Genomic DNA, 144,179 nt, shown 5'->3' with positions numbered 1-144,179 from the left:
AAATATTTATTTTGCGTAATAATATATTTAAGACAAACAAATCTACCCATAGAATCTATAAAAGATGACTCACACTTAAAAGAGATATTTTTATGAATCAGTATACTTACTTCAAGTGAATAACTCAAGTAAATGAAATGAATGGTGAAGCAAGTGAGCAGTATCTTTTGTTAAATATGTTTCTAATAGATAAGAATTAGCTGGTTGAAATTGTTGAATAAATGAAAAAACAGCATAACGTTTAGTTTTGTCCCCCATACCCTGCACATTCCCCCACATTATATTAACCTCTTGAACCATGGTAAATGATATTTATTATTTATGTTTGACACATATAATTTAAAATGTCATCATCTGCATTGCATGGTAGAGTAGAAGAAGGAAAGAGAAGGAGAAAAAAAATCATCCCACCACAACCAACCCCATATCCATATCCCTTTGGGCTCTAAGCTAGAAATAATTACATACAGTAGCTTCATTTTCTATATCATTGTGCATATCCACACCACTAGTTTGGGTTAAAGTAGCCTACATAATAGTATTAGCAGAGGCAGATGAGGCAGGGGTTAAAGTAGCCTGCATAATAGTATTAGCAGAGGCAGATGAGGCAGATGAAGCATAAAAATCAGGACCATGCTTACTCTTCCCAGCAAAGTGAGTTAACAACATATTAAAGGTCCCATCAGAGGAGGCAAATACAACTGTAGATGTTTTATGAGCATGGTTGCAGGAGAAGTTGAGCAAGCAAATTCCACCAAGATGTTCACTGCATCACGTCATTTGACAGTAAAATGTTCAAAGCGTTCTCTGCTGAGCATATGATCACCCCGCTCAATATTCAAAACTGTCTCCAATGCTGCATTGGAAGCCTCATAGTTCAGAGTATTCGCATGGAGCGTTTGTAGATGCCTGCTCCTGAGCTCTATCATGAATTGCACACACACCGCTGGCTTCTTTCATTGTTGTCATCACAGCTTGATTAAATGACAGACATGCCTCACAACAGACCAGCCTTTGCTATTACTGCCACTCTGCTTCTCCGCTTCTCTGCTTCCCCACAACCATGATGTAGCACAACCAAAGACTCAGGGACCAGCAAGGCAGTCATCACAGCAAATTCAAAAATACCACCACAGAAAGCAAACCAAACTAGGAAGCTAGCATAACAGGTGGGAGCTCTCCTAGTGGGTCTCCACTGCTCACATCATGCTCTAGGTCATACCCTCCGTATACTAGACCCTGGGTGTTTTCTACAGTGTGTATCAGGTAGTCAGACAAGCTGGTGCAGCCATCTTTGTTTGTTCAGGCTTGGAGGATTGCTTTAAGTATTGTTAGGCCAAGCCAGAGGTATGATGGTCTAACAGATTAATTGTCAGTATACACTGACAAGAATTTATGGTTTGAAACACAAAGTATGTATAGATAGTAATACTATGTATGCAATCAAATGATCACAGCTTCCAATCCACTAGTGAAAGATATTAGTCCCCCGCCCCTAAAAAAAGAATCAATTTCACCAATAAAAACATTGTTTCAAATATTTATAATGTTTAAAATATTGTTTAAAAATGGTAAGCAATACAAAATACATATAAGGGCACTGAAGCAATTGTAACAACCAATAGAAAGAAAGTTAGCCTATATTTACAGTGCATTGTGTTAGAAAAAAAGCAATGTTGGATTTGCCTTTTTTTCCCTTTCCTACCAGAAAATTCAGGAAAACAATTAAATAAAATTATATGCAACCTTAGGGTGCATTCACACGAACGTATATCGGCTTGGTTTTCACGCCCCTCTGCACTATTTGCAATGAGAGGAGGCGGGACAGGGGCGGGGCCAAGGGCAAGAATTAGCCCCGCCCAGTCCCCCCTCTCCCCATTGCAAATAGTGCAGAGAGGCGGAGAGGAGGCAGAGAGGGGGCGGGAGCTCAGTTCCTGCTCCTGGCTCTTCCATGCCCCCCCCCCTGCAGAGAAAGACAACATATATCGGACGATATACGTTCGTGTGAATGCACCCTTACATATTACTAGAGATGAGCGAACGTGTTCGGCTCCGCCCCTTTTCACCCGAGCACCGAACTTTGCGAGCAATTCCGTGCTCGGGCGAAAAAAGTTCGGGGGTCGCCGTGGCAGCGCGGGGGGGTGCGGCGGGGAGTGGGGGGGAGAGGGAGAGAGAGAGGGCTCCCCCCTGTTCCCCGCTGCTGCCGCCCGCGCCGCCGCACCTCCCCCCGCCGCCCGGCGCCGGCCGAATACTTACGCGCGGACACTGAAGTCCTCGGATAAGCCGGTGTCTGGGTGCGTAAGTGTTCGTTAAGAACACGTTCGCTCATCTCTACATATTACCAATAAAAAGTACAACTCATCCCAGAAAAAAAAAGTCCTCATAGAGCTATGTCAACAGAGAAATGCAAAGAGATATAGATTACAGAATGCAGCTACACAAAAACAAATTGTTCGATAAAACAGGTTTTCATTGCAAAGCGCTAAAGCATTAAAATATACTTATATAGCATTGCCATATCTGTAGCCACCTGTGGAATAAACTTAAGTTATTATTTTTATCGAATCACTAACAGCAGAAAAAAATGCAAATAAATACAATGGCAGAATTGCTGTTTTTTGGTGCTTGCTTTTATATTCCCCCCAGCAACAAATAAAAATCTAATTAATAAATTATATGCACCTAAAATGGTGCCATGGAAAAATACAACTCACCCCGCAAAAAGCAAGTTGTCATACTGCTGCATTGATAGAGAAAAAAGTTAGGCCTCTTAGAATGAAATGATGGAAAAACAAACGAAAATGCCTGGTTCCTAGGGCACAAAATGTGACAGACCTTAAGGGATTAAGCAAAACTACAATGTGCAGTTAAATATCACACACAATGCTATGCACAATGTATGTTATTAATATTTTAAATTATCACTAGAAAAAGCAATTAGTATACTTATGATAAAGGTCTACATGTCAGCAAGTATATACTGTAGGGTTCTTTAAATACCACTGCACTTGTAATTTAAGACTTCTTATATAATACAAAGAAACACATTGCCATCTAAAGGCTTAGTAATAAATAACACACATATATGCAAATGTATATCATGCAGCCTATATAATTTTATTATGGAAATACAAAATGTTTAAAGGATTTTTATGACTGGTTTACTGACAGTTACTAGAATTGTGACAATTTTTAATCTCTGAACATACACATTTTGTTCAGCATTTCACTTAAGAAAGCTCTACATGTAATATAGTACATTAACATGTAAACCTAGACTAATCAGCAGCATCAATTGATTTAAAAACCCATTTCCAAAAGCAGATACGTTGGCAATCAACCCATTACTACTGTGCTTCCCTGTAAATAAGACACTGTCTTATATTAATTTTTGCCCCAAAAGAGGCACAATGTTTTATTTTCAGGGGGTGTTTTATACAGACCTGTCCCTCGCGCTGGTCTTCGGCGCTGCGGCAGGCTACTGTGTCCTCTGCGCTCACATATCACTCCCTTTCTGGTGACGGGGTTTGAATACCCCGCCTCCAGCAAGCAAGTGCTGTGATTGGATGGAGTTATGTTTAATAGATTTTGTGCACTAACATAGTGAAGCTGTTGTGCCCCATAAGAAATGAGCCTAGATTATTTATGGGGTGTCACTAACCCTACCCACCAACCCTGTATGACACTCTTCAAGCTATTATACTGCATACTGGGCAACGTGTCAATCACAGTTGGCAGCATAAAGTATGTGATAGGTTCCCGTTATGGAATAAAATGCATTTTGGATCAGTCTATATTTTGTTAGCAAGAGAAAGAAATTCATAGGTAGTGTGAAAGTTGCCTAACAATAATTGTCTAAAAGCACATCATTCCTGGGTGGGTTAGGGGATGGCATAGTCTCTCCTTGGAAGGAGGGGTGGCACCCAGAAGGGGTGCTTTTCCCAATCATTGTTTTAAAGATTTGCTAAGAAGTCATACATTGATTTGAAGGAATGCTGCCATCCAATAGGTGGCGCTGCAGAGGTATTGTTTCATCTTCCTTATATGCATGTCTGAAGGAGAGATAAAACAGGCCTGTCACTTCCTAGCACCAATGTACAGATCATAAAACTGTTACATTCCTTGCCAGTGGACTGATTAAGTATCTACTTCTCTGCTCATCTTGTCTGGTATTGTTTAAAATACAAATTAGTCTTCAATTTCTGTGCCTTTTCATGTGTGAACATTTGTATTTATATATGCCCCATCCAAATCTGCTTCAATATGCCTGAGGAAGGATCGATAGAAGATCCGAAAGCTTGCAGTAAGATCATGTATTTTTGTTAGCCATTAAAAGGTATCATATCTACAAGATTACTTGGTTTCTCCTACTGAGAACAATCACATAGATTCACAAAGCAACAGAAAACTACAATTTATAATAATAATGAATTCTTCTTACAAACAAATGTCCTTGCATTAGAGATGAGCGAGCCTACTCGGCCACGCCCCTTTTTCACCCGAGTACCGCGATTTTCGAGTACTTCCGTACTCGGGCGAAAAGATTCGGGGGGCGCCGTGGGTGAGTGGGGGGTTGCAGTGGGGGGTGGGGGGGAGAGGGAGAGAGGGCTCCCCCCTGTTCCCTGCGCCGCCACGCCTCCCCCCGCCCTCCGGCGCCCCCCAAATCTTTTCACCCGAGTACTGAAGTACTCGAAAATCGTGGTGCTCGATCGAGTAATTACTCGAAATGAGTACGTTCGCTCATCTCTACCTTGCATTCATAATCATGCCTGTAGATATTTTGGCATTATTCTTTGCTTATGAACTGAGAGTCTTTTTCAAGGATTATTTTTCTTCTTTACAACATTTTGTCAAGGAATTTTCAGTGATTAAATACATTATTAGGCAATTATGAATACATGCATGTGCACAAGGATGAACCTTTCTATAATTCAGTATGAAATGCTTACTATATTTTGATTGGATGTTGACGGGGTGAGGTAGCTCAACTCCTGACAAATACTAGAAACTTTGATAAATAAACTATGCAATAATAAAATGCTTTAGAAGTGCTTAGAAACATCACTTGAGTATTTCTTATTGTATTCTTCTCCAATGCATTAAATAATAATTAGGCATACCTGAGTGATAAGGCTATGAGACCCCCTGATTATCACCTAAATTAAGTGATCAGCCATAGAATCATAGAATAGTAGAGTTGGAAGGGACCTCCAGGGTCATCGGGTCCAACCCCCTGCTCAGTGCAGGATTCACTAAATCATCCCAGACAGATATTTGTCCAGCCTTTGTTTGAACACTTCCATTGCAGAAGAACTCACCACCTCCTGTGGTAACCTGTTCCACTCATTGATCACCCTCACTGTCAGAAAGTTTTTTTCTAATATCTAATCTGTCTCCTCTCTTTCAGTTTCATCCCATTGCTTCTGGTCTTTCCTTGTGCAAATGAGAATAGGGCTGATCCCTCTGCACTGTGACAGCCCTTCAGATATTTGTAGACAGCTATTAAGTCTCCTCTCAGCCTTTTTTTTTGCAAGCTAAACATTCCCAGATCGTTAAACCATTTCTCATAGCACATGATTTTACCACTCTCCATCTTGGTAACTCTTCTCCAACAGTAACTATATTGTTCTTTACATGTTATTGCATGTTATTGGTTTAGACACATGCATCAGACATTAACTTAGTGTTATGGCAGGCCTTTATATAAAAGAATAGTTGGATCAGCATCAAGAGCTCACATTCATATTTTATAAATACATACACTTGCTATGTACTACCATACACAGATTTACTACTTACATGTTTATGTACACTAACTACATATGAGTAGACATACATACAAATATCACTAGCAAACCTAGGGTATTTTCACATCAGCATTAGAGGTTCCAGTCAGAACGTCTGTTGCTGATTTCTGCTAATAACAAGCAGCGCTAATTCGTCCTGTCAAATCTGGAAAAATGCTGCACAACTGGCCAGAAACCAAAAAGACCCCGTTATTGCTAATGCGTTTTGTTCTGTGCTGCTCAGTTCTATGATATGATAGTTCCATTCAACCAGGGGTTGTTGTTTTGGTCCCCAAAGAAAGCAGGAAAACATAAATCCCTAGAGGTGGTATGGAGGAGCCCTTACTTGCTCACTTAAATATGGTATATACACATTGTCAGTTAATACACATCTATATACACTCACTACATAAAAATGCATTTGGAAAAATAACAGAATCTACTGGCTTGTGATCTCTGGACTCTTACTTCTATTTTGCTCTAGAAACTAAAATTGGTCATATGAAGTTTTTGCACAAGGGTCTTCTGTTGTTAGTGTCTATCCTTGGGTATGCTAATGAGATATCACCACAGTGTTTCAGCCTAGTTAGCTGCTGTGGCATCACAACTTTTGATCAGTAACACAGTACTACATGCTGGCCATGTCACGATCTACTCTAAGATAATGAGCTGACCTCTCCTCTGTGCAGCAGGAGACAACATTTGGCAGTTATAGGTAAATGTGGTGAATTGAGTGACTTTGACTGCAGGTAGATTGTTGGTGCCTGGAGGTGTGGTACCAGTATTTCTGAAACACTCATACTTGTTGGCTGTTCCCAAACCATGGTATCAAGAGTGTACAAAGATCTGTTGAACCACAGACAGATATCCAACAGAAGATCATGCAGATACAGATACATGAGCTTAATCCTAGAGGTGAGCGTTGGGTGGCACAAATTTCCACAATGAAAATGCACTGTGTCTTGCATCAACTGGAGTTCAATAGCTGAAGACTGACCCCACATCATTGCCAACAACGCCTCACTTGGGCCTAGGAAAAAAGCCAGTGGACCTTGGACACATGGAAGAAGGTCATTTGGAGAAACTACTCCAATTTTCTGCTGAACCATATGACCAGGTCAACATCTGTTGTAGACAGGATGAATCCATATCCAATGGCTGTATCCTTGGGGTTTAACAGGCTGGTGGTGGCAGTGTAATGGTCTGTGGAGCATTTTCCTTGCTTGGCCTAGGCCCACTGATCATCATACCACAATCCTTGTATGGTGAACCCTACAGGGACCTGTTCGCTAACCATCTGAACTCATATCTTCAGGATGTCTTCCTTGACCACAGTGCCATCTTTCAACAGGACAACAGATTAATTCTGAAGCATTGTCGATCAAGGGAGGTATTCTGATTGCCAAATTTGGAGTTGGGAAGGATTTTTTTCCCCTAAAATGAGGAAAATTGGCTTCCATTTCATGTTTTTTTGCCTTCTTCTAGGTCAACATTGTAGGATAATAGACTGAACTGGATGCACATATGTCTTTTTTCAGCCTTACATACTTTGCTACTAGGTAACACTCTGTGTCATCGAGTTTGAATCACTAGAGAGTGGTTGGAGGAACACGACAATCAATTCTCCATACTGCCTTGGCCCCTGAACATACCAGACTGTAACCCCACTAATCATGTTTGGGATGTGCTTTATCACCATTTTGTAGAATCTTTCCCTCTACATCTGAAAGCCGTGGTCACCAAAAAAGGTGCACCAACTCATTATTGAGTAGATGTTTGTCAAACAGATGGATGTGGATCTGCCTTGCCACACACCAGTTTGGCTTTGGGCTAAGTGTGGTGGCAGCACCTGGGGAACCTTAGTTTTCATGCTTAATCATTCCAAGCAGGATACTGGCTTTCCTGTAGAGTCCCCAAACTATTACACACAGATAGTTCCAGCTGTGTGGCTGCTGACGCTGCACTGGACCAAGGCATGGTACCTGAAGGTCTTGACAGGGGCATAGTAAAAGAATTGTGTCAGGGCTGGCAGCACAAGTGCATTAACAACACCCAGGCTATAGATCAGGGCAGGCAGCAGACAAAGTATAGTCCAAGATAAAGAGCTGAGGTCAGGGAGCACAAAAATTAGTATAGTCAGAATAAGCATGGATCAAAAGCAGAAATACACAAACGTGGGCTTTGTCCCAATGGAAAGGAGACACATTTCTTAACCATCCTCTCTATGGAGTGGATACATTGTATAGCAGGTGCAAGAATGTGATTGGATATTGTCAAATTAAAGGCGCTTGAGCTGTCCCTTTAGGATTCTATTGATGACCAATCCTGAGTTGATTGGGTGCCCACTGACAGCGCACGGTATATACTGGGGTCAGAGTGGAAGCTGCTCCTCTGACCCCTGTGTAGTAGTCAGGGGTCCCTGTGTAACTGCAGGCTGTCATCTCATTAAAATCAATGGGTGCTGTATGGGCCCTGGCTGATCAACGATTGATGATCCATCCTGAAGTATAGGTCATCAAAAGTAGTTTCATAGATAACCCATTTAATTACTAATCATACAGCATATTGCCATATATTTGCCACTTACTACTGATTGGGAGGTATTTCTGGAAAGTGTGAAATCCATTCAGTTGTAGTCACATTAGAATTTTCAGGTGTAAATTGAGACTTTCATTTAAAGCTTAAGTTTGTACCATTTAATTTAGTCATTTCCTACCATCCAAAGATTTTGTGTTAATATGTTCTTCATCATATGCAGCAAAGTTATATATAAACATTTTTACTTTGACGAATGACACAATTAAACTATAAATTTAGATTAGTCATAGAAATACACGTGGGTGGCAGATATTTAAAATGTCATCCTCTCCACTTAGTGGAAATAATTATTGTAATAGAGTGTTAACAAAGTCAGTGCAGGAATTTAGAAGTTACTTAGATATGATGTTTTATATTACTATCATAATATCATTATACTACATTATGATGATTGATAATGATGATGATTACTATCATTATTACCCTTTATTACTCATCTTTATATTGTAGTTTTCTGAAATAATGTTTTCAGAAATTAAAAATAAATCAGCGTGTGAACACCGGTCAGGATTGGATCGCATAATATGAAATATCAAAGTATAAATTATACGCCTGAATGAAAAATGTCCTTGTTGGCCATAGCAGTCAATCACAGTGCAGCTTTCATTTTTCAAGAGCGATCCAAGAAATGAAAGCTCTGATTGGTTGCCATGGGCCACAAGGAACACTATTGCGTAAAGAATATTTATGCAATTTTTTAATATACATATGTGTCCTTCCTTACCTTTTCCTTGGCTCGACATATTCCAAGATGAATGCCCAGCTTTGAAAAGAAACATGATTTGCGTTATTTGGTCAGGAGATGTTTCTGCCATATGTGACCGACTAGTGGTTGTTATGTGAATTGCAGTCTCTCAAGGGTTTTCCTAGCATGTCAGGAGAATGTGTTAAATTTATGTTGTGAGAAATTGAAGTCCTTAACTAAATTTGCGGAAAGGTAAGGGTGGACTCATCTTTACTTCTGTATTAGTTCTTAGTTTTCAAGATCTCTGCTTGTAGTCATTAAATAGGACCTGTCAGCTCTCCTTTAAGTAAATATGTGTATTTGTCATGCAAATCTTGAGCATCTTTACTTATAAATCTACATTGTGCCATCCTGATATTTCTCTTGGATATGTATGAATAAACTGACAACTGGGTGTTACCATCCCCCTTGTCAAATGAGTGCGTCCCTATGCAGTCAGATACTGTCAGCACTAATTGGGTAAAGAAAGGGTGTAGCAGAACACACCCCCAACTGACAACACGCAATTGACAATTTTATCATAAATTTCTAGGAGGAATAACATAAAAAACGGCACAATGTAGAGATCCGAGAAACGATGCTCCAGAACTGTTATTTCATTGGAAATATACATATGTACTAAAGCAAACATGACAGCTCCTCTCTAGATGGGAATCTTTATTGGTTACTCCTAGGATTTGAAAATCTGTCCTCATCCGGTCATAATCATGCATGTGCAGAACTTATTACAGGTACAGATCATAACTTTCTGTTGTAAGGAGACAAGCAGATACCGTGTTTCCCAGAAAATAAGACATACCCTGATAATAAGCTCTACTCCAATTTTCGGGGAGGTGAGGAGGAGGCGTAGGATTGAAATATAAGCCTTACCCCCAAAAAAGCTCTAGCTACACTGCATGAAAAAAAAACACCGCGGCTCAGCCAGTCAGAGCCAATGCTCGAGAACCAATCAGCACGATCACCTGCTGGAGGCGAGGTTTTCAAACCCTGTTACCAGCAAGCAATGCTCTGTTGGCCCTGAGGATTGCACGGAAGCCTGCTGAAGTTCCAGAGACCAGGGGGAGGGACCCGGATGGCGCCTGCTAGGTGAATATAAGACACCCCTCAAAATAAGACCCTGTGCCTCTTTTGGGGCAAAAGACAGGGTCTTATTTTAGGGAAAACATGATAGCACTGTCAATATTGCAGTGGCCTAGGTTGATATTACAATAGCAATCATTTAAAAACTCAATATACTTAAATACATTTGGCCATGATACATTGCAACCCTCCAACCCAACTGTATTGAAAAGAGTAATCAACCACACTTTAAAATGCAGATGAAAAAAAATCATATACTGCATAGTAAATATTATTTTTCTGACAGATGTAAGATGAACTTTATGGAACTGTAAAGATAGATAGCTCTTTCAATATTTTTGCCGGGACATTTCAAATGATTCTACCAAACACTAAATGCAAATAAGGGAGAAGAAATAATACCTCCACAGTGCCACCTTTTGGAAGGAAGCATTTCTTCGAGCCAAAGTTAAACTCTTTATACAAGCCTTGTAACAATGACTGGGAATTAAAAGCAAAACCAGACTCCATGATCAGACAGCTGTTTCAGGGTATTTGTCCTTCATCTGTGTACAGTAGGAGTCTGGCTAGTAAGAAGCCTGGGATGGGGGTCAGAAACGCTATCTTTTCCCCTTAGGGAGAGTACCTAGACAGTGAGTGAGGAGACTCAAAAGGCCATTTGTGTTCCTCTGGGTAATATGCAAATAAGCCAAGCACTACGCACAGTATAAATTTTGCTTTTATTAATGCAACCTATTAAAATCACTACTGCATGAGCGCTACACATTGTTTATATGGTCAACAGTAAGGATTCCCTCATTAATATTATTTTTTAATAACTTCATATATCCATTTTTTAAACAAGGCATTTTTTCCTCAGATATCTATTTTACATGTTTACTTACAACATTGCTATAGGAGAGCTAACAGTTAACCTTTATGCACCAGCAATAACTTAGGAAAGTAATTCTTTGAAATGCCACAAGTATCTCTTTATCTGTACGTCATTATGTAAAAATATTACATTTATTAAATATTCAAATATTATTTCATGTTCTCTATTTAAAATTAAACTTTCCATGACATAAAAAGGGAAATTTAATATAAAAAAATATGAGCCCCTGCTGAGATACCATTGACAGTGTCCACTTATCACAAATCACTGCAAATTGTTCCTAATAGCAAAAAGATAAGTAGAGCCAACAGCAACCTTAATTACTATCCTTCAGTGTAAGGTGATTCTGAAGAGTATAATTAGCATGTGTAATCTCCTATTCAATGTTTTATTTCATAATAGGTTTGATCTACAGCCCTGGGTCTGCAACCTACAGCTCATCAGTTCTTACCAAGCTACAAATACTACATCCTTAGAAAGCTGTTGACTGCCTGAAGAACACTTACTCAATTGCTGAGAACATAAAGTTGTCTTTTTTTTCTGCTGATGGTAGGTATGATTATTTCTGGTGCAGATCTGTAATTTTAATTCATATTACTTAAAGGATGTAATTAAAATATGAATTAATTAAATATTATTCTGTACAAAGAACAGTATAGAAGAAAAGAGAAAAATATGATTTTTGACTGTTTAATAGGATTTTGGCAGTCGAGTTGTGTTCTGCAGTACAGCAAATCACTTCCACATGTACTATAGTACTCACTACCAGTATTGCTCTCAAACTATGCTATATGTTCTAGTTTTGTTGTTAGCCGTTTAGTCATATACGACCCTTCGTGACCCTAAAGGCGAGCTCCTTCCATGTTTTTCAGTTTTGCACTGCTTCTTTCAGTTGGGTGATATCCATTCCAGTATCAGCTCTGACAGTATCAGCCATCGTATCCTTTGGCGGGCGGGTCTTCTTTTGCCACTGATCCGTCCAAGCAATACAGATTTTCCTAGCGACTCTGCTCGTATTACATGGCCAAAATACGTGAGTCTGAGTCTGGTCATGTTGTCCTCTAGTGATATATCGGGTCTTATATGATTCAAAATTTTTCTGTTTGGTACTCTCGCCATCTAGGGCATTCATAGCAGCCATCGCCAGCACCACAGCTCAAACACATCAATCCTCCATTTATCAGCTTTTTTCGCAGTCCTTCTTACACGCATGGCCTCATAGTTGATTTTGATTTGAATTTGGCCTCCTTTTACATTCTTCATAATTTTAGTCTTCTTTAATTTCAGGTAGAGGCCCATTTTTTCATTTTCAGTTTTAATCTTCCATATCAGCTGCTTCAAACCAGTTTCTGTTTCTGCAAGCAGAGATGTGTCATCTACGTAATGGAGATTGTCAATGTTTTTGCCACCTATTTTTCCCTTGGTTTTCAATTCATCTAGGTCCATTTTCCATATGATCACTTCTGGATATAGGTTAAACAAGAAGGGTGACAGGATGCAACCCTGTCGGACGCCTTTGCCAATCCCAAACCAATCTGTGTTCCCATACTGTGTTCTCACAGTGGCTTCTTGATTGGTATAAAGTGATTTTATTATCTTGACTGGATGCATCGATATGCCCAGCTCTTGTAGGGCCTGCCATAGCTTGTCATACTTATACTATACTCCTCTCTTCCTGTACTACTCTCCAACTATACTACATGCACTGTACTATACTCTTCATTACCTGTACTGTTCTCCAACGGCAATACCTATACTATATTCCTTACTACTGTACTGCTCTTCAATTATACTACATGTGCAAGTCTCTCTACCTATACTATACTGCTCTCCAAATGTAATACATATGTTATACTGCTCTCAAGCTGTACTGCACTGCACTGCTCTCCAGCTATAGTACATGCACTATACTCCTCACTACCTGTACTGTACTTCTCACCGACTCTATTACATGTACTATACTCCTCTATCTCTACTATATCGCTCTCTAACTATAATATCTGTACTGTACTCCTCTCTACCTGTATTGTACTGCTCTCCAAATGTAATACATATACTATACTCGCTAACTATACTACAATACATGTACCATATTCCTCCCTAACTATACTGTAGTGATTTCCAACGTCTCTCTACCTGTTCCAGTTATAATACCTGTACTATGTTCCTCTCTACTTGCACTGTACTCCAACTATACTACATCTACTATATTCCTTATTACCTGTACTGTACTGCTCTCCAAATGTAATGCATATACTATACTGTCGTCTACCAGTGTTACATGTAGAGTACTATACTGCATGTATTACACTGTTACCCATGTATTTAATATATTTATTGATGACCTTGTAGCAGCATTACACAGTTAAATCATTTTTGCAGATGATACAAAACTCTGAAAAGTAATTAACACAAGAGCGGACGGTATACGAATGCAAATGGATCTAGATAAGCTGAAGGCTTGGGCAGAGAAGAGGCAAATGAGGTTTAACACTGATAAATGTAAGGATATGGAGATGGGAAGGGAAAACACACAACATCAATACATGCTAAGTGGGAAAACACTGGGTAAAAGTGATATGGAGAAAAACTTGGGAATTTTAGTTGAAACTAAAATTTCTTAAGGCTCATTTACACGGGACAAATGCCAGGCAAACAATGCCTGACACTCATCCCTGCACACACTCACTCCCGTGCTGCTGCACAGGAGCTAGTTTTGTTGGCTCATAGCGGGTCCGCTGAAGGAGATTTCACTCTTCGCACTCCCCCTGGCCCTCTCCATTCACTTAACATAGTGACTGTTCAATACTGAACGGCCGCTATTTACACTGAATGTTCAGCGATCTGGTCATTGTTTATCATTTATGCTGCATAAATGATGGACGATGAGTTGAATGATGAGCATTCAGTGTAAATAGTGGCCGTTCACTTCTAAATGGCTGAAATGTTAAGTCAATGGAGAGGGGAGGGGGAGCTCGAGGAGAGAAATCTCCTCCAGCGGACCCGCTGTGAGCCAACAATACTAGCTCCCGTGCAGCAACACAAGAAAGAGTATGTGCAGGGATGAGTGTCGGGCATCATTTGCATGACATTTGTTCCGTGTAAATGGGCTGTTACTAACATGGGCGAATGGGGGCTGCGTATTTTTAACTTGCGTAATATGCAGTACACAATTAAATATGCATGTAAAATGTGTATAGGGCTGACCTTAGGTCAGATGACTCCTTGTGCGAAACTTCCTTTCCCCCTTCCCAGTTAAAAACTAGGCAAAACTGGCACTTAAAATGTCTTAAAGTGGTTGTTTCAAGTTATCCCCTTTCCACAGAACGGGAAATAACTTGCTAATTGATGAGACTAAGATCCCCACCAACCAGGAGAATGAGACACCAGAGTCCTGCTCTCTTGTCACTGTGGGAGTCACCCCTTTCCCCAGTGGTGTCACTCTGAATGGAGTGCTGGCTGCGCATGCTCGGCTAGCACTCCATTCATTTCAATGGGCCAAACGGCATAATAAGTTATTATAAGAATCAAGACAAATAACTTCATGGGATGCATCAAAAGAGGCATTAATGCACATGCCGAGAGCATAGTTCTATCACTTTACAAAACATTGGTTAGAGCATATGTGAAATATTGTGTATCGTTTGCTGCACCACTGTACAAGAAAAACCTGGTGGGAATTCATTATCCGCTGTATATAAAAAATGGTATACCCAGAAGTATATCAATTAGGGATCTTTAGTTTATAGAAAAAGAGAGCTGATAAGTGACCTAATAATTATGTTTAAGTATATCAGGGGGTCAATACAGATATCTCTCCCACATTATATTCATACCCAGGACTGTATCCTCTATGTCTAGAGGAAAGAAGGTTTCTGCACCAACATGGAAGGGGGTTCTTTACTGTAAGAGCAGTGAGATTATGGAACTCTCTGCCTGAGGACGTGGTGATGGTGAGCTTGCAAAAACCTTTTTTACAAGGAGCCTTGATGTATTTTTTGAGCATAACAATGTAATTAGTTATAGTAACTAGATTTCTGGAGCTGAGTTGTTAATCCAGGAATTTGTCATGACTGCCAGATCTGGAACCAGGAAAGAATACTTTCCTAGGATGAGTAAATTTGTCAACATTATAGAATAAAAGTCTGAACTGGATAGACCTTACAATGTTAGCCGTGCTATTAGTGCTTTATTCCTCTCTACCTGTACTATATGTGCTGTACTTCTTTCTACTTGTATATGCATAGATTGTTCTCCTATGTCATTGTGCCAGCTGCTCCTTTAGACACTTTGTGTGCCTCCGTTTTTTGTTTTACTGAACACAATACAGAACCCTGTAAACGCTCTTGCTCTCAATATAAAGTGATTCATTAGCTTCTAGCAACACTGACTTTTGACTTTTACATGCAGGGCCAGCATTAGGGATGTGCAAGCCGTGCAGTTGCACAAGTCCCATCAGCAGCCTCTGCTTTAAGTGTGCAATCTCAGATGGCCAGAAATTGTAGGCTTGTGGCCATCACAAATCTTAATCTATAACACTATTACATTATATAGTACCATTAATAGATTGATAATTCTATAGAGCTGTACGCTTGTATCATTTGTCTGTAGTGTATGGTTAACATCCACATCAAATGAGCAAAAAAAGAGGTCAAGCAACAAAGTGGAATGGCAAGTAAAGCATCAAATTTTATTTGTATCCATAGCCTGGAGTCTATGAGTAAGAACTGATTGTCCAAAGCATGTCAGCCAGGTATAAGGGTTCACTTTCTGCATCATTTTTATGTTTGAATACAAATAAGATTTGATGTTTTTTCTGGACATTCCACTATTTGTTGCTGGATCTCTTCTTTTACTCGTTTGATGTGTATCTGAAATTATGGACTAGTCCTTGCAAGTGAGATTGACAAGTGCAAAGGACACAGAAGAAGGAGAAAAAGGGATCCAAGTACGCCGGTAGAAGGACAGGAGGCAACGAGTTTCAATGCCGTACCGGTGTCTTCATGTGACCTTTATTAGGGGTTACAAATTACAGACATATTTAAAAGAGCACAGGCTGGAAGTAGATGATGTCATGTGATCACCTACTTCCAGTCTGCACTCTTTAAATATGACTGGGATTTGTAATCTATATATATAAAATAGGATGTATGGATGTATGTATGTATGTGCCACCATAACTCATGAACGCCGGGGGCAATTTCAACCAAACTCGATACATATATAACACATCCCATTGTGACAAATTTGAAGGGGGAGGGAAGGGAGACAGCCCCATTACCCCTGGGGGGAGGTTGGGAATGTGTGTGTACGATGTGTGTATGGATGTATGTGCCACCATAACTCATGAACGCCTGCAGCAATTTCAACCAAACTTGGTACATATATAACTCATCTCATGGGGACAAATTTTGGGGGAGATAAGAAAGCCCTACTACCCATGGGGGGGAGGGAGGGGAATGCCGGAATTGCACTTGAGCAGATGTTTTTTATTTCAAAGACGACCTCCTCCTCATCATGCACTAATCTATTACACAGACCTCCTGCTCCTCAGACAATAATATCTTACACAGACAACTTCCTCCTCCTCAAATACTAATATTACACAAACGACCTCCTCCTCATATACCAATATATTACACAGACGACCTCCTCCTCATATACTAATATATTACACAAGATTATACATATTTAGATTCTTTTTGTGTCTAAAAATAAAATACACGGACAACGCGGGGTAATCAGCTAGTCTTTAATAAAAACCAGTCGAAGACTGAAACGTGTTGAAACTTGTTGTCTTGCAACTTCGGTCTCCGATTCTTGTCCCTGGATCTTGTTTTCGCCTTCTGTTTCATGCTAGAGAGACTTTACCTGCCCATTGGGAAGGTTGCTGCTTTAAGGACAACTTATATTTCTCCCTATCTACAGTGCTCAGGTAAAAATAATCCTGTCAATGCTTCCCTTTAATGTTGCACTTTTACACTATGGAACACAATTTCATTCTTTTCTCAAATGTAGAGTGGTAGGAGAGTTGGCCGTACCTATTTTTTTGTGTGACTTTGGTTGTTATTTGTTCACTGTGTAAGTATAAATTTGGTGGCACAGACAGAAGACAATGTGAAGGGTACCATCAAATTTAAGGTCCTCCTTTTTACAAGTAAGAATTTACTTTGCTTATATTAATTTTGTACATTTTTTCTATTTTGGGTTAACACTTGATTTATGATTTTTTACTTAACCGATTTAGGACCAGGCACTGTAAATTTACTTCGCCTGGTCCTGGGCTTAAAGCTTAGCCATATGTAAAATTATGGCGGCACTTTAAGTCTCCTGCCTCTGCAATCAATCAGAGACAGGAACAGGTTATCAGCTGTTAGTAACAGCTGATAACCCGGAGGAGAAGGCAGGAGGGGTATTGAACCCTTTCTGCCTTCTGCTTCCCCAAGTACACAGTGCTCAATGAGCACGAACACCACACATATTTAAAAAGTCCAGTTTTTATCTTGGTGAGGAACAAAGCGTCTCTTGAGGCCAGCAGCCTCCAGCATACTTAGCTGCTCCCGGGCCTCCCTCTGTCTGCAGTTTTGCAGACTTTATGGACCCGCTAATCATCCAGCCTCTGCACCTGAGGAGCTTGCCTTCCCAACATAAGACCTGGAGTGGAAGGAGCATAATGGACAGCCCCACTGCCAACCTGCCATCCATTCCAAAAAAAAACAGGCCCCAAACATATTTTACCAAACATCTCCAGCAACTACCTTTTTTTCCCCTGTCTCACATAGTGAGACACGAACTATCTTCACCTAATGGGCGTAATATCTGAATCCAGACGAGATATAGCGACCGTCCATAATTAACCCCTTCAGTGTCTCACAATAGATAGACAAAAAAAATATTTAAAAATATTTTCTTTAATTTCTTTGTCTAATTGTATAAATTAAATAAGTAGAATTAACTTTTTAGCTGTCAATGTTCTAAAATTGGAACAGTGAATTCACACAGTTTCTGCCTTACTTTGGATTCGACAGGTAAAAGGTTAACGGCCTATGTATACACAAATAAGTATTATAAAGACATGTATGTGTAATAATGCAAATAATATATGGCATACTATGGATCAGCTCTGGGTTACCTTGGATCCTAAATATTCAATCCTTAATGGACAATCAAGGATTTTAGACACATTCTAAATATGAATGTGCAAGCATGGTCAAGCATATACAATTTGTAGAGCACATTGCTCACTTGATACATTACGTGACTACTGACTCCATCAATGCGCTGCTATTGTTTTCATGGTCCTCCCCAGTTTCACAGTGTAAAGACCCATTTAGACTAGACGAGTGTTGGGCAAACCATGCCCGACACTCGTCCCTGCACATACTCATTCTCATGCTGCTGCACAGGAGCTAGTATCACTGGCTCACAGTGGGGTAGCAGGAGGAGATTTCACAACTCGCTTTCCCACACCTCTCATAATTAATACATTATGAATAGAGATGATCGAACGTGTCCGTTACGGACACTTACGCACCCGGACACCGGCTTTCCCGAACACTTCAGTGTTCGGGCGTAAATGTTCGGGGGCCGCCGGGGGGCGGGGGTCGCCGTGGCAGCACGGGCGGCAGCAGCGGGGAACAGGGGGGAGCCCTCTCTCTCTCCCTCTCCCCCTCACTCCCCGCCGCACCCCCCGTGCTGCCACGGCGACCGCCGAACATTTTTCGCCCGAACACGGAAGTACTCGCAAAGTTCGGTGTTCGGGCGAAAAGGGGCGGAGCCGAACATGTTCGATCATCTCTAATTATGAACACTACTAGACATGAAGTACAAATTTGACTATGGAAACTTATTTAACTACATTTTACTATGCAAGTGTGTGCTCTGCCTATAACCAGCTTAAGCTACTTTGTGATGGGTTTTTTTGACCCCTTACAACCTAAGGATGTGAGATTTTTACACTATTGTACCCCAGGTATGTGCCTACAATGCATGTCCATGTAACCCAGGCCAAATGCTGAGGCATAGTCGGGGTTAGTTTCTTGGACAAACACACTATGCTAGAACAGAAGTCAAACTAACTGGCTTAGTGTATTCAACCATATATATTATGGTTACTTTACATTGAGAAATACATATGCGAGAATCTATGACAATGAAAGCAGTTAGAGAGCAACTGCGCTTTTCTAATGTACAGAAGAGGTGATTCTAAGCATTTTTGCAATAGGTTTTATTAGCCTATTCTGCACAGGTTTCTTACAATAATCCTCTTCAGCTATGCAGCTAGATGAAGACAAGACTGAGAAATTAGTCTACAGCTAACTGCATAACAGAAGAGAGAGCTTGAACTGTGTCTGCACTCTTCTCTCCAGTGTTGGCACAGTTTTTTACAGGGTGTTTATAAATGTCCCTATTATATTTTTTTAATTTTCAATTGTCCTGTGCCCCCCAAATTGTCTAATCTGTCTGTTCCTCAGACTGGTTTTATTACTTTACTGCCCTGCTCCTGCTGCCATAACCCTGGCACTGTGCTAGCAGAAGCCATTCTGTGCTGCAGATGGCTTCTCCCCTTCAGATCATGCCTATACCTTGTCAGACCAGATGCATTATGAGACTCAATGCATTGAGTTGTGACATACAGTCCTGTACACCTGATAGACTGAGACTCTGACAGTGCATCAAGTCCAATGGGGAATGAAGGAGTGAAGCCATCTGCAGCATATAACAGCTTCCCCTTACACAGTGCCTGGTGCGGTGTCAGGAGCAGGACAGTAATAATACCAGCCATACAAATCATTAGGCCACAGGAGGATTGAAAATAAACAGAATATGAAGCAGACATTTCTTTAAAAAATGGTATATTGGAACAGCTGTGCCTGCACTAGAGAGAATAGTGTAGGCACAACTGGAGCTCCCTTTTCTGCTATGATTTCTCAGCAGTCTTCTCCTAGCTGCATAGCTGGAGAGGGGTTTTGTAAGAAAAATGTATAGAATAGGCTACTAAAACTTATTGCAATAATGCTTTGAATCGCATGTTGTGTGCATTTAAAAAAAAGTGCAGTTACTCTTTAAACATGAATATACGGTAGTTTATTACTATAAAAAACATTATGTGGATTGTTTCAACAGAAAATCTATAGAGACTTAGTTTATGAGAATAAAACTCTATTATCATCATTAATATGCTATCCTGATGCTCTTATACGTACATGCTTGCATACAGAATGTATAAATTGCATAAGTAAATTTAAAAATCCATTGGGGTTATATTGTACATTACATTTGCACTTAGTCACATAGTCCGTCTGCATTTTATCTAATTTACATAAATATTACATTATAAGCTTCTTCCATTCACTATTGAAATTTAAACCTCCCAATTATTAAGGAATTAACCGACAAATAGCACATTTTTATCCTTATGCTAGAAACCATATTTGTATTCACACATCCAAATCCTCAAGACTCTTTTACCATATGTAGTGTACATTTTACACAATGGATAATTAATCAAGCATATAATCAAAGTAGAATAATTACTGATGTAATTAATTTGTAGTTCATGTGCTCCTCTAGGAATATTCTTTTATATTATTAATAAAGGGCTTCTGGGACACTTGCAGTATGTAAATTGACAATTCTAGGACACAAATGTGGTCTGATTGTAAAGGTGCTTCTGATGCAGTCATTGCATAGTATGTGCAAATATAAATCCGTAAAGGTGATATGTAACCAGTGAAAAGGCAGAATATTTTTCGTATTTTTTTAAATCTTTGTTATGGTAATGTTTACAGGACATTCAGGCTATTCGGTTAGCGTACATGTTTGAAAAATACCATAGAACTTATACCCCAGAGATATGCTACCATATGTTTATACAGTCGTATATCTAGTAGTGAACCCAATTCAACAAAAAACGTCTACTTGGTGGTGTTATATTTTTTTGCTGGATATGGTTGTATTTAAATGACTTCAACTATGCTGTGTAATACAATGCATAAAAAAAGGTATATCAGCTAAACATGGTGCAAAAGGGGACTCTTGTGGCAAATGTCTAGCTAATAGAACTCTATAGGCCTTTCAGACATAAAGCATTATGCCAGAAGCATTTTCTGACATATATACTGAGTGATGGATTTATCGCTTGCTCCCTAAAATTTCATGCATCAAATTGGTCACATCTTAAGGAGTAACTGCATTTTTCTAAAACTTTTATAGACATGTCAAAAGTTTTGATCAGTGAGGGTCCAGCTGCTGAAACCTCCACTGATTGCTGAAATAAAGGGGCTACAGCGCTCACCTGAGCACTCTGTCACTTTGGCTATGTTTATTAGTCTTCCACTGTTCTCAGCAGCTGAGTATGGGCTCAGGGGTGTAATTATAGGGGATGCAGAGGATGCTGTTGTACCCAGGCCCAGGAGCCTTAGGTGGCCCATAAGACCTCTGTTCTCCATACAGGGATCCCAGTACGATCCCTACGGAAAGGTGAATAAACATGCCAGTAAAAGTATCACCACTGGTACTTAGACGCAGACAACTGCTGCCATACCAGATTCCTTAGGCAGGAAAATAACCAGCACCCATGTAGAGGTGGTCCCAGAGTAAATACACTTCAATTATGGCTGATTGGCCAGCTAGGAAACACACCTCTCAGTTGGTTAATCAGTCCATACACTACAGAAAATATTGTAGCAGTGAAGAGAAGAAGGTAACATTGAACACTTAAGGATTAGACAGACAAAACGTAGGGGAATTTCTGCAGTGACACGAAGGAGCCACTCATCGGCACCGAGCACCAATTGACAGGGTGCAATCATGTGGACTGGGGCTGATGTCATAACTCCCCTTTGACTCCACTTCTTGATCATGGCTGGCATGCCACAACATCATGTCTAGCTTGGAGTATAGGTTTTCTAAAGAAAATAAGTTCATCTTTAATGACCTGCAAGTGCATACTTGGTTATGTTAAACTAACCAATCATCAAGATACTTTACCTCAAGCACAGGTTAAGGCTGCAGTCCCACGAACGTATATCGGCTTGGTTTTCACGCCAAGCTGATATACGTCGTCCTCATGTGCAGGGGGGGGAGGATGGAACAGCCAGGAGCAGGAACTGATCTCCTGCCCCCTCTCTGCCTCCTCTCCACCCCTCTGCACTATTTGCAATGAAAGGAGGTGGGACGGGGCGGGGCTAAGTTTAGAGAATTAGCCCCGCCCCATCCCGCCTCCTTTCATTGCAAATAGTGCAGAGGGGCGGAGAGGAGGCAGAGAGGGCAGTTCCTGCTCCTGGCTCTTCCATCCTCCCCCCCCCTGCACATGAGGATGACGTATATCGGCTCGCTGTGAAAACCAAGCCGATATACGTTCGTGGGAATCCAGCCTAACATATAGAATTGAGAAAAGGAAATCCTTTTGAAAGTTTCAAAATATTCTAGTAGACTGAAGACAATAGATCATCTCATTCCCGTAAAAGTAAAGCATGAAGCAAAGCTTTTCTAGTGTGCAAAAAAATCCATAATTGCTACATTGTAATTATCTTAAACAAAGTTGGTAAATTGTGTTTGACATCCAGGACCTTTTTTCATCGATGGATCACTTTACGGTGAGAAGTGCCTCCAGATGTTACAAGATACCACATTTCCACCTGTGTTCAATGAGAACAGTGAGTTCCTATGTAACTTTCAACAAGATGGTGCCTATCTGCACTTACGCAGATCTCATCATCTGTCCAGACATTTGCCTCACTCTGAATTTTTGTATCATGTATTCAAGAATATAATTGATAACTTTGCGCTCTAGTCTAACTATTATGCTAGTAATATGGTATAGTTAATATGTACAAAATGTATACGTATCAAACATTGGTTGCATGATGCTCCTTTTGTTTTGTAGGATACCTGCAGTAAATCAGATGTCGCGACATTTGCTTTTACTTTAAGTTCATCATTTTCTAACACAAATGTTAATGCACATTGAATACAGCACTTTGAGATTTTTAAGATTTAAAGGCCGATGACTCAATCCATGGTATCTTAACAGAAGCACGCAAAATCCAGCTCTCAAGACTTAGAAATCCAAATGTAAAGAAGTACAGATCCTCCTTTAGGAAACTTTTTCCACTTAATCTCTCTGGAATGTTAGGTAACAAAAACACAAAGGAAAAACTTAAATGTGAAGTCCTGTTCACACTGGTGTTATTTCTCTATTCCATTACGTTTAAGGAAGCCTTGAGCAGCAGAACAATGCAGACCACTGTGCTACTCTACATGGTAGAAACACATGAAAACCTAATGGACCCACTGAAATCAGTTACAAAATGGTTTAAAAACATTTTAACTCTTATATGGATTTTTTAAAGATGGAACCCATGATACCAGTCTGATAAATCCCCATATACAATACCTTACAACCTATTTTTTCAAAAGGATTTTAACAGCCACGTATATGAGTGCACTTCGTAAAAAAACAATCTTCAACGTGATACTGGGAGAAGCCTTTTTACAATATGTCTATGCAGCACCAGGTTTGCTTTTGTAACTCATGGAGTCACTATAGGAGTAAAGAACCTTTTTTTTTAACCCCTTTCCACCTCAGGATGCATATGTACATGCGGGGCGGGGAGGGGTTTGCGCAGAATAACATACATTTACGTCATATGGATGCGAGACCTCACTCTATCTGAAACATGGGGGATTGGTGTTCTCCTATTAACCCCTTACATGACACAATCAATCTGATGTCATTGGTCCTCCATCATGAAATCGCAGAGGGCTGATGGGTTGCCATGGCAACCAAAAGCCTAACAGTGGCCTCCACATCTGTAGCAAGTATTGGCGAGGAAATCACCTACAGCTCATTCTGAGCTGAACAGTTCAATGGGCGGAACTAGCAGTGATTGACAGCTACCCCTGTATGTACAGTCATACACAATAGGACTGCCCATTGGACTGTTCAGCTCAGGATGAGCAGAGATATAAATGAATAAAATGCAAGTTACACTGAATCTTTCCCCATAAAACTCTATATTAATCCGTCCAGCTCCTCTTGCTCTATAACATGATGCCTGCAGTTTGGGCAGCATTTTTGAGCTGACAGTCCTTCTTTAAGGGTGTAACAGGGTGAGAGGAATGGTCTGGAGTGGAAGGTATGTGTCACAGAGGTTATTAGCCTCTGTGAGGTAGGCCAGTCCTCTTTCACTCCAGGCCAGATCTTACAACCTGTCCAGCATGCCATTTAAAAACAACAGGTGGAAGGTAGAGGGAGGTGTGTGTGCCTGGGAGATTCAGGCTGCAGTTACTCTGTGACTTCCAGTGTGAGCAGAGAGGCGCTGTGGACGAGGCGCTGCAAGGTTCCAGCAGGACCCCTGGGGATATGCCTGCCCTTGCACTAGAGCCTGAGAGATTGAAGGCATAAGGACTAGCTGCACTCTGGACATCCACAGGTCTGTGCACCTCTATGGACCTGTATGGTCTCCTCAGCTGAGGATTTACCTGCTTCACCTCCGGACTGAGGAGGGTTAAACTTGAACAGAGACTTTTGTTGTTGCTATCATTTATTATTTCTCTGGAGACCCAGTCATTTATATTTCTGTTAAAGACTGTATAAATAAACCAAACAAGAAGAAAAGTGACCGTTTGGCGTGCTCTTTAACCCCCGCTGTGCTACAGGGGGATCAGAATTTGTGTCCTATTAATAACTTAAAGCTTCATGCAAAGTACAGTATTACAGATCTGAGTTGTAAACAGCAACCTAAAGCCCCATGCAAAGTACAGTATTACAGATCTGAGTTGTAAACAGCATCCAAAGCTCTAGGTGTGTCCCATTAACAGAATGTAAATAAAATTATGAATGTCCCATTGGATTACAGATTATGCATATATTCTGCCCTAGAAGCATTTCTTCAAGAGTGAAGTACAGTTGCTTACTATGCTTAACATTGACCCAAAGGAACCCCTTGGGCTGTGTATGGGTTCCATGCATACAATTTTAGCATGTGTGTGAGCCCTGACACATGTCGAATTATGTTTTACAACACAAGCTCTATTTACAAACTATTGATGAACTTTATGCAATGGCGTCCTTTTAAAATATTGAAGTAAGAACCTCCCAATAGTGAAGAAACGATACTAGGAGATCATTGTCTTGACGCGGCATCTAACACAGAATGAAAAAAACTATTTTGTTATGCTGTTAAATCTAAACCTTCCTAGGCTTGCTGCAAACATGGATCATTTTCAATCCTAAACAGTCATCCCTACCGCTAAGGTGGTCCCTCTAGCTGCAATGTCTTTAAGATTGTTACTATTAATATTATCTGACACAAGCTATATTATTTTAATAATCTTTTCTGTAGATATATGGTGATGAGGGATTTATTGAGCACCTGTGGAGACATTGTAATTAGAAATACAAAGCAGCAGGGGGTGAAGATGATTAAAACTGCCTGAAATTAGCAAACTCTGATGTTGGTTTCAAGTTGCTTTAGAATTATTCAGTTGTGATGCAGAAAGACAGATTAGAGAAAACATGAAGTGACTAAATAATTACAATTTTTTGCTTGCTGTTCTTCAAGTATCAAGAGAAGCTACCGACTGGGTGAAACAAATGAATACACCCATATTTAAAAAAAAAGACTGTCATCAAAAGAGATCACACGTACGGACTGGAATATCCAGGCAGGTATAATTATACTAATGATTTATTTAACGTTTGATTAATGGAGACTTCTATGAACTCACGGCTAAAGAATTGTCATAGCAAATCAGTCACTTGTTTAGTTAAAAGGTATTTCAGCACTAATCATTTAGTAAAACAATTAGGAGTATCTGAAATTATGACACATAATTAACTCAAAAGAAACACTACATTTCGAACATTGCTGTATTTAGATGAACAGGATGTAGACTCTTACAAGTTGAGAGGTCAGTGAAAGGTCTTCGGTAGATGAGTGGCCTGATACATCCCACACACTACCAATTTCTGATGATCCAAAATACTTTTTTTTTCATAGAACTGAAATTTCTGAAAATGAGGTTTTCTAGGGGGATGTTATCTGTATGAATGACAACAGCAGAACACAAATGTAAAAAATAATCTGTTTACCAACATTCAAAATGTACCAACTGTCATAAAACCACAATTATAGATCTGTATTAAAATCAAACTACTAACGACCACTTGTCTGTGAGTATTGTGTGTGATTCTTATGCTCCACCCCTGCTGATGTCATCGCTCTGCCCCCTGGTGACATCATTGAAGGTCCTACAACATATATAAAACAGAGTCTGGAAGACAGAAGAACAACACAGTTAGGGCTCTTAAAAAGGGGAAGACAAAAATAACAGACAGAACACACTGACCTACCACCACCACAGAGATCTGGTGGGCTGAAGGACCTGTGGTGATGTCATTGCTGTGGAAGGAGCCAAGCTGTGTGTTGTCTTGTGTGGTAATCAAGCTACTGTGTGTGTGATGTGCCACCAGAAACACTGGTACTATAATTTCCTAATAATTACTAGTAGATGTAGTACAGCTGGAAATGTTTTGTCTTAGAGTAACTTTACACTGAACACCTAGAATTCAGATAGTTATTCAGAGAAGTCACTGAAGTGTACAAGTGATAGTTGTCTGAAAGTTTTTAGACAGAGCTCCCAATGTTTATTAGTAATACACTGAAATCTCATTTGTATGGAGGATCTCAAATTTCAAGTCACTCAAATATAAACAACTAACTTTACACCAGATGACTTTTGATCAACCACCGACTATTTTTTAGGTGAGCTGAAACAAAATGATTATGTTGCATCTGAACTAGATGCAAAACACATAGTCACCATCGAATGTAATTTGTTGTGCTAAAAGGACAGATATACACACAATATACCAGCATGGAGAACACAAAATATTTATAACAAAAGCAAAAATGGGGGAACGGCAAATCTTACCCTAACCTACTAATGGGATGAGACCATACCTAAAAGCAAAGCACTCTCCCTCATGAGGGCAATCCAATGTCAGGAACTTTGGGCAACCCTGACTGACCATAGCTGGGAACAGAATAATATTTGCTACAATAAATACCAATACATGCAGAAGCAACAATAAGTCAAGAGCAGAGATGAGCGAGCACCAAAATGCTCGGGTGCTCGTTACTCGAGATGAACTTTTCACGATGCTCGAGGGTTCGTTTCGAGTAACGAACCCCATTGAAGTCAATGGGCGACCCGAGCATTTTTGTATATCGCCGATGCTTGCTAAGGTTTTCGTTTGTGAAAATCTGGGCAATTCAAGAAAGTGATGGGAACGACACAGCAACGGATAGGGCAGGCGAGGGGCTACATGTTGGGCTGCATCTCAAGTTCCCAGGTCCCACTATTAAGCCACAATAGCGGCAAGAGTGCCCCCCCCCCCTCCCAACAACTTTTACTTCTGAAAAGCCCTCATTAGCAATGCATACCTTAGCTAAGCACCACACTACCTCCAACAAAGCACAATCACTGCCTGCATGACATTCCGCTGCCACTTCTCCTGGGTTACATGCTGCCCAACCCCCCCCACGACCCAGTGTCCACAGCGCACACCAAACTGTCCCTGCCCAGCCTTCAGCTGCCCTCATACCACGCCACCCTCATGTCTATTTATAAGTGCGTCTGCCAGAGGAAAAGCAGGCACACACTGCAGAGGGTTGGCACGGCTAGGCAGTGACCCTCTTTAAAAGGGGCGGGGCTATTGTCCACAATGCTGTACAGAAGCAATGAGAAATCCAATCCTGTGCCAGCTCCATCTGGAGCTGCACACGTGGGCATAGCAATGGAGAACCTATGTGCCACACACTATTCATTCTGTCAAGGTGTCTGCATGCCCCAGTCAGACCGCGTTTTTTTATAAATAGTCACAGGCAGGTACAACTCCGCAATGGGAATTCCGTGTGCACCCACAGCATGGGTAGCTCCCTGGAACCCACCAGCTGTACATAAATGTATCCCATTGCAGTGCCCTGGACAGCAGAGCTAACGTCAGATTAAATGCAGGTGGGCTTCGGCCCACACTGCATGCCCCAACCTGACCGGGGTTTTTAATTCATAGACACAGGCAGGTACAACTCCCTATTGTGAAGTCCCTGTGGACCGACAGCATGGGTGGGTGCCAGGAAGCCACCGGCGGTACATAAATATATCCCATTGCATTGCTCTTCACAGCTGAGGTAATGTCATGTTTAATGCAGGTGGGCTTCGGCCCACACTGCATGCCCCAGTCAGACTGGGGTTCTTTAGAAGTGGACACATGTAGTTACAACTCCGTGTGGACCGACAGCATGGGTGGCTCCCTGGAACCCACCGGCGGTACATAAATATATCCCATTGCATTGCCCATCACAGCTGAGGTAATGTCATGTTTAATGCAGGTGGGCTTCGGCCCACATTGCATGCCCCAGTCAGACTGGGGTTCTTTAGAAGTGGACACATGTAGTTACAACTCTGTGCGGATCGACAGCATGGGTGGCTCCCTGGAACCCACCGGCAGTACATAAATATATCCCATTGCATTGCCCAGCACAGCTGAGGTAATGTCATGTTTAATGCAGGTGGGCTTCGGCCCACACTGCATGCCCCAGTCAGACTGGGGTTCTTTAGAAGTGGACACATGTAGTTACAACTCCGTGTGGACCGACAGCATGGGTGGCTCCCTGGAACCCACCGGCGGTACATAAATATATCCCATTGCATTGCCCATCACAGCTGAGGTAATGTCATGTTTAATGCAGGTGGGCTTCGGCCCACACTGCATGCCCCAGTCAGACTGGGGTTCTTTAGAAGTGGACACATGTAGTTACAACTCTGTGTGGACCGACAGCATGGGTGGCTCCCTGGAAGCCACCGGCAGTACATAAATATATCCCATTGCATTGCCCATCACAGCTGAGGTAATGTCATGTTTAATGCAGGTGGGCTTCGGCCCATACTGCATGCCCCAGTCAGACTGGGGTTCTTTAGAAGTGGACACATGCAGTTACAACTCCCTGTGGACCCACAGCATGGGTGGGTGCCAGGAAGCCACCGGCGGTACATAAATATATCCCATTGCATTGCCCATCACAGCTGAGGTAATGTCATGTTTAATGCAGGTGGGCTTCGGCCCACACTGCATGCCCCAGTCAGACTGGGGTTCTTTAGAAGTGGACACATGCAGTTACAACTCCCTGTGGACCCACAGCATGGGTGGATGTCAGGAAGCCACCGGCGGTACATAAATATATCCCATTGCAGTGCCCAACACAGCTGATGTAACGTCAGCTGTAATGCAGGTGGGCTAAAAATTAATTGGATTACACTGTAGGCGAGGGCCCCCAAAAATTGGTGTACCAGCAGTACTAATGTACCTGAGAAAAATTGCCCATGCCCAACCAAGAGGGCAGGTGAAACCCATTAATCGCTTTGGTTAATGTGGCTTAATTGGTAACTAGGCCTGGAGGCAGCCCAGTAAAACTAAAAATTGGTTGAGGTGAAAGTTTCAACGCTTTAATGAGCATTAAAACGTATAAAAATTGTTTAGAAAAATTATATGACTGAGCCTTGTGGGCCTAAGAAAAAATGCCTGTTCGGCTTGATTATGTGAGGTTTCAGGAGGAGGAGCAGGAGGAGGAGGAGGAATATTATACACAGATTGATGAAGCAAAAAGGTCCCCGTTTTGGATGGTGATAGAGAACGATGCTTCCATCCGCGGGTGCAGCCTACGTATTGTTTAGGTATCGCTGCTGTCCGCTGGTGGAGAAGAGAAGTCTGGGGAAATCCAGGCTTTGTTCATCTTGATGAGTGTAAGCCTGTCGGCACTGTCGGTTGACAGGTGGGTACGCTTATCCGTGATGATTCCCCCAGCGACACTAAACACACTCTCTGACAAGACGCTAGCCGCAGGACAAGCAAGCACCTCCAGGGCATACAGTGCGAGTTCAGGCCACGTGTCCAGCTTCGACACCCAGTAGTTGTAGGGGGCAGAGGCGTCACCGAGGACGGTCGTGCGATCGGCTACGTACTCCCTCACCATCCTTTTACAGTGCTCCCGCCAACTCAGGCTTGACTGGGGAGCGGTGACACAGTCTTGCTGGGGAGCCAGAAAGCTGGCAAAGGCCTTGGAGAATGGTCCCTTGCCTGCGCTGTACATGCTGCCTGATCTCTGCGCCTCCCCTGCTACCTGGCCCGCGGAAATGCGCCTTCGGCCACTGGCGCTGTCGGATGGGAAGTTTACCATCAGTTTGTCCACCAGCGCCTTGTGGTATAGCATCATTCTCGAACCCCTTTCCTCTTCGGGAATGAGAGTGGAAAGGTTCTCCTTATACCTTGGGTCGAGCAGTGTGTACACCCAGTAATCCGTAGTGGCCAGAATGTGTGTAATGCGAGGGTCACGAGAAAGGCATCCTAACATAAAGTCAGCCATGTGTGCCAGGGTACCTGTACGCAACACATGGCTGTCCTCACTCGGAAGATCACTTTCAGGATCCTCCTCCTCCTCCTCCTCCTCCTCTGGCCATACACGCTGAAAGGATGACAGGCAAGCAGCATCTGTACCCTCAGCAGTGGGCCAAGCTGTCTCTTCCCCCTCCTCCTCATGCTCCTCCCCCTCCTCCTCCTCCTCCTCTGGCCATACACGTGTCGGGGGTTAGCCTGTTCAAACAGACTGGTCAGTGATGTTGTCCGGTTCCAAATTGACCTAGGTAGGAGCACTCCTTTGAGAGGCAAAGCATTGACCATTACACACGGTATATGGTGAAGCAATGAACTCTGAGTTTATTATTTGCATCGTCTTGGTTTTTATAGCCAGCCCCTCTCGCAGGATGGGACTTGTGGTTAAACAGGAAAAAACTCGTGATTTTACATTTGACAAAAAACTTATGACTTAACATTTGACTTAGACTTGTGATATATGACTTTTTAGAAATTGCTGATAACTCTCTGTGGTTAAGCCATCTCTTGCTAAACTGATGAACATCTGTTCTGGTGACCTTCCTGATTCCACTCAGGTCAGGCGTAGACCTTCAGTGTAGACAGAAAACCACAGGCTTCTTCCTCAAAACAGTCATGAGTCCTCTTACACATAAAATATTTTGCAGTAATCAGCCTTATTGATTCAAATAGATTACTAAGCAACATATATTAATTTCTTTTAGCCCCTATCATTCCCCCATTTTGGACATCAGGAAGACACACGCAGGGTCCAGTTCTATTTTGGAAAGTCATAGTCGAGGTAGGTCCTATTGGTCGACTAGTCCCTATAAGGCGTCTCTAGTATGATGTTACAATACTAGTAGCGTGCACAGGTACGCACGGCGTGGGACTCCCTAATCTTCACCCACACCAATGTCCCTCCTGGAGATAGTCCTAATGGTGAACACGTCCAGGTCGCCTCACCCTGACCCTACACTACCTAGTGACAAGACTGGAAGGAACCGCCGTATGTTCTGTGTAGCTAAGTAGAGTGGGTGGTCCTTCACAGTTGCTATTCAGTCCTTCTACCTCCCTCGTTGTCTGTTGGTGAGTTGTGGGCTATTAGGTTTTTGATACATTAGTATACTTAATCTAGCTAGGGAGCAGGGACCTCCGGTCAGGTTAGCTGGAATATATGTGTAAGTCAGGTTACCGCAGGACAGGACCCAGCCTAATGGTAATTTGACGTGCCTAAAATGGCTGGGGCTTCGGACTGTGTGGTTGCAAAGCATAGGAGTATGTACCTTTCTACATTGCTCGACTGTGCGATTACAGAGTCTCTGGGAATCACTAGTCACCCTGGTTCTCTGCGCACAACCTCCCATATGTTCTTTATTACACGTGAAGTTATAGCATACCTCAGCCGGAGCGACATTCCTGACCCGGAAACGAGTCATATTTGACCAAAGTGTATGTTCGACCGCATCACAATGGGGAAAATATTTATATACATTAAGAAAGGTATTTTCCTGGACAACATTGCTCTACTCCACATCACTATCGTTATGCACTATTGAATATATATCGCGAAGTGTCTTTATTGGAGTGGGGATAGACAGTAAGCAAGTCTGTAAAATATCTTCCCCACTCCGAAGGTTGGGCATGCACATGTGGGAGATATTCAGTACGTCTTTTGCAAGGTATTCCCACATGTTGGGGTGTCCTTCCGCCCAAACAGTCCATCTTCTTCTTACATCGACAGTTGGTGAGGAATTGTCCCGAAAAGAGAGTAGTCCAAGAAAACAAAGGGTAAATAATACACCTATCCAGACTATCAATGCTGGTGTCCAGGTTGCCATCCCCCTCCCCCACCCTGGGTTGGGCTTATTCTCCACCCCCCTCGTGGTGCTGAGGCGTTGGAACTTTCTTGCAGTGTGAGGCATGGATCCAAGTGGGTTTGCCTTCTAGCTTGACCGAGGTGGGAGTGGTTAACAGTACTTGGTATGGTCCGTCAAAGCGAGGTTCCAAAGTCTTTCTGACGTGTCTCTTTACCACCACCCAATCTCCAGGTTGAAGAGAGTGGGATCCTTCCAAACTATCAGGGTCTGGAATAGAAGAGAAAACTAGGTCGTGTGTTATTTTTAGCTTTTGGCATAAGTCCTGCACAAAGGAAGTAACTTTATCATGACCCAGGGATAGAGCTTGTGGGTGATACAGTCCTAGCCTGGGCACGGAGCCAAAGAGAATCTCATAAGGAGACAGTCCTGTTTTCCTATTTGGCGTGGTCCGTACTGAGTAGAGGGTCAAAGGTAGGCACTCGGGCCAAGGTTTTCCTGTTTCAACCATGGCTTTCTGTATCTTAAGTTTGAGGGTGACATTGAGTCTTTCCACTTTTCCGGAGCTCTGCGGATGATAGGGGGTGTGGAACGCCTGCTCTACTCCTAAGGCGGACATGACTTCCTTCATTACCTCACCAGTGAAGTGAGTACCACGGTCGCTCTCAATGGTCTCTGGTACCCCAAATCTGCACACTAACTCTGACACAAGTTTTTTTGCAGTGGCCTGGGCAGTGGCCTTCGGGACCGCGTAGGCCTCAGCCCACCCGGAAAAGAGGTCAACGCATACCAGAACGTACTCATACCTTCCTGACCTGGGCAGCTGGATGTAATCTATCTGTAGTCTCTGGAAGGGGTACAAAGGTCGCGGAGTGCACTTCCAAGGGGTCTTTACTACTTGACCGGGGTTGTGTAGTGCACAGATTTCACAAGCCTTGACATATGCCTTTGCCATCCTGTCAAATCCCGGAGCGTACCACATTTTCTCCACCAGGGCTACCATGGCATTACGAGAAGCGTGCACCTTTCCATGAGCCAAAAGGGCCATACTAGGATAGGCAGCCGCAGGTAAACACATACGGGAACCCATTATCCAACCTTCATTTCCTTTTACTGCCCCTGCACTTGCCCAGCGCTCCTGCTCTTGCCCTGAGGGGAGTAGGTCCACCTCCTTCTGTGGTGGGACAGAGAGAGTCTGGTCCTTGGCAGGGGGATCAGGATCCTCCTCCGCTGGGCAGGACCTGGTCTGAACTCTGCACACGGGTGTCCTCCAGTCCAGCAGGGCTGCAGCCTTAGCTGCTCCGTCTGCCTTCTCGTTGCCTCTGCTTTCCAAGGAGTCCCCTTGGGTGTGTGCTTTTACCTTTATTATGGCTACCTGCTTTGGGAGCATGATAGCTGACATTAAACTACTTACTGCCTCACCATTCTTTATCGGTCTGCCTTGAGCTGTTAAGAAGCTCCGCGCGAGCCAAATCGGCCCATAGTCATGCGCAACGCCAAACGCGTACCTGGAGTCCGTGTAGATATTAGCAGTGACTCCCCGGGCTAATTTGCAGGCCTCGGTCAGAGCGCACAGCTCCGCTTCCTGTGCTGAAATATGTGGGGGCAAGGCGCGGCCTATCAGTACTTCATTCATTGATACTACAGCAAACCCAGTCACAAATCTGCCCATCTCATTCTGGTATCGTGATCCATCCACAAACATTTCAAGGTGGGGGTTTAGGAGAGGTTTATCAGTGACATGTGCGAACCCAGCTGTCTCCTGCTCCATGAGTGCTGCACAGTCGTGCTGGTGTTCTGCGTCAAAGGCCTCCTCCTCATCAGTCAGGGAATTCGCGAAAAGCTGGTCCCCTGTACTTACTCCCCCATTTGAATCAGTGTCACCTAATGGCAGTAAGGTGGCCGGATTCAAAGTGGTGCAACGTTGAAATGAGACATTGGATGAAGAGTGTACTGCAAGTTCCATTTTGATCTGTCTAGCAAGAGACAGATGTCTACGGCTCACCTGTGTCAGAATTCCATGTATGTCATGGGGCGTGAGGACCACAAGAGGGTAGTCTAGGACCACCTCAGAAGCTTTCTCAAGCAGTGCTTGTACGGCCAGAACTGCTCTTACACAGGAGGGTGAACCCCTGGCTACTGCGTCAAGATGTGCACTGTAGTATGCTACAGGGCGCTTTTTGTCACCATGCTCTTGTGTGAGGACGGCAGTAGCATGCCCCGCCATCTCAGTCACGAACATCTGGAAGGGTTTATCATAGTCTGGCAGACCTAGTGCTGGAGCACTGGTAATCTGTATTTTCAGCTGATGGAAAGCTGACTCGGCTTCCGGGGTCAAAGCAAATGGCTTAGAACTCAGGCAGTCGTACAGAGGCTGCATGGTCATGGAGGCAGAGCGAATCCACGGCCGACAATATGAAACTAACCCCAGAAATGTCCGCAACTGAGCATGGGAGGCGGGGAGTGGCATGTCTTCCACCACCTTGGTACGTTCTGGCGTGAGGTGTTTTGTACCAGGACCTAGGCAGTGACCAAGAAACACAACATGAGATTTGCAAAACTGTAATTTGTCTTTACTGGCTTTACACCCGCTGTCTGCAAGAAAACAAAGGAGGCTGAGTGAGGCCGCAAGGTTTTAAAGCATTCAAGGCACATAACTCTGTAATAGTGGAGGCTATTGCGTCTTCCTGTGCCATGGCTAGGGGATACTGGCGAATCATGGGGGCTTTTTCCCCATCTTTGAGATATACCATGACTGGGGGTATGTGGAGATGGCCCAAGTCTGTCTTCCCTTTTGCCCATAGGGTCTCTGGTACTGCTGAGAGAACCTGTGTATCTTCTGGGGTCAACACATATACAGTACAAGAAGGAGGCGGAGTGACCAAGTCTGCTGCCATGAGACAGAATACCTGGTGGTTGGCCGCGGAGGTACTGACATGAGCCTCACCGGAAGGATGGAGCTGAATGCAGCACCCCAGGGGTCCCATCACATCGGTTCCCATGATGCAATCCCCAGCGGGTGACACCAGGAAGCGAGTGAGGACTCGTGACCCTTGAAAGGAGACTTCTATGGGCTCGGTCTCACGCATGGGTGTTGGTTCACCGGACACTCCAACGGCTATGGCTATGGAGTCTGAGAGGGGAATACTAAGGTCATTGACTTGTGAGGTACTGACACATGATTTAGTGGCCCCTGTGTCAATTAAAAAGGGCACCTCCTTCCCCTGGATTTTTAGAGGCTGAAAAATTTGTGGCCCACGTGTGTCAGTAACTATAAGGGACACGGGGGAAGGAGTGCCAGACCTTCATTGGTAATTGGAATACCCGTTGTTTCCCTGTAGGCGGGATGATGTGGTATTGGCCGTACTTCCCTGTTGCCCCCTTTCGTCTGTCATGTTCTGTCTAGGGCGTTTAGGGGCCCTACAATTACGGGCCAAGTGTCCAGTCTTCCCGCAGTTATAACACTTACGGGTCTCCCGCCTGGGGTCTGTAAGTTGGGCTGTGTCCCCCTCCATGGTGTAATGTTTAACCATAACACCCTTTGCGTGGTCTTCTGTGTCCATGACAAATCCTACAGCTTTCTTATATAGATCACGCGGTTTGGCCTGTCGCCAATCGGGGGTACATGCTTTAACGCGGTCGGACAGGCGCTTATCTATTCCTTGCATAAAGACTTCACAAAAAGCAGCATTACGTATGGCTTTTGGACAATCATACAAACCCAGATCTCTGCCTACTTCCTCTAAACGGCCAAAGTAACATTCAATAGACTCGCCCTTGTTCTGTCTACACTGGGTTAGGGCTGTACGTCTCTCTTGAGCTTTATCCTTAAACCAGGCCTTAACCTTGTCCACATATTGAGTACCACTAAGTAATGTCTGGGGGTCATCTGGGCGTTCTTCAAGACCACAAAATTGAGCAATACTATTATAAAGGCCCAGAGGACATTTTACATTCATAAGACATTCCATGTCTGTCCAAGTGGCAGAGTAGTTTTTCTGTATGACTTCCAACTTTCTATGGAAAGCTGCTGGCTCTGTCTGGGGATCGGGCAGTTGCTGACACAGTGCCATCTGGTCTGTGGCGCTCCAGGGTCGCCATGTAGTGACTGTAGACCCGGGAGTTGGTCTATGTGCGTCCGTGGGTCTGTCATTAGAAGACGATGGTCTGTCGGTGTCCTCTTGTCTGACCGTGCCCAATGGTGGACTCGGTCTGTTTGTTTCTCTATAATGGGTAGTGGAAGTTGTAACGGGGAACAAGGGAACCGGTTGTCTACACTGGTCCCTTGGACGTGGAGTCCCACATACCATACAGAGTTCTCTAAAACAGGCATTCTGTTGACCACAACGTGGACAATCCCAAGCCGGACCTCTATTTACTTCAGGGCCCGGGGGTCCTGATTGAGGGCTGTAGGGAGGTGTATCCATCTGGGCAGTAGCCTGTGGATACGTAGGGGGCAGGGGCGGCAAATTGGGATACAGAGAATTAAAGGGATTATTTGGAGACATTGGTGGAGCGGCCGGGACGACAGGAGGGACCAATGGAACCGTAGGGGTTTCCATGGGAACGTCTATTGGTGGCCGGGCCATAGGACAATAAACTAAAATGCCCTCGCCTCGGGACTCGGAGTCCCAGTGTTCGTCTTCTGCTGTTTTAGAGCAGTCCAGGATGGCCTTCATGCCCTTTTCCAAACCCTTATTTCTTATTTCCTTTCTATGCTTATCCTCATATTGTGACCAAAATTCATAATTGAATGTTCCCGCCTTCTTGAGGCCTATACGTTTGTAAACTTTATAGGCTTGTCTGAAAATGTCCTCCCCTTCTCTATCTTTAATTATTTCAATAGGAGTCTGATATGTCTTAGTTTGTTCAGACCCCATGTTTGACCACTTCCAACTATTCTTCACTAAGTATACAGGACGTATATTTCACACAGTAAACTAAGATAATCACTAAGATTATCTGGGAACACACAGTTCCCTGTCCCGGAATAGATTTACAGAACTAAAACGTGGTCAACTTCGAACTCTAGGATTCAGGGGAGACCAGACTTCGCCTCTTAGGGAACTTTTAGTAATATTATAACAGATCCAGAGTAACAATATGACTGCCAGAAATGAGACTATAACAATAACAATTATTTCAATCTCCAATACAAACAACATGACTCTTTAAGTCCCAATGAATGAGTTCTTCCGTCTAGGACAGTTAAATGAACTTATTCACTCTAAAATATGGACGGGGCAGAAAATATATTGAAACAGGCAACAACTAACCTCTAGTCCGTTAGAGACACACAGATCTAAAGAATCCAGGCTGTATAATAGTAAGACAAGCTCTTACCTTTACACCGGTGTTTTCAGTCTGGGGTCTCAGGATCCAGTGTCCACGTCAACGGGCCAGGAGTTTGTTTCAGTCTACTGGTTGCGATGTCCCGTAAAGGTAAGCCCCGCCCCCTAGTTGGGCGCCAAAAACTGTCGGGGGTTAGCCTGTTCAAACAGACTGGTCAGTGATGTTGTCCGGTTCCAAATTGACCTAGGTAGGAGCGCTCCTTTGAGAGGCAAAGCATTGACCATTACACACGGTATATGGTGAAGCAATGAACTCTGAGTTTATTATTTGCATCGTCTTGGTTTTTATAGCCAGCCCCTCTCGCAGGATGGGACTTGTGGTTAAACAGGGAAAAACTCGTGATTTTACATTTGACAAAAAACTTATGACTTAACATTTGACTTAGACTTGTGATATATGACTTTTTAGAAATTGCTGATAACTCTCTGTGGTTAAGCCATCTCTTGCTAAACTGATGAACATCTGTTCTGGTGACCTTCCTGATTCCACTCAGGTCAGGCGTAGACCTTCAGTGTAGACAGAAAACCACAGGCTTCTTCCTCAAAACAGTCATGAGTCCTCTTACACATAAAATATTTTGCAGTAATCAGCCTTATTGATTCAAATAGATTACTAAGCAACGTATATTAATTTCTTTTAGCCCCTATCACACGCTGAAAGGATGACAGGCAAGCAGCATCTGTACCCTCAGCAGTGGGCCAAGCTGTCTCTTCCCCCTCCTCCTCATGCTCCTCCCCCTCCTCCTCCTCCTCAACGCGCTGAGATATAGACATGAGGGTGCTCTGACTATCCAGCGACATACTGTCTTCCCCCGCCTCCGTTTCCGAGTGCAAAGCGTCTGCCTTTATGCTTTGCAGGGAACTTCTCAAGAGGCATAGCAGAGGAATGGTGACGCTAATGATTGCAGCATCCCCGCTCAGCATCTGGGTAGACTCCTCAAAGTTTCCAAGGACCTGGCAGATGGCTGCCAACCAGGCCCACTCTTCTGTAAAGAATTGAGGAGGCTGACTCCCACTACGCCGCCCATGTTGGAGTTGGTATTCCGCAATAGCTCTACGCTGCTCATAGAGCCTGGCCAACATGTGGAGCGTAGAGTTCCACTGTGTGGGCACGTCGCACAGCAATCGGTGCACTGGCAGATGAAACCGATGTTGCAGGCTCCGCAGGGTGGCAGCGGCCGTCTTGGAGTTGCGGAAATGTGCGCTGACTCGGTGCACCTTTCCAGGCAGGTATGACAAGTGTGGGTAGCTTTTCAGAAAGCGCTGAACCACCAAATTAAAGACATGTGCCAGGCATGGCACGTGCGTGAGACTGCCAAGCTGCAGAGCCGCCACCAGGTTACGGCCGTTGTCACACACGACCATGCCCGGTTTGAGGCTGAGCGGCGCAAGCCAGCGGTCGGTCTGCTCTGTCAGACCCTGCAGCAGTTCGTGGGCCGTCTGCCTCCTCTCTCCTAAGCTGATTAGTTTCAGCACGGCCTGCTGACGCTTGCCCACCGCTGTGCTGCCATGCCGCGCGACACCGACTGCTGGCGACGTGCTGCTGCTGACACATCTTGATTGCGAGACAGAGGTTGCGTAGGAGGAGGAGGAGGGTGGTTTAGTGGAGGAAGCATACACCGCCGCAGATACCACCACCGAGCTGGGGCACGCAATTCGGGGGGTGGGTAGGACGTGAGCGGTCCCAGGCTCTGACTCTGTCCCAGCCTCCACTAATTTCACCCAATGTGCCGTCAGGGAGATATAGTGGCCCTGCCCACCTGTGCTTGTCCACGTGTCTGTTGTTAAGTGGACCTTGGCAGTAACCGCGTTGGTGAGGGTGCGTACAATGTTGCGGGAGACGTGGTCGTGCAGGCCTGGGACGGCACATCGGGAAAAGTAGTGGCGACTGGGAACCGAGTCGCGCGGGGCCACCGCCGCCATCATGCTTTCGAAAGCCTCTGTTTCCACAAGCCTATACGGCAGCATCTCCAGGCTGATCAATTTGGCAATGTGCACGTTTAACGCTTGAGCGTGCGGGTGCGTGGCGGCGTACTTGCGCTCGCGCTCAAACAGTGGCGCTAGCGACGTCTGGACGCTGCGCTGAGAGACATTGCTGGATGGGGCCGAGGACAGCGGAGGTGAGGGTGTGGGTGCAGGCCAGGAGACGGTAGTGCCTGTGTCCTCAGAGGGGGGTTGGATCTCAGTGGCAGGTTGGGGCACAGGGGGAGAGGCAGTGGTGCAAACCGAAGGCGGTGAACGGCCTTCGTCCCACCTTGTGGGGTGCTTGGCCATCATATGCCTGCGCATGCTGGTGGTGGTGCCTCCCCAGCTGATCTTGGCGCGACAAAGGTTGCACACCACTGTTCGTCGGTCGTCAGGCGTCTCTGTGAAAAACTGCCACACCGTAGAGCACCTTGACCTCTGCAGGGTGGCATGGCGCGAGGGGGCGCTTTGGGAAACAGTTGGTGGATTATTCGGTCTGGCCCTGCCTCTACCCCGGGCCACCGCACTGGCTCGGCCTGTGCCCACACCCTGACTTGGGCCTCCGCGTCCTCGCCCGCGTCCACGTCCTCTAGGCCTACCCCTACCCCTCAGCATGCTGTATTACCAGTAGTGCAGAAACAGAACGCTGTAATTAAATGTGCCACTTATTGGCCTGTGGTTGGAGGCTGACTTCGCTTACGGAACGCCAGGAAATAATTTTGCGCAAGCCTGCTGTAACACTTAGCTGGCTGCGTATGAATTTGGAGAACTACTACACCCAGCACAGACCCAGAACACTGAGGACACTCACAGGCAGCCCAAATACATTTTTTCCCACAAATGTTTTTGTAAAGGCCCACTGCCTATATTCAATCAATATGTCTTCTGTCCCTGCCTAAGCGCTTCTGGCCCTAGGGTATGTCACAGAACTGCAGAGTCTTGCACTGTGAACTGCAATACAGCGGTGATTTCAGAGCCCAGACAGAGCCAGGAAATAATTTTGCGCAAGCCTGCTGTAACACTTAGCTGGCTGCGTATGAATTTGGAGAACTACTACACCCAGCACAGACCCAGAACACTGAGGACACTCACAGGCAGCCCAAATAGATTTTTTCCCACAAATTTTTTTGCAAAGGCCCACTGCCTATATTCAATCAATAATATGTCTTCTGTCCCTGCCTAAGCGCTTCTGGCCCTAGGGTATGTCACAGAACTGCAAAGTGTTGCACTGTGAACTGCAATACAACGGTGATTTCAGAGCCCAGACAGAGCCAGGAAATAATTTTGCGCAAGCCTGCTGTAACACTTAGCTGGCTGCGTATGAATTTGGAGAACTACTACACCCAGCACAGACCCAGAACACTGAGGACACTCACAGGCAGCCCAAATAGATTTTTTTCCACAAATTTTTTTGCAAAGGCCCACTGCCTATATTCAATCAATAATATGTCTTCTGTCCCTGCCTAAGCACTTCTGGCCCTGGGGTATTACTGCAGGGCGCAATGCTCTGCACGGCCGATATACCAAAAAAAAAAAAAGTGCAACACTGCAAAAAGCAGCCTCCACAGTACTGCACACGGTTAGATGTGGCCCTAAGAAGGACCGTTGGGGTTCTTGAAGCCTAAAATACTCCTAACGCTCTCCCTATAGCAGCTCCAACAAGATAGCACTTTCCCTGAGCTATGTCAGAACGCATCTGTGGCGAGCCGCGGGAGGGGACGATTTTTATACTCGGGTGACACCTGATCTCGCCAGCCACTCACTGCAGGGGGGTGGTATAGGGCTTGAACGTCGCAGGGGGAAGTTGTAATGCCTTCCCTGTCTTTCAATTGGCCAGAAAAGCGCGCTAATGTCTCAGAGATGAAAGTGAAAGTAACCCGAACATCACGTGGTACTCGTTACGAGTAACGAGCATCTCGAACACGCTAATACTCGAACGAGTATCAAGCTCGGACGAGTACGTTCGCTCATCTCTAGTCAAGAGATAGAGGTTACAACCCCAAATCCTTAAAACCAAACAGACTGTGACAGTGGAACTGGATAAGAGCCCCTAACTAGACCAGAAACACTTTTAGATTTGAAGTATAACTGGCGCCTTCATTGAGGAGGAGCTCAAAAAAATGTGTACAGACATGCCCTGATTGGCTGGCTGGGACATACCTCCTAGCTGACCAATTCGTCAATATAGCAGCAGAGAAGTGCTCATGTAGGTGTTAAACGCCAAAGTGACACTGAGCATATTTCAGCATTGGGATTATGTGGGCTGAGACTGACACCGCAACGTCACTCTAGCCCCAATCAACACGGTTAACTAGCTGTGACAGACTTGTGACTAGTGAGGGAATTATCATTCATCCATTTTTTGATGGCCGTGTTTATACAGAACAACTGCTCTTTCGAGTTATTATTCAGATGATAGTCGTCCCATGCAAAACCACCTTACCTCAAAATTTTTGGGCATTTTCATTTCCTTTGCTAGTTTCTAATAATGCCCATTTGCTCTCTTGATGCTTACTAGGTTAGCGGCATCATCCCGGTGTGATTTAAGAGCTGTGCTGTCTATTCTAGGCCAATTTGATATCTTTGTTGCTCCCTCCTCCCTCTCACACATAAAGCTTGGACATACTGTAGCTGCATATTCCACATCCCTGTCCTCTAGTCATTTTTGAACTTGACTGATTTCTTTTTCTTAGGTCTGAGGAGATTCCTGAACATTAACAAAGAGCCTGTAGTCAAGAAGAGAGGAACTGGAAGGCTGCTGGAAGGTAAGAAAAATGCTATATTTCATTTATGAGATGCATCACAAAGTTTTATGAATGCAGATTACTGATTTATGCCAATTATAATTTAATAGGATTGTTTTACTGCTAGTCAGTCGTTGATATTTTAATATTTCCTCACAATTCTCCTCACTGATGGCCTGGTGCTTTAACTCTCCATTAAGAAATGGGAATTCAAGAGCTCGAAAAATGATCACAGTGACATTTACATTTCCCAAAAGATAAAAAGGTCTTAAAATGTGTGTATCTCAGCATTCTAAATAGAAGATCTCCTGTAACCAAGATAAGAAAAATTCACCATTGAGCTGCCTTCACACAGGCAGTAAATGCAATGAATTTGCATGAATATACGATTTTCCGTGACAAGTCCCGAGCTTAATTAGTGTTTTCTTGTCCATTCACACAGCTGGGTGCGATGTTTTAGCGAAAAAATACATCGCAGCTTGGAAATCCCTTGCTCAGCATAAATCCTTGGAATGACTTCAAATGCCTAAATAAGGGCACCTGTGAGCTTTTTTCAGCATTGGACTCTGCTAAACTGTCTTTTTTTTTCAGTTCCAATAGGAGTCTATGGGAGTTGCCAGCATATATCAGTCAAAAGATAGAACCAGAACTATCTTTTTAACCAACGTATAATAGCAGGCGTGGATTTCGGTCGCGTATGTTCAATTTTTTACGGTGTGACATTTTTAGGCACCGCATATTCGCCCATGTGAACGAATGCATTAGAATCCAATGCCCCAGATGGTCGCGTATATCCGCTAGGCGTGAAAACGTGGCTACATAGCTGTATATATACTCTTGTGTGAATAAAGCCTTACAAACTATAATACTATACTATACAGAACAAGGTGTATGAAAAGATATGAATATAAAGTACTTTTGACATTTCCTGAAACCATGATGGGGCAGTTATCCATCCTAGATCCCAGTTATGAGCACATTAATGAAGGACGACTCTTTTTTTCAGGTAGTACCACCTTTGATTATTGCCATTAAAAATTCATGAATTTTAAAAAACAAATGAATTAATTCATCCAATCACTGATTTGCTGAATTTGTTTTCTTTGCAAAATAGTTTTTGATGGGAACCTGTCAGGTGGACCTGCTGTCCAAACTGCAGGCATCGTGTTATAGAGCAGGAGGAACTGAGCAGATTGATATATAGTTTCACGGTAAAAGATGCATTATCATTTGTATTTTATACATTTATACCTTTGCCCATTCTGAGCTGAACAGTCCAGTGGGCGGTCCTATAAGGGATTGACAGCTACAATTGTATATACAGTCATACATAGCTGTCACTCACGACTAGAACCACCCATTGGACTGTTCAGCCCAGGATGTGCCAAGGTTTAATTAAATAAAATACAAGTTATACTGCATTTTTTCCCCATAAAACTATATATCAATCTGCTCAGCTCCTCCTGCTCTATAACACGCTCCCTGCAGTTTGGGCAGCTTGTTGGAGCTGACAGATTCCCTTTAAGGATATGCATAACATATTTTAGTTGTATTTAATACATTTGAATCTAAAAGAGTAATAATTGATTAATTGTTTTTTAGGTGTCTATAGACGTCTTTGAGGCTATCTTCAGCTGTCAGGGGGAACCAAAAAACAGAGAAGACAAATGAAAGGTGAGTGCTGCAGCCCCCTGCTTCTAGCGATCAATAGGGGGGGTCTCAGCAGCAGGTTAAAACAATTTTTTTTTCTAAATATTTTTTATTGATTTTTCCAGAAATTAAATTTCACATCACATTGTTGTGTACAGAGTTAGAAATACATTTAAGCAAAGAAAGAATATATAGAGAGACAGTCAGGATTTATATGCTATACACGTGATATCTCAATCTTCGTTCTTCAACTATAATGAAGTATAGTTGGTTGTTTCTGGATAATACATATTTAAGTATAGAACATTAGTTATAGAACATCATTCTATCAATGGATAACATTATAATGACGCATTAACATGCAGCGCCTTAACTTATTAACATATAGTGCCTCCAGGAATTCCAAACAATGTTGAACCTATCATGGTTGCTATTTGATCTAGCATATATTTTCTCATAGGTGTAGTATTCAGCTGTCATGTTGAGAAGATTCTCAATACAAGAGGGAGAGCATGACTTCCACCTTCTAGCTATCGTGAGTTTCGCAGTTAGTAGAAAGTGGCAAATCCCTTTTCGATATTGTCAGGGTATAGAATCAAATTCTTAAAGTAACAGGGCTAAGTGTGAACTATGGACCAGGGCAATGACATATATTTTGAAGGTACCAAAACACGTTTCTCCAAAATGGTTGTATATGAAGGCAGTCCCAGAATATGTCGTATAATGTGTCTTTCTACCCAAAATGTCTCCAGCATTCTCTGCTCACTGCAGGAAAGCTTCTCACCAACTTGGAGGGTCTGTAGTACCACCTGGTTAGTAGCTTGTAGTGAGTTTTGTGAAAGATTAGTAGACAGAGTAGACCTGTTAGCCCACTCAAAAAACGTCTCCTTCGGGTCTTTTCCCAGTATAGTAGGTTGATTTTTTTGTGGCTCCTATGTCTCCAGATTGTAAAATGTCCTAGTAAGGGATTTTTGTGTATTATTGAGACATTTTGTGAGAAGAGACATGAAGCTATTTGGGACAGTATATTCCTTCAGGTGGGAGCTATGTAAGAAGGACTGTATCTGGCAGTAGGAGAAATAGTCGGTAACATCCAAATGAAAATTTTCCCTAAACCTACTGAATGGAAGTATATTTTTGCCTTCCAGGAGATCTGAATCAAATCTAATAACCTGTCTGCTCCATCCTCTAATATTCAGGTTTGGAACATAGCATGTAAGAGTCTCTGTGGGCAGTTCAAGGCGTTTATTTCTAGGGATTGTTTAGGTTTATATACACACAAGTTCCAGGCCTGAAGAGTTAAGAGCTTAGGGGGAAATAAGTTTTGTAAGTTTAAGGATGGAGACAGCTTTGCAAAAAGTATTTGAAGCAATGAGGCGTTGAGGAGGGAGTCTAGTGACCTATTCCTATTGAGATGTTTTTCCATAAGACTCCAAATTGGTTTTGGGGAGTCATCAAACCATGGAGTGGATTGGTTCATGATAGTTGCTTGGTAATATGAGTATAAATTAGGGACTCTCCCTGTCTCCGGTGCAAATATAAGATTGGACCTGCTATTCTAGGTCTTTTGTTGTTCCAGATGAAGCACATTAGTTGCTTCTGGAATCCTGCTATAATGGATTGTGGGATTAGGTAGAATAAGGTGCGGAAGAAGTATAACATTTTTGGTAAAATTATCATCTTGTATAGTAATACTCGTCAGTGAAAAGTCCAATTTTGTGCTGTCTAAGCCCAAATGGAAAGCCCTTGACCTCGGGGGTCATTCTAACCAGTTCCAACAATGGTTCCATAATCATTATAAATAATGAGAAAAAGGGGCACCCTTAGTGTGTTCTGTTAGTTATATGGAAGGGTGTGGATAGGGCTCCATCTACCAGAACTCTGGCAGATGGTGCAAAGTAAAGGGCTCAAATTGCTGGCAGAAATTTGTCTCCTATAGCAAATCTCTGAACAGTGGAAATGTAACCCCCCCCCCCCAGTGAAGTCTACTGAATGCCTTCTCTGTGTTCAAGGCAAGGAGAAGAGAAAGCGCTCGACTCGCCTTCATGGCTGCAATGAAATTCAATAACGTTTTCATGCCATCTGCTGCCTGTCTACCTTTAGTAAATCCTACCTGGTCATTATAAATTATCTCTGGTAAAATATTTAGGAGTTTTGTGGCTAGATCATGGGGCTGTTTTGTGCCTCTTTGGTCTTTTCACTCCTCTCAACCCAGGAAGCACTCTGTGGTTTCTTTTTTGGTAGTGGACTTATGCCTGTTGCAGCACTGGCTGCTGTGACAGCAGGACTTATTGAAGGCATTGAGGGAGAAGGGAGAGAAATTGAGTGTGCAGATGCCATCTTATTGTTTTCTGCAGGGGTGAGGTGTGCCTCCCCCTCCCTTCTACTCACCACGTCTCTCGATGGATCTCCTGGCTGTCTTCCCTAAAGTGGCCTGCTGCTGGTAATGATGTCAGCATAGTTGGCAGCTGGGCTGGAAGAAGATGACTCTGCTTCTTTACTTGTAGTAGATCCGGTGGGGTAAGGGAGTCCATGGGAGCCTGCAGCCTACCTCTGCCCAGCGCCTCATCCTGTAAAGAAGTCTGATACCTTCAGTGGCAGCTCCTTAGAAGATCTTCGCTTCAGCGTGGTTTATAGCTAGGCAGGTAATGCTTTCTTTATCAAATTTGCAGCTAGTTTCCTTTTAAAGTAGCTTTATTGGTTGATTCCGAACGTAGCTCAATGTGACATGTCCTTTTCGGTCTGCAGTCAGGCCATGCCCCCCTGATTAAAATGTTTGACATATCTCTGACCAGTCAAAATTTAGAATCTTGCATGGGGGCTGCCATATGGGACATAAACACCTTTCTTCTGTAGTGTCTTTAGGTTGCTTTCAGACAAGTATATTTTTGCTCCTTACTAGTTCATATTGTATTGTTATATAGTATTGATATTCCTATATGTCCAGCAGTATAACAAAGCTGTCATTTGTCACTAAATTCTTCACTCTCTAATGATAATGAGATAACTTGGTTGACTCTGTACCAGTATACACAATAAAGCTAGAAACATGCTACAGTCTAGTGTGAAATCAGGAATATTTCAAATTTCTTTGTAAGAACAAGAAACAAGAAACTCCAACAAAACTGTTGAAATACTTTTTAGTTAAAAACCTACTTTAGTTTCATATTTCATTGTATTTTGTGACACAATTTACATCAGTTTATGATAGATAAACTTACACACAAAGTTTTTCTCTAAATATTACCAGTCAATAATTACAAAGTGCATAGGCTTAGAAACAGCATATTATTCACAATGTATGTTTTATGGCTCATATTTCCATGTTCTTACTATATCATTCTTTACTTGCTTTATAAGAGAGACAATGGGACAATGGGATGAGTATTTTCCAGACTTCAATTTTTTATTCATCTGTCCAGAGAGCATTAAGGACAGCTTGGGGATTATCTCACTGATTTTATTAAATGTATAAGACAAAGATTGATGTTACACTTGAACAGCAGCTCTCTTCTCATTGCCAATGTCCCATAAATGCCATTTTTAGCTAGTCTTTTTTATTGTACAGTCATAAACACTGATTTTAGATCAGAGAGGAGGTCTTTCAATGCTCTTCTATTATGATTTTTTACTTGAATGAATTCAATTAGTTATTACAGTCACCTTTAACTAATTTTTGACACTTTTTGAAAGATTCATTACTGGTTCAGGTCTTTTCAATTTGAAAATTATGTATCTCTCAGTGCAATGGAGGCCCAAGCCCTTAGAAATAGCTTTGGAAGCAGGCATATACTGTATATCTCAACACCTACTATTTCATATCTCCTAGATCATAAACAAGTAGTTCATGCACAAAGCAGGGAAACAGCGGATGCTAAAACTAGCTCATAAAATAACTAAAAATCATAAAAATCTTTACTATTATCAGTTAAGCAATACATATAAATCTTGCTCTTCCTCTAATCCACTACTTTCAACCACATGCAGCTGTGAATATGAATAATTGTGTAACATCATACACAAATATATTCCCCTTTTATCCCATAAGATATGTGTGGAATATAAATATGTATTAAAACATGCACCTACACTAGGCCTTAAATTATTACCCAGTTTGTTTGTCAAATAAGGGAAGAAAAACATCCACTTGGGTGATACAACCTGTAATGTACATGTAAATATGGTCAGAATAGATATTCGTGGCAGGAATGTCAATGTACCAACAAGTTTCATTCGTCTACCAAGAGTAATATACATAAAACAAAACAGTGTATTAATTGTCAAACAAAATTCATGGTTTACTGTTATCAGTAGGAATTGCTGTTTCATTGTGCTCATTTACTAGTTTGTTGTTGGAGCAGTTGCTATGCAAGTGTCTCACAGCTGAATGAATAGACTGGGTCAGTTGACCACACTTTGACAAATTTGGCTTGTTTGTGAGATGAGCTTCTGATTGGTTAGCCTCTCTTTAAATATTTGTGACTTCTGCAATGTGTTGCTGGTTATAACGTAAGTCACGTGCATTGCTATCCAGTATTTATGTATTTATTGTATGTGTTCTGTCCTCCCTATGAGTGGAGCATAAGTAGACAGGCAGATAACCTTCCCTGCAACACAATGACGATGGAGCAATGTCCGCTTTCAACTTTATTGCAAGGTAGAGGTAAAACTGTAGAACAAAGAAAATGATGCACTTAGCAATGTACACTAACATAGCAGTACATAGAATACATTACATACATGTGAGAAGACAGGAAGCATGTAATACAGCCATGAGGGATGATAAGTGTGCATGCGCATACACTAGGACACATGCTATGCTATCTGAATAACACACATAGGACTAGAAACTATAGAAGTGGTATAATCTTGGAACTAGAAACATAATATACACAGGATGTTAAGAGTAGGACATCAGGTAGAAGTTATCACATACCGACGATGCCGCTGTGAGCCTGGATAATAAAGGTTTGCAGAGGGTCTCTAGAGCAGTCCAGACATGGAGGGAATGTGCCAGAAAATGGCTACTGTGGGCTGAGCTGATGATGTCACTGAGGTCATGGGTAAAAGGTACAGCATCCCTCAGAGGACAAAATAGACTGAGGCTCAGTATATGAATGCACACTAGATGGAGCCCTAACAGAAAGTCCATCTAATAATGCCAGAAATAAAGCAATATCATATACCTTATACAGTACAGACAATTTTACTGAACAGAGACTGCCAAAGGCATGACACTCCCCGTCTGGTAACCCAAGGTTACCACATTAAGACCTCTTCGTTGTGAGTAATAAAATTAGTTCTGTAACAGGTCTGAAGAAGAGTTTAGGCTCATTTTGTTTGCACAATTTGACTTCCACCTTTCTGACTTTCCCGTCTTCACTAGGAAAAACCTTGGTTATGAGTCCCATAGGCCATTCGTTTCTTTTTGACTGAGAGTCCTTGACAAGAACAACATTGCCAACTTCCATGTTGGGTTTACTGGAATGCCACTTATTCCTAGTCTGTAAAGTTGAGATGTATTGTTTCCTCCACTTTTCCCAAAACACATTTGCCAAGCTTGGTACCCGTCTCCATTGACACTTGTACAAGTCTTTAGAATCAAACTCACCAGCAGGAGCTGTAATTGCATCGAACTTTTGCGTGTGTAGAGTGGAAGGAGTTAGCAAAGGAGGGTCATCTGGATCTCTGGATATTGGCATTAATGGTCTCGCATTTATGATAGCTACTACTTCAGCCATAAGAGTTGTGAGGGTCTCATGGGTGAGTCTTGAAGTGCCCTCGTGGAGGAATATCGAATCAAGGATCCTACGTGCTATGCCGATCATACGCTCCCATGAGCCGCCCATGTGAGAAGAATGTGGAGGGTTAAATGACCATGTGCAACCTTGGTTCGCAAGATATCTTCTTACATGGTCGCTGTCAATGTTTGAGGGAATATTCAACTCTTTGCACGCTCCAATGAAATTGGTACCTCTATCAGAACGGATTTGCTTGACTGGACCTCTTATAGAAATGAAGCGTCTTAATGCATTTATGAAGCTGGATGTGTCCAAAGACTCAATAACTTCTATGTGCACTGCCCTGATGCTCATACAAGTGAATAGGACAGCCCAGCGTTTGCTGTTTGCTTCGCCTCCTCTAGTGCGCCGCGTGGTGACGGACCATGGGCCAAACACGTCGAGCCCAACATTTGTGAACGGTGGTTCAGTGCTGAGTCGGTCAGCAGGGAGGCTAGCCATTTTCTGCGACTGAAACGTACCACGGAGTTTCCGGCATGTAACACATCTGAAAATGACATTACTCACAAGTCTTTTGGCTCCAACTATCCAAAATCCAGCTGTACATAGAGCTCCCTCAGTGAACAAACGTCCCTGGTGTTTAGTCTGTTCATGGTAATGCCGCACAAGTAGAGACGCAACATGATCGTTAGGGAGTATTACAGGATGGCACTCGTTACTATCAAGCTGTGCATTTGAGACACGTCCTCCAACTCTCAACAGTCCATTAGCATCTATATATGGGTCAAGTTTCCTGAGGGAACTATCTTTAGGCACATTCTTTTGATTTTGGAGTGATTCTAGTTCTCTTGCGTAAATCTCTTGTTGCACACAATGGATGACAACGTCCTTGGCCTGTGTAAGTTCATCCACTGTATAGCCCTTTGGACAGCGGTGCCAACCTCTGCAATGACTTGATCTTGCTGGCGTGGCTCTGAAGGTTCTGGCGATATGAATTAAGCAACTTACAGCGCGGTTTAGTGACTTCCAAGTTGAGAACCTGTTAAAACGTGTAGATCCCAGCTGTTTGCTAGAAAGTGTTGTAATGAGCGTGGAAACTTGAGGGCGAACCTCTGCATCGGAATCTGGGTCTAGCAGTTCATAGGTGCTTTTCTTGTGAGTATCCAGTACTGGTTTATAAAGGAAAGTTGGCCCTGTGAGCCATGTGGTATCTTTAAGGAGTGGTGCTGGTACAGCTCTTGTAGCATGATCTGCTGGGTTGTGATCAGTCGGTACATAGCGCCACTGAGTAGGTTTTGATGACTTTCTAATCCTATGGACTCTGTTATGCACATACACATAGAATCTCCTAGACTCATTGTAAATGTAGCCCAGCACTACTTTGCTATCTGTATGAAATTCTGTGTCATCAAGTGTCATATCTATTTCTGTCACAATGAGTTCAGCTAGTTCTACTGCCAGAACGGCAGCACAAAGCTCCAGCCTCGGTATGGTAGGCTCAGGAGATGGTGCCAGTTTTGCCTTTCCAATCACAAACCCAATATGTGTCTGGCCCTTAATGTCAATCGTTTTGAGGTAGGCAACTGCAGCAATTGCTTTCACTGAGGCATCACAAAATACACACAGCTCTTTAGACTTGACCTCTGCAATAGGCACGTGTGCATACGGCCTAGGAACGTGTAGGTCGGATAATGCTACCAGGGAGTCTCTCCACTTTACCCACAATGTCTCCTTCTCTGGGGAAAGTGGGGAGTCCCAATCGCATGTATCTGCAGTCAAGTCTCTGAGCAGCATCTTACCTTGAATGGTCACGGGAGCTGCAAACCCAAGCGGGTCGTAGATGCTGTTGATCGTAGATAGGACACCGCGTCGTGTGAATGGTTTTGGCTTTTGATCCACCTGAAAGGTAAAGGTGTCGTTGTTGAGGTCCCAGTTGAGCCCTAGGCTGCGCTGCAAGGGTATTGTGGCCGTTGCCAAGTCTAGATCCTTCAGGTCATTGGCGTGATCTTGAGTGGGAAAGGCTTTCATGACAGCCTTGCTGTTTGAAGCTATCTTATGGAGTTTGAGGTTCGAACAAGCAAGCATACTTTGGGTTCTTTTGAGTAGGTCGATTGCTGCATCTGGTGATGGAAGTGATTTCAGGCCATCGTCCACATAAAAGTCTCTTTCTACAAACTGCCTGACATCTTGTCCATATTCTTCTTCACCTTCTCGGGCAGACCTTTTGAGTCCATAGATGGCGACTGCAGGAGATGGGCTGTTGCCAAAAACATGTACTTTCATTCGGTATTCCATTATGTCTTTGGTTTGGTCGTTGTCTTTAAACCAGAAGAATCTCAAGAAGTTCCTATGTTCTTCTTTCACTAGAAAACAATGAAACATCTGCTGTATGTCGGCAACAATGGAAATTAATCCTTTACGGAACCTAATGAGCACTCCTAATAGTGTGTTATTGAGGTCTGGTCCGGTCATGAGAGCATCATTGAGGGAGACTCCTTCATACTGTGAACTGGAGTCAAATACTACCCGGATCTGTCCTGGCTTCTTAGGGTGGTAGACACCAAAGATTGGCAGGTACCAGTGTTCCTCCTTTTCTCTTAGAGGTGGAGCAACTTCCGCATGACCGTTTCCAAATATCTTCCCCATGAATGTGAAGAAATGTTCACTCATATCTGGCCTTCTTAGAAGGTTGCGTCTGAGTGAGAAAAAGCGCTTCAGTGCTTGATCTCTGTTGTCGGGGAGATGGCGTCTCTGAGTTTTGAAAGGAAGTGGTGCCACCCAATTGTTTGCTTCATCTTTGAAAAAGCCTTGTTCCATTATGTCCAAGAAGGCTTCGTCTTCAATAGAGGGGGCAATTTTGTGGTCGTCCTTTGTCCTCTGGAACACTGTGCACCCTAAGTGGTCTCTGTCTTCGTCACAGAAATGGGTCTCGATTTCCGTAGAGTCAGAGTATGAAATACTGCTAGGTGTGTCTCTTATAAGGAACCTGTTAGGACAAGGCTGGAAGAAGGATGGACGTCCATTTTCCAGTGTATTAGTGCAATAGGAGTTTACCGTGGATGGTTTGTGGACATTTCCTAGGCAGACGTCACCTACAATGACCCATCCTAGGTCTAGTTTCTGTGCAAATGGAGAATTCTGAGGGCCATTTACCTGTTTTCTGACCTTGTGGACTCTTATGATGTCCCTTCCAAGCAGAAGCACTATTTGAGCCTTAGGATCTAAGGCAGGGATGAGATGGGCCATGGTCTTCAAGTGCTTATGTGGTAATGCGGCTTCAGGCGTTGGAATCTCCTCTCTGTTGTTTGGAATTTGATTACATTCTATCAGTTTAGGTAGAGGCAGGGATGTTTCACCATCCATGGATTCTATTTGAAAACCAGTAGCTCTTCTTCCGGCTTCTTCAGTCACACCTGTGCAAGTCTTAAGTGAATATGGAGAGCTATGTCCTTCAATGTTGAAGATGTCGAAGAAAGTAGAGCTGGCAAGGGACCTGTTGCTTTGATCGTCAAGAATGGTATACAACCTTACAGCCATTTCTTTGTGTCCAATTGGATAAACTTTAACAAGACAAATCTTAGAGCAGGATTTACCTCTGAGGCCCTCTCCACAGACTTGGGTACACTGGGGTGACACTTCAGGAAGTACTGAGGCTTTCTCCTCCCCGCCATTCTCTGTAGCCTGGTCTGAAGGCGTGAGAGTCCATGGGGCGGGCTCAGGATGTAAGGCCGTGGTATGCTCCTTACTATGACATTCTGAACACTCGATGTTTGCTGTACAGTCCTTCGCCCTATGAGATGTTGAGGCACAACACTTGTAGCAAATTTGGTTTTCCTTGAGAAAGGCTTTCCGGTCCTTAAGAGGTTTTTCCCTGAATCCTCTACATTTCTGCAATGGGTGAGGCTTCTTATGTAGAGGGCAGTCTTTGCAAGGGTCTCTTGTTGAGGGATGCACGGCAGATATGCTGGTTTTGTGTACTGCAACAGGTGTAGCTTTCGGGTTACGAAGTGAAGCAGGTTTGTTAGTTCTGGTGTAAGCGGTTTCAAATGTTGAGAAGTCAAAACTTGGGTCGTTCCTAGTCTTTGATTGTTGGCGTATGAAATCCACAAAAAAGGAGAATGGAGGGAATGAGACGTTGTGCTGTTGTTTGTACTTGGAGCCTTGAGTAATCCACTTTTCTTGTAGACTGTAAGGTAATTTCTGTACAATGGGGTTGACACCACGTGCTGTGTCTAAAAATGCGAGACCTTGCAAGTCTCCCTCACCTTTAGCAACTTCGAGTTCCATCAGCAGGTCACTTAATTCTCTCAGCTTCTGAAATCCTTTATTGGGAATCTTAGGAAAATCCTCAATCCTTTTGAAGAGTGCATTTTCTATCACTTCTGGTGAGCCATAACACTCCTCCAGTCTTTCCCATATCATTTTTAGTCCTCTGCTTGGGTAGTTAATGTTGATGTCTCTAATTCGCTTTGCATGTTCTGCTGACTCGTTGCCTAACCATTTGACTAGGAGGTCAACTTCTTCACTTACAGACAGGTCGAGATCTTTGATCATATTTCTGAATGACGAACGCCATGCTCTATAGCCTTCAGGTCTGTCATTAAACTTTGTGAGTCCTTTAGTTATTAGCTCACGTCGTGCAAAGAATTTGACGAGGTCTGTCATACCTTGATCTCTGCGTGGTAGATCTGAAGGTAAGTTGCTTTGTGGAGGTCCTATTGAGTTACAGCGATTCTTTGACATGCTGCTATGATAATAGTCACAGTCTAAAGGTTCATTCTTATTGGTGGCGACCGTGGTACTCCAAACATTTGTTGGTTCAAGCTTAGGTTGTACTGAGGGCCGACTGAATATCAAACTGCTATCTAATTTGATGTTGGGCATTTGGTGTGCTGAGGTCACTTGCTGTGTTACCGGTTGCTGGCGGAGCTCTTTTTGGAGGTTTGACTCCTCTCCCGGATCTGAGCACGAGTCGTCACCCGAGTTGGCATGTAGCTGAACATAGTCTGAAGTACGCTGGAGATTGTCTTGGTGACCAGAACTGCGCCTAGACATGTTGCTGAATCTTTCACTTGCGTAGATCGCTGCTTCTTCCAAAGCCTCTGCTTCAGCCACAGCAGCTGCAGCTTCTTTCTCTACTGATAGTTTTTCCAGTGCTGCTTCCATGCGTGCTTTCTCTACTTTTAATTGCCTTTCTTGCTCAGCATAATGCACTCGCATTTTGGCGGCTTCCGCTTTTGCACGAGCAATGGCTACTGTAGAGCTACTCACTGACCCTTTTGAGCTTCTGGACCTAGCTGAGATGTGAGACCTTGTCTCATACAGTCCAGTCTCTAACGTTGACATGGTGACGCTCCGGACGAGCTTACGTGCTTACCGCTGTAGTGGGCGTCCTGTAGCAGTATCTCTGCGTATAGCACAAAACGTGGTTTAGTATCCTGCTGTCTAGACTGCTGGTGCCCTGTGTCCAGCCTGTGAGAAGTCCCTGTTTCTCTATCCAGCCTGCGAAGGGGCCGTCGTTTTACTGTTCTGTCCTCCCTATGAGTGGAGCATAAGTAGACAGGCAGATAACCTTCCCTGCAACACAATGACGATGGAGCAATGTCCGCTTTCAACTTTATTGCAAGGTAGAGGTAAAACTGTAGAACAAAGAAAATGATGCACTTAGCAATGTACACTAACATAGCAGTACATAGAATACATTACATACATGTGAGAAGACAGGAAGCATGTAATACAGCCATGAGGGATGATAAGTGTGCATGCGCATACACTAGGACACATGCTATGCTATCTGAATAACACACATAGGACTAGAAACTATAGAAGTGGTATAATATTGGAACTAGAAACATAATATACACAGGATGTTAAGAGTAGGACATCAGGTAGAAGTTATCACATACCGACGATGCCGCTGTGAGCCTGGATAATAAAGGTTTGCAGAGGGTCTCTAGAGCAGTCCAGACATGGAGGGAATGTGCCAGAAAATGGCTACTGTGGGCTGAGCTGATGATGTCACTGAGGTCATGGGTAAAAGGTACAGCATCCCTCAGAGGACAAAATAGACTGAGGCTCAGTATATGAATGCACACTAGATGGAGCCCTAACAGAAAGTCCATCTAATAATGCCAGAAATAAAGCAATATCATATACCTTATACAGTACAGACAATTTTACTGAACAGAGACTGCCAAAGGCATGACAGTATGCTTCTAGTGCCTTTGTTCCTAGAGAAAACAATTTAATAGTGTGGTCACCTCCGCTGATAGCTAGAGTCCATGTAGTAGTTTTGAATAAGGAACTTCCACAAGTGCACAGGATAAATGTTGTTGAACCACAGCTTCAATATTACAATACAGAAAGAAAAACATCCAGTACTGAAAAGTAGGTGGATTTAAAATAACCGCCTGCTGAAAGGGCTGTGTCTAATTGACTGAGCACTCAGCCAAACACAGGCAGTACTCAGCCATTCATTGAATGACAGCTAAGCGCTGTCTATGATTGGTCCCTGCGCTCAGCCAATCAGAGGCAATGCTCAGCCATTCATTGAATTCAATGAATGGCTGAGCGCAGGGACCAATCACAGGCAGCTCTCAGCTGTCATTCAATGAATGGATGAGCGTTGCCTGTGGTTGGTCCCTGCGCTCAGCCAATCAGACACAGCCCATACAGACGGTGGGAATTTTAAATCCCCGCCTGCTGAAAAAACTTCAGAGCAGTTCAGGAGGACCAAGTGGCTAGACGCGCCTGAGCCCCAGCAGCGGTGGAGAAGTGAGTATATATATATATATATATATATATATATATATATATATATATAAATTATTTTTTTTAATACATTTTAGGGGTTGCCAGCAGCCCATTGTTTTTAATTGGACTGCAGAAGCGCCGGCCCCATTGAAAGCAATGAGAGAACATTGCGCTCCTGTGCCACAGCTGTGGCAGGGGAATTCTTCATCCTCGCAGGGAGTCCCATTGTCACTGAACATTGTGACAGTGCTGTCACAATGTTCAGTGATGAGGGGACTTTCCGCGGAGATGAAGAAATCCTCTGCCACAGCTGTCACAGCTGTGGCAGAGGATCGCAATCTTCTCTGTATGTTGCTGATGGGGTCACCGCTGCTGCCGCCGGCCTCATTGACCACAAGGTGAAACCCCTGGATGTGACAGCATCCAAGGGTTTTACATCCAAAGACTCCTGATGCCGCAGTTAGTTGCGTTTTGCAATTCGCTGTCGTATTTTTTACTGGTGTGAATTTTTTGCGCAGGTAAAAATCGAACATTTGACCGCTGCCATTGCAAAGGATTGGTTCGAATAGATGCGAATCACAAATGCAAAAAACATGCACAACACAAAACACTTGTGTGACTGAGCCCTATTATACATTGCTTTGAGCCTTACGCGTCACCTTGGGTGTGTGTTAGCTATATAAATGCTCATGGTCTGCAGCCTTATGGTTTTAGTTGGTCATGGTGCTCCTCGGTCTTTATATATTCTTATACAGTTATGTACAGTTTAAGCACATTATCCCATATTACACTAGTTTGGAGGTAGTGTTTCTGTTTTCAATAAGTGCTTTCTCTTCTTGGAAACTTGTCACTTTTCATAAAAACAGATACTTATTTTGCATTCACAAATAATTTTACAAATGTAGTTTTACTAGAAAACCTTGGTGTCTCCTGACATAGATTAACGATGTGTCAGTTCCCATAGCTTGTCATAGAGGTAATATCTTCCTTTTGTACCAAAATATCTGCTATGTGTTTTTACTCAGTCACAGAAGTATTGTAATATGCACTGTTTGTGATTTAGTCATTGTTGTTATCTATGAAAGACCACTATTCTAGGCAGCTGCAGTGCAGATATAGAAGAGACTATGTTACTACAGAAGATAATGGTTCAGAATAGTCCAGCACCAGTGGATATCAATAAAATGTTCTGTTTTATTTAATGACACAGGGTTAAAATCCTACACCTAAGACTTACAATATGACCAAATTATGTACAGCTAGACAGTCAAATGAGCAATTTTATGACAAACTAGTAGGTAACAAAAATGCAAGAACAGGAACTCACCCAACAGATGACAGGAACAGAATGGTGATGGTAATCAGATGATGGCACAAACGGATGATGGTGAGCATAAACAGATAATGGATCAGATTAATAATGGTGATGAGTGATGGTGAACAAATAATAAATTGATAGTAACTGATCCTGTCTTCAGCTTTCTTTAAGTATTTACCTAATTTATCCCAAATGCTGACCCTAACATTATACACCACTATCCCTGCTATCCCTGAGTATCCTTACAGATGTTTCTAATGTAAACTCCATGTGAAATACTGTCCCTGGCAAACTGTTATTATTAGTATTGATTTTAATTCTAGGGCACTGTATATATGAAAAAATATTTTAAATCCCCTTATGAAAGAACTTCAGAGCAGTTCAGGAGAACCAAGCAGCTAGACACACTGGAGCCCCGGCAGCGGCGGAGAGGTGAGTATATATATTTTTTAATCTTTTTACACATTCTAGGGATGATTTTCAGGGAAGCGCTTATATTTAAAGCCCTTTCACGAAAATCACTGCAGGGTTTACCAGCAGCCCATTGCTTTCAATGGGACTGCAAAAGCGCCGGCCCCATTGAAAGCAATGGGAAAATATCGCGCTCCTGTGCCACAGCTGTGATAGTTGTGGCAGGGGAATTCTTTGTCCCCGCGGGGAGTCCCCTTGTTACTGACTACTGTGACAGTGCTGTCACAATGTTCAGTGATGAGGGGACTCCCCGCGGTGATGAAGAAATCCTCTGCCACAGCTGTCACAAATGTGGCAGAGGATCGCGATCTTCTCTGTATGTTATCAATGGGGCCACCGCTGCTGCCGCCGGCCCCATTGACCACAAGGTGAAACTCCTGGATGTGACAGCATCTAGGGGTTTCACATCCAAGGTATCCCCTACTGCAGCTGTCACAGCCGCAGCAAGGGATAGCTATGGCACCACACTTTATGTGCAAATTTTGAATGCACCAAAGTGCGATTTTTAAATTTTTTTTTTAACCATGATGCCCGCTTCGGTAGCGCAAATTTTTGCCGCATGCGTTTTACACAAGTAAATGCTCAGCAAAAAACGCTTGTGTGACTGAGCCCATAGGGGGTATATTATTCCTTATAATACACATTTCAACTGCTTCAGAAACTCTTTGGACGGACTCACACAAGCGTAATTTCGTAGTGTATTACTTGTGCAATGTATGTGTGGGTAATATGTGGTAATAGGCAGCAATGGAAGTGCATTGCTTTATATTTAATGCATATGTTACACATGTAAAAAAGGACGCAACACGTTCTATTTTACCGCATATTACATGCATAATAGCCCTACTGTTGTCTATGAGTGTGTACTGAACTCAATGAATATGCAATAACTATGCGTGCTTGCAGAGCTTTTTACACGTGTTGCTAGAAGACATGCGAAAAAAGTTAAAAAAGAAACCAGAAAGATATTGGCAGACAGTGCAACACATCGTGTAGGGACCACCACATCCATCTGTGGGGATATTCTAAAGCCCCACATGTCTACTTTCGATATGGAAATGCTCATTGCCCTCATGTAGGACCACTCTGTGATTTGGACACTAATTGTCCTGATTATCAGGAGAGGAATGCCGAGGACAGGCCATGGAATGAGTCGACATCTCAAATATACCGAGAACAGTGTATGTCTGCCTCCACCCTCCAGAAAAAGGATTTATGTATTGTTTACCTTTTTTGGGTGCTGATTCTTATTTTTGTACATAAAGTATTGTATTCGCACTGTGTTCACAGTACTGGTATGTTTTTTTGGTCTCCGTGTTTTGTTGGAGCAGCGAAACCGAAAAAAAAGTGGAAAATATTTTTTATCTTTAGACTATTTAAATTTTAATAGCTTTGGAAATAACTGAAAGGTTTACGAATGCTTTTGTTTTGTTACCTTTTCTTTACCAAAACAAATATTGCGCTATGCTGCGCTATTCTTTTTAAAGAACTGAAGCAAACGGAAACCTTTCTGTGTTGTTACAACATATAGCTTTTTTTTGGAATAAGCAAACTTTTTCCACAGATTTTGTTTTCGATTTTCTGCAACCAAAACAAAACAGTACTACTACTGGGAACGATATTTTACACACACAAAAAAGAAGCAACGTAAAAAAATATATCTCTAATTTTGTTTGTTATGTTGCAGTGGATGAACTGAAAGCAAAGTGGCAAAGTGCACGGGACCAATTGCAGCATGAATATACCACCAAGGGAAGGAATGAAGCTGCAGGTAAATGAAAGAGGCCTTATCTTAACCTCCATAAATGATGTACCTCGCGCCAACCATGGACCTTCATCCTTAAGTATGATTTTACATCTAACATATTTTACATATAACAAATGTGCTAGGAAATATAACTACCTGCAGTTTCATAGAAATGTTTTCACAGTGAGGAGCCAGTAGGATATAAGCCTATAACCAGCTGAATGATGGTTGTGGGGGGCATTGTTTGGGTTCTATGTATTGTAGAGAACAGTATGTTTCTCAGCAGCAGCACCACCATTGTTTAAAACGTCTGTCAGGTCTGTATAACATGTCAGCAGTCCACAGTGCAGGTAGTGTTGGGTGTGCACAATTACACCAGACTTTTTTCTAGTTGTACACAGGACTTATGACAACATGGATAGTCTACAGAAGGAGCAGGAAGAAGAGGAAGACATGTCAGCGATAAATGTTCTAAGGTCACTGTCCACTCCTGCTACCAACGCTTTGGAGCTGACAGATGAAGGTCCGAGCAGTAGTCAGGTAAGCACACAAGGGGCTTAGCATATAGACCTAGCACAAACATCACCCCGAAGAAGTGGCAGGGCAGCAACTGCTTAGGTGTCTGCTGACACCCAGGAAGAGTGCTGGAGGCGTTAAAGCAATGGCAGACAGAGGACTAAGCGGAACATTGCATGCATCATCTGGTGTGTGCCAGAGGACATGCAGAACTCCATACACACCTATATGATGTGTGTGCTGGAGGCTGCAGTACAACCATTCACACCACATGAGTTACATGTCCTGATTGATCACTGGTGATACTTTCGTCAGCAGCACGCCAGCCCCCACCACTCCAAAGTGTAAATATGTACAGACCCATTTATACACATGGGTATGCTGAGCACCCCACTACATGGTACTATAATCCAGCAGTTAGTGGCCAACAATTGCAATGACCACATACACTGGCACGAGCGCCCAGTGATTGCAGCTTTGAAAAGCCACAAAGACCACAAAGTCACAGTGGAACCAATTTTTGGCCTTTTATTTCACAGACCGGTGAGTCAGGGCCAAGGTTCACAAATTTGTAAGGTCTGCGGAATTGTATAATTCAGTTTTTTTCATATAGTTATTTATTTTTGAAAATTTTAAAAATGTTTTACAGAAGTTATAATAATGTTTTGTCTATTCATTTTTTTAAAAATGTTAGTGTTCAACCTTTGTGCTTTATTTAATGGTTAAGGTCTTTAATGCTAGACTTTTCATGTGGAATGACTGTCGTGAAAATAAAACACCAACAGCTGTTTACTTTGGCAACGTGATTTTAGGTGTCCTCTAAAAAGCCCATATTTCATGGGCTTATGCCTGGGCCTATTATTGCTGAAAAACTTGGTGTTTACAATGACAAAATACATACTTCCCTAATCCTGTATCCACCACTGCTGCTGTATTGCTGGGTCCTCATTCCATGCTGGCTTTTACTGCTGTGTGTTGGAAGCTGGTGATGCCATCCTCAACAAAAGGCACATGTAAGCAGACAAAATACTTCCATTGAAAAGCACATTTGAATGGTATGCTATCACCTTGCCCTCAAAACAAAAAACCCCTTAAGTAGCATCTCTGTTCCTTATACACTCCTTCTGTGTTTCTAGACAATTAACAGTTTTTATATTGTGTTGTAAAAAAGACAATACACAGTTTAAAAAAAACACTTATTTCGGGGGGGGGGGGGGGGTCCAAAAAAGTGTAATGAGGTATTAGTTTATAATATGGCCAAATTATGCAAAGAAAAGAAAAGTATTTTAAATAACATTATTTTTAAGAAAAACTTTGGATAATTAGACCACATTATATAGTATATAAGCTCGCAACCCACGTCAAGGGTCCTCGCTGTCTAGTAAGTCCCTACCTAGAATATATATTTTTTTTTCTAAAGGCCTACCAAAAAAAACTAAAACAATAAGGTGATTAAAATTCATAACATGGTTTAGACAGTCTAGATCATCAGGCGTCTCGGACACAATCCATCTGCCATGCCATTTCTCCCTGAGGAGTCAAAAAGTAGTTCACAAATATGTCTCTAACTAGAAGTTCAGATGATGCAGGCCTACGTTGTGGGGTCTGATCCACTACAACAACATGTGAGGTTGGTGCAACCAGACCATCAACTCCAATCCAACCCGCATCATTGGTCCAGCAACAATTGTGCAGAACCATAACGGCTTGAATTAACACACACACATTATTGGGTTCCATCTGAATTAATAAGAAATTGTCTCACCTTCTTAGCTGCTTGCGGTGCTTGTAGTCTGTGCATGCAGAGAAAATCATACTCACATCCGTTCTGCCATTCGGTCCTATGGCTTGTTCAAATGATAGTGGATACATGGGAATACAGACACATCAGATGATTTTTCTTTGCTTTATTCTTTCCTTATGCTCGTACAATCAGGTACATGATACAAACAAGAACGCGTTTCGGTGCAATGCCTTGTTTAACAAGGTGAACAAGGCATTGCGCCGAAACGCGTTCTTGTTTGTATCATGTACCTGATTGTACGAGCATAAGGAAAGAATAAAGCAAAGAAAAATCATCTGATGTGTCCGTATTCCCATGTATCCACTATCGTTCCATCTGAATAGTTGCAGGAAAACTCTGCACTTACCGGTAAGAATTCGAAAGGCAAATTCGACAAAACAACAAGCCTGTGAGAGACAGTAGTTAAAAACCCTAAACTTCATATTGCCAGAGGCAAAAAATTACCTATTTGTCACACCTTCCCAAAATGAAAAGAAAAACAAATAAATCTTTATTACATGTAAGCAAAAGCACTAAGCCAAAGACGATTAAAAATACAGGAGCAGGCAGTCCAAATACACTAAGACAATGAGTCACTTTAAGACGTGTGTATTGCAGGTGGTATCGTAGTCAGACCAAAGTGGCTAAAGCTAAGCAAGCCTGCCTGGCTATCATAGTGGTAAATAAATCCACCTCCATATAGAGCACTCTAGCTATCACAATAAAGTAATTTTTTTATAGACCAAACAAATGTCCTGAACTAAAAACATGAACATATTGTCCCCCCAACATGTTTCACCATGACTGGCTTCTTCGGGGAATAATGTGGGGTTACAGTAGGGCTTGCTTAGCTTTATCCAGTTAGGTCTGACTACAGTACCACCATATAGCGGACACTATAGGGGTCACTGTTATAACTGGGGCCACCGTGGGAGTCACTATGGCGACTATGGGGTCACTTTTAGGGCTCGTTCACATGGACATAAGCACATTGTGATCATGCAAATGTGCTGTGCATTTGCACAACTGAAAATTGCTTATGCCCAAATTTGTCGGCTGCCTCAGTGAGTTTTTATTTGCGCAAATACACTGCATATTACTGTGTGCAAAAAAGAATGCAGAAGGCCCATTGAAATTGTGTACAAAAATATACAGCGAATACGAAGATTTCCTGCATATTCACTGCATATTTGCACCCACTCATTCATTTCAATGGCCTATTGTGGTGCGTGTTACGCACCACAATAGGCCATGCTGAGTATTTTTTCCCATTATTGCACAATGTGTGGAAAAATACACACATGTGAACAAAGCCATTGTGTGCACAATACGCTGCACAAATATGCTCATGTGAACGAGCCCTTACTATGCAATAATAATTGACCTGTTGAAAACAATCATAAGGCTGATTTAGTGAAAATTTAGTTTGGCACCTCTGAGATATACAATATTTCGTGGAACTCTTGTTTAGTCGAATGTCTAATTTGTACAGAAAAAAACTCAATAAAACGATATTTAAAAGAAAATATGCGCTCTAGCAAGAAAACAGTAATTATCCAGATGCTTCATCATAAGTTTTATATATTTTCTGGTCTTCAATTACCGACATTAAAGACGTAGCAGCCTATACTTCAGGCCAGCACCTAGATAACAGTGGTGTATTCTGACCTTGCTATTCATCTACCTTCTCCAAACATAGTAACTATTGCTACTTTAAACACATACATGTATTATTTGTTCAGCAACATTTTCATCATAATAAAGGTAACAAACATTTTTGCTGTCATATATTGGGCTTGAACCTTAATCTCCATTTATAAAAGGTGAACACTTTTTCCAGGTCCATACAGAATAAATATGCAGTTGAGTCATTGTGAGCACCTCTATTATAATGATATAATGCTACTATATATCTGCTAAGAAGACACAATTTTAAGGGCTGTTACAGTTATATGGGGTTAAACAAAATTCTGGAAGAATATACATTGTGGGAAAGCTGAATTTGTCACCTAACTTTTTATTTCGTGCAATATGAGAAGTTTTGGCTAATAATGGATTTTCAGCTTTTTTCTTACACATATATTAATTTTTACAGTATCCAATTCACTCATGGAGGGAGGTTTATCAATAAATTGCAGGATGCATGAATTTACAGTTGGTGAAAATGACAAACTGTGTCAAATGCATTAAAATGTTGTACATGGCATAGGCTTCCTCTCCACTCCATTTTGTTCCTACACTTATAAAAAAAAACTTGAAATTTTAATTGGCCTCCTATGACATCAACCTGATTGTGCATGTGTAGGAGATAGGGAAATAGATTGTAAGATTCATTGGAGACAAGTATTGAAACACATAGTAACAATCTCTCTACAAGGATGTAGAATATGTATATAAGGGTGATTTCACACTTGCTCTCGGGATTCCACTTTCCAGCCGCATTTGGAGAGCAGGAAAGTGGAATCCCCACTGTTTAACATCTCTGGACAGAACCGAACAGCACAGGATGGACCCTATTGATTACAAGGGTCCGTCTGCTTTCTGCCCAGCTGCCTGCCTTTTGAACGGAAGAAAAAGTACTGCACGCAGTGCTTTTTCTTCCAGTATTTTGAGTCAGATCTGTGTCAGAACCTACGGCTGGAGGATCCAACGCAGATGTGAAACCAGACTAAGCAATCCAAGGTAGAGCTATAATAAATCTTGCGCAGACCAAATACGGGCACATTCTGCTTAGAAAATCTCTCTATGGATGTAACAAATCTGTCATTAAAAATAAATCTTGTTATTTGTATAGCACCAACTTATTCCATGGTGCTTTCAAGTAATTTATTTATTAGCCCCCACCAAGCTGGGTACTCATTTTACTGACCTCTGAAGGATGGAAGGCTGAGTCCATACGGGGATTGAACTTGCAACCTTTAGGTCATAATTGAGAGCTTAGAACTGCAGTTCTGCACCTCAGAAGGCCCTGTTTGTTCACTCTAGTTTTGTGCTGCAAAAATGTGTGAATTTTTCAAATCTGTGCATGCAATCTCAGTCACAAAGAAACAGAGCTGAGAATCCTTAAAAGGATTATCCCCCTAAAGTAGTGGTACAATATCGCTACGGTATAATGTCACTCTCTAACAGATGGGATCTGACTACTGGGACCCCACTAATCATTCATTGAATTTCTTAAAAACTCATTTGCAGTGTTCTTTGAATCGTAGAGGCCCCAGTGGTCAGAGCCCCTTGATGATAAATGATGGGAATATCCCTTTAATACAATATAGTAATCAATTAGAGTAAATTGGGTAATTTCTTGATGTAATAAAACCATTCTGTTGTAGGGATACCTCAGCCACTAATTCCTGGATAATCTCAAATGGGTGACCTGCTCATTCAAAACGAGTCCAGTAATAAAGTTCTCCACAGAGGGAACAAAGAAAACAAGGACATTCTGGACCAGGCATTGTATTTAAATCTTTGTTCTTTTATTGCTTCATCCATTAAATCAAGGAAACTGATAACATAGCAGCAGTGTAAAAGCAGACATACATGCAGAATTCAAGGCGAGATCTGATCAACGCATTTCAGGTCACACCCTTATTCATGACCACCATTGTCTGGGCATTATTTGCTTCTGTACACTCTTCCAATAATGTACGGATATGACTTAACAAGGATTAGCGGGAGTCCTGAAAAATCAGATCCCAACTAATCAGATATTGATAGATCATCCTGAGGATAGACCATCACCTTAAAAAAGCCGAATAATCCTTTTAATCCCTTCAGTGACAGGTTTATTATTACCATGTCCGTGCAGCAAGCCCTGAGGTAATTTGAAGTGGCAAACATGTACAGTGGCACAATAACTGTGTGTCGTGGCCAGCATTTCAGCACTATAGCTGTCCACGGAAATCTTCCGGGGTTTAACTGCATGGTTAGTGCAGCAAGCCCCGGAGATCTTCCAGGCGTGCCACTAAAGGGGTTAAGAGATATCATCAATGCTCATTTGGGGGAAATGTGACTATTGTGACCTCTTTCGACCACTAGAAATAAGTGTCTGCGCTGTTAGCAGGGCAGTTTTTTAAGAAATTTTGGCCAACAGGGAAGACATCAAAGAAGCGCACCCATCTTATCATTTACTGCATTATGTTGATCTACAAGACATCAACATTTTCACACAGACCTCAGCTGAGAAAGAACCTCATAATACACAGTAATATATACCTTGGCTACTGCAGAACCTTATAATAAACACATTAGTTACAGCGTAACACTATAATACACACCTCAGCTGCTGCAGAACTTCAAAATGCACACAACAAGCAATTTAATTCAATTGCCACAGGCAAGGCACATCGTCACAAAGCACCTCCAGTACATGCGCAGTTTGAAGTTGAGGCAGTGCCCAATGCTGCCTTCGCTGGGCATGTGCTGGAGGTGGCTTTTGAGGACATACAGATGTAAGAGACCAGAAATGCTGCCAGCCCCAATGTATGTTTTGACCAAGCCACCTTCATCACCTCCTTCATCTGCTATATGGGTTAGGTACTTGTTTATTACTTTGCATCATGCTCAGTGTTACATTGCACTTCCACTTTATAGAAGAATATAGGTGATGTAGTGATTACAGTCATAGGACCCATTATTTTATTGGGACTGAAGCAGTGTGCAATTCTTTGTTATGGCTTACTTCTTTGGCAATGATATATATATATTTGATTTAATCAGCCTGCCTACATTATTCCTTTTCTATGTGTGTTGTTATCTTTTGCACTTGCACTTTACATGAATTTTTCATGATGCATTTATAATTTATTTGGAGGAATGTTTGTATTATTGGATTCCTGTTTATATCTCAGCTTTTCTACCGGTGGAGCTCTATTTTCTTCAAATAAGGTTTTTATATGATATGTAATATAGTATTTTTCATTAGATGTCTGGCGTCATGCACATTTTTAATTTGGTTGATGTTTCATTGTGCTGCTGTTTTATGTATTGATATCTGATATGATTTAGAGCCTTTTGGGTTACGGTGGTTTTGTGTCCCACTGTTCTGATAGGTTTTACAGAGGAACATGAGTACAGAGCAGTTTGAATCAGTTCCCACCTGAAAAAATGCTATTTTTAAAAAGGTATGAACTTAGCACAGGACCGTATTTTAACCATATTTTTGCATCTATTATATGGACATGAATGGCATCCTGACCACGAGTCTCCTGATCTTAATTCCAAGCATTATAGATTCCTATGACGCTTGGAGTTTGGGTCAAGGACTCGCAGTCAGCTGGGATGGACGTCCACATTACGGACATAAAATAAGGCCAAAATTCAGTCATGTGTTCCCAGCCTTACAGTCAGTAATCATAGCTGATGACTGCTCCGATTATAGTCATCAGCTTTCCCCTTTCTTCTCTATCTGGGTCTAGACTGCCATGAAGACTTCTTTCAGCCACAATTGTTTCTGCACACAAACTCTCATTGCCCCCTACACAGTACTAATGTTCAGGATAAAATAATAATGCTTCCTTTATAGGTTCACAATAATAGTGCCACCTTTGTGGCCCCCTACAATAAGTGCTCATTTGTAGCCCCAGAGTAAATGCCCACTTTGCAGCCTCACTGTAATAGTGTCCCCTTTGTGGCCCCTACAATAAGTGTTCATTTCTGGCCCTTCAGCAAATGCCTGCTTTGTGACCCTGCAGTAATCTTGGTGGCTCCTGTAGTAAGTGCTCACTTTGTGGTGACCCCACACTAACTACTACCTTTATGGCCCTACAATAACCACTCCACTTTGTGCTGCCCCTCACCACTGTTCTGTTCCAAGGCTGTGAATATTAATTACTGCAATAAGTTCGGAGACCCTTTCTCACACTTCTTGGTGTCTCACAGGTCACTGCACAGTACTGTGTGTATCTTCGGTCAGACTTCCTTCTCTTGTGTCTTAGAATCAAAATAGTAGAGTTGGAAGGGACCTCCAGGGTCATCGGGTTCAACCCCCCCTCAGTGCAGGATTAACTAAATCATCCCAGACAGATGTCTGTCCAGCCTCTGTTTGAAGACTTCCATTGAAGGAGAACTCACCACCTCCTGTGGTAACCTGTTTCACTCATTGTTCACCCTCACTGTCAGAAAGTTTTTTCTAAGTTTTTCTTGTATAAGAAGAACCAGAGAGAAGGAGATGGGAGCACCAGTTGGGGCACCACAACCTTTGAGACAGCAGGAACTGTGAGAGAGAAGCTGTTTAAAGTGTGGACAGGGAATAACAGTGAGGGATGGCACATAGCACAGTCAAGCTCACCCTCCTGTGCCCCCATCCCATCCAGCTGGTCAGTGTCCCGAGCAGTCATACCCCCTGCTCAGTGGTATAAACAGTCATAGCTGCTAGAAAGGATTTTACCACTGGATGAGTCATTGATTATGGAGGGCTGGCAATGTGTTCTCCACCTACGTAGAGCCGTCAGAAGAGCACAAAGCTTTCCTAGTGCCACTGCCGCTTCTTTCCAGCTATTGTTAAGGATCCCAGCAGTTCACATTGATGGTATATTCAAAGGATATGGCATTAATGCCTTACATGGGAAACCCCTTGTTAAACCGATACCGCCATCATCTTGCAACCATAGAACCTCAGATTATAACTCAGGGAAAGAATTTTAAGTATGATTTCCAAATGATGCCATGAAGAAGGAGAATGGCAATACTTGGCTGGTCTCCTACCTGTTTGTGACATGCATGTGTCAATAATGCTAGTGGAAGTTGTGGTACTACAACAATTTCAATGAAGCATAAAAAACTGTCTTGTGAAGTTATATTCACGGCATATGAAGTTTCTGTAGCTCCAAGCTGTGGAGTCACAGGAACATCATAAGGCACCCTATGGTTTTCCATGCATCACCTTATTACAGGGCTACTCTCCCCAAGATGTAGAGCTTCTGTAGGAGAATAAGTTCAGAAAGCAGCATCCAATAGCACATGCCATCATTTTCATTCCTATCAGATTCATGTGGAATTTATGAGGAACAAAAACCTCTGTACGCCTATGAATAGGATCAGAGGCATACGGATGTACACTATCCAAGCAAAAGTAATTGGACACCAGAGCAAGAATCAAAAGTAGTATTTACTTACATTACCTAATACTTAGCGGGTCCTTCTTTGGCCTTAATGACATTGGTTACTCTCCGAAACATACTTTATACTAATGTCTCATACACTTCAGTTGGTATTTCCCTCCATTCATCCTGCAAATGTCTGGCAAGTTCTCTGAAAGATGATGGATGCTGTTCTTTTTTCCTTAACTTATATCCCATGTCGTCCCAAAGATGTTTCACAGGGTTCAAGTTGGGACTCTGAGCAGGCCAGTCCATTCATAGAATATCCATATCCTCAAACCAACATAAAACAGCATTGGATTTGTGACTTTGAATTCTTGCTCAGCTGTGCAACTACTAGGATAGTGTAGAATTGGGTTATATGGATTACCTATTATGGAAGCTACAACTGCAGAGCATTAATATGACCATACACATGGGGCTTAACTGCCTTTTTATGATACGTTGGATTTATTAAATGTCAGGATATTGATAAATCAGTTTCTCTCCCAATGACATTTGTAACCACACTCATCTCTCCAGCATCACATAGTCAGGGTGATGAGAAAACACATTGTCTATCCTAATTTTGCTACCTCGCATTGTACACAATTATACAATTGACCCATTGTAACAATCAGTCTCATTAACAAGGTAATAACAGTTTTCTGCTGCAATTTGCCATTAAATGTAGCTGATACATCTAAACTAGACCATTGTGATTTAAAAGTAATTACAACTGTGCATTTGAATTGTTATAAAACACAGGAAAATGAGAGAGATGCTAGCATTTCTCATTACCAGAGAACAACATCAACTTCACTATATTTCACATGCTCAGCTTAATTTGTCTCTGCATTGGTTTAGTTAACACATTTTATTCATATTGGGAAAAAAAACTATACCATGTAATTGTCCATTTCTTCTCTACTCACACTAATATTTTCTATCTAGTCAGGAAAGTGGAGTCATTTGAGGTAAAAAGAGACACAAAGAGAACAAAGGAAGTATAGCCAAGCCATTAAACTTTAAGTGCACAGGAAAACAGTTCTATTTTTTTTTCCTGCAGCTAATTATATGGGCCGTTTTATTTGATACCACACTGCCATCTAGTGGTCCAACATGTGGAAGCAATGCAGATTTAATTACACTGCGCTGAACAGATGTTTTAACATTTTTTCGTTTGTTCATATTAAAATATTTCATCAATTAATTTAAGTCCGCAGCAATAATTTTAAAATATGACATATGTTTGGTGTTTTTAAGTGCTTTATGTGGTGAGTTGTTAGTAAATGCTTTCCATGTTAATTACGCTTCTTAATGTGTCTGTCATCCTCTAAACTGTAGTGTTGGGAATTTCATTTTAAATCTTGGCCTAACATGTATATTGTTCATTAATGTTTCATCTGCCTGCATTTTCATGTCGCCTCCAATTATAAACATAAAATATCCCCATAGATCCGACATTACCTTATTCTGCATGCACAAGATGATTATCATATTAAACATAAAAATCCTGTATTCCTACTATCTCCTGTGTTACTAAGGGATGTCACAGGGGTATGTGTGATCTTTATTCGTGCATGTCTGCTAAAATATGTGTAATGTCAAGAAAACATTCTACTAGTTACTGACTGCCAGTTATTGATATTATGTACAGTAGTTCTGTGTGCCGAGATGATTATTTGTTAATGACCCAGTGCCAGTGCCGAGTTATTATTCTGCTCTTATTACTCGCTTGCTTTTATGGCTACATTCTAAAGCATTTACAACCACAGTCGGAGGTTCTGTCCCAGGGCTCAATCAGGATGTCTGAAAACTCCATCTAAATGGGATCCTTGACAGCTTCACAGGCTGCTCTTAGTAAAATAAAGGCCAATGCTGCAAGCTTTAGTCTCTGTTAGCAGGTTTACATTTAATTCAAGCATTTTGGCAGAATAGCACAGTGCTTTGGTTCACCATAGGCCCTACCATCTTTTATGCCCCATAGGAGTGCAAAAACGTCCCTCTAAGATCGCAACACTGCTGCTGCCCTTACATGTTACATTCTCCTAATTCTTCTTTGCCCAGTGTTTTTCTCTTCCTAAGAGCGGCGTAACTTTGACATGTTACCTCCAAGTTACACCGAAATGCTTGAAACTGTTGATTGAAGCAAATATCCTAGGATGATAGATGAGAATGCATTGAATAGTCATGACCAACAATGCAGGGTTTACAAACCAGCAATAGCCTATAAAAAGTCTAAGTGTCCAGATTTTTTGCTTTTTTGATAATTTTGGAAAACGTTACAAAAATACACCCCTTTAAGAATGTGGGTTCCCTATAAGTCTATGTCTGACCTCTTAAAGGGGTTGTGCCAAAATCAGCTTTTATCACTAATTCATAGGATAGGTGATAAAAGTCTGATTGGTTGGAGTCTCACCGCTGACACTGATTTGAAGAACAGGGAATCTGTATCACCATTCCTCCTCACTATGCACCCAATGCAGAGGGAGGAGATTGAATGGAGCAATAGTTACATGTACACCGTGCCACTACATTAATTTTCAATGAACACAAGCAATCAGTTACTTCTGTTAGCCTCACTGAAATGATTGGAGTGGTGGCCATACATGGGAGACCACCGATCCATTCTATCTGACATCATTGCATATGCGAGAACAGGCCCTGCAGTGATAAGAAGAAGGGGGACATGGGATCCCTGTTTTCAGGATTGGTGGGGTATCAGTGGCGAACCTCCATCGATTAGACTTTTATGACCCTTCTTATGGCTAGGTGATAAAAGTCATTTCTGGTAAAACACCTTTTACATGTCTTGACTAAGGATGTAAGCCAAACCAGGGTCTTCTCTATAAGGGAAAGACAAGAACCCTAAAATAGCTAACTGTAGATGGATGTCTTTTACTAAATAGAGAAGATCCTGGCTTGGCTTAGATCCTTAGTCAAGACCTGTTAAAGGGGTTTTACCAGAATCAACTTTTATAAACCTAGCCATAGGAGAGGTGATAAAAGTCTGATCGATGGAGTCTCATCAGTGCGGAGTAGGGTTCTGGTTGACTGGGTAAAAGGTCTTTGATGTGGGTCAGGAGAGTAATGGTTCTCTTTGTGGAGACCACTGAAATAGAGTCCTATAGGCCATGTGTTCATATAGCATGCACAGTTTTGGCAATACTCCACGCCTGCATGCTAAAACAGGCTGCCGAGGATTCGGCATTTCCTGCTAGGCAGGGAACACTACGACACTATTGACGCAGCGTACACTGCCCTGGAAGAAGTAGAATGTGGCAACTAGATGCTACATAACAGGAAATAGAAGATTCGACCGGCTTACAGTCATGTGACCCAGGGGACTGGAAGAGCCAGAAGAAGATCAGGAGGTAAGAAGACTGCCTGTGGAGGAATAGGTAAGTATAGAACTTTTTTTCTAATCACTGAACCCCTTTAAAGAGTAGTAGCTCCATCTACTAATAAAGCTGTTCTCCCTGACAATTGTCTACCTATATTTGTAAGTAATGTGATCCATAAAACATGCTATAGATGTAGCAAAATATACCCTTGCACTGATCTGCTGCAACAAGTTATCTTAACACAACAACAAGCCATTGAATAGCTATTAAAAAGGCAATAAAAAGTTCTGTTCTGCAGTTTATTTAACATCTTTAATTAAAGTTTAGTTAAACTTTGCTACATCTGTAAAGCTAAGATCAACACTAGCAGTTGATGAAGGACTAGGGCGCACACTGGTGTTCTCACCAACAGGGTTTAAAAGATTTTTATACCATGTCCCACATTGACTGCCATACTGGCGACAAGACTCTTCTCACAATTCCATGCTTTCCACCACTATGAGGAAGCAGGCAAAAGCAGGAGATGCTGCAGGGCTTCTTTTTCTTGGCTGTGGCTCTTTTCATTCCTATTTTCTAGCTCTTAACCTAAACTTTTTCATGCCAGCGCCTCTTCAGCTTCCCTTTTCAGCTTCATCACATTCTATGATGATGTTTCTGCAGCTGCTTGAAATACTGGCATCCTGCAGAGACATTGCTCAGCTATTCATCATCACCACCCATGGATCCACTGTGTGGATTAGTTGCCTCAAAAGGTCTTCCATCCCAAGAGTCCAATGCTTTTCCAGGTCCTCTCTTGAAATAAGTACAACCCACTGAAACTGCTCCTATTTAAAAGAGGAATCCTGCTAATAGCACCACTCAGCCAATCATTAAAAGGCTCCTCCAGCACAAGTCTGCCAAAAAAACATGTGGAATCTGCTTGTGGCTTTCCACTGCTAAACTATTGATCCTCAGGATAGGTCATCAATAGCTAATCACTACCCAGTACTCCTGACAATCAATTGTTTGCCTGAACTGCTGCACTAGTGAATGGAGCTTCTATGTGCTGGAAACACACAGCTCAATACTCTCTGTAGTGGCCTGGAATGGTACTGCAGCCACAATTTGTATTCGGTTTGGAGAAAGAGTTATGATGGGGCTGTGGTACCTTGCGTCCCTTCTTGATAACGTGCTATTAGGAGCCTGTAATCATGCAGGAATTTGTATCATTACATTGTGTTATAAAAAAAAGTCAAACAATGACTGCCAGGATTTTGGCTGTTGAACACCACAGTTGTTGCATTGAACGTTCTTGCCCTTTGTATTTGGATAGTGTTGTTTTGACAGAAATATCTTGTAAAACCACTCACACTGCCGCTCTATAATAAACAGGCTCCCAGATTATATCAAATCATGTATACTAGTAAACTCCGAGGAGGATCTTTGTTTACTCATTCGCAGGCTATGACATTCATTCCATGTACTCAGAAAACTAAACAAGAACATCCCGAAGGATTAAAAAGAATGATTTTTTTCTTTGAACAGTAGAGCAGTTTACCAGTAAGTGATGATACGGAATATCATATCAGTGAGAATCAGCAAGAACAAGCAAAAAAGTAGAAAAAAAAATTATGGGGAATTGGAGGAATGCCCTGCAACATCACATTATGCAAACTACTAAAATGAAATTATGTTTTCTGCAACCCAGAACTATATATACAGTATTAACAGAAGCTTATCAGTGTGATTCCCACCTGGCTTATCTTGTTAATATGAATAATGCATTGGTATGTAAACTGAATCCACTCTTCCCTCGAATTGGGCCATGAGGGGGTTCAAACGCAAGCAAATAACTTTACAATGAACTGTGCCAATGATAATCGCGTATTGCTTATTTATATGCTGTACTGACATTACCGTTTATAATAGAAACACACAGGACCAATTTATACTGGATATGCCCAGAAGAGCACACTGGGGGAAATATAAAAAAGGGCAATATCCACAGGGACAGAAGAGCAAAGGACAATCAGGGCCCATCCACATAGGAATAGTTTCTGTCCGTGTTACGTCCATATTTGTTACGGACGTAATACAAACAGCATGCAATGCCATTGATTTGCAATGAGGAATTCACATGAGAGTTTTTGGTTCTTGTATGTCAATTCCCATATGAAGAAATCAGCTTTACTTTTCCACCATTCTTTTTGAACTACCCTGTATATAGTGGTAAATAATGTAATACCTCATAACCAGCTTCTACAGAAGCTTTAGATGCCGGGACAATGTATGCACTTGGGTGAGGAATTAGTTAAGACACAGAAAACAAAGACTTGTTATAAATGGTGAGTAATCAAAATGGGCTAAAGTTAGCAGTTGGTTACCACAACGATCTGTGTTAGGACCAGAGGGGGGAAGGATAGGGGGTGCAGAGGGTGCGGTCGCACCTGGGACCAGGAGCTCTAGGAGGCCCAGAAATTTTCTCTTTCCCATATGGCAAACCAATACTAGCAATGAAGCTTTATAGTTGGGAGCCCAGTTCTAGATTTTGTACCAGGGGCCCAGCAGCTTCGAATTACGCCTCTGGTTAGGACCAATTCTTTTCAGGCTTGTTATTAATAACCATGAGTATGGGATTGAAAGTAAAGTGTCAATTTTTAATGATGATATAAAACTTTGTAGGATTCTGAAAAGTCAGCATGACTAAAATATTAGAGAAAGACCTAGATAAGCTGGCAAAATGGGCAAAAACACAAGAGATGAATTTTAATGTTGATAAGTGATTCATCTAGATTACAAGAATCATATTATTGCATATACATTAAATGGCATAGACCTGGGGCCAATAGAACCATAAAACAACTTAAGTATTCTTGTTACAAAGAAACTAAGCAGCAGTTCTCAATGCCAGGCAGCAGCTGCAAAAGCAAATTCAATTTTGGAGTGTGTAAAAAAAGGGATAAAAGCCTGTAATCACAATATAATATTACCTCTATAGGTTCCATGTAAGACCATATCTGGAGCATGGGATTTAGCTTTGGGCTCCACATTCTAAAAAAGATCTAGGTGAGATGGGGAGGGTTCAAGGGCAGGCAACTAGATTATTAAATGAGGTGGGAAGGTTTCATAATGAGAGGCTAGTAAAAATGGGCTTATCCAACTTAGAAAAGGGGCGGCATAGAGATGATCACATATACATGTATAAGAACTGTACAAAGGACCAGGGGACATTCATTATGTGTGGAGGAAAGGCGATTGAGGCATCTATACAGTTACAGTAGTCAAACTATGACATGCCGTACCCCAAGAGGTAGTAATGGCAGAGACAATGACAGGATTTGTAAAAAGAGTGTATTGCTATCTATCAACTAATAGAGTTGAGGGTTGAGCTTATTGAACTTATTTCTTTTTTCAACCTATGTAACGATGTTGCAAAGCCTAACTCTAAAACCTGAAAAGTTAGGTCTGAGGCACAGGTTACCCCAATCTGCCACTCATAAGCTCAGGGTTATATTGGAAAGCAGTTTTAATTTAGCCTTTTCATTGTGAATTGTTCATCTATATGCAGATCTGTAATACGGCCATACGTGACGTCATATGCATGAGCTCTTATGTGCAGTTAGCTTGAACTTCCGGATTAGTTCAAAATATGGAGCATAACAAATAAAGGCAATATGTCTATATAGTTATTACAAAGAGGAACAATCTATTGATCTACACACACAACCTCCAGCCAAATTTTGATATTCAAGCTTTTGACAACTTCTAAAAAAAATGACAATACTGTGATGATATGGCTCAAAATTTCTAGGTAGCAATGTACCACCAGGATGACCAAGTTAAAGGGGTTGTCCCGCGCCGAAACGTTTTTTTTGTTTTTTTTAACACCCCCCCCCCCCCCCCCCCGTTCGGCGCGAGACAACCCCGATGCAGGGGTTAAAAAAACAACCCGCACAGCGCTTACCTGAATCCTGGCGGTCCGGCGTCTTCATACTTACCTGCTGAAGATGGCCGCCGGGATCCTCTGTCTCCGTGGACCGCAGGGCTTCTGTGCGGTCCATTGCCGATTCCAGCCTCCTGATTGGCTGGAATCGGCACGTGACGGGGCGGAGCTACACGGAGCCGGCATTCTACACGAGCGGCCCCATAGAAGACAGGAGAAGACCCGGACTGCGCAAGCGCGGCTAATTTGGCCATCGGAGGCCGAAAATTAGTCGGCACCATGGAGACGAGGACGCTAGCAACGGAGCAGGTAAGTATAAAACTTTTTATAACTTCTGTATGGCTCATAATTAATGCACAATGTACATTACAAAGTGCATTAATATGGCCATACAGAAGTGTATAGACCCACTTGCTGCCGCGGGACAACCCCTTTAATGTCTCTACTCAGTCTATTGGTTGACCTGAAGAGGGCGCTGCACACAAGATACCCTCACTACCTGACTGATTTGAGCACTTTTGCGAGGAAGAATAGGCACATATTGCCCAGTCAAGGTGCACCATGCTGATAGCTACCCAAAACAGACTGAATGCTGTTATAAATTCAAAGGGTACATCAACAAGTATTCATTTTAAGGTGTGCGTATTTATGCAACCACATTATTTTAGTTTTCTTTTTACATTTTTCCACCCTAAATGATTTCAGTTTGCTTTCCAATTGAATGCTACAGATAACGGGTCACAGTGAAGGTGGAAATAAATCTGAAATGATTTATCTTTGACAGATTTGTTAACATGAGAAAAAGATATTATTTTAATGGGGATGTGTAGACTTTTTATATCCACTGTAATGGAATTAATACAACTTCGAGTTCATTATTGTATATGAAAGACACAGTGTTTTACACAATTACATTTCAAAGGAGAATTTCACATTAAATGTAAGAATTAAAAGAAAGATAATGTAATCTAGCAAGTTTTATTAAATGGATTTGAAAATAATATTCTAAATTATTAGGTAGAGATTTATTTAACTCAAACACATCTATTTAACTAGAAATCTGTTCTGTTATTAAGCCACACAAAGCTGTGCCTCACCAACAACTTCATAGTTTGAGAAGCACTGCTTTAAGGCCGCCTGCACACGGGCGGGATTATCCGTGGGATTTCCGCCACTAAAAGCCTGCATAGGAGTGCATTACAATACGCACTCCTATGTAGACGGCCGTGGTTTGGCCGCGCGAAATGTCGCGCGGCAAACAGACCACGGCATGTCCTATTTCTGTGCGGGGTTCGCAGAGCCTCACACAGAAACGTCACTCACCCGGCCGCCGGCTCCGGTCTGCGCATGCAGGCTGCCAGGCAGCCGGCACATGAAAGAGACGGGGCTGCCAGGCGCGGGTGAGTACGCGCTCCTCCCTGCAGGCGCTGGATCCGACCCGCCCGTCTGCAGGCAGCCTTACAGTGAAATATAGAAATGCTACAAAGTACTAATATAATATACAATGGAAACATTCTTTGCCAGTATAATAGTGGCTATAATGGTTTCAAATAGTCCTAATAAGGCAGTTACATAAAGGGATGATATAAAATAACAGCGCACTGTGCCACAAAATGTTAGCACATGATAATACCCCTACAATTGTGCCATCCTCCTAGTACTGCACACTAGACCCAGTCAAGACCCAGTCAAGTTAATGCATAGAGTTGCACAATAGACTCAGCCATGGTACTCTACGGTTCACATAGCATGCCAGCCACAATATTGTCTATGCTGAGCTCTCAGTAGTACTCATGATTTATTCTAGTTACATTAAAGGCCATAAAATCAGCTAGTAACACCCATAAGATGCATTGTTCATTGCTGTGCTCATATTCTGCACTCTCCTCTCTTTTCAAAGTGCTAATAACCACTTGTCCATGAGTGAGTGAGTTACATGCTCTGCCCCTGATCCCATGATGGCGATGTAATCAAAGGTCCTTCATCAAGTGAATTACATGCTCCACCCCTGATCACATGATGCTGATGTCATCACAGGTCCTTCATCTCAGCCACAATTTCACCTCAGCAAGCAGCTGGAGCTCCGCCCCTGATCATGTGACAGTGACAGCATCACAATATTTTGACCAACTCCTACCGTCATCACAGGTCTTTAGTGAGTTACATATGATAATGTTATTCCCTACAGTATATTATAAGCTCTCACTCATGACCTGAAGGTTGCAAGTTCAAACCCCGAATAATTCAGGTAGCCGGCTCAAGGTCAACTCAGCCTCCCATCCTTCCGAGGTCGGTAAAATGAAAACCCAGCTTGGTGGGGGGTAATAAAAAAATTACCTAAAAGCGCTGCATAATAAGTTGGCGCTATACAAATAACAAGATTTATTTATTTTTAAACTAGGAGGCTACATACCGCACTCAATAACTGACTGCAGCATGTAAATGTATGTTCCTGCACCAAGTGTGTTGTGACCATCAACTCCCATAAAAAAGGCCACCATTACATATAAAAATATAAAAAGTTCAACTCCCCCTACATATATAAGCAATATAAAAATTAACATAATTCATATCACCGTGTCCATAACAGTCAGAAGTAATAGAAAATCATGTTATTTATCCCACAGTGAACGCTGTTTAAAAGAAAAATAAAACTATTTCTGCTTTGTTCACCTCACTTCCCAAAAAATAGAATCAAAAGTGATTCAAAAGTCACATATACAGTACTCTGAATTGGTGCAAAAAAAACCCTTACGGCTCACTCTGCAAAAAACAAGACCTCACAGCTCGATTGACAGAGAAAAAAAATCATCACTGAATGGCTGTGATTGGCTCATCGAGCGCCAGCTGTGATTTCCTGCTGGCGCTCAATTCGCCAATCACAGCGCTCACTTTCCTGTAGGCAGGGTATTTAAAGCCCCATCACCAGCAGAAGCTGAGATGGCAGAAGGGGAGGACTCTGCAGTTTGCCACGCCGCTGAAGACCATCGGGACGCCACAGACCAGGTGAGTATAAGGCCCACTCCTCGAAAAAATAAGACACTGTGCTTCTTTTGGGAAAAAAATTATATAAGACAGTGTCTTTTTTTCAGGGGAACGCGGTAAGACATATTAGGGATGTTTTAATGATAACCCTTCTAATTTTAGAAAAGTAAGATAGCATTGAATTTAATGGGGTTGGAAAAGAATTTCAAGTTATCGCCTATCCATAAAATCTGGATAATTTGCTGATCAGTGAGGGTCTCCCATGCCCTGCTCTCTTGTCACTGCAGAGGTTGCTTCTTTCACCGCAGTGACTTCACTCTGAATGGAGCGCCGGCCGCACATGCGCGGTTAGTGTTCCATTATATTTAATGAATGGGTTAGGATAAATAATCCTTATGTGCTCATGCGGTAAAGACAAAAGCAAATGCTATGCCACTTACTTGGAAAGGACGGGGGTCTCTTCAAAGTAATTGGCGAAGCATTTTCTTTTGTCTTTACCATATGAGTGCATAAGGATTTTTTATTCTAACTCTTGTTCTCTTACCCCCACTTTATTACAATTTGTTTTTTTTTTCTTTTTGCTGCTCTCCACACCCATGGATCATCTGCGGAACTGAAAGAGTACCAAACTTTTGAGCTTGCCAGGACTTGAGGTGCTAGCGGGAGGTCTTGTTTTCCACAGGAGCCCCCGTTTGGCACCAGGTAAGTCTCATTATTGATTGTAAATTTTAGTCACTTATTGCATTCCATCAAGGCGCTGTCCTCCTCACACTGTGACTTATTCATTTCAAGGGGGCTGACGGAAATACCTGATTGGGTATCTTGTTTGTCCCACTGAGGCCTTAGTCACACGGGCGTTTTTTCCCGCGATTTGCGGATCGCATGACGGATGCGCATCCGCAAATCGCGTGACCGGGGCCGAAAAATCACCCGAAAATACTGCTCCTAGCCGCGTTTCAATAGAAACGGGCCGGAGCTGTCCAGCGCATTGAATTCAATGGAGCCGGCAATACAGCCGGCTCCATTGAAAGCAATGCGCTGCGGGCGCATCCCGCGATCGCCGCGATCGCCGGCAGCCCATTGCTTTCAATGGAGCCGGCTGTATTGCCGGCTCCATTGAATTCAATGGGCAAACATCGTTCTTCTCTGCCACAGCTGTTACAGCTGTGGCAGAGAAGAATGATTTGTCTAGTATATGTTCTCAATGGGGTCGGCGCTGCTGCCGCCGGCCCCATTGAGCGCATATAGAGAAGAGAACAGGAATCGCAGATCGCAGATAGGTGCGATCTGCGATTTCTGTTCTATAATTTATCGGACGAGCGCATAAAAAGCGCCCATGTGTCCGATACCATTGCAAAGCAATGGTTTTATAAAATCGCCGAACGCATGCGCAAATCGCGCGAAAAAACGCCCGTCTGACTAGCCCTGAAAGTGAATGGAGTGCTGGTGTGCTTGTGCGACCAGTGCTTAATTCAATCTACTCCTCACTTCAGGGGGTGCAATAACCCTGCAGTGAGAAGGATGGGGAACAAGGGTGCCCCTTTCTTGATATTGACAGGGGTCTCAGCAGTGAGACCCCCACCAATCAGCAGGTTATCTCCTATCCTGTGGATAGGGAATAACTTTAAAGATTGCAGGTAAAAAGCATCTGTATTCTGTTAATGGTTCCTGCTGGAGAATTCGATCCCTGTGTTCCTGCAGGTTTATCCAAGTCCCACTTGCAAAGTTAAACAATTCCAATAATTTCATGATGTAGAATTATTAGTTGTGCACTTACATTATTATCACTTCACTATAGTAGTAGAATAATTAGTAATTTATCATTCCCAAGTATAAAGGATAGAAAAAACAACTACTAGCCATGTAAGTGATTTTGCAGCAGCCATAACCCATGAAGTCCAAACCTCAGACGATGTGACAGATTTCTACATGCCATGGTTATTGTCTGATTTATTCCCCAATGAAGTGAAACATTACCAAATACTCTATGCAGAAAAGTCTGATTGAGGCTAACCAGGATTTTATTTTTCTTCGGAGTGTTTTGGGGGATGTGGCAGCCAATGTTTCATGCTTTATATACAAGGCATGCGCTGTCTAAATTTGATTTATGTCACCTTTACAGTTTTGCACAGTTCAGCTGAATTTCTCTGCTGCTTGGTCAAGGTCAGGAAGCCAGAGAATGAGCCTTTTATCTTTGTGAATTCAACAGTGAAATGGTTCATAAAAAATCTTGATACTTAGAAGGTAGACAAAGGAAAATACAATACTGTTTGGTGTTACGTACTGTACTACCATACATTATTACACCACAGGAAAACGAGATTTATAACTCTGAAGTATAAAATGTATTTCTGCTAAATGCTTTGTTTTTCACAGAGAAATTATGGCTCCAATCCATTGACAGCATGAGTATTTTCTGCTCTTCATACTATATTGGTCAAACCATGGTGCTTTTACTTTCTGGATTAATGGAAGGCATTAAACCAACTTTATATACGACTGAAAATAATCTCTTGGCTGCAATATGTATTCGACTTTTATTGGAAAAACCCATAAAATAGCACAAACAAATAAATGACTCCGCAAGTTGCTGACTATAAACGAGAAAATGCTTATAGATATTAAAGGGGGGCTTTGTCCTGGCGTGTGAACCCGCCATACAATTTAACAGGGGTTTATATGCGAAATGAGACAGCAGAGAACTAAATATTTTGCTTTGTAAAATGTGACAGCTATTTTGTGTCATTGCATCAGTGACATATTTACCAAAACTGCCCTAACATGTCTGGGTGGTTTCACATCTGCGTCGGAACCTCCGACCGGAGGTTCGGTCGCAGATCCAGATGAAAGTACCGAAAGAAAAAGTGCTGCATGCAGAAATCTTTTTTCTGTCCGAAGGCAGAATACAGGCAGACCCCATTATAGTCAATGGGTTTGTCCAGCCCTGTTGATTTCGTCCAGCAATGTAACTGTTCGGCCATGGGGATTCTCCTTTCCTGCTGCTTGAACAGAGCAGGAAAGCAAAACCCCTGCCGTAGATGGGAGATCATCCTGTGGATTGTGGATTGTGTCGTAGACTCATCCTAAAGCCTCCTCCAACGTGGGCCGCATCTGCTGCAGGCTTTCTGCAGCAGAAACCCTGTAGCAGCCACACAGGAAAACCGCAGAACCAAATTTGCACATAAATGATGCGGATTTGGTCATATTTCAAGGGTTTAATTCCGCAGCAGAAATAGACGTGCTATGGATTTAGAATCCGTAGCATTTTTGAAAAAAATTCTACACCACTTTAGAAATCTCCTCCACATGGCTTATACTGTAAATACTGCAGAATTTCCACTGTGATTCTAGCAGCAGGCATCCTGCAGCATTTCTGCCGTGTGCGAAGATGACCTTAAAGTCCATGCATACTCTTCCACGCAAACTGTCATCGGGGAAGGGGAAAGATGGGTGCACGCTGGACTGTACAGTTGCACCTACAGCCATGGGCTTTATTTACACGGCCAGTAGCGGGTGAAGTCCGGGCTTCTCGGGCACGACTTGCATTGCATAGAACACAGACATCACGTTCATATTCTTGTGATGTGCGGGAACCACACATTGCATGTACTATTCTCATGCGATAAACGCACAAAAATGGGATCAGCTGTGGTCTCCCATCTCGCAACATTACTGCAAGAGCAAAATCGCCTATAAAAATAGACACATTTGAAACAATGGAGTCTATTTCCATGTGTCTCGCCATGCACAAAATTCGCATGAAAATATTGGTCTGAGGCTGAGCTCACACTAACACCTTTTCAGCGGATTCTGTTTTACAAAACAGATGAAAACGGATTGTTTTCTGTTTTTTTACATTGTAATGTAAGCAAAAAAATGGAATTTGTTTTTGCTTCGTTCTTTGAACTGGAAACAAAAGGGCAACATTCTGCAATTTTTTTACAGTGTAAAAAATGGAGTGGAGATAAAAAATTGTGAAAAGGGTTATAACTAGAGATGAGCGAGCACCAAAATGCTCGGGTGCTCGTTACTCGAGTTGAACTTTCAGTGATGCTCGAGAGTTCGTTTCGAGTAACAAACCCCATTGAAGTCAATGGGCGACTCGAGCATTTTTGTATATGACTGGTGCTCCGCTAAGGTTTTCATTTGTGAAAATCTTAGCAAATCACCAAAGTCATGTAAAAAACACAGAAATGGATATGGCAGGCGAGGAGCAACATGCAGGGCTGCATTTCCGGCTCCGAGGTCTCACTATTAAGCCACAATAGTGGCAAGAGTGAGACCCCCCCCCCCCCCCCCCCGCACTGTCAGCATTAAGATCGTTCTCCTCTGCCACAGCTGTAACAGCTGTGGCAGAGAAGAACGATGTTAGCCCATTGAATTCAATGGAGCTGGCAATACAGCCGGCTCCGTTGAAAGCAATGGGCTGCCGACGAGCGCGGGATGAATTTTCGGGAAGGGCTTAAAAATATAAGCCCTTACCTGAAAATCATTCTAAAATTTGTAAAAATAAAAAAAAAATGTATACTCACCTTTCCGCTGCAGCCGGTGTTCAGCCGCGTCTGGCCGGCAGTTCTCCTGAACTGCTTTCTGTAGTATCTCAGCTGAATGACAGCTGAGAGCTGCCCCCGCCGGCCGCAGCTGAACTCCGTCTGCCGGGACAAGGGGAGTATTTTTTTTTTTTTACTTTTTACACATTTCTGGATGAATTTCAGGAAAGGGCTTATATTTTTAAGCCCTTCCCAAAAATTCATTCCGCGCTCGCCAGCAGCCCATTGCTTTCAATGTAGGCGGCTGTATTGCCGGCTCCATTGAATTCAATGGTCAATGCTCGTTTAATCGAGACAAGTACTGCGTGGTGTTCGTCTCGAGTAACGAGCATCTCGAGCACCCTAATACTCGAATGAGCATCAAGCTCAGACGAGTATGCTCGCTCATCTCTAGTTATAACTGAAGGTCTTCCATTTCAATGCATTTCTATGGGCAAGAAAACTGAAACTTTTTCTTTCTGGTTTGAAGCTCCCACAATTTAATAGCTAGAAGGAGAGCAAATACACTAGTGTGAAATGGTTCTGGCATTGGACACAGTTCCTATCAATTAGCATACAACCCAAACGTGATATTTGCTGGGCAACATATGATTATCACAACAAGCCTCCAACACGCAGCCACCAATGTCAGATTGGGCTGCGGGGAGGGGGGGGGTGTTATTTAGGAGGAATTACTTTAAAGTTCTCACAGGATTTTGGTATAACTACAACTCCCAGCATGATTTGAAGTCTGCAACTGTCAATGCATGCTGGGAGTTGTATGTCTATCAAAATCTCAATAGATGGAGGCTCACAGCACACGTACCAATGGGTCATTGGTGCCTGTGCCTTAGTCCCGACATTTCAATGAACTACATCTCCTGGCATGTCCTGACAGTTGCAGACCAAGGGCATACTGGAAGTTGTACTAATAGGTTGAGCCTGGGGCAAAAGACTTTTTATTTTATTTGATTTCATTTTTGGGACTTGAGAGAGTAAGCACGAAAATCAGATGATTTTTACCTGTAGTCTGTATCACAAAGAGAATGCAGCCAATAGCGGTGGGACTGAGTGTATCATTCCGCCGTTTGTGGTTGGAGGACTGTCCACCTGTGACAGGTGTCACAGGCGCTGATCATGTGACTGTCTCTGTTGACCGGACGAGAAGACTCACTCCAATAAGAACTGTGTTCGGTGTAGGAGGGGGCACAGCAGTGTGGGCAGCCATAGCACAGTCAATATAACTGGGGAGAAAGATAACAGCACCTATCATGACAAGATCAAAGTGGGCACTGAGTGAAGTCATAGTGGAATATGTTGATAGAGGAGGATCAGTAACCCGGAGATTCAACAGACCACCCGGATTAGAAGTTGAAAACCTGGACTTTCCTGATAGACCCTAGACGATTTGGAGATGGGCAACAACTACTACAGGAGAAGTTAACAAAATGAAGTCCCCTTTCAAAGCCATTACTTCCTGCTCTACAGCCATTGCCTTATGGTGCATCACACAATCTCCCTGTTTATCTTGTCCTCGGCAATCCCTCTGCACAGGATATCAGTAATTCTCTATTATCTATGATCTCTTGTATTTGGACATTTTATAGGTATTAACCACTGTATACAAGGAACACCCCAACAGACCTGCCTTTTTGGAGATGCTCTTACATGAGCAGTTTCTGTGGGCTTTTTTTTCTGCTGTGTTCAGTTACAATTAGTGTCTAGAAACATTGTGGTTACACAAAATTGCAACAAAAATACTTTTGTGTAATGATTGTTAGTCCACCTTGGCTTTGTGCTTATTGCAGCAAATAAAGAAAAGCCCCCCAAAAACTAGCATTAATACACCTGTAATCATTAACCCCTTAGTGACCAAGCCTGTTTACGCCTTAATGACCAGGCCAAATTTTGCAAATCTGACACGTGTCACTTTAGCATGGAAAAAGACCAGAAAGGTTTTGCATATCCAAGCGATTCTGACATTGTTTTATCGCCACATGTTGTACTTCATTTAGGTGGGAAAAAAAGACCGATAGAATTTGTGTTTATTTATTAAAAGCGCCAAAATTGGGAAAATTTTTAAAAAATCGTCATTTTTTCACATTTCCAACTGCAATATCTCAAATATGTGCAAACATAATATAGAAAGTTTTGCTAAGATTTATATTTCCATCCGTTTACTTTATTTTGGGCGCACATTGGAAAAACTTTCGTTTTTTTTTAACCATTTAGGAGACGTACAAATGTAACATTACTTTTCAGCATTTTGAGGAACACTTTGTTTTCCTACACCAATCCAAGATTGGAAAAGCTCATAGGAGTCAAAATGATAGATACCCCCACAAGTGACCCCATTTTAAAAACTACACCCTTTAACGTATTCACTGAGGGGTGTCATGAGTATTTTAACCCCACAGTTTTTTTTCAGGAGTCAATGCAATTTAGAAGAGAAAAACAAAAATTTCATATTTTTGCAAATATGTCATTTTAAAGACAGGACTTTTTTCTATAGTACACATGAAAATTAGGATTTGCACCCCAGAATGGATACCCCTGTTTGTCCCGTGCTCAGAAACATACCCATTGTGGCCCTAATCTTACGTTTGGATGCACAATGGGCCCAAAATGAAAGGAGCAATCGGTGGCTTTCGGAACAGAAATTTTGCTTGAAGGAGATTTAGGCCCCATTGCCCACTTGTAGAGCCATTGAGTGACCAAAACTATGGAGAACCCCGACAAGTGACCCCATTTTGAAAAGTAGACCCCTTAACGAATTTATCTAGGGGTATAATGACTTTTTTGACTTCACAGTTTTTGAATGAATCTAAGCCAAGCCGAAGGAAAAAAATTACAATTTTCATTTTTTTGGTAATTCTGTCATTTTAAAAGCAGTTTTTTTGTACAGCACATATATGAATGAAGACTTGCACCCCAGAATGGATACCCCTGTTTCTCCCGTGCTCAGAAACATACCCATTGTGGCCCTAATCATATGTCTGGATGCACAATGGGGCCCAAAATGAAAGGAGCAACCGGTGGCTTTCGGAACAGAAATTTTGCTTGAAGGAGATTTAGGCCCCATTGCCCACTTGTAGAGCCCTTGAGTGACCAAAACGATGGAGAACGCCCACAAGTGACCCCATTTTGAAAAGTAGTCCCCTTAACGAATTTATCTAGGGGTAGGATGACTTTTTTGACTTCACAGTTTTTGAATGAATCTAAGCCAAGCCGAAGGAAAAAAAATACGATTTTCATTTTTTGGTAATTCTGTCATTTCAAAAGCAGTTTCTTTTGTACCACACATATATGAATGAAGACTTGCACCCCAAAATGGATACCCCTGTTTGTCCTGTGCACAGAAACATACCCATTGTGGCCCTAGTATTACGTCTATATGCACAATGGGGCCCAAAATGAAAGGAGCAACCGGTGGCTTTCGGAACAGAAATTTTGCTTGAAGGAGATTTAGGCCCTATAGCCCACTTGTAGAGCCATTGAGTGACCAAAACGATGGAGAACCCCCCACAAGTGACCCCATTTTGAAAAGTAGACCCATTAACGAATTTATCTAGGGGTAGGATGACTTTTTTTACTTCACAGTTTTTGAATGAATCTAAGCCAAGCCGAAGGAAAAAAAATACGATTTTCATTTTTTGGTAATTCTGTCATTTCAAAAGCAGTTTTTTTTGTACCACACATATATGAATGAAGACTTGCACCCCAAAATGGATACCCCTGTTTGTCCTGTGCACAGAAACATACCCATTGTGGCCCTAGTATTACATCTATATGCACAATGGGGCCCAAAATGAAAGGAGCAACCGGTGGCTTTCGGAACAGAAATTTTGCTTGAAGGAGATTTAGGCCCTATAGCCCACTTGTAGAGCCATTGAGTGACCAAAACGATGGAGAACCCCCACAAGTGACCCCATTTTGAAAAGTAGACCCCTTAACGAATTTATCTAGGGGTAGGATGACTTTTTTGACTTCACAGTTTTTGAATTAATCTAAGCCAAGCCGAAGGAAAAAAAAATACGATTTTCATTTTTTGGTAATTCTGTCATTTCAAAAGCAGTTTTTTTTGTACCACACATATATGAATGAAGACTTGCACCCCAAAATGGATACCCCTGTTTGTCCTGTGCACAGAAACATACCCATTGTGGCCCTAGTATTACGTCTATATGCACAATGGGGCCCAAAATGAAAGAAGCAACCGGTGGCTTTCGGAACAGAAATTTTGCTTGAAGGAGATTTAGGCCCTATAGCCCACTTGTAGAGCCATTGAGTGACCAAAACGATGGAGAGCCCCCACAAGTGACCCCATTTTGAAAAGTAGACCCCCTAACGAATTTATCTAGGGGTATAATGACTTTTTTGACTTCACAGTTTTTGAATGAATCTAAGCCAAGCAGAAGGAAAAAATTACGATTTTCATTTGTTTGTCAATTGTGTCAATTTAAAAACTGTTTTTTTTGGAAAGTGTACATAGGAATGAAGACTTTCGCCCCAAAATGGATACCCCCATTTGTCCCGTGTTCAGAGACATACCCATTGTGGCCCTAATCTACTTACAGGACACATGGCTAGGCCCATAATGGAGGGAATGCCCGCTGGATTTCAGGGCAGAACTGAATAAATTCAAGGCCCCATTGCCCACTTATACGGAAAAAAAATTGACTTCCTAAAAATAATCCCCCCCCCCCCCCCCCGCCATCCCCATTTTTTGGCATTCCCTAAATATTAGATAAAGGTAATAATATAAATGCGTTTTATGTCCGAAGACAGGGGTAATTACGGAGGCTGGTTGGGCTGGGCACATGGGGCAAGAAAACCGGGTATCCCCCCCCTCCTCTCATGTATTTTGGGGGGTATTTCGTAACCTCAGCAGCGGGGATGGGGTGTAGAAAGTGGCGCTGTGAGGCTTTGTAATCTTGCTGCGGTGCAGCGGTCTCACAGAGAAGGCGCTCAACAAGCTGCTCCTGGAACTACAGGAAGGCGAGCGTTCCCGGGGCTTCTTGTAAATTACGGATTACAGGTAGCGGTCTGAATAACGCCGGGCTCACGTAGCCGTAGGTGGAATCCGCTTGCCGAGGCCCGCAGCGGATTCCAGCTGTGAGCCCGGCTGTGACCCTGCGTACGGTTGCGTAATGTACTGCACATAACTGCCTACTCACACAGGCGGTTTTTTGTTTGCATTTCCCGCGCCGTCGCTTAGAGATGACTCGGGTACCCGCAGCCTGTACACAATGTGTTTGTATATGGGCTGCGGGTATATCCGCGGTCATAGAGCACAAACGGGCTCTAGGTCGCAGATATTCGTGGTAAAATATAGCATGCTGTGTTCTGTTTCTGCGAGTGGATTACGTAATTCCGACCCGCTAATTGGGGGGAATTGTGTAATCCAATGCATGCGATTGATCCGTGGATTACCGCTGATCAAGCGCATGCAGAACCCGTAATTCCTCTCTGGTCATGCGTGACCGGCCTAATGTTAGTTCGCTACTTTATCATGTGACCGGGGACCGCTCAGCGATGCCACCGGTCACTGCTCCAAGCACTCAGCGACCGTTGGTCGCTGGGAGCAAGGAGATTTAACATTTCCTGGGCTTCCCGGCTCCTGCGAATATGTCCGGCATTTTGCCGGCGGGCGCATGCGCAGCAGCCGGAAGGGTCCATGGAGGATAATCGCATCTGGATTCAAATGCGGAAGCCTCCGAGAAGATGTTTCATCTCCCCCCACCGATCGCATCGGTGAGGGGAAATGAAACTGCCACTTTTTAAAGAACTTTTACGTGATCGCCATTATGCATTGGATAACGGCGATCACGTGACCAGTAACCGCATACCGCGGCTCCCCGTGACATCTCCAGGCTCTTGGCTACCTTTTGTAGCCAGCAGCAGGGAGATTTTATATTTCTTGGGCAATCTTTCACTTTTGCGCATGCGTCCGCCATCATGCTGACGGGCGCATGCGCCGAAGCTGGGGTAACATCCGCGGATCAACATCCCACCAGGGAACAAATCCGGGACCTTGGGTACGTAATTTCATCCCCCCTTACGGATACGATCCATAAGGGGAGATGAAACTTTAACTTTTTAAACTTTTTTTTACTTTTAACTTTTTTTTTTTTTAACTTTTTTACTTTATATGATCACCGTTATCTGATGGATAACGGTGATCATATGACTGGAAACCGCATACAGCGGTCCCCAGTCATATCTCCCTGCACTCGGCTATCTGTGACCGGCCGGGTGCAGGGAGATTTTGAATTTGCCGTTCTCGCCGTCTTCTGCGCATGCGCGCCGCATCGGCACATCGCAGAAGCCAGCGGGGGGTCCAGACACCGGCCGGAGGACATCGGCGGACCTGAGGTGAGTATTTTCACCTCCCCTCATGGATCCGATCCATGAGGGGAGATGAAACTTTTCTTTTTTTACACTTTTTTAAAACTTTTTTGCGATCGCCGCTATCCATTGGATAACGGCGATCGCGGTACCGGGGACCGCTCACCGCAGTCCCCGCTGACATCTCCTGCCTCCCGGCTACCTACAGGAGCCGGGAGCCAGGAGATTTTAAGTCTCCCGCGCCGCCGGGCCTTCTGCGCATGCGGCTGACGTAATGCCGCCAGGCGCGCATACGCAGAAGGACGGCTACGGCGCCCGGAGCATCGGGACAGCTGGGAGTCGTGCGACGGACATCGGTGAGTAATTTCAGCTGCTCCGATGGATCCGATCCATCAGAGCAGCTGAATCTTTAACTTTTATTGCACTTTTATTTACTTTTTTGCGATCGGCGCTATCCATTGCATAGCGCCGATCGCAATGCCGGGGGGGGCTCCGAACAGCCCAGGATGACAGCTCCATGCTGTCAGCTACCTGCGGACACCAACAGCATGGAGCTGTCACGTCCACAGCCCGAGGGGCATTATTCTCTGCAGGAAGCATGTTTTTACGTCCTCAGAGAATAGAGCCCACTTCGGGAGGATGTAAAAACACTATGGGCTGGTCGTTAAGGGGTTAAGAAGAGTTACTACCTGTATAAAAAGCAGAACTTTTGGCAGTTCGGTGTTCTGGAACAACCAATTGGGTTGTCTACATCATGTCAAGAAGAACGGACATCAACCAAGACCTCAAAGATGTAATTGTTGGTGCTCATTAACCAACAAAAGGTACAACAGAAATTTTTGCAGTTAAAAATCAGTCAGATATTGGAGAGATAGTATAATCCCCACTGTTCTAGGAGGGTATAATGAGGTGAACACTATCGGCTCTTTCGAAAAGATCAAAGATAGATGAGAAGGTGACATAGAGAAATTCCAGAATCTTTGGAGTGTTTGGTTTACTTTCTTCTATGGAAATCGAGGTTCATCACCAAGTATTAATAACACCCCCTAACCACTGGATTATTTTCACCCCACCATTTTATCTGATCCTACCAATATTTTATTCTCTGTAATATCTCCTTATATTGACTTCATTGCATACCTCAATAGAGCTGTCATTGTTTTACGTTTGTTGGTCGTTTGATTGATTCATTTTGTGATTATCTCCCTTCCGATTATCCCATTTTTCTTTTGTATCCCCCCCCCCATACTTTAAATGAATAAATAAAGAATATATATAAAAAACTGTTTCATACATCTGAATGGAGTTGTTTCTGCAGCTTGTGCATGGATATCTGCAAGCCCAATCCTAATGAATAGGACAATCACAGACATTTCTAGAACAAATCTGCTGCGTGGAAGTGCTGTATATACAAACAAATTGAAATTCAGTTTTTCCTCCCATTTATTTTTCATAATGTTTTCCTAAAGCTTCTTTGCTGAATATTGAACATGTTAAAATCATGGCTTAAAAGCAGTTGGTGCGAAACTGACATAAGTCTCACAAAGTAAACTGCTATCCATATAGATGGCACGTTATGGGTGTTTAGAGAGGAGTTGCTGAAAGCAGAACTCTTCTCCATAAATACTTTACTAGAATTTATGTGTGCCATCAATACATTTTTACATAGTCATAATGCACCAGCCAGTTTGAAAATTATTGTTTCCGGCATTAAATATGCAGTCCTTAAATATCTAGTCATTCTAACCCTCATAACACAGATATATCAGCTAGACTAGAATTAGCAATGTGCCAGCTCACAGACGGGTATGTTATACTGCAATCCAATATTTCCCTTCTCCGTTCTGCTGTGCTCTGATTTTTTTCATTTAAAAGAAAAAAAAAATTCTGCATTTGGCATTCCGATTGTTTGAATCCGAAATATGTCATTTTTAGTAACGACATGAACAAAAATAAAATACATTTATCATATTCTAAATGAATTTATCAATGCACTGTGACAGTGTCGAAAATAGATCCATCTTCCCTTCCCCGTCTGGTTTTCAGAAACATTGGATTGGCTGGATATAGCCTTAGGCGTCCTTCACACGACCGTATGCATTTTTACGTTCACCCGTACGCACTGCAAAATCGCATGAATGAATAATTGTCGCGATCAAGTCTCGAACTTTAGCTGCATATTTTCAGCTATTCACATGGACCGATGCTGCGTATCAGCGAAAAATATGGGAAGCACGGAAAAACATCAATCGCTGTAAAATGCTCGGAATGACTAATAACAGTTAAATCGGGCCAGATGTGTTCTTTTTCCAGCGTTGTACACAGGGTAACTCCCTCCCCCTTCCCTTTTTTCTGCTCCTATTGAAGTTGATGAGAGCTTCCTGCGTAAGACCTATCTTTTGACATGGCGTATAAAATCGGTCGCTTCTGTGCCATTTTTCCCAGAGTGATTTTTTTTTACGCACCCAAAAATCATTAATCTGAATAAATATATATTGGAATCCAGTGATTCAGATGGTCGTGGGTTTTGAGGAAATGTTTTACGCGTCAAAATACCAGCGTAAATACGGTCGTGTGAATAAGGCCTTATGTTTATCTGAAGGCCCTTGTTCATGTGGTGGATTTTGCTGAGGAATCTATACTGATTCTATTTACTTGTCGATTGCTTTGTTTTCACCCTTCTGTCCAGTTCATCCCAAAGAAGCTCAATAGGGTTTAAGTCTGGAGACTGTGCAGATCTTTCCATTCTGGCTTCTTCATGTCTTTTAACATAGTTCTGACATAAGCTAGAAGTGCATTTTAGATCATTGTCTTGCTGTAATATGAACCCCTGACCAAAAAGGAGTACACCAGAGAGTATTGCATGGCGTGCCAAAAGGCTGTCATAGCCCTTTTTGTCCAGTGTGCCAGTGACCCTGTGCAAGTTGCCAATTTTAGATCCAGCACAAGAACCCAAGAACATTACATTTCCTCCTCCATGTTTGACAGTTGGAGTAAAACACGAAGGAACCATCTTTTACCTATTTGACAGCATACAAAACCTCTGTGTGATGTACTAAAAATTTCACATTTTGACTCATCAGTCCATAAGACTCTTCAGTAGTTCACTGGAGGTGCTGCTTGGCCCCGGCAAGTCTTTTTTTTATTTTGCAATCTTAGCAGTGGCTTTCTTACTGATACTCTACCTGTGAAACCTGCAAACAGAAGTCTTGTCTTCACAGTTGAAAAGGAAACCTGCTTATTTTTTGCTGCATTAGGGCTGCTGCACACGGGCGAGGCCGAAAATTGCATGAATGGGATGAGGCCACGACCAAGTCGTGGCCGCATTTACTGTTTAAATGCCCGTTCAGATGGGCCGGGTGCAGTACGTATATGCCACGGGGCCAAATACCATTGGGCATGGGGAGAGAGTTTAGCTCCGCTAAACTCCCTTCTCCTCTCAGCCCCTTGCCGGCTGCTGTCAAAGGGAGGGGGCAGGACTGGGTGGAAGCTTGTATGTTAAACTCCCGCCCCCTCTCTGCCCCTTGCCAGCTTCCGGCAAAGGAAGGGGGTGGGGCAAGGCAGAAGCTAGTGAGCTAATCTCCCGCTCCGTCCCACCCCTTCCCTTTGCCAGCAACCCGCAAGGGGCAGAGAGGGGTAGGGAAGGGGAGGGGGAGCTTACCAGAGCCACTGCTAAACTCCCTCACACCTACCTTTTGTGGCCCCTCTCACAGGCTCCCAGCCAAAACATAAGTACAGACCTATCCTTTCTGGTTGGCATAAAATCTTTTTTGGCTGTCAAATTTTACGTCCCCTAAAATCACCCACCTGAACAAATGCATTGGACTCTAATGCATCAGATGGTCACAATTTTCGGCCAGCGTTTTATCCTGGCAAAATCGCCGCAATAAAACACTGTGTGAATAAAACCTTAAGCTGTGCTTGAAGATTTTGTGCTCTGAGGCACTGTCCACTCAAATTGTTGTCTCATAAACTTGTCATCTGGTTTTGTAGTCTGTCAGACCTCTTCTTGCCATAGTTTCTTCCAGTTTCCAAATGCCTTTTGATTGTATAGTAAACTGTATTGACTGCCACCATGGCTTTCTTGGCAATGTTTGTCTTCTTTGGTAACTTACCTTTTTCTTGCCCTTATGTTAGTCATTCTAACCCTCATAACACAGATATATCAGCTAGACTAGAATTAGCAATGTGCCAGCTCACAGACGGGTATGTTATACTGTAATCCAATATTTCCCTTCTCTGTTCTGCTGCGCCCTATAGGGTGTCGTAATACAGTCTGTTCCAACACTGGTTATATAGAATCCAAGGGTTTGAAAGTAATCTACAAAAATTGAGATACCTGTAAGAATAGTTTTCATCCAATTTTAAACCATAATTTGCATTCTGTACTACAGAGCAACTTCGCTTGATGTGTTTCCTGGAAAAAGTCTTTTGGTTTAAATTGGTCTAAATTTTGTAATATTTTAAAGGTTTTTCATTTACTTTTGAACCTTTGAAACATTCACTTCTGTTTTATTTTCACTTCTCTGCTCCAAAAAGGGAACAGAGACACAGAAATATGAACACAGCCTAACACGCCATTTGTACCATAAGGGGAATGCAGTAAAGAAAAAACTGAAAAACAAGAATTTGTTAACCTAACCTCCAAAAAATGGAATAAAAAGTGATCAAAATGACAAATGTTCCTATAAATGGCATCAGTCAAAACTACAGATCATCTCAAATAGTCCTAATAGAACTCTGTCAGTAGACACATAGAAATGTTAAGATTCTTTAAATGCAATGATGTAAAAGCAATTTTTTAAAAGTATTTTTAGTGTGCAAAAATAGAAAAACCCCAAAAAACTATAGAATTGTAATTACACTGATGCAGAGAAAAAGTGAATGTTGTAAAAACAAAACAAAAAAAAATGGCAGAATTTCTGTTTTTTTAACCCATTCCGCAATGCAAATCCGGCCTTGTACATTGGACCTAAATGACATTGGCTTTATGCTTGGGGTCATTGTCCTACTGCAGAATATATTTGGAGCCAATCAGGTGCTTCCCCTAAAGGCATTAAATGATGGAAAAGTATCTACCTGTATTACTCAGCATTGAGGACACCATTAATCCTGATAATCCTAATCAAATCCTCAACTTAATTTAGTATATTTAGTAATTTGCACTCATATATATTATTTGCTAGTTTTAGTTCCTCTCGTGCATCCATTTTGTGTTAAGATAATGAATTGCAAGGGCACATCAATAAAAGCTTTTATTTGGGCATTAAAGGGGAAGGGCATATGGATGTAATTTAAAAAGCTCCCTGGTTCAGGTCCCCCTCTATTACCCAAACGAGAGACATTACATATAACTGCTTCTACTCTAGAGAACTTTTCGTACACATTTGCAACCGAAATTGGCAACCACAATTTTACGCTGCTGGAAAAGATAGTTCTAGTTCTATCTTTCGACCAACATACACTGGCGACAAAGGAGAAAAAGGGAGGGGGAGGCAGTTCAGCAGCGTTCAACGCAGGGAAAGGCTTACAAGTGCCTCTATTTAGGCATTTAAAGTCATTCCGAGGATTTATGCCGAGCGAGGGATTTCCGGGCTGCAGCGTATTTTTTCGCTAATACGTCTCACCCAGTCATGTGAATGAATGAGAAAACACTAAATAAGCTCGGGATTTGGTTACATCTTTTCTCTATTCATGCGATTTAACGGCGCAAGCGGTGACTGCATAAACGCATACGCTCATGTGAAGGAACCCTCTTAAGGATACACAACAATATAATTATACCAAAATCCATCATTGACGCCCAATAAGATCTCCCTTGAGGATTAAATAAAAAGTCCGCTATACTGTTTTATCTACTTGCTATGTGCGATCACAGATGTGAAATGTTTATTCTATAAAGATAGATCCCTTTTAATATATTTCATGTATACTCTTGAAAATGACAAACCAGCTCAGTTTGTTTGAAAAGTGCTTTGTTAATTAAAGTAAATTAAAATCTAACGCTCTCTAGGCTAATTTAGACATGCATCATTATGTTCCCACAGACTAATTTTTGTAATGAAATACATTGTTAATGAAGTATGTCATTTCTATTTAATAGAAACTTTTTATGCACAATGGCTTCAAAAGTTCTGTTAAATATAATCAATTTTCATTTTTCTGGTATGATTTGCTTGATTACATCAAAATGAAAAAAAATGTGTAACATTTCTTTTTTGTCCATTTACTGTACTTTTTAAAGAAAATGGAGAAACTGATAAAAAGGCAAACAATAGTGGTCAAAAATCTATCTGATGCAATTAATGTGGTCCTAAACATGTAATAAATGCATAAATGTAATGAAATGCCCCAAAGTGTTTACAAGAAGCTGTGGTTTGACATAGCAATGGGTAAATTTGTTCCTCTACAGTATTTAAATATTAGAAAACAAGAGCATTGATACGATCAGTTCTTCATCTGTTTGCCATTGGAAAATGTTGACAACACAATTGGATGTGTTTGAGGTTGACTTTTAGCTAGACTTAGAGAGGAGGCAATTTGATTTACACAGTAGCCCTCAAGCGTAAAATCTATTCTAGGAAATGTTTCCCCTTTGCCCTTAGCAATCAGATTCTATCTATAATGTTTTTAGATTTAAAAATACTGACCTGCCGATATGACATTTCTCTGGAGAAGATGGAAAAAATGTAATTTATTGGTGCTGTGTTTTGAAATTAAAAATGTGTCAAAATGTACTTGACATGCTCTATATTTGTGAAATTATTACATGAATGCATGTAAGGTGTTTGGAGCATGCCTACTGATGCCTAAAATGATCTAAGCAGGCATAAGCTGTTTAATAATATTTTGTGCATGGTTTACTATTTTATTTGTTCGATAACATGTATTATTATTATTAATAATAATATATTATTTATTTACTAAGTACTTTATTTAATAATATTTACGCACATGTAATGTAGCGCATGATCTGTGTGCTGTTTAGGAAATACATGGAGTCCACAAAATACAGCCACCTGAATATGCCCTTATGAAGACCCGAGAAATAGCTGCCCAGAGTCTATATAAATATGGCACCTGTACAAGCCCGATTTACAAATGAGGATTTACACAAAAGAGCTGTCTATGAGTGCGTTCACACAGCATTTTGGCACTGCCGATTTTAGTGCAGATCTGCACCAAAATCCATATCATTTTGTGCAGGTTTTGACATGGATCCATAGCACATTTCACACTTGTAATTGAAGCCTACTGCAGATACACGTCAAAATCCACAGCAATGATGCAGATTTTGATGCGGATTCTGTAGTGGAATGTTACAAAAATTTTGGTGCAGATTTTCCACTGCTCCAAAAATCGGCACCAAATCCACTACGTGTGAAAGCACCCTATAACAGGTCTTTTATATGTGCTTGATTGTGTTATGTGCTGGCAGACTGGGCAAGTAGTAGGGGCTCGTTCACACACACTATTTTTACAGCACTTACTATAAAGGAATGAAAAGCGATTCTTACCAAAATTCTTTAAGATAACGGCAATTTCTTTATTTCATATCACAGTAGAAGCACATCTAAGGACGAGGTACAACAAACGACAACCGGTTCGCGTCCAACAATGCTTTCTCTAGACTTTCCACCTCCTGACAGGGTGTATTGAGAGTACTAAGCTAGCATTCAGTTGCCATTAAAACATCTTGGCACCCAGCTATTGCGAAGTGCAGACTGGAACCAATCTTCCTTGGTCTAACCACTAAAATGTCACAGTCACTACTGGCAGCCGCATATGAGGGTTTAAATGGTCAGGATCATAGTAATATCTGGTCCCGGGTGATTGTTAGCTGTACAAGACTGTCAGCTGCCACTGCATGTGTAGCGGGTGTAGCTCCACAGCCTGTACTATATTGTCTTTGTGCACATCCTCCACCTATTTATAGTGGATGTTGCTAAATATGCTTTTATTTTTGGCCAATAGAAAAGACTATTGGAAAAGAGCCAGAAAAAGCAACATAACTACATCATGCAGCATTTTGAAAAAAAGCTTCTAATCCCAATAAAAACCACAAAACACAAGGAAATAGAGACCATCGAACATTTTATATCTCAGCACTTGTATACCAAACAGGTCTGTGAAACATTTTTCCTTGTATTACAGCTCCCCCATCTCAGGGAGCAGGCACACACAGGTGATGAACGGTCCATTCCCTGCAGCTCTGAAAGTATATTGTAAAACTAACCTCTATGTTATCAGTGCAGTGGGAGCCTAGCATCTCTTTACTGCTGCTTGACAATGAATAGAGGGAAATGGAATATACATACAGTAAAAAGAAACATCATGAACTCTAAGAACATATATGATAAAGATGTTAATTATGGTAATGTGTTCTGGAGAAATGTTCATATATTCGCTTTTTTAGTGATACATAAGGTTTTTTGTTTGTTTGTTTCCACATTTTATTGTAAATCATGGTAAGCACTGTGTCCATGAGATTTTGGGTGCATTCCCACGAACGTATATCGGCTCGGTTTTCACGCCGAGCCGATATACGTCGTCCTCATCTGCAGGAGGGGGAGGATGGAAGAGCCAGGAGCAGGAACTGAGCTCCTGCCCCCTCTCTGCCTCCTCTCCGCCCCTCTGCACTATTTGCAATGGGGAGAGGTGGGACAGGGCGGGGCTAATTCTTGGAACTTAGCCACACCCTGTCCCGCCTCCTTTCATTGCAAATAGTGCAGAGGGGCGGAGAGGAGGCAGAGAGGGGGCGGGAGCTCAGTTCCTGCTCCTGGCTCTTCCATCCTCCCCCCCTGCAGATGAGGACGACGTATATCGGCTAGGTGTGAAAACCAAGCCGATATACGTTCGTGGGAATGCAGCCTTAAACAATAAAAGATTGACAATAAGTAATCAATGGAGAAACATAATGAACTGGGGAAACTGGAGTAAGCAGTTTCAGTTCAGGTGGAATTAATAGTCCACCTGGCATAGTTATTGCTCCAATCCAATGAATGCCAATCAAAACACATTTTGATTGGCGCTCATCTTATTTTCCCTCCAGTTATGATCATTTGTCCCCATAGGCTTTATAGCTGATTAGCAAACATTTCTATGCTCACTGAAACCAAGCGACCAGCCGCCAAACAAGCGTTTACTTGTTTGTCAGCTCATTGTTGATCTTTTTTCGTGGCTCAGTTGTCAGGTGAACGAGTGTTCAAAGAAGCATTCGGGCTTGATCGATCCATGTAAAGGGATCATTTTAAGCAGGAGAGTGAAGGAACAGGAACATAGCCAAACAAGAAAAGTATCAGTTATCAGAGGTCACACAGAACTAAGTTGCACTACCTTGGAACACGCAGTAGAGTACCAAATAGGCCTATAATTAGGTAATAGAGATCAGATAGAATGGATGTATGGTACCATTTTAAAGGGATTTTTTGAGGTTCTTTTGGTAATGCTGACCACATGGAAGAGTAATAAAACAGATTATACTCAGCCATCCTGTATCCCCACGCCTCTAGCACCAGCTCTTCGTCCACCCTGCTGGTTTTGTGTACAAGCTGTAGTGTAAGGCCTCTTTTACATGGGGACCTACATGCACAAAAATCATGTGCATAAAAAACTCACGGCTATTAGAACCTATTAGAATGTTTAGATGTTTTTTGCATGTCTAAAATTCCTTCATCTGTACATTCCCATTGGTTCTAATAGCTGACAGTTTTTTACGCACGTGATTTATGCACACAAAGGTCCTCATGTGAAAGAGGCCTTAAGAAGCTTTTAGATGAAACGATTATCATTCAAATAAGCAAAAGTGAAAGAAAATCAGTCTAAATGCAAGCCAATGACTGACCGAGGAATGAGAATCGTGCACTTCTTGCTAGTCATTCATTTTATGGAGGCATAAAAATCATCGTTGGCTCGTCCACTTCTCGTTCAGTTTAAACATTGATTGTTTCACATAGCGAATGTAAAACACTGAACGATACTCAACAATTCTTGCTAATCGAATCAACAATGAGTCTAAACAGATTGGACGAGAGCAGAACAAGCTGGCAATGATGTCACTGGCTTGTTCGCTCATGCAAATGAGAATTGTTTTGTCTAAAAACACCCTAAGGGCTCTTTCACATGGGTGTGATGATTTTCGGCCAGCCATGTCAGGACCACAGCTTGGCCAAAAATCGTGTAATTGAGAGTTAAAACTCCTGTTTTAACGCCTGGTCAGATGGCCCGCGTCCAGTGAGTATACGCAGAGCCCGAGATACCATCGGGCGGGGGGAGACAGTTTAGCTCTGCTAAACTGCCTCCCCTTTCCACCCCCTCGCCGGCTCTTGGCAAGGGGAGGGGGCGGGATAGGGTGGGAGCTAGTGTGCTAAGCTGCTCCTCTTCTCCACCTTTATTGGCTGCCAGAAGTGGGAGGGGCAGGGTGGGTGGGGCCTAGCAATTAGCTCCTGCCATGTCCCACCCACTCCTATTGCAAACAGCTAGCAAGGCGCAGAGAGGAGGAGAGAAGGGGATGGGAGTTAAGCAGACATGCTGCTAAACTCCCTCCCACCTCTCTTCTCCGGCAGCTACCATAGGCTCCAATAGGAGTCTATGGAAGTCGCCGTCATATTCCGACCAGAAGATAGTTACTGAACTATCTTTTTTGGCCGCCATAAAAGTGCCCGGCCGGCCAAGCTAACGCATTCGGCCTCGTTCACATGAGTGCTGTTTTAGCGCAGTATAGACACGTGAAAATATCGCAGCTATACTGCACTAAAGATAGGTGTGAGTATTTAGTGCGTATAACATTCCTTCATGTGACTACTTCTATAGAAACCCATTGGTTCTTATAGCAGCGCTCTTTTCACACGCCCCTAATGGGCAAAGACATCGCTCTTGTGGATGAGGCCTCAGCTTTTAGACGGCACCCAACACTAGATGGGTGAGTATAATGCGTTTTATTATTTTTCCGCATTACCAGCATTATAAAAAATTACTTGGAAAACTTTTTTTAGCATTAGTTTTAATTAAATACATCATTAACATCTCAATAACATCTAATATGCAGCCCAAAATGAAAATGCTATAGTTCTGTCAGTGTGTTTTATGAACAGTTATCTACCACATTCATTACTTCAACTGAAACTCAGTTTTTCCTTATCGTTTCCAAGTAGTATACCTGAATTATACAATATATAAATGCTAATTAACTAAATGAGACATATAGTAAGAAGGATTAACATTTAGCTAACTATACAATTAGATTAAGGAAAAGAAGGAACCAATTAGATTCCAAATTATAGTGCATGATATACTGATGGCCTTGCTCTGTTTCACGTCATTATGACAGAAAATCATGAGAATCAGCGACTTTTGAACTGAAGATAATACTGTTATTTGACTAACTATGCACCATGGAAAAAATGAATACAAAATTATGCTGCCAAGATGGCTAATCACTTACTATCTAGGTAATCACATGTTCAACAAACTAATCAGACTGTGATTATACTTTTCTGATAATGACAAGATAATAAATATTCCGCCTAATGAATCAATAAATCAAAGTTCATTTTTATTAGCTTACATGAGTGACATCTACGTTACATTCCACATTATCATGTCAACATGCTGACTTTCAGAGCATAAGCAAGTGTTTGGTGATGACACTTAGGCCTCTTTAACATGAGTGCTGTGACTTTCGGCAGGCCAAAAAATTACATGGACGTGATGGGGTCATGACCAAGTCCCGGCTAAATCTCGTATTCTCTCCACATGCATACACCGCAGTCTGGAATTCCTTCAGCTGGCATAAATACTTCAACTGGCTCAATAGAGCCAGCTGACATAGCTTAGCAGCGCTATCCTGTTAGTGAAAACAAAACCACTGAAATCCATTGAAATCCGTGGTTTCATTTTATGAAACCGCTCTCAGACCAAGAGCCTAAAAATAGAAAATATGCAGCATTTCCTATTCTTGGGGGGCAATATTGCCCATTCATTCCTATGGCTGCATGATAAAGAAACATATTCCTCTTGCGATGTGTGAGTGCGATGCGTTTTCTGATTTTTACTATTGAAACAGCATGCGATATTCACTTGCATGAAAATCGCATGTGCGGGGATACGCTTTTCTTGATGGAAAAATCACAGGTTTGAGGCTTCTTTCCCAGAAGCGTATATCAGCTGGCCATTTTCACAGCCGCCTGATACAAACTATGCAGGGAGAGCTAAAACTGGTGAACAGGCACACAAATCAAGCGTTTGTGCGCCCGTTCAGATGACATGTCGTCGCTCCTTTTCCCTCCCTCCCCATCGCAGGCTCACCTGTTTTTTTCTCGCAGCTGGCTCTCTGCAATGGGAGGGGGCGGGTGGGGGCAGAGTTAAGTGCTGGACCTTCCCGCCTTCTCCCATTGATAGCTATGGATAAGGGGTGGGCAGGAGGCGGGAGCTTAGCTCTGTGCGGTCCCGCCCCTTGTCCACAGCCAGCAATGGGAGGAGGCGGCATGGGGCAATGCTTAGCTCTGCCCCCATCCCACCTTCTCCCATTGGAATCAGCTGGAGGGGAGGAGAAAGAGAGAGTTTAGCAGTCACACTGCTAAACTCCCTCCCACCTCCCTTCTCTGGCCGCTGTCATGAGCTCCCATAGGAGCCTATGCAGCGGCCGACATATTCCGGCCCAAAATATAGTTCCAAGACTATCTTTTCGGCCCAACGTAAAAATGCCCAACGCTATATTGGCCGGTTGGGCGCTTTTTCGTTGCGAGAATACGGCCTTGTGATCTGATGCATTGGAATCCAGTGCATCAGATCACAGCATATATCGTCCGACCGTGAAAACGGCGGGCCAATATACACTCTTGTGAAAGAGCCCTGATTCACACAAGCATTTTTACGCATCTAATTTAACCACAATAAAAAATTACGAGCATCTGAAGCATTGGTCTCCAATGTATTCATTCAGATGGTCGATTTTTAGTTGCATAAAAACAGCGCGCTGTGAAAGATAGGACATCAGCGACCGAATATGTCATTCGCTTTTATACGCAGCCGGAAAAGATGTGTCTTGCCTTATCTTTCAGCTGATATAAGCTCCTTTGGGAGCTGCAGAAAAAAGAAGGGGGGGAGTTTACCCGTGTCCAATGCTGCGAAAACATGACAGGTGGCTGTATTTAGGCATTAGAAGTAATTCAGAAGATTTTGCCAATCAAGGGAATTCCAGGCTGCAGCGTATTTTTTTCGCGAATATGACGCACCTGGGCGTGGAAATGGAAGAGAAAACGCTAATTTTAGCTGCTACTCGATCACTGTTTTTTGTCGTCCGTGCATTTTTCTGCTACAGTGCGGCCAGGAAAATGATGCACCACCCCTGTAAAAGAGGCCTTAGGGCTCATTCACATGAGCGCATATTAGCCGCTGTTTTCACAGCCGGACAATATACGCTTCCATCTGATGCATTGTATTCCAATGCATCAGATCACACAGACGTATTCCTGTGGCATATAAGCGGCTGACCAATATAGCGCCGAGCGCTTTTACACCGGGCAGGAAAGATAATCCTGGAACTATCTTTCTGCCCAGAATATGTCGGCCGCTACATAGACTTCTATGGAAGCCAATGACAGCAACACCTGGAGAAGGGATGTGGGAGGGAGTTTAGCAGCTTGACTGCTAAACTCCCTCCCCCTTCTCTCCTCCTCTCTCCTCCCCTCCGGCTGTTTGCAATGGAAGGGGGTAGGATGGAGGTGGAGCTAAGCTCTGCCCCATCCCATTGCTGGCTGCGGACAAGGGGCAGGCAGGGGACGGGTGCTTAGCTCTGCCCCTCCCCCGCCCCCTCCCACTGCAAACAGCCAGAGTGGAGGAGAGAGTAGGTGAGCCAGCAAGGGGGAGGGAAGCGAAAGACAGCTTAACAGAGCTAGATGTCTCTCCCTGCCCAATGGCATTGCGGCCTAGGCGTCTATGCACTGGGCTTGGGCCGTCTGAACGGGTGCACAAACGTTAGATTTGTGCGCCCATTTACGGGTTTTAACAGAGCGGGTGGGCGCACGTAATAACACCTAAGGCCGCAAGAAAGAGGCCTTAAAGTGTCATTTTTACTGCATTTTGAATGCCATAAATCCTCCAAAACTGTCACAAAAGCATTTTTTTCAATTTCATTCCACCTAGAAACTTTTATAAGCTCTTCAATACTGTTCATGGTAAAGTACATGGTACCTTTCAAAAATACAGCTCATGGAGGGGCGTGGCCTGATAATGGACCAAGAAGGATTGTCTAGAGACCTCTCCAAGTTACTACATCCAGCTCTCTTGCAGAGTACCTAGCCTGCCTCCCACCTTCAGAGAAAATACTCCACATGATGTCATAGCTCAAATACATTTTTTCCACGTCAAGGAGGCCTTCACATTTGCTTCACGCAAAGCGGTTATCTTACCTGAACCCTATGCAGAAATCCATCTTTTTCTGACCTCTTGCAAGTGACAAACCAGATAAGAAGATTTTTCACCCCCATCACCTCTGTCTTATAAATGGGTTCTTCTACCAAACTACTATTCCACAAGGATGGATCTACCCATGTCCTTTCTAAAGCTACTTGCTACATGGGGACTGCATTATCCAGAGCAACAGAAGTTGACCTCCCTAAAATGCCTCACGAAGCCTTCACATGATTGGGCAATGAAAACATCTTTCCACTGCGATACTTACTTTCTACGTCTCAGGTTGTAGAGGTCTTGTTCCCTCTCAGGTAAACTTTTCTCCCCCCCATATATTGCAGGCTATACAGTCCTGCTGGGACTTCCACTATACCCCCGTTTAGAGTTAGTTGTTTACTTATTTAAACATTGTTCTATCGTTTGCTCCAAGATAAATGCACTTAACATTTGTTCTCAAATTGCTACACTTTACAGGTCTTCCTATTTTATGCACATTCTCCGTTTACTACATCCAGCTAGGGTTCCACCTTAAATAGCACTTCTCAATCTATAGCCGTGTCACTTAAAATATTATCCTTGAAGACGAAGGGGCTTAATTCCCCTTTTAAGAGCTCTTTAGCACGGAAAGAGACATTACTTAGTAGAGCAGACACAGTTTGCTTTCAAGAGACACATTTTTCCTCTTACTGCTGCCCTGCCTTTTCTCATAAAAAATATCTCAACAATCTTTATTGCTTGTTCTGACAGGAAAAAAGCCGGGGTACTAATTGCTTTTAGTTATAATGTTGATTTCAGTATTAACTACTCTATAGTGGACCAGGGTGGGATATTCCTCGTCCTGTTGGGATTACTTTATAATTCTCCCATAATTTTGGTGCATATCTACATACCAAACTTGATCAGATTCGTTTTTTTAAATAAAGTTGTTAAAAGAATTAGAAAAATTCAAAAAGGGAACCTTATAATCTGAGGTGATTTTAACATAATTCCAGATAGATAATATGACTAAACATGGCAAGCAACAGAACATCTCATATGCTTACTCCTCTCTCAAAAAGGTTGATCTCTATGACATGTTTAGAAGACGTAATTTAACTTCTAGCGCATTACATTTTACTCCCATGGCATAATTCTTTTTTTCAGATAGATTTGTTGTTGCTTGTGTTATGTCTGTTGGGAGAACCAAATCACCACACTTCAACACGGACGCAAAATGGTGTCCTAGTAAAACCACAAATACACTCACATAGTATTCGCAAGGACAAATTACACCACTCCATGCAATGACAGAAGGAAGCTTGTCCCTTACTAATCAGGGGAAGTGGGTCACCCCTGCTTAAAAGCGGGGTAGGAGTCCTAATAAGGACAGCCCCACTGTCTTCATCTCAGACCTGGCTATCCCTGATTAGGAACCCAGCAAGATGAATCAAACAGAAAAAACATAACTGTTCACATCTATACACAGAACAGTACAGTTCATACACCCCATGTCTGGCCACCTGCACAGACCCAATGCACATGTCACTGTTCACACCAACACATGAGGTCATGCATACCACACAGAACAGGACTGTTCATACAACACATGTCTGGCCACCTGAACAGACCCAAGAGACCACATTGTTGTTCACACCAACACACAAGGTAATGCATACCACACAGAACAGTAACCCCACTCAGAACTCACATGCATACAACTAGTAAACCATAGATAGTCCAAATGTCCTCACACCTAGGGGAAAGAGAGTCAGCCACCGTGCTGACATAAAAAAAACTGTGGCAGGAATCACCCATCTGACAACACGTGACATTAGACATCCGAAGGCCACACCTGTTTGAGGGAAGGGAGAGGGGGTCTGCATAAGATGCAGATAGGGACAACAGGTGTCCAGACCATCCTCAGTGAAGGTGAGAGAGACACTTCAGACTAACATGCATAGCACTAGCTCTGAGTGGGAACAACACACAATGAGTAAATTTAGTGAAATGACCAGCATCCTCTAATCAGAGAAACTGGTATTTATGTGCAGCAGACCAGAGAGGATTGGCTGGCTGCAGAAACTCTACACCAAGCCAGCTTAATTATCCCACAGCTGTGATGGTATGCTCCTGGGAACCCATAAAACTACAGGTCCCAGCAGCACAACCTAACAGGTTGACCGAAAGTCCATTTCTTCAGTTAAAATTTTCCGACATAAAATAGCCACATGGTCGGATCATTCTCCATTTTTTTTATATATAACAATAGACAACTCTGTTCCCAACACATTGGCACAATAACATATTTCTCATGAAGCAGCCCTTTTACAGAGAAAAAAATCACCGACTCATTAGCTGAGTATTTTCGACACAATGATATGCCTGACACGCATGCCTTTTCTATCTAGAATGTGCACAAAGCTTTCATAAGAGGCGTTATGATTAAATTAAGCTCTCAACATAAAACACTTAGGCAATCTTGTATTAATGATATTTTAACTCAAATCACAGCCTTAGAAGAAAAGCTTCAGCGCTCCCCAATGGACAATTTACACACTAACCTCCTTAAATTAAGGTACAATTTGCATTCTGTATTAATGGAGGATTATGATAAGTACTTAAATTACTCCCGCATGTCATACTGTATCTCCCACAACAAACACACCAGATTAATGGCCGGTAAAATCAAGCCGAAACAAGCAAAAGCAAGGGTCCTTCATTTGTTGATGGCAGAAGGTTTTAATGCTAAAATACTGCACCCGCAAGGTATTGCAGATCAATGGAGTTCTTTCTATTCCAGCCTATATAACCTTAAATATGACATGTCCACTTTTCAACCTAACAGCTTTTTAATTCAGTCCTTTTTGGAAGAAAAAAAAATATCTCCTGTCACTGTCCTCATCACAACTGGATAGTCTTAATGTTCCTAACCTCACATTAGAGGTTTCTGGGGTGATCAAGTCCCTCAAATCTCAAAAAGCCCCTGGTCCCCGGTGGCTTTGTTGATGAATATTGCCAGTTTTTTAACCTATCTTGTCCCCTCATCTCTCCTCATTAAGATATTTAATTGTGCTATTCTTCATGGCAAGATTCCTGGCGAAATGCTCCAGGCCACCATTGTCATAATTCCAAAACCTGATAATCTTCCTGATTCTCCTGCACATTTTAGGCCAATATCTTTACTCAACAATTTATTCCAAACTCTTAGCACAGTGTTTACTTCAAGAAAGGTAGACAAGTGTTGGATGGAACTAGGAGAATAATACACTTTATTGCTGGGGTGGGGATCTTTTCAATGCCTTCTCTGCTCCTTGCTTAGGATGCAGTGAAGGCATTTAGAGATGAGCGAGCATACTCGTCCGAGCTTGATACTCGTTCGAGTATTAGCGTGTTCGAGATGCTCGTTACTCGTAACGAGTACCACGCGGTGTTCGGGTTACTTTCATTTTCTTCCCTGAGAAATTTGCGCGCTTCTCTGGCCAATAGAAAGACAGGGAAGGCATTACAACTTCCCCCTGCAACGTTCAAGCCCTATACCACCCCCCTGCAGTGAGTGGCTGGCGAGATTAGGTGTCACCCGAGTATTAAAATCTGCCCCTCCCGCGGCTTGCCACAGATGCATTCTGACATAGTTCAGGGAAAGTGTTGTTGATGCCGGAGCTGCTATAGGGAGAGTGTTAGGAGTGATTTTAGGCTTCAAGAACCCCAACGGTCCTTCTTAGGCCATAGAAATCGCAGATCGCACCTATGTGCGATCTGCGATTTCTGTTCTCTTCTCTATATGCGCTCAATGGGGCCAGCGGCAGCAGCGCCGACCCCATTGAGAACATATAGAAGACAAATCATTCTTCTCTGCCACAGCTGTAATGATTTTTATTCTTTGCTCCACTGTATTGCCAGCGTTTAAGGTGACAGTTGGGGGGTCGTCTTATACGCCCCGTCGCCTTATACGCCGGTATATATTTTTATTGTAACACATTTCTGGATGAATTGCAAGGAAGGGCTTATATATTTAAGCCCTTCCCGACAATTCATCCTGCGATCACCGGCAGCCCATTGCTTTCAGTGGAACCTGCTGTATTGTTGGCTCCATTGAATTCAATGGGCAAACATCGTTCTTCTCTGCCACAGCTGTTACAGCTATGGCAGAGGAGAACGATCTTTATGCTGACAGTGGGGGGGGGCCCACTCTTGCCACTATTGTGGCTTAATAGTGGGACCTGGGAACTTGAGATGCAGCCCAACATGTAGCCCCTCGCCTGCCCTATCCGTTGCTGTGTCGTTCCCATCACTTTCTTGAATTGCCCAGATTTTCACAAATGAAAACCTTAGCGAGCATCGGCGATATACAAAAATGCTCGGGTCGCCCATTGACTTCAATGGGGTTCGTTACTCGAAACGAACCCTCGAGCATCGCGAAAAGTTTGTCCCGAGTAACGAGCACCCGAACATTTTGGTGCTCGCTCATCTCTAAAGGCATTTGATAGATTGCACTGGGACTTTCCTTTTTCCACCTTACTCAAATTTGGCTTATCTGGTAATAATTTTAGAGTGAGACAGGCCTTCTAAGGCTTTCCCTCTACAAAGGTTCTAGTAAATGTTTTTTTATTTTGTTAATCGTTTCAAATAATTAATAGGACCCCTCAGGGATGGCCCATATCCCCTCTATTATTTATTGTAGTAATGAAGCCTCTTGCAGAAATGCTTAGAACAAAATCAACATCAAAGGTACTTTAACAGGTCATTGAGGTTTTGGAGTATCTTCTTCCTAATTAATGCATTAAGGAGTGGTCCTGGAAAGGTATTCATGATATCTTAGACCTTTTTTATATACAGAGATTGGTTTTCACATTGACATCTTTAAATATTGGCAAATCTGCTCTTTTCTTAGGGACTCTTCTTTGTCTGAAGTTTCGCTTCCTCCACTGCTACTAGATGTTATATCCCATGCATAGTCACAATCTCTCATAAATATGCTAAAGATTTATGAATTGCTAGAAGAGAACATGCAAGCCTTCAAGAAAGCTCACTTTTTGAATTTGGAGAAAGACTTTTTGGTGGAACAATTGACTAAGGCTTTAGTTTGGCACAATACATCCTTACTACTGGTAGTGCCTCCTTATTGGAGGTCCATTATAAACTCCTCACAAGATAGTATTGTACCCCAGCAAAGTTGGCGGGACTTTCCCCTAGGTCATGCAACTTATGTTGGAGGAATTACAGCCATGCAGGCTCTTTGCTCCATCATTCTTGGGAATCCATGCTTCTCTCTTTCTGGAAAGAGGTCCTTCTCCTTATATGAAAAATAAAGGGAGTAAGAGTTCCCATGAAACCTTCAAGTGCATTGCTCTTGATTGGCATAAAAACCACTTTACTCTAGAAAGCTTATTGAACACATCCTTCCTTTAGCCAAGCTTCTTCCGACTAGGAACTGGAGATCTCCCAGTATCTTTATCTCTGAACATACTGTTTATGAAAATCTTTTTGTCCTGTGAAAAAACAATTTGAAAAGTTTCTATCCAATGTGGAATCCATGGCTTAAATATTTCCATGACTAAGTGAGCTGTAACTTTGAGCACTGTTCTCCTATTCCTGCTATTTTAATTCTGAACTTCTTTTTTCCCTTTCTTTTCCTCCAATTGCTATAATAATGTAATTTTGTTTGCGAGTACTGGTATACAAGCTTTCCCTTTTATTTGGTAATCAATATTGTTATTTCTCTATTTCATTGTAAAATCCTAATAAAAATGTATTGCAAAAAACTCTTGATTACCATGACTCACAATTACTGGGCTGGGTTGGCATACTAATAAGTGATTTTCTACAGAACCGTGATGAAAGCTCTATAGAAGAATCTTACTCTCAACAAATTAGCAGCTAAAGGCCTATACATCATTCTAGCACTGTATGCATTTGTACCTTTTCCTAACACATGCTGAACAATTTTATTGAATTTAGTCATTTTCAGAACTTTCAGAACAAAAAGAATTTGGACAATGGAGGGATGCCAGAATAGAACTACATTTCTTCATGAATGTTGGATGATAGGAAATTATGGACCATATTCTAATGGTTTAATGAAAATTATTTCAAAGCTACTCTCCATATTCTTAATATACCTTATTGAAGCAGAGAATAATATGTATATACGCTAATGACTTTTTGAGAATTTTGAGATGCATCATATTCTTCCATTGCTCCTGATGTCGTATAAGCAGGGAAACATCATTGTTTCAGATTTTTGTTGTGAGCATTAATTATATACATTTCTTTGATATTTTCAGATATGTAGTACTCCTCAAAGAAGTAAACGCGTAGTGCTTCACAACATGCTGTATACAATATAGGGTGTTCAAGTACGACTATAACGTTCAGCACAAGAACATTTTGCATTTTGCCATTTAGAATGGTTTATAATGAGTTGCTATTACAATAGAAAAGTCATTTACATCAGCTGTCTATTAAACATCATGCCAATACACTAATAACTTTTCACCCATGCTTAGTATAGTGGAAAGCAAGGCAGAAACTGAACCTAATAAAATTATGTAAGATAGTATAAATCAGTAAAGATATGATAATCTCATCAAGCAGGTTCAAGGAGAACATCTAAGAATTATAAAACTTATTACAGTTTGTTACTCACCACTTTCTTGTTCATTGTACCAATGAAATTATACCGAACAATGAAGAAGAGTAAATTGTTGTGTTGTATCTGTTTAGAAGCAAATCAAACTCATTAGTAACTTATAAATCTGCTATTGTGTCAGCTTTTTCCTAACTTTATTTCATCACGTGTTTAGCTAATATTCTATTCAACCAAACTGTTTCATTTGAAGATTATAATAGTCACAGCATGCCTCCGCTGCCCGCTGGGGCAGCTGTTGGGCACCACTCTTATGCTCATGCTGCCCCACAGCTCACTTCTTGATGTCTGCCTGTAGAACTTGTACGTTCTCCTTCTCCGTCTCTTTAAGGGCCGGTACACACTTCTCTAACCTGTCTCCCACCAACTACCACACATCTCTGGTTATTTTAGGCATCCTCCCCTCATACAGGATTTATAAGCAATTGGTTCCATCCATTGTCACAATGCCCTTGCCTTTGTATTCCAGTTCTGATCTTTACCTACTCCCTGACATTCCTTATTTCTATACTCCCAACCTCAGCTACTTTTTGGACTTTGCTATTTGCCTACTGCCTACTCTGACCTTTGCCTGAATATTGTTACTGAAGTTCTGCTGCCAGTCTGGACAAATCTCAGTTTACTCCATAAAGTACCGCACATTGGCCCAGAATGTCACAGCCCATCAAGGCTCCTTGGAGAATGCATAGTCCATGCAAGCTGCTATTCAAGTAGTATTTCCAGTTGCCACGCACGTGTTCATACAGTTAACCCATCAATAAAGCACCAAACTAGCCACTCAGACTATGCTTTTGCCTTCTGCAGTTGTTCCTGCCTCTGTACCCTAGCTTCCATAGTCGTCACACTGCAATGGAGATCTTAAGTCCTGCTATGGTTTTTTGAATCAATGCCAGATACACATTGAACTCAAACTTGTACAGCACTATACCAATTGTACCAAGATAGCATTATATATCTCCTTCTTGTCTGGTGAAACCTGAGTATGAGCAAATCTGTTATGCGAATGTAATAATGCCACAATTATCAATCTTCAGACACTCTTGACTACTCTTTGTACTGTATTTGATGAACCAGGCTGGGTTTTTTTTTTACCGCTTCTATACTCCTACGCCCTCAGCAAGAGTCATAAACTATCAGTCAGTATGCTATACAATTTCTTACATTAGCAGCAGAACTGGAATGGAATGACAGCATTCTGGGAGGGGCTCTCCAGAGGGATTAAAGATAAACTAGCTGGTAAAGATCTACCTTCCACCCTGGAGGACCTCATCTATCTGGGCTCTGGATTTGATATTTGTTTTAGAGAACATCTCCAAGAGGTTAACCATGAAAAGACGAACATTTTTCTGGCTCCCAGATACTCTAGATCACTTCATCATTCTGCTTGCCAGGCTAGCACCAAAAAATCCCTCACTCCAGCAGCCTGCTCTACCCTTATCCCACAGATGCCCTGGTTGCACATTGCCATGGACTTTGTCACTGATCTTCCAAATTCTCCCAGCAATACTGTAAGCTGAGTAGTTGTGAACAGATTCTCCAATACGTCTTACTTCATTTCCCTACCTGGTCTGCCTTCTGTTTCCCACCTGGCTTGTGTCTTTGTGGATCACATTTTCAAACAGCAAGGAATTCCCTTTATGGCAATGGTGGACAATTCATATCTATATTTTAGAGAGCATTATGCAGCCTGATGAATGTTTAAACTTGACTTTTCTTCAGCATATCATCCTCAATTCAATGTCCAGGTAAAGCATACTTTACCTTTTGAGTTGAGTTTTACAAACTTTTGAGTTGTTTCTCAGTTATTTTATGTCATCCCAGCAAGATAACTGGTCATTACTCCACTCTTGGCCTGAACTTTCACTCAATAATCATGTGAACCAGTCCAAAGGATCTACCCTGTTCTTCATAATCTATGGTCAGCATGCCCAAATTCCTCTGCCTGTTTCTTCCACCTCTGATATGTCAGCTGTAAATCAATGCCACTGTGAATTCCTATAAAACTGGAACATGACTAAAGGCTCTCTTACTACTACTGTGAATTTGATGAAGCGGACTGAAGAAAGAACAAGGTGAATTCTTCCCAAATACATCCCTGAGGACAGAGTGCAGTTATCTTTTAAAAATATATGTCTTAGGATGGCCTCATTCACATTTGCACCCCGCTTCCTAGGTCCCTTCTGAGTTCTTAAGCAGATCAATTTAGTCACATAGAAATTTAGTCTGTACCTTTCTAGAAGAACTGAATTCTTCATGTTTCTCTCCTAAAACTGTTGATCCCTAATTGGTATTATCAGTCTACTGTGCCCTCTGCAGTCTCTGCTCTTTCTGAGGAATTTGAAGTCAAGGACAGATAAAAAGCAAGCTCTTCTTTCCGGTAGATTGGAAAGTTTATCGTCCAGAGGAGAGGACCTGGAAACGCCTCCTGAAATGCTCCTGATCACATCAAAAAATTTTATTCAGCAAAAAAGAGGGGGCCAGAGGGGGCCTCAGGGGTGCCACTGTTGCCCAGCTTGCTCACCTGCTGCTGTGGCCATGGTTGGGCATCACACTCATCTTCATGTTGCACACAGCATAGCTAGCTAAAAAGGCCAGCAGGTACTTCCCTAGCCTGTTACCCACCAATCACCACAAACCTCTAGCTATATTAGGCATCCTTCCTCCATGGAGAATGTCTTTGAAATTGACTCCATCCATTGTCACAAAGCCCTGGTATGTGTTTACCGGTTCTGACCTTTGCCTGCTTGTTGACATTCCTGATTTCTGTGCTCCCGACCTCGGTTACATTTTGGACTTAGCTATTTGTAGGCTACCAGCCTTGACCTTTGCCTGGATATAATTTCTGAAGTTATGCTGCCCGTCCTGACCACTGCTAGTTATTCTGAGAAGTCTGAGTTTACACCACCAGGTACTGCACATTGGCCCTGTGCAGCACCAGGAACCACAAAACTGAAACCATCTCTGGACATAGCATCTTGGGGACCCTGCAGTAAAGACCAAATCCTACTTGGAGGTGTCAAGGTTGAAAATCAAGGTTTCCCAAGTGCTGCCTCCTTAGACCGCCCAAAGTCAAATCAGTGTGTGGCAAGGCGGATCCACATTCGCCTGCCTGAAAGTAATGTATTTGATGCTTTTAAGTTCACTTCTTTTTAAACGTATGAATCAATTTGATGCAATAAATATGTCATATGTGCAGCAAACAAACATTTTTATATTCATTTACTCTTTACCCAGTGCCGCAATTACAGTTTTAAATGAACAGGACAGTGGCTCAGTGGTTAGTGCTACTGTCTTGTAGAACGGTGGCTACCAGATTGGAAGTGTATAAATAAACTAAGAACTAAGTCTGTGAATGGGGCTGAACATGGTTGAGCTGCAGTACAAAGCACAGACACACTCATATAGATGACCCTGTGCAAGGTAATGCAGTGAAGTGGCTGCTGTGCCCTTTCATTCAGGTGAACAGTGTGGGACTCGAAGCTGGGAAGTTATTCCTTATTCCCTGTGGACCAAGGATAACTTTATAACTTGGCACAACTCCTTGAAGAGAACATCAGCTTGGAAGTTAGGCAGCATAGACAGCCAATGATTTTCTAGACTGGAAACAACTCTAGTAAAGAAGCAAACTCACAGCAAACTAAGATCTTAAAAATAGTGAAGATATGAAATGCAAAATTCATTAGAAAGATCAACAACTTATTACACTATAATACAAGAGACTCACAATCCTGCAGCATTTAGGGCGCTTTTACATGTGTTACGTTTTTCCACGCTGTAGCAGATCGAAGCTGTGTCTCGCGATGACCACACACTTACGCAACTACATTATTTTAGTTGCCTTATTTTTATTTTTCCACTCTATATGGTTTTAGTTGGAATTGTACAGATAACGGGCCACATTGAAAGTGGAAATAAATCTGAAATGATTCACCTTTATTGGATTTTTTAATATGACAAAAACATGACATTTTAACAGATAGATAGATAGATAGATACGAGATAGATAGATATGAGATAGATAGATAGATAGATAGATAGATACGAGATAGATAGATATGAGATAGATAGAGATAGAGAGATACGAGATAGATAGATAGATAGATACGAGGTAGATAGATAGATATGAGATAGATAGATAGATAGATACGAGGTAGATAGATAGATATGAGATAGATAGATAGATAGAGATAGAGAGATACGAGATAGATAGATAGATACGAGGTAGATAGATAAATATGAGATAGATAGATAGAGAGATACGAGATAGATAGATAGATACGAGGTAGATAGATAGATATGAGATAGATACGAGATAGATAGATACGAGATAGATAGATAGATAGATAGATAGATAGATAGATAGATAGATAGATAGATAGATATTGTATTTATGTAACTGATTTGGCATTGAGTGAAAGATGTATTAGCTAATCTAATTGCTTGATTCTGGTTGACAAGCAAGGGTATAAATTGTATTATTATGCTTATGCTTTGCTCCATTTTATGTGCAGTAATTATTGTTGGTGCAAGTGATTTGCTGATAATCAGTTTATTGGTGCCTTATAGTGAGCAAATAGCTAGATATGTAATACAGGATGGAGGTAAAATGCTCAGGCAGGTTTTTCCTTAAGTGAGCTTTGGCCTGATAAGTGATTTATAAGAAGCACATAAAGACTTCTTAGTTACAGTCTGCAGATCCTAGCTTACTGTCAATACATCACCATGCAAACCAATAAGACTGTAATATTATTTTTAATTTTTTTCACCATCATTTTTTGCAAGCCAATTTTCAGGAACAGAAAAACAACTCATAACAAGCTACTTGTAATTTCCTTTGATGGATTTCGATGGAATTATGATCAAGATGTTGATACTCCACTCCTCGACTACTTGGCAGAGATTGGTGTAAAGGCAAAATACATCACTCCACCTTATGTAACAATGACATCCCCCTCGCACTTCACCACAATCACTGGTAAGTCTTGAAAGTTGCTAGATGTATTCCTAGTGTTGAGTTTCACAAATTGATCACCAAGTGGTAATATAGCAAAATGTATCAAAATATTTTCTAAATAACACATGCATGGCTTCCAGAGGATAATTATCAAATGACTAATTGTATGCTTCACTTGGACCAGTATACTATAGGTGTATATACAGCTGAGGGATTGCATTCACCAGTGATAACAGCAGATAATAAATACAGTTCTGATATATGATATAGCAGTATATGACAGTATGGTCATTTGATGAGTATTCGACCACATTAAGCTCATAAATGAGCCAACTGAAATCTCAATTCATTTGGAGTATGTTTATGGGTGACCCTAAACATAAAGACAGCTAGCTCTTGTATTTACTTTTGCATTCACCACAGCATCCATAGACATCAGATTTCAAGCGTCATTGTGCTTATATGGACTAATAGGCATATGAAGGAATAGTAGTGCCCCACAGACTTTTATTATTACCATATTACAAAGTTTGACAATGTTCACATTGGAGTGTATCAGTCATGTGCAACCCTCCTCTGTGTCCCCTTTCTCAAGCCAAGAATAAAAAAAGGCCTAACTAGAGCAGGGGCGTATTCAGACATTTTACTTGGCAGGGAGGTCCCTGATTTGCCTGCTGCCACTATCCTGCAATGTCTAGTAGTTTCCCAGCCCCTCTCTGTCCAACATGATAGTGTGAACCAGTAGCCACCATTCATCCTCCTCTACTTCTATTAAGAGTTGGAGGAGGAGAAGGAGAGACACATGTTTGCAGCACCTGAAATCAGCCATGCTCACTATTGTCAGGATTATCTCCTCTTCAGGCTCTTTTGACTAACTATCCATCTTCTTTGAATTGCTCCCAGGAATAAAACCGAAGATCAGACCCCAAAATTAATCTCAACCTCAGACTAGACCCCAACATTTATTCAGACGTAAGATCAGACCCTCTAAATAAATACAGATCTCAGACTTGACCCCAGTCAAACCCTTAAATAAATACAGACCCCAGAACCCCTAAGCTAATACAAACATTAGAATCCATAAACTACTGTAATACAGATCCCAGACCAGATCCATCAGATGCCAGAACAGATCCCCAAAATAATTCAAACTCCTGACCTAACACCAAAATTAAAAAAAAACACTGTTCAAACGAGATATACAAATGGAGTTGAATTGATAATGGTAGCAGGAAATATTGCTTTTAATACTATATGTGTTTTAAAGGTTCCACTTTTGTACCCAGGCAATTACTAACCAAGAGCTTTTCAATGATGTAGCAATCATATTCTACTGCAAAGGAAACATGCACCGAGGCAAAGTATCTCTACTGCACCTGCTTCCACATCTTAAGAAAATGAATTTCACAATTTGGATCTATCCTACTAAAACTGAGCACCTATATGTCAAGGGGTTGCACAGAACTGAACTATAGATGGCCTGTCCTCAGTATATGTCATCAATAGTTGATCAATGGGGGTGTTAAATTCATGCGGGGTGTGTGAACAGCGACCTACATGAGTGTAGTCGCTAGAAGGCTTGACGGAAAACAGGTAGTGGTATGCACTCACAAATGGACACCAAAACATAAACCGAACATGCAAATGACAGCAACACAGACAATAGGTGGCAAAATACTTACCAAGTGTAGTAATATACAAGCAGATGTTAATATGAATAAATACGAGGTATTGGTTTGTACTTTGGCGAAAATACGTACGTTCACAAGGCCACGTCAAGGGACCTCGATGTCTTGTGAATCCCTATTGTAACAAGATCACTAAACCACAAAAAGGGAACCCTGCATACAAGCGGGTCAATCATCCTAATAGGGACAGCCCCACACTGGAACTTAGCGCCTGGTTCACCCTAGATGGTAACTGGCAGGAACACCAGAGAAGGACATAACACACTAGGTGTCTGCACATCAACAAACAGACAAAACAAGGGCTTGGCATCTGTCTACCAGGACAAGGCTTGGGCATTCGCACACCAATGGCTGGTTGGAGAACTCCACACCATCAGCACCCAAATCAACCACAGTTGCTCCTGGAAAACAATAAAACTGCAGGTCCCAGAAGCAGAACGTTACAGGGGGTCTGCCATTTGTGACCCCAGGTGATCAGCTGTTATCCGTCTCGCTGTCAGTGTGTACAGAGCAGGCCAGGTTGCTAATGTAGGTACACCTACTACTGAATTCAGTGGGAACAGTGACTACAACATCAACTCAGGCCACTGCCAAGTCTACGGAACACTCAGATGCCGACTCTGTCCACACTGATAGCAAGCCAATGCAGCAGGCTCATTGCTGATTAACTATTGATGACCTAGGATAGATCGTCAATAATTCACTTCCAGACAACTTCTTTAACATAAACTACCTTCTAAAAATGCTGAGTTACTGTCGGAGACATCATGAGCTATAGAGATTCACACGCGAAACCAATCCAACCATATTTCCTACTAAACACCATCCCCATCTCTGTCTCATAGTTTTTCATTCAGTTTCCTGCTGCTACAAAATAACCTCAGGCAGATGTATTCAGCTCCTCCACATTAAATCTGCTGATCACACTGCAGATAATTTCTTTTGTTGAATTTGTTATTCGTGAGTTTCATAATTGGTAATTCCCCCAAAGCAAATTACACATTTCCATTACAGTAAATTATATCCCAATGCAGTTTCCAAGCTTTAAAAATATAATACTATTTAATTATTATGCTCTATATAAAAGTGCTCAACCACCTACTTGTGTTGCTTGCTTTTTTTCTACTTTTGAAAGTTGCCTTCTGTACTATTAAATGACCTAAATTTTACAGGCCGCTGGATTGAAGATCATGGTGTTATCCACAATATGATGTTTAATCCTCAAACCCTTCGGAAATTCTCCATCAAGGCAACCCAAAATATGTCAGAATGGTGGGACAATGGAGTGCTTCCACTATGGATCACTGCGCAGAATCAGGTGACATAAAGTACTACAAGGGTACATCCACACATATACTATGTATTTCTCATGCAGATATGTACACTGAATAACTGCAGCGGATTACATTATTGGGCATGGGGATGAAATCTGAACCATTCTCATCCACGCACTACAAGAATTTTTCTGGACAGAAGTTCACCTGCGGTGCAAAGTTTTTAGTTTGATCAGTAGCAAGACAGATACTTTCTGATGACCTACCTAACTATACTAATGCTTCAATTTTTGAATAGATTTTCCAGGCTACTTGATGACCTAGCCACAGGAGAATAGGTGATCGATCAGGGTCCAAAGCGGTGGATCCTAGTTAATCAGCTATTTATGACCTGTCCTCTGGATAGGTCATCAAGAAAAATAACCCATAAAACTCCATTAACCTATACATATCTGCCAAAAATTACTATATATAAAATGGTCAGAGCAGTGACATATTTTGATGAATTTTGATTTACCAATAGGGAGTAATATTTTAACAATTACATAAACACTCGTTTGGAGCAGAAGTGGTGCAAAAAATGATCCACACATATATGTACCCTGTTTAGATTATATAGGGACAATATTTTATTTGCTCTCTGGACTTACATATATTTTAGAATGGACTTTCTAATGGTGGTCCACGAATATGTTGTAAGACCCAAATTATGTCCGCATTTTTTGTGGACGTAATGCGGACAGCATAAACCCTATTAATTTACCTTGAGGTATTCAAATGAGCGCTTTTTTCAAATCTCCTTTTTAAAAGCAAAGATAATCCTTTAAACAACTGAAAGATTTAAAGATTTAGTTAACTATTTGCATAAAGTGTTAATGGCCATCAACACTTTGTCATCTTCATTTGCATGAAAAAGAGCCTCCAGGAGCTGTTTGCGGAGCCCAGCATGTGTTTAAATACACGCCCAGCTATGCAAACAGCTGCATTGCTCTTCTTGTGGCTGCCGGCAGATTGCATTATTCTCCTTCGGCTAGTATAACATGCCGTGGGGAGAACAGCATGTGGTCTATTGAGAGATAAATGTGTTTGCTTTATCTCTCGGTGGCTGAACGATGGATTTTAAGTTGACCTTAAAATCATCATTCAAATGAAAAGTGCACAATGTCCATGTTTGCATGTAACATTTATCGTTCACTTTCGGCCGTTTGTGGTGTGAAAGTTTGTGCTGAAAAAACTCATATACCTTCTCTACACTGGAGTAGCTGTGCGACTTTCTTAAAAAGTCACACGTAATAAATCAGGTCTAAACCGCTGTGCCACCTAATTCATGCACACAAATTAAGACTAAAATAATAGTGGCATGACCTGGCGTACAGATTTAAAAAACAGGCGCACAAGTTTCATGAATCAGGTACACAGTAATCAGACCAAAGACAAAAATCGCATTTTAGGACAAAATCCGGCCACAATGACTTTGATAAATCTACCCCATTGTTTTTGTCATTTCAGGGCTTGAAAGCTGGTTCTTTTCACTACCCAGGGGGAAATGCTAACTACAGTGGTCAAACAGTCTATAAAGCATTGGCAGAGGCATTTGACCACCCTGACGGTGATGAAAAGGAGTGGAGAGATAACATAGATATTGTCATGAAATGGTTCAATGAAGATGGTTTGGACTTTGTAACACTTTTTTATGGAGAACCTGATGTAACAGGACACCTGCATGGTCCAGAAACAGAACAGAGAAGAACAATTATTAAACAAATAGATAGAACTATTGGATATCTTTTAGAAGCAATTGAAAAAAATAAGCTCAAAGATAAATTAAATGTCATCATTACATCGGATCATGGCATGACCACAGTAAAGAAAGAGCCTGATGTAAAAGAAATTCGGCTGTCAGATCACATTAACTTCAAGGATACTGTTAAGTTTGACATCTTAGACTATGGTGGCTTTGGAATGATTCTACCAAAAGAAGGCAAGGAAGAAGAATTATATCAGGCTCTTAAAGTTGCACACCCCAATTTACATGTGTATAAGAAGCAGGAATTTCCAGAAGGTTTCCATTATTCCAAACATGAAAGGGTTTTACCAATCTTGCTTTATGGAGATCTTGGCTACAGCGTAAATGGTGTAAGTATTATTATGGAAGCATTTATTTCTCCAGTATACAATAATCTTTTTGCTTTAAAATAATTTGCCTTTGATATTTTTGGCTATATGTTTGATTTTAAAGGGGTTGTTGAGCTCTAAAAGATTGATAACATATCTTTAGGACAGGTCATCAATAACTGATCGGTGAGGGTGTGCCACTTAAGATGTCCTTGGATCAGCTGTTCGCCAAAGCACTCACACAGTGTATGGAGAAGCAAGCAGATAACTGCACGTCATGCAGTGACCTGGCATGGTATTATAGGCACAGCTCCCATTGACAGGCACAGCTCCCACACTGTGACAGAAGCCCATGAACAGCTGATTGCTGGGGGTCCCAATTGGCAGAGCTCTGCTGATCAGCTTTTGATGAACTATCCCGACGATATGGCATCAATTTTTTTAGAGCTGGAAAGTCCCTTTAAGCAACTGTTGCAATAGATGTTGATGAATCATACTAATTAGAACGTGTGCCTACATTTTTTGATCATGTAGTGTATATATAAGTCCACCAAAAGTGATAGTAAAAAAAAAATTTGCAGATAGGTTACAAGAATGTCCCCATTCAGAATAAGTCCAGGAAAACCCTTTTAAAATTTGCACTGCAAGGTCCTGGGATGGATTCACGCTAGCGTGTAATCTCCATTTTGGCTTTCCATCTCTCTGTTCTATTTTTGGAGCAGAGACGGAATTAAAACAGAACTAAACAGATCCATTTTATCACCATAGATTTAAATGTTGTTTTTTTTTTTTAAATGGAAGTCAAACGGAAAGCTTTCCGTTTGTTTCAACTCCATTTTGGTTAAAACAGAAGAAATTGCACCAAAGACTGCTATTTATTTCATTTAAAAAAAAAGGAAAGGAAACCCACTGGAACAGAAGCAATTAGAAAGCTTTCCATTACATTCCATTAAAAAGAAACAAACATTGAAATAAATGGCGGTAAAAACGGATCTGTTTAATTTAGTTTTAATGCTGTCTCTCAGAGAGACAGAAAGCCAAACGGCTCCATTTTATTTTCTCGTGCACTATATGTACTGTACAGTATCCTTAAAAAGCTCCTGTCCTCACCATAGAAAGTGATTTACATATTCCAGCAGCTCTTTCTGGCTTTTATATGTGAGGACTTACTTTATCTGTATTAGTTATAACTTTAATTCTCTTTAATATTCATTTTGTAAACTTTTTGGATGATATTTTGGAACTCATTACCCGTTTTCTATAAAGTTATGTCTTCAACGTACAATATTTTCAACATATAAAGGTCATCCTGGAACCAATTAATATGATATGTTGATGGACCACTGTTATAGTTCTTGTGTAAAGAGTCCATTACAAAAGCTGACGCATTTCCCTGGGGTGAGTGATAAATTGTACCTCTATTATTATGGTCACTTTCATGGCTCACCATTTCAAGATGGCTTTGGATGCAAGAGGATAAAACTATATCTGAGCCATAGTTGTATCATTTTACAATCAGTCTGAAATTAGTATGAATATCTATGATACATTAAAATCCATGAACTTGCAAAAAAAAAAACCTGCTCAGTCTACAACAAGCAGATGGAGGGATTAATAAAGCGCCACAGAACAGACAAAGATTATGTACTGTCAGCAGAAGACAAGTTATTCAGGTTAATAAACTTATTCCATCAGACATGATATGTCCAGTTCTAGCTCAGCAGTCAGCACAACTCTGATAGCTGATACTCTAGAAAGCAAATTATCTCACTAAAGACTTATATTACAATTTCTTGCAATTTGGTAAATGTTGCAATTATTTCTGTACATCAAAGAATAATATTTTATAATCTGTACCAACCAATTTTAAACTAATTGCATTCAGAAAGAGTAAATTGTAAGTTATCCTAAAACTATAAGAACATTTATTAGAACTCAATGCTTTCACTGTTCTTGTGTTAGCGCAAAATTGTATAAGAAAAGAGAAAGTTATACACTAACCTACAAACTTGTAAATCAAACCTGGATGCTGGACATCATGTAATATTACCAGTAGATGCATCCAAAGTTTTTCATTGTGTAAAACAATTTCTTGCGAGTTTTGGAGAAGTTCGGTTTTGGATCAAAATTTAGAGCGTGGTTCTATTTGTTATATAACAATCTCTACACAAGAGTGTCAGTTTATGATTTGTAATTGCCAATTTTATATACGTTTGGGTAGTAGAAAGAGGTGCCCATTATTACGTCTTTTATATACATAAACAGGATTTTACAAGATACACAACTTTTTTTACTACTGTCGAATGTTGTAATACAAAAAAAGTCCTACTCACTTTCTTGAGTGGCTTCCTATATATCACTGGAGCCCTGATTCCCGCTGCATCGATCCCTGAAGATGCCAGCTGTGGTCACATGCCATTCATTATGCACATGACTTCTCAGTCAATCAGAGAGACTTTAGCGGTCTGGCATGTGAAAGCAACCAGCTTCTTTTGGGTTTTGTGTGGCGGAGATCAGGGCTCGAGCACCATCGTGAAATGTTGAGAAAGAAAGAAAAAAGGCATACACAGCTTCTTCAGTGGTTTCCCCCACTGAAGAAGCTGTGTATGCCTTTTTTCTTTCTTTCTCAACATTCCCCGATGGTTAAAAAAATGTTGGATTCCTGGAAAATCCCATTAATTACAAAACTGTTAGCTCATTTGATTTGACATTGCATAGATATTAAAGGATAAAACTGATAAAATCACTCTCACTAAGGTCCGATGTCCATGGATGGATCGGATTCCGCATGCGGGAGCCCGCAGAGGAATCCAACCCTGCCCGTGGCCAAGGTATTTCGCATGTGTGCGGAAGTTTTTTTTAACCCCACTAAAACGGAGCTTGATGTGATTTGTTTTTCGGACTGCTAAAATCCAAGCGGAAGCTCTTGATTTATCAGTTATTTCAGGATATATTTACTGATATTTTTTTATTTTCTGTAGAGGTTCCCTTAATAGGACACATCATTTGTTTCAAAATGAAAGAGGCTGCCTCAAGAATTAAAGCTGACCTATGCGTTCAAATCACTTTAAAGAAATAGGGCCCATTAAGCCAACCAAATATTCAGGCCCTGTGCTGTCCATATGTTCAATGGACAACACATAGCCCTATACTATCCTATGAGGCTACTCCCATGGCTGAGTTTCCCCTGGACTGGAGGTCTGTGTGAAAAGAAAAAAATTCCTACAAGTCCTATGTGTCTTATGTGTTTTCATGGATGAGAATAGGACATGCAATGTCTTGGAGCCGTGAATACTGGGCAGCAAACAGACAGGTGTACTTGGGTATATGTGCAGGCAAAAAAATTCTAGATAATGTATTCTTGTATGCAAGTAGACATGACAGCTAGTGAGTGACTGGATATCATATAAAGAAAGTTTGATTATTCTTAAAATTGCCATACACATGAAGTAGCTCTTAGCCAAACACTTATTTGGTCCACATTTTTTATGCTAATTAAGCATGCATGTTTATTTCAATGGGGAAAGGGCATAAAGGCACTTGAAGACTCCTTCGGCAGAGGGTCATCTCCTAAGGAAACTAAAGGTGGAGCATGCTGAAATCCAGCAGTTCCTCATACATATGAGAACATTATCTGACTTGGTCAATATTAGTGGATTCATCATACTTTTATCATGTGTATGCCAGCTAAAGACAGACATTCCTGTATTTTAAGTTGGTTTAAACCAAGTCCCCAAACAATTTTCTGAAGACTCTTTAGTCAATGTTTTCCTTGGTGGACTGTCTTGTAATATACAGGAGACTGCTCCAAGAAACAACTCACAAATATATCTATCAAAAGTAGCAGACAATTAGATATGCCAACTAAGTCAACCATTATATTTGTCCAGTTCAAATGACGACCTGAGTTTGAGCACCTAAAAGACACTTGACCGTAAACTGTCTATGATGAATCCTCTATTAATTCCATTTGATCCTAGTAGCTGTGACTTCTTACCCGTGAGTACACCTTTTTGTAATATTTACACAACTCTGACACATAATATTGATAAAATGCCACGATCAAAATTGTGGCGTTGTGCCATGATTTTACTGCCATTTCAGACGCAGGTTATGTTAGACAATGCTGTGATCGAGTGCAGGTGTGCGAGGCGCCATTGAAATCAATGGGAGCGTTAAACCGCAATTACTGCGGTATTTAAAACACCATAGTAATTGCGGTAAAAAGCACATGTGTTAAAGTGGCCTTAACCAAAATAGTCTATGACAAGGTACACTAGTGATAAAAATACCAGAACTTAAAGATAACCCTTTTTAAGATGGAAGCTGGCCTGATGATCAATTGATTTAACCTTCCAGTGATCAGTTGTTTCAGCCAGGGAAAACTGCGTCTACATATGTATTTCCTATGAGTTACAGATTATGTAAGGCATGGACAGGCCAGGGCTGTCACGTTCGAAGTCACTCATATATAGGAACTTTCCAATTAGGCAAATATGTAGAGGGGGTATAGGGCACATGGACAGGGATTGGAGAAAAGACACCCTTTTAAGAGAGCAGCTATTTATTCTAGTACAGTTGGCAATACTCATTTATCTTCAGTAAGAACTGTCTTTGCATAAATATGGTTTGCATTGTATCTTTTCCCCAGTTGCCATATGTATCCTGCCCTTTGTTTATAAAACTGTTCTACTCTTTTTTCAGCGACTAATATTATATGTTAATAAGGGAGATCATGGATTTAACAACTCAGAAATGGACATGAAGATGATATTTCGTGCCTTTGGGCCAAATTTTAAAAAGAATTATACTGCAGAACCATTTGATAGCATTCACATATACCCCCTTATGTGCAAACTGTTAGGTGTCATCCCAGAGCCACACAATGGCTCTATTACAGTTACTCAAAATATAACATCTATGGATGTCACAGAAGAGTCGGAGCAGATCAATGACAACATTCAAAATAGTAAGTAACATTTTTTTTTCATAGAATGGTACAGTTGGAAGGGACGTCCAGGGTTGTTGGGTCCAACCCCCTGCTCAAAGCAGAATTCACTAAATATTCCCAGACAGGTGACTGTCCAGCCACTGTTTGAACACTTCCATTGAAGGAAAACTTGCCACCTGGCAACCTATTCCCCTCATTGATCACCCTCACTCTCAAAAAGTTTTTTCCACTATCTAATCTGCATCTCCTCCTTTTCCATTTCATCCCATTGCTTCTAGTCTTTCCTTGTGCAAATGAGAGTAGGTCTGACCCCGTTGCCCTGTGACAGCCCTTCAGATATTTGTAGACAGCTATTAAGTCTCCTCTCAGTCTTCTTTTTTGCAAGCCTAATATTCCCAGATCCTTTAACCGTTTGCAAACTGCTGGCCATCCTGGTAGCTCTTCCTAAAATTTGTCTGTCTTTTATAAATTGGGGTGTCCAGAACTGGACACAGTATTCCAGATGAGGTCTGACTAAGGAAGTTTAGAGGGGAATAATTACCTCACGTGATCTAGACTCTATACTTCTCTTAATACATCTCAGAATTGTGTTTGCCTTTTTTTGCTGCTGTATCACACTGTTGACTCATGTTCAGTCTATGATCTATTAGTCTATCCAATTCTTTTTGATATTTGCTGCTTAGCTCAATTCATTCTGTTTCATTTTTCTTGCCCAGATGTAGGACCTTGCATTTCTGCTTGTTAAATACCATTTTGTTAGTCACCGCCCACTGTTCAAGTTTGCCTATATTTTTTTGAATCCTCTCTCTTCTCTAGTGAAGAGAAAGTATTCAGTTAAAAATTCCTGCGCTCACAGGACCCACTAACTGAATACTTTCTATTTTCTTTGTATGGGGGCACCCTATATTTGGTGAACCCCAGGAAATCCAGCAGCTCTCCTCTGGATAAGCGGATGCCATTGGACATAGGACCACACAGAAATTAATCCCCAGGTGAGACGGCTGGTACTCCAGGGTGCCAGCAGTCTATACCAGGTGAGACTTCCTTAAATTAATTTTTTTATCTGGCGCTCCCTCAACGACACATATTTTCTCTCTTCTCTAGTGTTAGCTATCCCTAGCTTTGTGTCGTCGGCAAATTTGATCAGTTTCCCCTCAATTCCCTCCTTCAGATCATTTATAAAAATGTTGAACAACACTGGGCCTAGGACAGAGCCTTGTGGAACCCCACTTGATATATTCTTCCAATTGGATGTGCAGCCATTTATGACCACTCTTTGAGTACAATCACTCAGCCACTTCTGAATCCACCTAACAGTTGCCTTGTCAATCCCAAACTTGGTAATTTTTTCAATAAGGATGGTGTACTTTGTCAAATGTTTTACTAAAGTGAAGATATACTGTATCTACAATATTTCCCTGATCAACCCAGTCAGTGTATCTGTCATAGAAGGAAATTAGATTTGTCTGGCAATGCTTGTTTGTTACAAACCCATGCTAGCTCTGGTTAATTACTCCATTCTCATGCAAGCACTTTGAATAAATTGTTCAAAGATCTTTCCCCGTATAAATATCAGGCTCACAGGCCTATAATTTCCTGGATCCACATTCTTCCCTTATTTTTGAAACTAGGGACAACATTTGCCCTTTTCCAATCTTCTGGGACTTCTCCTTTTCTCCATGAATTTTCAAAGATTATAGCGAGTGGTTCAGCCATTACCTCCGCTGCTTCCTTCAGTATCCTGGGAAGTAATTCATCTAAACCTGGAGACTTGAATTCATTTAAGTTAGCTAAGTGTTCCATCACCATCTCTCTGCTTACGGATAGCCTGCGCTTTTTTATTTCCCCCATGTACAGGAAAGATCAGTTGATGTTGCATTTTCTTTCTGAGAGAAAACAGATACAAGATAGAAATTCAAAAATGTTCGCCCTTCTCAACATCATTTTTAACCAATTCACCATTTTCCATCCTATAGCATCTTTGACTTTTCTTTTGCTTTTAACATACCCCCAAATTCCTCTTTAATGCTTTTTGGCCTGTGTTGCAATTCATTATCAGCTTTAGTTTTCCTACCCCCCCCCCCCCCCCTTTCTATTTGCTAGACATATTTTTCTTCTTTTTTAGCTTGTGTGTAAGTTCTGTCTTCATCCATCCTGGGCTGTTTTAATGCTTTCCATTCTTCCTTCTTTTAGGAATTGTTAACAATTGTGCTTTGAGAATCTCATTTTGCCTTATTACCCAACCTTTTTGGACATTTCTTTCCTTAAGAACATCAAGCCATTGGATCCTTCCTAACTAGAGATGAGCGAGCACCAAAATGCTCAGGTGCTCATTACTCGAGCCAAGCTTTTTGTAATGCTCGAGAGCTCATTTCGAGTAATGAACCCCATTGAAGTCAAGGTAGAAGATAAAACAACGGGATCTGCTATCTTGGACCTAATTATTACTATCAGGGAGGAAATGGTTGAGGAAGTAAGGGTGGCTGGGACCTTAAGAGGCAGCAATCATGTTATCATTGAATTTTTGAATAACAAGGGAAGGAAGACCCGAGAAGACTCAGACTTCAAGGTTGGATTTCAGAAAGACAGAATTAATGCAATCAGAAAGAGGTTAGAGGTTAAAGATGAGAAAGCATGCTCGTACGAGCTTGATGCTCGATCGAGTATTAGCATACTCGAAAGTACTCGTTACTTGAGCGAGCACCACGTGGTGCTCACGTGCTCAAGAAAATTTCACACTCTCCTACATTGTTAGTGATTGCACACTGATATAAAATGTTGTACCATAACCATTTTGTATTCTGTTATATTCTATAGGTGATGCAATATTTGTGGCAACATATGTGCTATCTTCAATATGTGGAGTGCTCCTGCTATTTTTCTTAATTTATGTGCCATACACAGCTGTGAAGCGGAAGAAGGGGTAAATACTGAGAAATAAAATTTATTATTAGGCTTCCTTCAAACACTTTTTTGTGACATCTCTTTACCCTAAAAACGCATGTTTAAATAACCAGTGTTTTCCTAACTGGTATATGTGTACTTAACAAGTGTTTGGGTAGAGTTTTTAGTACACACATTTCAAACATGTATTTTTTTCTGCCGTTATTCATGCCCTATAGGTTTATGCAAAATGTAAGAAAAATGGCAAAATCGATAGGCTGCTGTGATTGATTGCTAATGCAATGAACAAATTGTTTTACTGTATATTAGTACCGACACTAAAAAATGATGAAATGCAAATGGAAAAAGGAACAATGCCTCTGCTGCACCACCTACTAGAAGGCACAGGAAAAGAAAGGATATGAAAAAATCCTGTGCTCTTACTGTACGAGTAGATAGAAGTAAAGAAAATATTTTCCGCTAACTTCTGTGAGGAGTCTGCAAGGGCCAGCAGATCTCCTCAAAAATCCAGGTTCACTTATAGAAAGTCACAAATGGGACACAATTTGTTTGTGTAATTGGGTATTTGTGCAAGAATTTGTTACTTTTCTCCTTTCTGCAACCGCCTCGACACTTTTTCTAAAAGTGGGCAGAGTTTGTGGATTGACAGATTTATGTATAATTTATGCCAGAAATTAACATAAAGTATACAAGAAATGCACGTCATATCGGACCTGGCGTGCATTTCTGTATTGGCGTACTGACCTGCCAGGAATGCACTGAATATAAGGAGAGGTGCCTAAATCTCCCCATGCTGCAGAAAATTGAAAAGCACTGCAGACTCAAAATCCTCAACTTGTCTATTTATACTATGGATGTCAACCCATTTTCCGCAATTAAAAAAGGTGACCAAATGTATACCATTTAGGTGTGGATTTAACCACTGTAGATTTAAAGCCTGGAGCAGTTATGCGCCATATGAAGGCACCCTAACTTTCTTGAGAAATAGTAAGTAGTGAGAAGGTCCTGTAGCTACAGTTGGGCCTGTTGAGGAGGAGCGGTGACCTCAAATCCAACTGAGTTGTTGGGGACAACTTGCAATACTCTAGACTACTGTCTGGCTTGGTCAGTTGGTAGGGAAACGTTTCGATGACCATAGCTTTCCCAGACAAAATCAGTTGTGTGCTGGAGGTACCAAGAGTGGAACTTGAGCCCTACCTTTAAAAGCTGGTGCTGGTAGCGAGTGTGATTGGGAATTGCAGAAAGGTGATGTGTTAGACCAGCTCAGGGGTGATTTGAGCTTTCATTCTGCATGTATGCAGGAGCCTGGGAAAGCTGGTTACCAATCCACCTGTATTCTAATGACTCTGCACTTGCGATCCCACTAGAGTGATCGTTCAAGGCTCTGCCATGACAATTGGTAGCGGCGAGTGTGCTCAGATTAATTAATCCATGACAAATCAGCGACAGAGGCGGGATTGGTCGGGGGTTTCTCCTCTCTCTCCCTGACACTGCCATTCGTCCCGGACACTACATTCTGAAAGCGATTGTGTCTGATGGAAAAACCCTTTAAATGCCTATAAAAAGAAAGTAACTGTCATGTGCAATGCAAGTAAACATATACTCCTATCTTTCAATATGGCAAAGATCCAAAACAAATCGATTTCACACATCTCCATCCATTGCATGTGATTTTCACAGCATTATTTTGTAGAAAGCAAACAAATATGTTGCATAGTGTATTTGTGCCTAGACTTTGATGACAGACATTACTTTTATTGATGGTAACTTTCTCTGATTTCTTTACTAAACAAGCTAAAAAATATATTTTAGACAATCTTGTGTGACAACAGCTTAATTAAATTTTTCTTTTCTTTTCTTTTTTTTTGCTGTAGAAAGATGTGAGAAAGAAATCAGAAAAGACATGGAGGACATTAAAAAAAACAACCAACCACAGACGTCACTATAGAATATTATTATTAGTTCATTCTTCTATGCAAAGCAAGATTGCAAAAGAAAATCAGTTGCATGGGATAGATATATCAAGTTTGGAAAAACACTTGTATTCAGTATGCCACCATTTTCACTCTCTCACCGAGCGCATTCATTCTAGTCTACAACATGCTTAAGGTCTTAGTCAGACGGGCGTTTTTTCGCGTGATTTGCGGATCGCATGACTGATGCGCATCCGCAAATCGCGTGACCGGTGCCCGAAAATCGCCCGAAAATCTGCTCCTAGCCGCGTTTCATTAGAAACGGGCCGGAGCTGTCCAGCGCATTGCATTCAATGGAGCCGGCAATACAGCCGGCTCCATTGAAAGCAATGCGCTGCGGGCGAGTGTGGGAGGAATTGTCGGGAAGGGCTTAAATATATAAGCCCTTCCCTGCAATTCATCCAGAAAATTCAATGGGCAAACATCATTCTTCTCTGCCACAGCTGTTACAGCTGTGGCAGAGAAGAATGATTTGTCTTCTATATGTTCTCAATGGGGTCGGCGCTGCTGTATATAGAGAAGAGAACAGGAATCGCAGATCGCAGATAGGTGCGATCTGCGATTTCTGTTCTATTATTTATCGGACGAGCGCATAAAAAGCGCTCATGTGTCCGATACCATTGCAAAGCAATGGTTTTTAAAAAAGCGCCGGACGGATGCGCATTCGCAAATCGCGCACAAAAACGCCCGTCTGACTAAGGCCTAAGAGTGCATTAACACGTTGTAAAAATGCTGTGGTTTTCTTGCAGAATTTCTGCAAGTTCGAGTCACTGAACGGACAGTAGAAAATCTGCAGCATTTCCACAATGTGGTTTCACACACAGACTTTTTCTGAAAAATGTCACATTTTTCATGCCATTTTAATGGCATTTCTGCTTTGTCAAAAAAGCTGTGGTAAGATATTATTTTAAAAGTCTATGCTGAAATTCTGTGATCAGGAATTCAACCAGCTGTTAGTATTCTGTGAACCTGGTTCTCTATCACCTTTGTTTCTGGTTGAACTCTGGTTGCCTGGAAGAAGGTGGCATTTCTAGGAGAGAAGTGAGTTTTATCCTTGAGTAATCAACTCGTAAACTTACTGGAAATTGCAGCTGTTAAGAGTATATCACAGTTATGCCAGACAATGAACACATCTGATTATTGGTATTATAACATGCCAATTTTTGTCATTTCTTTCTCACAACCTCATATGTTTTGGTTGACATATGTGTCAAGTATTTGGTAAGACTTTGGAATGTATTTAGATGCCAAAGTCTTGTCAAAAACTTGATATATTATTCCTTTTGCTTTCTCATATAAATACATTTCAAGAGGATCGGTCAACCCAGACTGTTATTTAAATTAGCAAACATCTGTCTGTTGCTTTAAGATATAGCCTGGATAGCCAACTTTTTGATCTACCTAAATTATAATTTCTCCAACAATTTGGAGGCCCCAGCGAGATGCCAATTTTACTTTTTCTTCACTGAACAAAAGCAGGTGTGTCCTGAAGGAAATCCTGAGTAATTGGGCATATTTGCCTTACAGCTTTTCCTTCTCCTGGGTAAAGGTCCAAGGAGTCAGTTCGGGGAGAGCAAATCAGCAAAAAAGATCTCAAGGTAGATCACTTTTTGCTTCACTTGAATTCATGGTATTTGTACTGTGCTGTCATTCTAACATGCTAATAAATGTTCTGATGCTAATATTACTGTTCTTATTTTTGCTTTAGGAAACTAGAAGAGTGTAAGAGTTAGAACTGAGGGAGTATTGAGTTTTTTATTTTGAATTCCTAACTTTTCATTTTTCAGTCTCACATCTTGCACCTGAGTGAATTGGGTCTATTCATACTGTTATTAATTGGGTGTCCTATTGTATTATGAATGACTGATAGCCAGCTATGTATGGTTTTGGTTATGAAATGTATAAGATGTTTGAGAGACGTCAATGCTTTTCTAGTTACTTCAAATTGTGCCAGGCATAGTAGTCGTATATTGCCTCAGTGGATCAGGCAAGCTGGGTTGTAGACTTATCCTTCTCCTGCAGATTTCAGATGAGCATATTTGTATGCATGGTTCCAGCCACATAGAATTTCTTGGTGGACTGCATATAATGCAAATGTGAATCACAGTGAAGGAAAGAATAGCTTGCCTGGTAACAGTGTGATACACATGCCTGAGAAGATGTGTGCATTTAATGTATGAAAACATAATGGAAGTTTTGCAGAAGTAACTGCACGAACAAGAAGTAAGAGCTTATCATTATACTATGTCTTCTGAACATAGTAAAGTATAAATAACACTTATGTCTGTGAAATACCTATGAATTGGATTGATCTGTACTGTACCGGTGGTTTTATTCTTGCGTTGCTCTTCATTGGCTCAGTGGCATTGTGGTTAGCATACTGAGTGTACAAAGATCAGAAAAAGGGTACCCTACAGCTAGATAATTTTCATAAACATATTTTGCATGGTTTGCCTTGAAAGAATATTCCCTGTGACTTTAGTTAAAAGTAGTACAGGAGTCCCCAGGTTCTTACAAAAGAGCATATAGGTGTTAGATCTCAAGGGTACTATTATAGAGGAAACAAGTTATTTATTGATATCCCTTGGCATGCTGTACCTCACTCACATGCACTAAAATAGATGGAAAATATAAACTAGATACAAACTGGTATATGCCTCATTGGGTTTCAAATATTGAATGTCCAGATAGATGGGCTTACTCAGAAGTTGATTCAAGAACATACCCTTCGGTAACAAAAAATACATGCTTTTTCCCTGAAAAATAAGACCAATCTGAAAATAAGCCCTGTGTTATTTTTGGGGGGAGGCTTTAAATATAAGCCCTACGCTGAAAAAAAGCCCTAGCTGCATTACATTAAAAAAGGCATATATTACCAAGCAGGCTTGGTCCAGGTCCCTCCCACTGCTCTCCATCTTCAATCAATGCCATGGTTCAGCCAATTCATAAGTCCCACCTCCACAACACAACGGTTCTGATTAGTTCTTCCACTGCTGCTCAGCCAATCAATGCAGCGCTTGATGAACTAATACATTTTGTGTGTTTCTTTTATTCACCTTCATCTTTGGTTTACATACAAATTTTTTTCCCTTTCTTTTTTTCTCCTCTTTCTTTGTATTCTTTTGTTTTCTCTCTCTTTTCTTTTTTTGCTTTTTCTAACTTATGTGTGTAGTTTTTGTGTTTGCTGACACTTTTTGAGAGCTTTCTGTGGATCTCCAATACTTTTTAGATTCTTTCTGAGTGTTAATACAATTTTCGCTATCATGCACACTATGTATCATATATCGGCACCCGTGGTTGGCATGCTCCATTGCTTTCTATTACGGAGGCGCCATCTTGTGGTTGGCCATGCTATCTTTATACCCGGAAGTATCCTCTATCAGGAAGAGCTCCTTGTTTTTGAGCCAGCGCCATATTGTGGTTGGCCGAGAAGCTGAATAACATTAGTACCATGGTTGGCACAACCAACAGATAGAAAATGACACCAGCACACGCTGAACCTCTGTTAAAAGAGGGAGGAAACCACTGGGCAGAAAAGTGCATGCTTCTATTGCCGGTTCTGGATCCACCGAACCGGAGACAACATGAACCAAGGTATAGTAGAGATGAAGCAGCATCCAGGGAGATTATTTCAAAATAGAAAACTTTAATCCATCCAGCATAAAACAACGTTTCAACCACTTCAGGTCTGTGGTCTTTCTCAAGTTCAAATGACACAATACATAGACACATACTAATATACAGACAAGACACACCCACTACCCAATACAAATACCCCATACAAAAATGTCAACAATTAAAAAAACTTGTTAGAGATGGAACAGACCCGATGGTTGGACGGACCGGGATGAACAGCCTGGTGTATCATCCGTTTCTCATGATGTCCTAATCACGTATGTGGATTCATCAAACCGCTGCATCGCTATGTCCCTGCTGCGTCGGCGCGGGAGTATATCCAACTCTCGCGTTATCTTCACAGAGCAAACGGGGCAGATGATCTACAACGAATCCCCGTGCGCAGGCGCAGGAATCCATCCGAATCTCGCGATGATGAGGAGAGGAGCGAGAGAGGGGGGAGCAGAAGCTGGCCAGGCGGAGCTACAAATAATGCGCATAGTGTGTGATTCTCCGGCTGTCAAAGAGAGCGAGCCCTCCGTTGCCTGGACAACTAGCAAAACTTATATGTAAAGGTTGGGCTTGCGCAATGCATATAATCCTCCGACTTCCTAAAGCCCCAAACACTCCGTTGTCCTGACATTAACCCTGTGAAGACTCCCACACTGACCAACATCATCAAACAATGTAAGGACAACTGGAACCGACCATAGTGTCACTATCAAAAAATTATTAAACCCATAATGCATTAAATTAGACTTTTAATAAATGCTCATACAGTAATCTGAAATTCAGATGCATTTTTCAATGGTATATTATATTTATCTATGGTCTCTTGTGACACATCCTATCTGACAGGTGGATGGCCCAAAACAAAAAAATTTTTTATATCCCTTAAAAGTTATCATGGATCTATACATGTATAATTATGTCTCCCCTCCTCCAAAGGGTACCCAAGAAAAATCATTATTTTAATTCAGAACAGTTGGAATCGTGACAAAGTCAAAGCGATTTTAAATGCTTTATTACATCCAGATGTTAATACTACACATCAACTGTAGCATAATTAATCATTAAATGGAAGTACCATGGTTTGCAGTGACGCGACCCGCGCATGTGCGGTTTACCGATGATGCTCTTCTGACGTCATGTCCGGTCAAGTACACACAGGGAGGCATAGCGGAACACTGTGTGGAGCCATCCAACACATGGATACAGTCCAGGTTTCGATTTTAATGTGTATGAATTGAATACCTTGTTCTTGTGTTGTCCATGTCAGTCTTTTGTTTCATGTGTAATGTGTTATTCACTGATTAATGAGTTGGAGGAGTGCCCTCCATGTCTGTCTTCACTATATAACATGTGTGTTAATGGCAATGCATCAGGCTTGAAAAAGACTTAGATTAAGTCGAAACGTCGCCATATTTTTATGGAGCAATAAAATCTTTTTCTACAATTTGTACACCGCTGATGCTGCCGCCTCTTTTGGATATTATTGCGTATACTTGGTTAGGTTCATGACCCCATAGGTGGCTTTGCATACTATTGCTGGAACCTCTGCACTAATGTGCATGTATTAGGTGTGCTGCGGGACTCTTCTATAATCTCTACTGAAAACAAAAGCTAGCACCTCTTTTGGGGCAAAAATATTTATAAGATAGGGTCTTATTTTCGGGGAAAAACAGTATTTTGGCTATTGTTGTAGCAGTTTCTCTATCCTTGATTAACTCTCTGTGACTCTGATATTTGTATAAACTTTTAGGGTAGTGCTGCTGCAAGGAGTAGGTCTGCATCTTGTTGTCCTAGAATAAATGGCTACTGAGGTGATTCAGTAGACAGGAACTTTTTGAACATTACATTGAGAGAACTGAATAGAGGGATCGCTACCCTTGACAGTTGTTATGGGAACTGCCTTCACTCGATCAGAACATAAGCCAAAATCGGATACAAAGCATACTATGAAGGATCTAGTGAGGGCAGAGCATGGAAAATGGGCAACTACTAATACAGATGCCATCCTATAAAAGGGCAAACATGTCCAAAACAGGCTGCTTGAATGTAGAAAATTGGTGAAAGTTTGCAGAGAGAGGGTCAATGGATAGAAGCACATGGTTATGGAAAACAAATTGAAGCTTGGGTTCACACACCAGACAAATTCGATTTCCTTAATAGTCACAGTGATGTAGGAGAAAAAGCTGAGATGAAAAGGCTAAATAGGAGTAGAGCAGAACAATCCTTATAGGATTCCTTAGTATCAGCTGAGTTTTCACCCTTGGACCAAGTTGACTGACCTAGGATCTAGTGTCCGGTTGGTCACTGTGTCATCATCAACTCTTCATTGTTTAGGTGGTAACATAGTGCACAGTCCAACAAGTCCGACACACCAAGTTACAAAAATGTTACCTCCAGCTTATAGTATTACATGTTCTACAAATTATGATAATTTGCCTTCTCTACTCAGTAACCTTTCTCTTTGTATGTCACCGGAGAATCTAAGCAGCTTCGGGGTGCTAGGTCACCCAGGGTTGATATTCTCAACACCTGTAAGTAAGTTGGGTAGTTTTATTTTACCTGATCAGGATGGAAGGCATGGATCAGGGTCTTAATGCACTGACATATATACTCAGCAAATGAGCTCACATAAACTTAGCACAACATAAACACCAGAAGAAAGCCCACAAGTTCAAGCTGTAAATAATGCACTGAATAGGAACATACAGAAGTTAGAAAATCCAGCCTCTAAAATAAATATTCCTCCTACAACATTAATGACAGCAGGTCCAAATACATGGGTGATACCACAACAATAATTTCTCACAAACTCACCTCAGATAGATCCAGTAAAGTAACAAAAAGAACGAAAGCAAAAAGAGAGGGAAGTGGAGGAATGAGGACATAGGAGACACTCACTGAGATCAAACACATGGGTATGTGAGCAATTAATTATGGCAAGTAATGTTGTGTTTACACGGGACGACTGTCCGCTAAGCAACTACACAAGCGCTGACATCACTGCTAAGGTTGTTAGCATTCATGCAGACCATCTAGACAAGCAGAGCACAGCTGACTATCACTGACTTCTATATAAAGCACTAAGCCAGCGATCCTCAATGATTTTTATGCTTGTTGAAAATGAGTGATAACGAAAATTAAACGAATAGTAAACAAGGTTTTTGCATTTAGACATAACAATTATCGTGCATTTTCATTTGATCGAATTTTGTAAATGGCCCTTAAACTGCCAGATTCTTAAAAAAGTTTAATAGGATTTTATAAGTGAGTGGAACGAATCTATCAAAATTATGACACCACTTGGAATGATTTAGCATCTGTATTAGAGATGAGCGAGCACCAAATTGCTCAGGTGCTCGTTGCTCAAGTTGAACTTTTCGTAATTGAGCTTGTTTCGAGTAACAAACCCCATTGAAGTCAATGGGGGACTCGAGCATTTTTGTATGGGACCGATGCTCTGCATAGGTGATGACTTGTCAAACACCAGAAAACATCAGAAAGTCATGGAAACACTACAGAAACGGATAGGGAACGGCAGGGGCAGCATGCATGGCTGCATCGGAGGCTCCCAGGTCCCACTATTAAGCCAAAATGGCAGCAAGAGCCTGGCAGTCACTCCCCTAACAATTTACTTGGGACAAACCCTCATTAGCAAGGCACACATGCTGGCACATCTTAGCTAAGCACCACACTACCTGCAACCAACGACAATCACTGCCTGCGGGTGACACCGCTGCCTCTTCTCCTGGGTTACATGCTGGCATTGCTGTCCGACCCTCCGCACGACCCTGCATCCACAGCACACACAAAATTTTCCCTATGCAGCATTCAGCTGGCCTCATGCCACACGCTCGCTTCATAGCCACACCACCCTCATGTCTATTTATAAGTGCGTACTGGATGAGGAGGAACCGGAGGCACACAATGCAGAGGGTTTGCAGGGTCAGGCAGCGACCCTCTTTAAAAGTGTGGGCGATAGCCCACAATGCTGTTGAGAATTGATGATAAATTGACGTACGATCATCATTGCAATCCCGTGTCACCTCTGTTACAAAATTGTCAGGAGCTGCAAACATGGGCAAAAGGGGACTCAGGTGCCAGCACTTCTACACATTTCCACAATGCAGCAATACTCTGTGTGGGAAGCACGTGAGCCCAGGGTCAGGCTCGGTCCCAGCCTCCATCTTGTGTGACCCAAGGTGCCGCGAGTTACATAGCAATGGGAAATTCATGTGTCCCCACACAATTCATTCTGTGTAGGTGTCAGATAGCTCTACACTGCAATGGTAAGTCTTTGAGTTCCTTGGGCTCGCCTATGCTGTCGGTGCACAAAGATGGTATTACACAGAAAGAAATCAGAGTGCCCAAACATGGCAGAGTTTTACCCCGCCAAGGATCTCGGCCTCGGCCCACATTTCTGCCCAATTCATTCTTTGTATGTGTCAGATAGCTGAACAATGCAATGGGAAAGCCTTTGTGCACCCACAGTATAGACGAGCCCATGAAACTCAAAGACAGTATTAAACATGAAGAAAAGAGAGTGCCCAAACATGGCAGAGTTTCACCCCGCCCAGGACCTCGGTCCACACTTCTGCCCTATTCACTCAGTGTATTTGTGCCAGATAGGTAAAACACTGCAATAGGAAAGCTGTCTGCAACCTAGCCAAGTCAGTCAGTGTATTTCTTCCAGACAGGTAAAACAATGCAATGGGAAGTCTTTGTGTACCCACAGCATAGGCGAGCCCATGAAACTCAAAGACAGTATTACACCTAAAGAAATCAGAGTGCCCAAACATGGCAGTTTCACCCCGCCCATCAATGGGCAATGTGTTTCGAGGAATGCGAAAAAATAGAACATGCCCCAATTTTTTTACTTGCCACATTGTAGTGAGGGAAAACATCTCTCTTGTATGATTCTATTCCAAAGAATGGAATTCATGTTACCACGATTTTTGTCAGTCTCGCAATGCACAAAGCTCATGCAAGATTCTCATGCATGTAAAGGCAGCCTCATAGGGGTAGTAAACGCTGAGAAAATAGATAATGTTTATGATATTGAATTAAGCCGGTTTCACATGGCCGAGAATCCTGCACGAGATTTGAATGGGCGTCATACACATGAGCGATTTGTGGCATGTCCTATCTTTGGGCATGCCCTTGCATCGCCCATTGTTTTCAATGGGGCCAGCACAGTATCACACCGTGTGCCGGGTGCACACGAGTGCAATGCAAAGTTTCCCCATTGAAAACAAAGAGAGAAACTCCACAATGCTATGCCATGGCTGTCAGCCGCAATGGATGATTGCTATTTCCCTTAAGTGATGCAAGGCGGTTTTAACACAAAAATGCCTCACATTCTCGAGGGCATCGCACGTTGGCGAGTACGATATCGGTCCAAGTTTTACAGCCCGATATTGCACTTGCCAATGTGAAATTAACCTTAATACTACGAGACATACCTGAATCATTATGGGTGAAGGATAACACAGATGTGGACCCCTTAAAGGTAGCCCCAGTAAAAATAAGACTACAACAATATCCCCTGAGTAAAAACCAAAGAGCATCAATCTTACACAGATTGAGGATTACGTAAAAATGGGAGTGTTGGGCAAATGTATACCCTGGACAATCACAGGCTTATGTATAGTAAATATAGTATATCATCTGCGAGAAATTAATAAACTAATCAAAATACATACTCCAATTGTACCAAACCCACATACTATATTTCACAATAGGCTTGGCCAATCCATATTTTTCAGTTGAAATTGAAACAGAGAGTCAATTATTGCTGGCGTTTATCTATGAGGGTAAACAGCTATGCTGGACAAGGCTGCCACAAGAGGGAATAACTTCTCCATCAGCGTTTTCTGAAGCACCCGATGACCTATGTCCTATCCCATGGGCCAACACATAAGTCCAAAGAAGCTATGGTAAGTCTAGTAAAACATCACCGCATGGTTCCCAGGGTTCTATCATGCTGCTACCAGGTCTGTGCAAGGATGTGTCATTTTTGCTTGCCATAATGCTGAAAAGACTGAAAAAAAACCCTGCTAAATGTACACCCAAGCCCGTGTACCCATTTCAGTGATTGAAAAAATTGACTTTATTCAGCTTTTAAAGGCTGGCGCTCATAAGTATGTTCTTATTTGTGTGGATTTATTCTAAGGGGGGACAGAGGCTTGGCTGTGCTAAAGCAAATACAAAAACTGTAGCTCAGAAATCTGTATCAGAAATAGTCTGCAGGTATGGAGTGCCAGAAGTCATTGAAAGTGACAGAGGTATTCATTTCACTTCAGAAGTGTGCCAAGACGTTATGCTGCCATTAGGAATACAGGAAGCATTTCACACTCCTTATCACCCACAAAGGAGTGGTAAAGTAGAAAAGTTAAATGGTACAGGGAAATTGAAAAAGCTATGACAGAAACACACAAGCCATGGGCAGAATGTCTCCCTATAGCCCATACATTCTATAAGGGTAACACAAAACAAGAGAACAGGACCTAGTCCTTATGAGGTACTCTTTGGTGCACCCCCAAAGACAGGTCTATATTTTCCACAAGAATTGCAGATGCTAAACTCAGAACTAACCTCTTATGTAGCGGCTATGCAGAAAACAATACAGCAAATTCACAAACATATGCTTAGTTCTATACTAGATCCATCATCACTACAAGGTACTCATACCCTGCATCCAGGAGATGGGTCACAATTCACAAACACATGCAAACGGCCTGGGAACCACAATTTGAGGGTCCCTATCAAGTTCAACTGATTACGCCAAGCTTTGTGGAAGTGGAAGGAAAGCCAACATGGATACATACTTCCCATTGTAAAAGGTTTGCAACAGTTCAAGGAAAATAGACAAAGGAAAATATTTATTCACTTTGCTCATAATCATTACATATGTATGTATTCGACTGACAGGTGGTGGTATAGATGAAGTAGAACAAAGATGGAGTAACAAATTCATTAATTGGCAGGACTGTATCACACATGTGTAACTTATCCGATTGTTGGATATGCTCCCATTCTCCTGTTTCTGATAAAACAATGCCATTCTTTGCAGCTCCATTGTCAGAAGAAGAATTATTTATACATACATGTTGGAATTTAGCCCGCTTATCACTAGATGAGGAACCAAGTAGAACTGCCGATAACAGGATGGACAAAACACCCTTGGTGGCAAGTGAATTTAACCACAAAAGTACATAAGTTCTTTGGATTAAAAGATGAGGATGGAAGATGATATAATAAACCACTTGGTCAGTTAGAATTAGGAGAAATCCTTACTCAAGAATTGAAGATTAGTTTTGCAGTTCAGTATGGAATAGTAACTGAAAATTTTGAGACAGAAGCTGAAAATTCTGAGAAAAAAAAGATTCCACCCACTTTTAAAAGATAGTTACATAATTCTATTTGACCATACATAGCTAGGTTTCCTTTAAGCAATAGAACCCATTGCAGAGACATTGGTGGATATTATATAGATGATGAAGATTTTAAAGAATCTGGCCGTTTGGTAAATAAGCCTTTACGACCATGTGACCCTTCAAAATATTATGAAAATAACTACGGGTAACTGTCATAAATGCCTATGTGAAACACTTTAAATTGCCTGAAGGAGGCAGCCTTATACTTCAGAATGTAGATTCATCTTGGTGCAGACCTTGGGATAGGCAGAGAGAGAGCAGGCATCCTCCTTGTCCTCAGAGAAGGTCAAGCCCCTATGCTTCAGAGATCATAAAAAGAAGGGACATGATAGTGAAGTCAACTAGTTGTTAATATTCTGTGAACTTGGTTATCTATAACCTTTACTCTATTCTCTGGTTGATTTTTGATTGGTTGGAAGTAGGAAGCATTTCTAGGAAAGACGGAAATTTAATCCTTGGTTTATTATCTCTTAAGCATATGGGAAATTGCAGCTGCTAGGAGTATGTCAATGTTAGGCCATACAATGAACACATCTGATTAATGGCATTATAACATGCCAATTTTTGTTGTTTCTTACAGCCACATATGTAAGGACATACATGACAATGTCTTGCCCAAAACTTGATTTATTATTCAATTTGCTTTCTCATATCAATACATTTCAACCCAGATTCTTAATGAAATCAGCCAGCATCGGTCTGTTTCTTTAAGATATAGCTCGGCTAGCCAACTTTTTGATCTACGTAAATTATAATTTCTGCAACAACTGTATAAGAGGCACAGCATACAATGCTTTTTGCTTGTGACATTTCTATGGTCAGTGGTGTTTTCTTCAAAGTGCAGCATGCTCTGGTATGGTGTTTTTTTTCTAACGTTTTTCCAGTAGGCTTCCCTGCCTGACCTGAAAAATGAAAGTGAAACACAAATGTAATAAAATGAAAAATACATTTAAAAAGTCTTGTAAAAAGCACTGTAAAAATGCCTGAAACACATAGCGTGTTTACAAGCATTGCTTTTTGTTAGGGTGGTCTCCCATATTGCGATATATTTTTCTGGCAAAGTGCATCACATTAAATACAGCATGAATACTCACCAGATCATGCCGCCATAGTTCAGTAGCTAATATTTTTTATTAGCATCTATAGCTCTGGGCAGCCCAGTTGGTTTCATGCTGTCGGAGGTCATTAAGTGGGATTACCAATGTAAAGCACTACAGATTCCTCTGCACTCACACAGATATTGCCTCTATTTACAGCTGCCTGCATGCCCCTCTATTACAAGCCAATAAATACTGCTGTAATTACTCACACACAGCACAGATACACTGCTCACACATTACACTGCTGTCATCATGAGCATAGTCATGTGACTGCAAGTTAGACTGCCTTAGGGCTCCTTCACACTGGCGATCGCAATATCGCCACGAGGAAATCGCAACAAAATTGCTATTTATTACTGCGATTTTTGAGCGTTAGTGCTGCTTTCTCACTAAAACATCGCTGCCGCTCGCGATTTTCTATTGCGTGTTTGCCGCGATTTTTTAGCGCGAAAGTCAATATGACTTTCTAATATTAAAAACACATTGCATCAAAATCACAAGTTTGTGCTTTGTGATGCAATAAAAAAAAGGCTCCATAG

At 41.8% G+C, this 144,179-nt stretch overlaps 1 protein-coding gene across 1 annotated transcript; it reads left to right on the top strand.

The window, feature by feature from the left end:
* Positions 1 to 60,492: 60,492 nt before the first annotated feature.
* LOC136577905 (ectonucleotide pyrophosphatase/phosphodiesterase family member 7-like) lies at positions 60,493 to 133,213 on the top strand. Its single transcript, XM_066577822.1, has 9 exons — positions 60,493 to 60,618; positions 98,559 to 98,708; positions 112,788 to 113,129; positions 116,404 to 116,596; positions 119,436 to 119,581; positions 121,047 to 121,673; positions 126,357 to 126,621; positions 129,421 to 129,526; positions 133,189 to 133,213. Exons 1-9 carry the CDS (start codon positions 60,493 to 60,495, stop codon positions 133,211 to 133,213), a joined length of 1,980 nt encoding a protein of 659 aa, XP_066433919.1.
* Positions 133,214 to 144,179: the final 10,966 nt, after the last annotated feature.

This window comes from Eleutherodactylus coqui, chromosome 8 (assembly GCF_035609145.1).
Source record: "Eleutherodactylus coqui strain aEleCoq1 chromosome 8, aEleCoq1.hap1, whole genome shotgun sequence".
In the NCBI taxonomy this organism is placed as follows: Eukaryota; Metazoa; Chordata; class Amphibia; order Anura; family Eleutherodactylidae; genus Eleutherodactylus; species Eleutherodactylus coqui.
Note: the sequence above shows the minus strand (reverse complement) of the source record. Positions and strands in the feature narration are given on the sequence as shown.

Bases quoted from the DNA above. Each gene is read 5' to 3' on its own strand.
- LOC136577905 (XM_066577822.1), top strand. From the start codon at position 60,493: ATGGATAGTCTACAGAAGGAGCAGGAAGAAGAGGAAGACATGTCAGCG. The intron at 60,619-98,558 runs GTAAGCACACAA...TTTGGCCAATAG, and splicing joins AAGGTCCGAGCAGTAGTCAG to AAAAGACTATTGGAAAAGAG. The intron at 116,597-119,435 runs GTAAGTCTTGAA...TAAATTTTACAG, and splicing joins GCACTTCACCACAATCACTG to GCCGCTGGATTGAAGATCAT.